General features: G+C 46.1%; 4 protein-coding genes across 9 annotated transcripts; 2 read left to right on the forward strand and 2 right to left on the reverse strand.

The window, feature by feature from the left end:
- Positions 1-20710: 20710 nt before the first annotated feature.
- LOC128153971 (ras-like protein family member 11A-like) lies at positions 20711-32062 on the reverse strand. The gene is made up of 4 exons (XM_052813970.1): positions 31294-32062; positions 29812-29868; positions 27319-27401; positions 20711-23379 (listed from the first exon to the last, which is right to left on the reverse strand). The coding sequence occupies exons 1-4, from the start codon at positions 31436-31438 to the stop codon at positions 22912-22914; spliced, it is 753 nt and encodes a 250-aa protein (XP_052669930.1). The 5' UTR covers positions 31439-32062; the 3' UTR covers positions 20711-22911.
- A 5540-nt stretch (positions 32063-37602) lies between these two features.
- LOC128153699 (ubiquitin carboxyl-terminal hydrolase 12-like) lies at positions 37603-70329 on the forward strand. Of its 6 annotated transcripts, none has more exons than XM_052813279.1 (9): positions 37603-37753; positions 51850-51930; positions 56144-56357; positions 57334-57560; positions 58809-58885; positions 59808-59891; positions 60551-60748; positions 62738-62816; positions 67948-70329. In XM_052813279.1, the coding sequence occupies exons 1-9, from the start codon at positions 37706-37708 to the stop codon at positions 68047-68049; spliced, it is 1110 nt and encodes a 369-aa protein (XP_052669239.1). In that variant the 5' UTR covers positions 37603-37705; the 3' UTR covers positions 68050-70329. The 6 variants fall into 6 exon arrangements, with proteins under 6 accessions (XP_052669239.1, XP_052669242.1, XP_052669240.1 ...); XM_052813282.1 differs by having other exon boundaries at positions 37614-37753; positions 56284-56357; XM_052813278.1 differs by lacking the exon at positions 37603-37753 and adding an exon at positions 47162-47277.
- Positions 70330-87625: 17296 nt separating this feature from the next.
- LOC128153784 (G-protein coupled receptor 12-like) lies at positions 87626-91278 on the forward strand. Its single transcript, XM_052813529.1, is given in 4 exon segments — positions 87626-88021; positions 88225-88446; positions 89651-89796; positions 89798-91278. Coding segments are annotated over 2 exon segments (1113 nt in total). The 5' UTR covers positions 87626-88021; positions 88225-88446; positions 89651-89652; the 3' UTR covers positions 90767-91278.
- A 6128-nt stretch (positions 91279-97406) lies between these two features.
- LOC128153868 (actin-binding protein WASF3-like) lies at positions 97407-112192 on the reverse strand. Its single transcript, XM_052813726.1, is given in 10 exon segments — positions 97407-107348; positions 107966-108203; positions 108205-108349; positions 108797-109063; positions 109484-109659; positions 109807-109924; positions 110266-110419; positions 110560-110694; positions 112044-112113; positions 112115-112192. Coding segments are annotated over 10 exon segments (1524 nt in total). The 5' UTR covers positions 112178-112192; the 3' UTR covers positions 97407-107190.
- Positions 112193-122704: the final 10512 nt, after the last annotated feature.

A 122704-nucleotide genomic window follows, 5' to 3' on the forward strand; every position in this document is an offset into this window, starting at 1 on the left:
GAGAAACTGGACAACTCTCAAGAATTGCAAGAAAATCCTGACAGCTAGCAAAGGAGGTCTGGCATGAAATCCTATACAGTAACCTTGTGCCAGGCCAGGAAGTTCCCAAATGTATATAGTCATATATTCTCAAAGGGGCTGTATCTTTTGTTTGATCTACAGGGGCCAGCACCAGATAGGCCTTCCCGTTTGACAACAGCCAGGCCAGGCCAGCTGTGCCACCGACCCCTCCCACTTCCCTCTGCAGAGCCTGCATTCAGCTCAAGGCTGCTGGCCCAGCTCTCTGTTTACATGTTTCCAAATTCAAGGAGGAAAAGTGAATATCAAACAGACCTGCGCTCTTTTGAAGTGGCTAAAGGATGCTATCAGGTCTGGGGCGGGAGGGGGGGTGGTGTTGTGCCTTTGAGGCTTGTTTGTCTTTCCCTGGTCCTTCTGTGCAGGCCTTTAACCAGCCATTCAAATCTTCAAAGCCACTCTAACCCCAACGGTGCAGCTTCTTTGGAGCTGGCACCATTACCAGGGCTAGGGTGTTTTGTGTTGAACCACTTTTCTGTGTGGTTTTCAGACATGGAAGTTTCTTTAATCTTTTGAAATAAATAATTGGACTGAAATTAGTTACTGTCCGACAGGAAGAAAATAAGGGATTTGTTTTGTTTTGTTTTGCAAGTAGGAGGTTTCGTCCCTCAGTGGTGAGCTTCCTTCTTTTATGTCAGCTGCAATGATTGCCGTTTGGAGAGCTTTTATCATACTTACACATCAGTAAGCGATGGACTTAAAATGCATCCTACTCCTTTTCTCAGCTTAAGCACTTTAATTAACCAAAAGCTTGCTGTGGCTTTAGGGCTGTGCCCTCAAACTATTGTCAGCGTCTGCCCTCTACTGGTAAATTGTTGAAATTGCTACTTGAACACATTAAATCAAGTTGAATGGAGAAACTCAAAGCACCTGGGATTTTTTGTTTTATTTTAGGACCATCTCACTTTGCCAAATCTCTTTTAATCTAAAAAATCTTACCTTTTATAAATGAAAGAAGTGCTTTTTCTAATTACAAAGTAGCGAGGAAAATAAAATTTTGAAACTCCAAATTCTTGGAAGTAGTTACAGTTTTGAATATCAGTATTAGAAAAAACAACAATAAAACTATTTTAAATTCATTACTAAGAGCTTTTTTTCTCCAGCATCTCATTCATAGAGTCTGTTAGTAGGTTTTCCAAGAGCTGGACTAAAAGCAGCTCAGACATAGAATCATAGAATAGTTTAGATTGGAAAAGACCCTTAAGATCATCGAGTCCAACCATAAAACCTAACACTACCAAGTCCACCACTAAACTGTGCCTCTAAGCACCACATCTACACGTCTTTTAAATACCTCCAAGAATGGTGACTCCACTACTTCTCTGGGCAGCCTGTTCCAGTGCATATAACACAAAGTTGTGCACTGGCTATATGCAACCAGCAAAGGGTTGAAATACCTTTACTTTGATTCCATGTACTGCTGTGTTGTGCTATCTGCAAAATAAATTAAAAAATAGTTAAAATTAATTTTAAAAAATAGTCTGAAAACCAAAATAATCAACGTCTCTGAAGCAAAAAAAAAGACGACAAAAAAAAATTCCAGACATTTTTCTGTTTCATTTTTCCTGTTTGTTTTTCACTTTAAAAATACCAGAAATATCAATTCTGTTTATATGAATCATCTTAAGTATTTTTGTTTTCTAGACAGCTGCAGAACTGCTAATTTTGTTTGTAGATCAATTAGTTATGCCCTAAATGGAAAGTACCAGAAATTTTGCATTCTTTAACATTCTAGTCAGTGAGTCCAGGTAACCATGAAAGGTGGCAGGGCTGAAGTTTTTTGAGATAGATTGTTTAGTATCTGGGCTTTAATCTTATTGTGAGCAATCTGTTGGTTCTCATATCTGATAGGCCTGGTGAAGGCAAAGCTGGCTTTCAGCTCTCTTTGTGCTCTGACTTCTGGAGGTTGCCTGATTTGTGGAGTAGCAGAAACCAGCGTTAGATCTGGCAACTCAAAATGACCCCCTGAAAACCATTCTCAGCCCAAATGATCTATTTCTCTAACTTACTACAGCACGACAAAAATTTTTATGCCTGGCCAAATCCTTCTGCTTTGGAAGTTGCATGTGAACATGGTTCCTTCATAGAAGGGGAATCACCCTCCTTGAGAAAATGCACCTTTAATGAATCCTCCTGCATTTGGTTCTTTAGAGCTAGCAGGGCAGTATATATGGCTTAGAATACAGCCTGGAACAACAGGTGTCTGCATTCTAGAAGGTCTTTCTTCTTTGCTTGCCAGATGCCTTGGACACGTCTGCAAAGTTTGTAGTACAGCAATAGGGAGGAAAGCATCTTTCTCTCCTCTACTAAAATCAGTTTCCACATCCCTTTCCTTATGCAGTAAGAGTTTCCCCTGTTGTTAAAAATCTGTGTTGGGTACCATTCAGATGATTTTCATGTAGGAACAATTTTATACAGGTTTAGAGACCTAGTGATTGCACAGGGTGTCTATGACAGACATAGTCTGCAAGATTCGGATATTAAAATAGTCAGAAATCTTAATGAGATCTTTATGTTCTGGTATGCTTTGTTCTTAGATTTTGGTGTATGATGCTTAGGACGAATGGTTGGAAGCAGCCTGAGATGGCCTGGCCAATCTTCCCTGGACTGCATGGGCTGCTCTATATTGAATCCTGCAAAAAAAAAAAATCTGCAGATTGCTAGATTTTGTACTTGCCTACTTATAAAGAACGGGTAGAGATTAGAGAGTAATCTTTAATTGGATGCCTTTTAAGGGTGCAAAAATGTTGCGTGAATTTTTTTTCCTTGTAAGTATTGTCTTATGCCAAAATATTCTCCTTCCCTATCTCCTGTAATTTGTCATAAAATCGTTATCCTAGTCTTAGGGACATGGTGATAATTTCCATGACAACACAGAAAGATTCCAGAAACAAAGATTTCTGACTAAATATATGAAGGTTGTCGAAAAGCACAACTGCAAGAATTCTGCCTACCCACTGTAAATAACAGACAGAAAAGTTAAAGTTACATGATCTCATCTTTTGAAACTGAAATTTTCTTAACACCATGTTGATTTACTTAATGTTGGATTTTTTTTAATTGGGTGAACAAACATACAACCATAGCAATATGCCCTTAATATGCAGATCCACAAAGCCTAGCTATGGGTCATAACCTTAAATTGGTCCTGATTCCGCATAAAAATACACAGAACAAATACCCACAGAACTGAGGCTTTATGAAAAGATGGCTAGAAATAATTGAAACACTTCTAATCCAACAGTTTGATCCAAACATAAAACTGTGCTTAGATCTTAGCCTGCAGTTTAAATCTCTCCATAATAAGCTAAGTCCTAATGCATCACATTTGGAAATGTTCAAAAGTAAAGAGACTTTGACCCTGAGCTGTCATTTCTCATATTGGCTGATCTACTTTTGGTGGAATACTGAGTTGTCCTGATGTCAAATGGGTTTTCCCCCATATTTATAGTCGTTTTCTGGGATTTTAACCATCATTCGCTATTATATGAACACCAACACTGTGCTTGGTGCATTCTAAGACAGGGATCAAGACAAACCCTGGCTTCAGCAGGTAGCAGCTTAAAAAGAGAATAAGTCACTGTGCCTTGCCCAGGGGTGGTATCAGGGTCAATTAAATGCAAAGCAGTTATTCTTTGCACTGTAGTTCCAGTGTTGGGTAAGGAGCTAACTTCTTAATAAATTTGTTTATGGATTTAGAAAAGCTCTCACTGAAAGTTATCTTGATTATTCTCTCTGTTGTGCACCCACACATTGCAGTGACTAACAGTTTCTAATTCATACTAATAGCTTCTCAGAGTAAAATAGAAATGGTTGGCCCTTCATACTGCGTTGCTCTTTTATTGTGGTTCCTCTTTATATATCAACGAGCAATGCAATTTAACCTGCCGTGAGTTGCTCCTTGAAGAGAATTGGCTGTCCCTACCTTTCTGCTTGCTCGATAAATGCTCCATTTGCATAGAAAATAATGCAAATCAGTTGCTGAATTTTGCCTTAATTGCAAAGCTGGTTACTGTTCTGTGTAAACAAGCTGATGGTGTTTTGTTTGCTAACAGAAAAAAAATGAATTGGGACAGTTTATATTTGGCAATGCTTATTTTTTGTGGGTGGCTTATGGCCTAATCCTGATGGAGACATTTGGTTTCTATTGTATTCTCGAAAATAACAAGATTTTAGAAAAAAATTCTGCATCTTCTTGGTGTGAAGTGTTTGATTCAGCTCTGATCCCCTGATTCCTTTTCTGTTATATTAATAAAACCTGAAGTAGCAAATGAAAACAGATTAATTGCATCCAGCAGCTTTCATTCTCTGTTTTCCAAAACTTTCTGTTGCTACTTTTATCGCTAAAAGGCTGAAAATGCCACAATGCTATATTGGTGAAATTTCATTTGTTTTGCCTTTCTTTATAGAGGTATACATGATTACAAAAGGTGGAGGAAAGAGGATTTTTGCATGTTAGTTTTTTTCTGTGTCAAGTTTTGCACCTAGAGAAAGTCCAGAAACTGCATATCTTTGTATATGGCAGAACCCAGAGACACCATCCTTCTGTCTACAACAAAGCAAAAGAATAATGCTCAGGTTTGGAGCTTGAGGGGAAAAAATACCTGAAAAGGGTTGGAGGCACATACTGTACTATGTGAAGTACTGGCTTTTGCCAAGTAATGTCCGGTTCTCCTGAATAAGTTCCCAGCCTTTCCTTGTTTGTTTCCATAGCGTGCCTCTGGATGCTTTGCTGTATTGCCTCTAATAAGACTTTTCACAGAGTTTCTTTGGAGGTGCCTGCCACACTCCGGGGCATTATGCAATAAGAAACATAGTAATTTTCCCTGCAGCCTTTGTGTATGTGTGAGAATGCTGGTACCATGTGTAAATTAATGAGATTAGCATCTCCTGGTTATCCCAGTTATGTGCAGGGATGGTAACTCGACATCCCTCTTCTTACTTCCTTCAGGAACTGATGCAAAGAGAAACACCTCTGCAGTAGTTTTATGAAGAACTGAATTCTTCCTTCACCCAGGTGCTTTCACTCTTTGACAGCATTTGTCCTGATGAGTTTTGTCTGAAGGATATGTCTCCTGAACCCTGAGAACACTAAATTCACATCTAGTAGATCTCTGGAAAAAACTTTTCAAGATCTTCAACTCTTATTGAAGTGACATTAGGACTAAACCCACTATCTTTTCAGCTCCCTGACACAGCTAGCTCCCTGTCATACTCTGTTTTCATTCACATTTATCCAGTGATCCCTGATATGACAGTAGTGGCTTGTGCAGGTACCTGAGCTGGCTGTAATACTAACCCACACCCTGTCCCCACATTAAGCTGTAGTCCAAAGCAATTGGTCCTTTAAGCTTGCACCAGCTAGACTACTGGAGAGGGGAATTCAAGCTCAAGTGCTACACACAGTGGGGATGCAGCAGCTCAAGTTGTAATAGCTCATCAACTGCTAATTCAGTCAGGCTGCTAATCCAGTCTTTCTGTACAGCTAATCAAATCACGCTGTGTATCTCGAGTGTTTTTTGATGGTGACTGCTGGTTTTCAAGCTAACTGTTGCTGTGAAAAGAAGAATTTGAATTCTGGCAATTCATGCAGGTGAGGTAACAGGTAGTGTTATTCTTTCACCCTTCAAGATGCTACCGTCTTATGTGGCTAGACAATTTTTAATGATAATGTAATTTTGGGGAAAAAAGAAATCCGTCTTTTCTTAGGACAGACTCTTAAATTGGATCAGCTTCTCAGATTTTCAGTGATCTAGAGGACGTTGGCTTAGTCTTGTGACTCCTTGTCATTCCATAATAGCTTGTGGTATTTTAGTGATAGGGAACTGTGGGGAGCTACATAAGTCTTGTCATTCTGGGCCAAAAATATTTTCACAAGAAGTGACTCCTGCCAAAGAATTGGTTCTCTTAAGTCGCAGACTTTGGCCTCAAAGTGTTGTGGAATGCCATGAGCTCTAAATGCAGGAGGAAAAACATATTTGCAGGCAGAGTTCTCATTTGATTATATCAGTGGGGACGCCAAGTTGTATAAATAAATGAATTTCAAGAACAGACTGTATTTAGCTCTAATTAAAGGAAGATTTCAAAATTTGCCAAATTAAGTAAATACTATATTAGCTCTCTGTTTGTTATAACCATGGACAAACTAGTCCATTTGGAAGCTAAATTGTTTCCTGGAGGCACATAAAAAGATAGTGTGTTCTATGTGTTATTTTACCATAGAAAGTTTTGGATGAGCAAAATGCTACTTATGCCCAAATTAAGAGCTCAAATGATGCTCTGCAGTCTGTGATGGCTTTCTATGCTGGGTGGGAATTGCCCCTCAGTGATTCTAGTTATATAGCTCCCAGAAGCAGTATGCTTAATGCAAGGGAAAACTTGTAGGAACTGCTGCAGGAAGTTACACCTGCAGCTGACTTTGCCCCTGATGTCTCAAACAAGAGAGACCCTTAACCATAGGGTGATTTGATAGAAAAATAAGACAAATATGATGTAAACAAAATGGGCTCCAGTAGTTGTACCCCTCGTCAGGCACTAGCACTGCCACTGTGACAGCTCATTGGTACACCCTTGGCGGAGCGGTTTTGTGCCACTGTAAGAAACACTGGGGACTTTGGGTGCCCAGTCTTGGACCAGCCGTTGTTATGGGTGTTATTTGTCCCATTTGTGTTAATCAGAGAGGTAAAAGGTAAGCCTTAAAATATGTGGGCTAATGTGATCATAACATATCACAATGCAATACCTACTTCAGTTGAAAATTTAATTAAAGAATTGTAATCTGTTCATAAAAGGAATTAACAAGGCCTCTCATTATGCCTTTGCAGTAGAAGTTCATGCTATGTACAGCAAAGGCTGTTGCAAGAAGGTCTCTCTCTTAACATGAGGGGAGGGAGTTAATCTCTCCACACTAGATATTTGCCAGGTATTTGCCACACCAGATAGTTGTCCAGACTCTCCTTATAGGATCTTTTATACAAGGTTTTTATATCTATTGTATAAGGTTGATATATATGGTGTCTCCATATAAGGGGAAAAATAGGTTCTTCCCTGAGGCACAATTCATCTCACCCTGGCAGAGATATTTCCAGATGTCTAGGATGAGACAAAGTATGCCCTTCAAGTATTCGTTTCTCTTAGTTATAGAGAGAAGCTGGAAAACTAGCTCTCAGATATTTATGTCTACTCTGTAGATATCCGAAGTTAATGAGATTAATCTAGGCTGTGTACTCTTCAGAGATGCCAACAGATAATCCTTCTGTCCAACCTTTCACTTATTTACAAATACAGAACAGTCTCACTGTGGATTTTCTTTAACGCCAATGAATAATTTCAATCAACTGTTACAGTCTTAGAAATAATTTAGGGAACTTTCATTATTTATGCATGGCTGTAGTGACACCCAGAAATATGTTAGAAGAAGACAAAGGAGACAATTTAAAATTTGGGACAAATCCGAGGAATTCACTAAGAAAATCTCATGTGGGATTCCTGAGACTAATTACTTTGCTTGTATTTTTCCTGTAATTTATGGCACCCTGAACAAGCGTTAATCATTCTGCAGTGTTCCAGCGGACTGACAGAATACATAGTAAAACCCATCCAGCTTGCAGAATATATGCAGTTTCTCCCTCCCCACTACTCCCTTTCTTTCCATGTTATTTCTTCGAAATTAGAAAGCCTAATGCTAACTCTGAGCTGAGGATTGAGACTTTTCACAGTTTGGTCATGTCTCCTGCCTTCCTTTGGTTTGTGAAGTGCTTAGCATGCCATCAGTTCTCCACGGATTTGGTGGATATATTTTGTCAAAGTCTTCATTTTAAAGTGGGGAAACCAAGGGTTTTGAAGGAAATGTACTATCACTGGCTCTGAAACTTTCCACTGTCAAATTCTAAGACAAGAGTTTTATCAAATACCGTTGATTTCCCTTGCTTGTCTGCAGTGGGACTATTTTATTTCAAGTCATGCTTACTTAATTTCAGCAGTTCATGAGTGATCTTCTAGGTGTTATCGCTGACAACTGCAGATAAAAAGGGTCACCTTCCAACGCCTTCACAGAGCAGTTGATTAGGTGCCGGGTGCTGAGGACTGCAGTTTAAGGGCAACTCCTGGCCTGTAGGATAACAGAACTGTTAGTGTGGAAGTATAGGAGTGGTCCATGAAAGGTCCATGCCATACAGACCTGACTGACATGGCCCGAGGTGAGAGGAGTAATGAGGTCCCAATGCCCACACACATTAGGTGCACACACTGACGTATTCCCTCACGGGTTATTCAGCTCAGAACAGAAGACAGAAATGGTAAATCAGTGGTTTGCAAATAAGCCAGGCTAAACAGAGCCCAGCTTCCTGCACTAGCATGTACAAACCCACTGTGGTGAACCTTGATGATGGAAAGCTGGGATATAAAAATAAATCTCTTTTAAGTTTGGAAGCAAGCAGGCTCACAATGTTTGTGAGCAGGAACATCTTTGATTGGTTACCAGTAGGTGTCATTGCAGGTTTGTGGACAGTGGGAATTCACTGGGGCCCCAGCACTTGTGACATGCACCCAGACCATGGCCATGCTTCTCAGATAGGCATGCACTAAAGGAAACCTCTGCATCATCCCAACTTCATGCTGCAGCTTCAGGGTGGTGCAGAAGAAAATCCTGTTTTATTCCTCATCTATCATTTTGAATCGAATTTTTCTCTGTTTAGGATCAGTCATCCTTATTACAACCATTTCTTTTTAGCCATAGTGGCCAGCTCCTCTTTTCTCTGTATTTAAAACCCTTGCAGTCAATCTGCCTAGGATGGAAAACTTTGATATTAAAGTGAAGGATGCTATGGGGTTGAATGTGGTGCAACAGTTCAGCACAAAAGACTAGGATATGCCCTTCTCCCACTTACTTTAGGACTTGTTCCTTCCAAGAAGAAAGTCTCTCAAGCCTTGTTGTTCTGTCTTGCACGTTGTGTGGTTGATCTGTCTTGAGATATTTGAGTTAAAATAAAACAATAGTGGTGAAATTTGCACTGTGTTGCAAAGGTACAGAGTGAAAAGAAATGGCCAAGATTTTTTATTTGTGTAGAGAAATGTGGTGTGCTTTGCCACACATTTTACTGTATTCTGTGACAAAGATTGTTGGAGGAGAGTACTTAACTTTTGGCTCAGGATGTGCCAGGTCACTGGAAGGGACCTCCTTGGTCACTTCCAACTGTTGCAAAGCTGTCTTGTACAGTCCCTAAGGGGCAAACCTCCTCTTAAAACCAGTTAAAGTGTTTGTTTCCCACTGGAAGGCTCTTCCAGAACTTCACCTGCTCCCACGGATAGAAACCAGCTTCTAATTCCCAGACTACTAGGAATTCATGGCCACTTTCTGCTCAGTGATGTTTCTTAGCTAACAATTTTTTCTTCACTGCTCTAATGTGTGTGTAGTGAGTAACTTCGCCTCTTCTCAGTACACTTTCCGCAAGTGCACATAGGGCACCTTTGTGAAGGCCTGCCTCTACAATGAAAACACAGTTTCACCAAGATTCCCAAGTCACCATTGACTGAGCAAATCTCAGATTTCAAAGAAGTCCAGACGTATTTGACTGTCTAGAAACTTGATCTTGAAAAATGACCTTTTTATTGTTGCTGCAACTGCTCTTTGGGTGGATCAATTTTCTGACTCCATTCCCAGGTGACTGCAGAAATGTTTGTGTCAGCATGATGGAGAGAAGCAGCCTGGGGGGCAAGAACAAGAAGATGGAGGCTCCAGCGCGGGCACAGGAACTCTATATATAATCCTACCACCAAACATCCAGTCACATCTGAGTTAATATTTCTGTGTGCAATGTGCTATGCCACGTGGACATGAAAACACATTTGTAGCCTGCTCCAGGATCTTTGGAGGCCAGAGATATAAAAATATAACCACAGCTTCAGCCTCCTCTGGTATGACAGGTTTCCCACCCTCAGTAATTCCTCTGGCTGCACCTGTCCTATAATGAATATGGGTGACCAGGGCTGTGTGCAGTACTCAGGGGAAGGTCTCAGGCAGCCGTGTACATTACCACTGATATGCCCAGCCTTTGCTGTATTTATTTTGCCGGACACATCCTCAGATCACATTTCCTGTTTCAGAGCTGCAACACATTAATATCCATACACGCTACTGTAATATACTTCAGTCTTTCTCTTCCTGTGTTGCTTCTGACTGATTAGAGGAGAAATTCTTGTTTTCAATCCTTAGGCATTTGCTCTTGCATCCTATTACTATGATTCAATTCCCCAGAGGAATGCCATTCTTCCTGTAGGGCACTCTGATCCTCCTGTATATTGATGGTGCCTCCCAGCTTTACATCAACAGCAAGTTTTACTCGCATGTTCTGCCAGTTTGTGCCAGGGTCATTCATAAAAATATTTAAGAAGATTGGTTCCATGTCTGATTCTTCAGAAATTCTAGTATTTGGCCCATACCAGTCCAATCCTTTTAGGTCCATTCTGTTATCATTTCTCTTTTAAATAGTTCTCTATCTACAGTGAAATCCTTAAACCAAGCCTTGTTTTCTGTGGTTTAACTACTAATTTCCCAGCTGATATTTTGCCAAATTCTACACTGATGTCCATATATCCTAGATGAATTATATGTCCATGGACATCCGATGAATAGCCATCCTCTTTCATTAAAGATGCTTATTTGGATGCCTGAGTGGGGGCCACTAAAGCACATAGTTTGGGACTTTGGTAGTGGAAAATGTTGGCCCTAAAGTCTGGTATAAAGCATACCCCTCCACACAGCCCTTCTGTCACTCAGAAGTGGTACAATTTAAAACTGAGTTTTCGATGACACATAACTGCCTCCACAGAGTATGTAGAGATGATGTTAAAGAAATGAGGTACAAATGAAGAACTGAGAATAATCATTTATTATATAATCTATTAACTGGCTTAGTAGAATGCAAAAATAACTTGCTGTTATCCTTCCTTTAAAACCTAATCTAGCCTAGACTACCAATTCCCAGTGGAATTGTGGAGCTATAGAGTGCTGTTAGCCATAAAGAAATGACTGCAGATTGCCATGCACCTGTCCAGCATTTTCAGTTGAAAATTTGAAAAAGACAGCGTGGTTCTGCAGGACAACTGCATGTCTTTTATCACAGCCTTGTAAACCATCAGTGATCCGGGAACCACAGCTATAGCGCTAGACAATGTTCAAGTTCCTTTTCCCTGCTTCTTAAAATTGCGATTAAAGTATCTTCTTTAAAAGAGGCCAGAATTTTGAGGCAAAAAAGTTATTCAACAGGCTGATCCACTGAAATCAAATGAAAAATCTCATGCATACAGAAGTACTAGTAATAGAAAAACAGGTTTACAGTGCAAGGCTCTTTTTTTGCTCTATATTTGCTTGAAAAATGCTGGTACTAAATTTATGTTTTGTTTTTAAAATTTTTGGACTTCATAAAACTCACATAATGGGCCTAGGCTGAGTGGCTCCTTATAGTTCATTTTATTTCCTGCTCCTTACTTTACAGGTAGTGATGGTATCTTTATTGGGGCATATGGACTTACTGGAACATTGAAAGGTAAATTGGGCATTGATAGTCAGAAGAGCACTCAAAGATCTTGATGCTTATGTAGCTGCCATCATCATTAGAAACAACAGTAAAGCATAGGGAGGGAAACACACTAAAGAAGGAACATAACCATAAAACTGGATTTAAATGGTATGACCTAAATTTTCCATGACTGGTTTCCTCAGTATCTCTTTAATAGCTTTTATGCCCTGCTAAATAACTGGACAAGAGAGTCCTGTTTATTTTTATGTGATAGCTCTTTCTTAGACTTGGATTTCTGGGCATGCACTGCAGTGGCATAGCTACTGCCACCACTCATGTTATAATAAATGAACATGCTTTGGTGAGCTTAGATGTTTACAGAACACTGTGTCTGTCACATCTCCAATTCACAGCACAGTAAGTGTGCAGCAATTGTAAAGGCTGCTCATACCATAGAGCATTTATTAAACACTGCTTGAACTTTAAAAGCAGAGAGATGATACTGCTGATGAATTTAGGCTTTGTTTTGCTCACTGAATTCTTGTGGTAAGATTATTTACTTTTTTGTGCTATTCAAAAGCAGTGGGGAGGTAATTCTTTTTCTGTGTATTTCTCCAATGATGTTGAGCAGTGCTGTATGATTATATGGGCTGTGCTTTGTTAATTATGACCACTTAGAAAAAAAAATCACATTGCATTGTTTCTGTGCTGAGTGGGTGAGCGTACAAGCATTTCCAGAACAAATACCCAGCTGTATAACTCTAAGGGCATGTCCACATCACACAATAGAGTGTGGGGCAGTGAGTCCTCAGTTAACGCCGACTAAACCAGCTCCAAAACTGGAAGCAGCAGGGCTGTGTTAGCATAGTGCTACATTTTCGCAGTTAAGCAGGGATTATTAGCTAGAATGCTGCTTTGTGCTAACAGAGCTATGCTGCTTTCAGGTCTGGGTCTGGCATGGCTGCAGAGGCAATTGCTGTGCTATCTGGATGTACCAGCATGGCCAGTGGTAGCTCACGACCTTCTGTACCGTGCTAGAAGTTACTGGTCCAACTATAAATAATCTATTTGGTTGTTGCTGTAATATCATACTTGTTTTATGATAGTCCAGTAGCCCACAGGTGGATCAGGACTCCCACATGCATTGTAGTAGTCTGATGCTGCACAACAGGGTAACTGATATCCTGAGGACATCAAACGTAGTGACTGGGAACTGTTGTGCCAGGATGAATCTCAGTGGGCTATTCCTGGAAAGTGAATGCAAAATATGCATGAGGAGTTTAAAGCAACTCAGAGGGCCACTAAACATGCAGAGCTTTTGTTTACACAACTCTCAAAACTTTTTCCATGTGACTTAATGGAGACAACCAGCAGACACAAAGGCTATGTTTGCAAAGCTTTCTCTGCAATTGCAGAGATAACCTGGGCTTTGAAAAGATGGCCGCCCTACTTTGCCTGCATATGTGAAACTACCTTCCTAGCCTCAGAAATGGTTTTTGCTGTGGGTGATTTTTAGGCTGGGTTGAATCCTCAGCTAATAAAACCTGACAGCTGGATTTCTTTTGATCCACAAGACTCTCATGGTGCTATGGCAATTTACACCACTTGAAAATGTGGCTTAGGCACATATAAAAAAAAAATCCCAGCTGCTTGATGTGGAGCCTGCACAGAGCATTTGCAACAGGAAACCCTGTGTCGAAACAGTTATGTTCCAGATCCGTCCCTTGGAGAATATTCACAAGGTGAAGAGGAGGCAGGCTTCCAAGCCTGACCTTGTTTTAATTCAGCTCCCTGTGAGACATCAATCTGGGTTTCTACTTCTGGGATTCACTTTCCTTAGAAACAGTTGTTCATTCCTAGGTTTACCCAGAAGCTACAGAGCTCTTGTAGCTTTTGTTTGTAATTAGAGAGCAAAGTTTAATCCCCACTTCCTGCTCTATTAATAACAAACCATCAGCTCTTCTCCACACAAGGGAGCAGCAATAGAATATTGAAAACAGTATGACACTTGGCTTACCCACAGGAGTTCTAATCAATAGATCTCAAAACACTTTACAAAGGAAGGAAGTATCATTTTAATTTTATTGGAACTGAAGCATAGGGGTGGGGCAACCTGAGCAACACCCTGCAGTGGTCTTGGTCCCTTAGATTACATTATGTCTTGCACTAGCAGGAAAACATGCCCAAGAGACAGGGTGTGTGAAGATATGGGACTGGGGGAACTGGTACTGTCCCACAAAGGATGTTCCAAAATACACATAGTAGCATTAAAAAAGGGACTTAAGTTGGGATCTCTCAGTTCAGTTTGAAGGCTGAAACCGTATGCTGAAAACTGGTAGGTCTAACCTAGGGAATTTTCATGTGGCCCGTTCCAGAAATAAAATGTTTGGAGCTGTGGGCAGGAGTTTGACCTTTTCCTAAATCATAAGAAATTCTTTTCATGTAGAACTCCTAAAAAAGAGTTCTAGAGTCCTCCTCCTTGGAGGAGCCTGCATCTTTATCCTGAAAGCATTAGAAACCACGTTTGCCCGATAGCCTTAAAATAGGATTTGTACCTATCAGCCCACTGAAATTCTCGCTGACCAGCTTTTCTGGCTGTATCATTCACCAGTCAAAATCTACTGTTAGCAGCTCTGTTATTTAAATCTTTCTGAATCCTGGTGACAAACTGGCCTGAGGATTTCCTGCCATGAAAGGAGTTTGTTTTTTTCAGGCAGCTTAGGGGCGAGTGGTGTTGAGCAAGAGGATTTGTCAGCTGATTCCCTTCAGACATTTGTTATCATTTGGTGGGAAGATGCAGAATTTACTATTCTCAGCAGTAGGCTGATCTACCAAATCTTTGTGTTACTGCCATAATTTGGGGAGGGGGGTGTCCTTATCTTTGCTACTTGGGAGAAGTGTATTGGTCATAAATTGTAGGGTTTACTGCACTGATGTGTAAGCACCCAGTTAGTGCATGCCAGGGGCTACAGAGGTGACCCATGGGGGAGATGACCATGAAGTGCCATGTGCCTGCCACCGCCAGCTCTGACACCCACGCAAAACCCCATTGCATGCCAAAACATCGGCCCGCCAAAGGAGCACGTGGTGCCTTTGCTCAGATGTGTTTAAGAAAGAGAAGCAAGGAACTGGGGGGGACTGGCTGTAACCCAGGGTGAAAACAGGGAGGTCAAGACTGTTGTGTTTGGCTTAAGCAGGAGGGGTAACGAAATGTGTTTACTTAAGTGTTGGTGTAATTGTTTATGTTTTCTTTTTTTTTTCAATTCCTGTATCAGTGATTAGAAGTTTATGTTAATTGGCAAGGAATTAAATAAGTAAAAATTGCCCAAATGGAAACTTTTGCCCATGGAAGATGAGGTGAAAACTACAAGGAAAACAGACAAACATGATGCACTGATCTGTAGAAATATATTTTGACATTGTGATAGTCATGAATGAGTGATTACTTTGTCCTTGTAGGAAGGCCTGCAAATGAAATCAAACCAGGCCCGTCTCTCTTTGTGCAAGAAGTGATCTGAGATCAGGTTGGTCCGAAAAATCAAATTAATTTGAAATCTGATGAGTTTTTAAACTGAAGTTTGCCGCATTGGGTAAAGCCCTTTGGTGTACGAAACAGATCTGGTAGCACAGGAAAAGACCCACACAAGCAGGAAAAATAAATATAGCAAGCAGTACCCCCAAAGGAGTCCCACCTCCTGAATTTGCAGGGTGCAGGAAGGACTGAAGCTGCAGTTTGCATCTGGGCAGAGATACTGTGAGAAACTCAAGGCGCATTTTGCAATGTAGCGTGGGAACTGTGCCCAGAGCAGAAGCACGCACACATGGGAGAAGCAGAGGCAGCCCAGAGCAGGAAGTCCTTAAAGTCATACACACTTTGCCTATGGCTCCACCACAGCCCTTCCAGCTGGGTTGAAACTGCTTGAGAAACCATCCTTTTTATTTCTCTGGGTGTCTGTTTCTCTGAGTTTACTAGCTCACCACTCCATGCTCCCCCTCTTCTCTCCCCATCTCTCCCACACTTTGACCTCACACCATGAAACTGTCAGAGTGAGGAAACAGTTTGAGCTGAAACATTCATTCCACATTACGTGATTCTAGATTAAAGGCAGGAAACATTTAACCCTTTGACAGCCTTCTCCCTTTATCCTGTGAAGCCTCGGTTTTAAAGCTCCTTGCAAACCATGTGTAAATAGGTGGTGAGCACTGATGCTTTTTAGATGTATATTCTTGTCTTACCAGTGGCTCTTACCAGTAGCCACAGCATAGGGATTGAGGGATGTCTGGGCTTTGCAAACCGAATGTATTCTCTCAGCCCTATTCATGGTTCTTGGTTCTTCCAGTGTTGAGATGCATTTGCAGTGTGGGGAAGATGTGCATTGCCAAACACAAAGAGATGAACCTTTGGCTCCATTTGTTTCGCTCCGTTCCCCAGTGCAAGGTTCATAAGTGCAAATGGCTAAAATTAAAGATACAAAAATAGATAAAATAAGGAATGTCAATGATTAGCACTCAGGATTTAGAAACAAAACTTCTTGCTTTCTTTAAAGCTGCCTAATAAATAATGCTAGTGAAATAGCACTTACATATAAAATGTATCATTTCACAGTCCTGACACAAATATGTATTCTGGGTTTTAAAAGCTGCTCTTTTGGCAGATTATGGCTCTCCTGAGAGCCAGTTAGTACTCTCCAGCACAGACTGATGAACACTAGTCAGATATATTTGGTATTTGGTACTAGCTCTTGGACTCTGGACTTCATAGGTGGTCTTGGCAGTTAAAAGGGTGGATAAGACTGGCAACTGAAACCCTCCGTTCATTGCTGGAGCTATACCAGTATCTACACTGAGACCAGCAATACTACTGTAGTCCTTTAGGAGAAGTGACTTTGACATAAGCATAATGTAATCACGTGGGCTGGAATGTGATGAAGGCAGGGGGTTTTCACCACTGCTCTGAAAGGATGTGGATGGGAAATGCTAAAGGCTGTCCAAGGCCTGGATTCTGATTTTCCATTTCAGCAGAACACCTCGAGATCTGTAGTTCACAGAAACATCATTTTGGTTCTGCCTCAGAGAACCCATGGTTTCCCAGTAACCCCTTGTTGTACACTTGGGGGGTTCTTCTCACAAATGCTGACTTCCCCCACCATACCCAAATGAAGGGATTGGAGCACAGACTGTTGAGCCAGAATTGCCGTCACCACTTTCTCTATATTCAGCACTGCCACCAGCCTATTAGCTTTCCCAGTTCTTGAGGGAGAGTCAGTCTCTCGTACTGAAAATCAAATGCACACAGGAGCATAATTTAAAGATTTTATGCCTCTCTTTCCTTCCCCTATCCCACTGCTCTTTACTGACAGTCACAGAACTGCTGAGGTGTACGACAGTATATCTTGTTCTGCTAGTTAAATAATGAAGAGTCCTGTTCATTTGAAATAATAAACACTTTTGCTTTTAGAGCGTGAGTATGAGTTCTAGACCCCAACAAATGTAAAACCAGCTCAGACACCCATGATCTTCATCAAAAATAGGGAGGCAAGAGAATAGGCTGTGGCACTTCAGTGTGATATACCAAAGTTGTTTTGCTTTTTCATCATGGCATGGGAAAATATAGAGAGTTTTGAAGTCAAATACAATGCAGAACACTGTGAAGAGTGGTGGCTCCTGCAAGCATCTGGAAACCTGGATCACAGTCAAAAAGTGACATAATTCAAATCTCTCTGTGAGAGTTCAAAGGCTACATCAGAAAAAGCCCAACCCCTGCTTATCTAGTGAGCTTTCTGACCAGCAGAGAAGGTACGGTGTGTCTCCAGATTCAGCAAACAAAACTAATATATTTTCAAAATGACCAGTTACTGATTGCTAACGTTCTGCATTATTGCCCAGAAAGAAGAAAAACATTATCCTTAGGAACAGTCTCCACAATCATCCATAATAACAGCACAAGGCATGCATACTTTCACCCATCATATTTAGAAAATGTGCAGCTTCCCCTTGACCTGCTACAGAGGAGACAGTAAGTGTCTATGTGACGAGATCCAGAGGCTGTATCTTGAAACCCATTTGGATAAAAAGGAAAATGTAAAAAATGTATCTTCTAAAGAAAAGAAGATTGGTATGACAGCTCCTGAATGAATTGGATCCGAGGGCTTACAGAGCCTATCAACTCATCTCTCTGCTTCATATTTGGTGTTTTTTCCATCTGTAGGAACCCATGCTGAAACACTATCATTTAGGATAAACTTTGTCCAATTCATGATGGATAAAATTATTGTCACCAAAGGAGGTTGACAGATGAAGGGAGACTAGAACTGGGTTTGCTGCATTGCTCTCCGTGCTCCTGTTTATTCCAAAATCTTCAATAATGGGCAAAAATCTGACAGAGCAGAAAATCACCAGCTGTTCTGAGCTCATCTACCACTTGCACAGCTGCTTAGAGAACTTGCTTGGTTAAACCAAAGAGATTTCAGAGAAAAGCAGCAAAACTTTACAAGAACTAAACAGGTTTAAGTAAGCAATGACTATGCAATACAAATGAGCTCAACATTGTAAGCACAAAACAAGGGAAGGAAATACTGAGCTAAGCCAGTGAGAGCACTTGGGGAGAAATGGCATGAATTCAAAGGTTTGTCTAAATACGGAGTTGTACTGACTTCATTTAGATGTGCTTTAAAATGCTTTAGGTAAATAAGGTCAAAAAGCTAAGTAGACACTCTTCTGCTATAAACCATGTTGGGAGTTAAAATATTTGGAAATAAATTTTTAAACTAAACAGCAAAAAATATATTTCTAAACCTAAGGAAGAACAATTGCAGAAGTTTTTGCTTGCTAAATTAAATGAGAACAAAGGCATGAATGGAGGGCGACAAGGAAGGGCAGAGCCAGTGAGAGCAAGAGTCAAAAATTATCAAAGGAAGAGTCTTGCTTTGTTTCCAGAGGTGACAGGTTGGATTGTCTTTTCTAGCACCATTGCCCCTGCTTTTGAGGTTTTTAGAGTGAAACTGGAGATCTTTTTTAACTTTTGATTGCATGGCTTTCCTGTGCTAGCCTCAGAGGAGACAGGAACAACTCATAAGAACTCTGAAAACACATGAACAACTAAATACTAGCAAGTATGTCATTATGTTCCGCTGCTTCAGGGTCATGTGCTGGCTCTGCAAACATAGCTGCAGCTCTAGCAGAGTCAGGGTGATTTTGGCCCAAAGTCTTCTAGCTTGCCAGCGGGCAGAGGGAAATCCAGCAGTAACAATAAATTGGCAGCCTTCCAGTTTGCCTTGTAAAACAATTAGACAACCATTTTCTGGTACAGACTAAGTTTCTTTTGATGGCTCAGAAAGTTACTCTTTCATTTGTACACCTGACATAAATCCTGTGAGTAGCTAGGTACTGTGGATACAAATACTTGTCTGAGCTGTTCCTTGAAATCAAGGTCTGAATTTTCCATTTTGTTCCTATGTTTCAAGGGTAAATGTGGGATCCAAACAACTCTGAGTGTAAGGAATCCGGAATCAAGATGTGAATTCAGATGTTAAGATTTAAGCCATCCCTACTGCAAATACGGGCAATTCCTTTATTTCTCATGTTGATTCTCTCCTGTGGATGCTAAAGCGCATGGCAAATATGTCTCAATAGTCTTCCTCTTACTTACGGACACAGTAACTTCGATTAAGAGATCTGCCCAAGATCATCAAGCAAGTCACAGAATAAGTTAAAAATGGAGCCTGATTTTCCTGTCTCCCAAGTCACACTGTATTTCCATGGGGAACCACTGGAAACGTGTGAGAACTGCAACTGACAGAAATACTGCAGAAAATAACCATTTACAAATATCTTCAATAACTCATAAGCCAATCTTGGTATTACTATAATTTTGCACAGTGCTAGCATATCAGTAATGCTTTGCTCAGTCAGTTCCTAACATAGCTTGTAATTTAAGTAACTTTTTCCAACTTTTAATTACATTCTTGTGTAATACAACTCACTGTGCTTTGTGCATACCTTGAGGGAGGTGGTATGGTCTGGTAGTTGTTGTAAAGAGTTGGGAATTAATTACAAAGGACACAGTTTTTGAGTTCCTCTCAAGTACTTGCTCAGCTGTGTAACCTTGGGGCAAATCACTCAACTGCTTTGTGCCCAAGTAAACCCAGCTGTAAACCATCTTGAAAACCAGATGGTGCACAAGATTTAAACTGCTCAGGAGAATGAAGAGGGATCAAAAAAAAAAGAAAGAAAGAAGGAAGGAAGGAAAGAAAGAAAGAAAGAAGTGAATTCTACAGCTTGTTGCTGTTGATATTGCTTCCAGTGGAGTTAATCTGGACTTAACCAATATAACTGAGAAGAGAATTTGCCTTGCTACCCAAAAAGAAACCCCCACTCTCAAATCCTTTTTTCCGTTCCTCTCTTGACTTTATGTCAAGTACCTTCTCTCTAGAGGCTTAATTTTAAACCTTCAGTAGAATACATGTTTTTCCCTGGCAGCCTGAAGATTCTAATTCAGGATCAGGTTCTACATGACTAATCTTTGATATTTTACATGATTATTTTTAGGCACTTAATTCTACAGCGTTCTCTTCTCCCTGCTTTTCATACTACCATTCTTCTTCCTCAGCCTTGCTTAGCTTCAGTGGCACAGTGGTGTGTTCCGGTGCTTAAGTACTGCACTGCTAATAAAAACGCTGAGCTCCATTGTCTTCTGTAGATGGTATGTCCTGGCTTAAAACCAGTATCAAAGCTATTACAGGATTTGTATTGCTGGTCAATGAACAAAGGAAATACTATACTCAAGTTTCTGTAGCAGAATAAATGTTTGCCACATGTTAGTATTTAGGAGAAGACTTAAATGTTTCAATATATTTTGGCTTTAGCTAAAATGTAGACTTTTTTTCCCCACTGGTGCTGCAGGAATGTGGGAATACTTACTTATGTAGGTGTACAAATGTAGGAATACTTGTGTATACTTCCAAAGCAGGGTGTATTATAAAAGGGAAAAAAAATATTTTTAGTCTAGTACAAATAAGGAACATTTAAAGATGTGAGACGTAAAGGAGTCATTTTATACACTACTCAGGAAAGACCTTGCATGTTTTTATTAATCACTATTGAAAATAAAACATTGACAGGTTTGAAATTTGTTGAACTTTCTTCCCAAATAAGAAAGGATTAGAGCTGAAAGAGTAAGTTACAAACAAATTTAATAAGCTAGAGCACCTAATTCTCTTAGGCTCTTATGAAAACAAATGTTGTCAGCAAATTGCCTTCAGCAAATTTAGCCCTTGTTATACAGTGCTGGGATGGTAAAATATTTAATTACTATTCAAAATTGATGATCATTTTTCCAGTGTAAACAATTTTCAGTTTGTGTGTCTCTCGCAGACTGTTTGCTCTATTTCATGTTACTGAATCTTTAGATTTGATATTTGAGCTATGCTATTAGTAATTTAAAATATTGAAATTCTGTGCTAATAAACACCATACCAAAGTGCCCACCATGAATAATGACACTGCTCCAACATCAAATTGTTAATTAACCATAAGCTAAAGTAGAAATCCTCTGATATTGTTTGAGTCCCTGTTTGGATGATCTAACTTTCCTTTTCCCCTGCTACTATCACTTGAATCTGATTTTTAAAAAAGGTGCACTTCTTTTGTGTGAATAAAAGAATTTTAAATTAAGCAGAACCCAAGACATTCTTAGATGACCAGCTGTGGAAAACAATAAATAAAACAGAAAGTGAACTGTAGATAGAGTGAATCCAGGTAATAAGGAAAATCATGACTAGGGTTGTCTAATATAGGGACAAGAAAAATATAAAATACGTTTTCAAGCCCTGAGCTATATAAATATTCATCAGACTCAATTTACATTTTTGCTGCTCATAATGAGTAAAAGGTTGATTAACTCAGTATTGCCAGCTGAAACTGCAGCTGGGAGTAGTTTTCTACATCCATCAAACTAGGGTTTTCCCTTCTGTGTTCCTGAGTGTAAATCATTGAGCTTTACTTCATTTCATGGTCCTGTGAATTGCTCATATGGTCTGTTTAAAGAAAAGATTGTTGCATCATGACTTTTACATGGTCCAACCCAGTTTCTTTCCACTCTCATTGAGAATAGAATGATGGATGCTTCATGTTGTTGTTACTTCTACCATAAAACAGGCCAGCTCACAGGGTACAGCTTCAAATCCCTTTGTACATGCTGAGACAGAATGCAGTGAGATGCTGCCAGTGAAATATGTATTGATAGACTGGTGATTTGGATGCATTGTGAGGTATTGACTAAAGTCTGGTCTTAAGGCAAATAACAAAACGATGAATTCCCAAAGCCAGAAATTTCAGGCATCGTAAAACCTTTTCTTCTTCAAAAAAAAAGATCTAATGAATTAAATACACTTTATGTGAAGGCCTTGTTTCTCTAAAACAATATCTTGAACTTGAAATCTAACTAGTTTGGAAAAAAGAAGTTAAATAGTTTTAGGTCACCTCCTTGCTCTTGATCAATACAGTCCATTTTTTTTGCAGATTTTAAACCATGCTGCTCTATTTGTTCTTCTCTCATTGCCATGTAGAAAACCTACAGAAAAATTAGAAGTACGCCATTGAGAAACTGACTACAAAATGCTGCTACAAGTATGTATTTTGCCCATATAATCACTTTCAGAAACAGTCAATATGCATTTAAAGAAAAATAATCTGAAAAAATAGTGATTTTTAAAAAAAAATCTCCCTTTAAAGAGACACTGTAAGGCTAAAGCTTACATATGAATAAATCTCTTCCCAAGTTGCTAAGAACACTTTCTAAACTGCAATTTAAAAGCTTTCAATTACTACTTTTCACTACTTATGCTCTTCCTTTACTTTTTGCCTTTATTTTCCAGTCTTGTGACTAAGCAAATCTGGTAAATTTTGCTTGCTCATTATAGCTCACGTCACTCTTCTTATGTCTTGTTGTAGCTTATTGCCTATGTTTGGGAATACAACCATCCCCAAGAGAAGTCACTTCTCTTAAAAGTAGGATTTAATTATTTTTATTAATAAAATCCACAATTTCAGCCTAAACTATTTGACTGTGTTCCTTTCAAAAAGGAAATCATTTGGGACAATCTATTTTTTAAATCACAGTTTCTAAATTCTTGCCCCAAAGAGCAAATTCTGTAAGTTCCTTTGCTGAATGAGCATGGGATTTTTAAGGAAGATGTAAAGACCAAACAAAAGAGCCTCTCACACAACCCGATTGCTGAATTTCAGCAATGCCCCTTATTACCAGCTTATTTTCTTGCCTTTTTTTCAGGGCTGTGTAAAACGATTTCAGTCGGCTACATCAAAGTGTAGTGGCAGATTTCCCTTTGGAAGTCAGAGCCTGTTTCAAACGTCTCTTTAAGTCTTGCATATTTGGTGACTTGGGTCGGACAAGATGGAGGCCTCTTCGTTTCTCTCCATTGCAGCTCCCAATCATCCTGCTGACCTCCTGGCAAAGCTGCTGGAAGGCTTCATGCACTCCCTCACAGTTCTCCCGGGCTGAGACTTCATAGTAAGTACCTCCCAGTTCACTAGCCAGCTGGAGTCCTTCTTTGGAGGACACCTGCCTGGCTCGCAGGAGGTCTCCTTTGTTTGCCATCAGAAGCAGGGGAATGTTAGCATTCGGGTGAATCTTGCGGATGTGCTGGTGTAGGGGACGTATGACTCGATAGCTCTCATAGTCTGTGATGGAGTAAACAAAAACGAAGCCATCTGCCCAGTAGATTGAACGGTTTATCTGCTCTTGGCAGCATATGCTGTCAGTGTCATCCTGCCATCAAAACCAAGAGGTGTGAGATTAGCAAACTGAGAACAGGGAGCAGACAGAGCAAACAGTTATACAGCACTGTTAGCTCCTCGGAGCTTTGTTTTAATGTGTGACTGTTCCATGTACAGGCAGAAACCTCTCTGACTGCTGGGGAATGTACCAGGGACAGGAGAAATTTCCACTGTGTCAGTAACATATTACAGGTAAGCAATAATGTGGACTGGAGAGGGGTCAAGGCAAATTGGTTGAAAATAAGAGAACAGCCAAAATACTGATATTGAAAAGTTTGTTCTGTATTCTATTGTACTAAAACAGTGTGACAGAAACCCATGCTTTTATTGTGGATAAAATTGTGATGGGCACGGTAAGAGCATTATAAAATTCAGCAGGCTAGTCACGCTACTGCAAGTGAACGGTTGTCCCCCAAGGTGTTTTTTTAGGGGCTTTTTCCAATTCTGTATTCAATGTCTCCATGGACAGGGGTTCTCACTAACTCTGCTTGGTGAAGCCTGACAGGTTTTTCTCCATGTAGGTCTCCAGACAGTCAAAAGCAAAGTTACTTCAAAAAAGCAATTTGTTACAAATAACCAATTACTAGAACTGAAAATGAAGTGAAATCTCATTGCTCATTTGTAGAGCAGCAATGGGCTTATATTATTGTTTTGATGTTCACATGTTTGTTCAGTTCATCACCACTCCTACTCAGCCAGCCATAACAATCACCAGCATTGGGAATATAAAACTGAATACAATACTGTGGGGCTTGAAAAGAGATCAGCTCACTTTTCAAGATGAAGCTATTTTCAGCTAATCCTCTACTCTTTGTTATCTGTGCTGGTATGTAACCCAGCCAGATAGGGAGATCACTGCTGCAGTTATTGCCAGTGTGCTTGGTTTGTAAGAACTGACATTCCTGTCAATATTACAGGCTTTCTGGAACTTTGTAATTTCTTTCATATCCAACAAGGCACTAAGCACATTCAGTATTCAGCTCTTGATGAAGTTGGTAGGAATTAGAGGCTTTTGTGTATTTTAGGGGGAGTTCAACATCATGAATACAGAGCCCAAACTTTTATTATTATTGCTAAATTCTATTAAAGAAATCTTCATCAACTTCAGTAAGACTGTTAGAACATATGTTCCATTATCTATAGAATATATATTTGCCATTCACACTGACTTTAACAGAATTTGTGTGTGCTCAGCAATCTCCCAAAACAGATTACTTTTATTTAGACACCTAAATATGAATTATAAAGCCTAACTTCAGGAAGCAGAGGTGGAAAAGAATGAGTAAAACTGATCAGTTGTTTTATGGTAGATCAGACAGTAAAAAAAGGAGTACCAACAAGGCTCTTCTGTGAGAAGAAGGAAGCAGAATTTCTGAAGGCTCAGAGTATAAATTAGGCTTACAACTTTCAACAGGAGTTCTGCTAACTAACTGCCCTTTGTAAATATTTCAATATTGCCAATAGAGACACTGGCTCATCATACCTAGTAGTTCTTTGCCTTTGCCAGCTCCCAGTAATGCTAAATCCTGTTAGCAGTGAAATTGTTTAACAGATGCTCTTATCACGCCTGCCTCTCCCCAAAACCCTCAAACCCCCAAACCCAACAGAGTTGCACATGGAACGAAGAGGGATCCTCACTAACAGCCTTGTTTAAAAGGTTAATGAGTGTGAACTCAAGCCAGAACAGGGCAGACTGTGGGAAGAAGGGCAATTTGCACTGTTGGTGTCTGGGTTGTAGCCAATCTGTAGATAATTAGCCACCCTCCATGTCCTGCTAGCCTCTTTTCACCAGCAAACTCCTTTCATAGGGAAAAAGAACTAATTGCTCTGGCAAGCGTTTGAAAATGTTTTTGGAGAAAGTGTACATTCAGAGAGCCCTAATGAGCAGAAATTCTCAGTTACTCCAGCTAGGCCCACCCAGTAGTGAGATGGATGGATAATCCCCAACGGAATGCTTTATTCAGGAAAATCAAAGGCTAATGGGCTACTTTTTAAATGGAAATCTCTGCTCCAGGATGAATTTTGAAACACACAGTCATTTGCCATGTATAGACCAAGCAGCAATGAATCACCTAACAAAACCAGTTATCTGTTTGCTTCTGTTTCTCTCTTAAACATTAAAATTTCCGGTGTGGCTAGAATCCTGAGTGATTCCACATGACTTCCTCCCGAAACACTGTACTCGGCCTGCAGAGTGCAAGAAACTCTCTTCCTTAAGGATTTTAACAGGAAATCCAACCTATTCTCTCAGTCTTAACAAGTCCTGTTCAGAAACAGTCCCTTCAAATTATTTCATATACATCATTTGAGGCAAACAGATACAGGCTAAGATAAGTGTGTCTGTGGGAACTGTTGAAACAGTGCAGACCTTTGACTGGGACAAAGAAAATGAAACTCCTTCCTAACTGAATTAAAATCGTTTCTGACTAAGAAACCTCAGCTGCTGGCATTACTAAATTTTGTGGGGCTCTGACTACAGTCACAGAACTATAGGTCACAGTCTTAATTAAAACAGAGAAACCGGAAAATAAACATATATCTGGTGTGAAAGAGGGAATTAAATTCTTTCACTCCCTCCTTTCTCCATGGGATAGAACAGAGAGGGGATTCCCTTTGTTAAGTGTTTATCAGGCAGTCCCAATTGTGCCTAATCACCACCCACAGCTTCTCTTTGCAGGTCCTCTCTAAGCAAGCTGGCATAGGGCCTTTGTACTGTTAAGTCCCACTTGAATATTTGGAGGACTTCCATAGCAGCTTTTGTTTGCTTTTTAGTGTCCAGAGTAAACGAGGGGTCCTCTCCTCTGCTCTGAGCACCCCCAGCAGCAGCAGAGAGTGTGGAACCCTGTCAAAGCTTTCTGCTTACATCTACTTCCAGTCAACAGAGAAAATGGAAACAGAAACTGAGGCTGTGGGAGCTTTGCTTATCCTGTACTGTAAACTCAGGATAGAACAGTTTTACAGCACAGAAATGAACCCATGCACACATGGGTCTGTGCAGACAAAACAAGCTATATAAAGCTGTCCAGGGCTAGCCTGAAAGAGGATGAGACAAGGTGGTGTTCCCATCCAGACATATATTTGGCCAAGTCTGAGCTTAGACTGAGGTTAAGGCCAAACCTAGAATTTTAGGTTTGATGGTGACAACTGGATACCTAATTTTATCATGAAATCTCAGCTATTCTATAGGAATTATTACTCTAATGAGATTTCTACCATTCATGTAAAAACAAATTTCATTACATTTCCTGCTGCTTTGACACTATTTTCATCCTCTTGTTCTGCATGTGAAGCAGATCTTCAAAAACAGACATCTTAGATCCTGCTTGAAAAAATATTTCTAGAAACACGTTCCTAGTCAAATATTAAATCTAGAATATCTAAAACACTGATAGAAAGAGGGGTGTAGATAAATGCTAACACCTTAAAAATAAGGAATGAATAAAAAAAAAAAGTCAGGAAACCACTGAAAAGCACCCCAGTTGGAAATAACAACTGCTGTGAGGCCTGTTCCCACCTTTCTAGAGAAGAGAGATTCTGGGTGTGTAGAAAGGTCTAAGCTGAGCCAGCTGGGCCTTTAGGCAGGTGAGTTTTCTGCCATGCAGGGACAGAAATCATTTGACAGGAAATAAAACAATCAAGGAGTTGGCAGGAGCAAGCCAGATTACAATTTTACTGCTATTTAGGCTTGGGGTACAGTAATGTGTTTGAAATAGATTTGTTTTAATTTTGACTTACTCTTAAAGGAGCCTGATTAAACCTCTTCAAGGGCTCATTTTGGTGGGGCTTTAAGGTACCCCCATTAGTCTTCATTTGGGTTTGAGCCCAGGTATTTTTCTGCTGATAAGTGGAGTTACTTACAGATGGAAGTGCTGGCAACAAACAAGACAATAACTGTGTTGTAAAGTACCAATGCACTGAGCAGATGTTTTACCTCCAATGAAACAAAGGGAGTATCCTGCACCTGTAGAGAGATCTGTTCCCCATCTATGGTGAACTTTCTTGAATACAAAGCACCTGGTGGAAAAGTAAGATCATTAGAGTCAGTGACTGTAACGAAGAAGAAAGAGTACATAAAGGCAAAATGGAACTGTTGAAATCCAGATTTTTGAGGCTCATGATATGTAGCTGCTTACAGAAAAGTGAATGGCACCAGAGTGGTTGTGTGGCTGTTTACTTAAGTAAAGTGGGTTTGTATTTTTTGTATTTGCTATGTGGTCAGATGTTTTGAATGTATACCGAGGATGGTATCTGGGAAAGGTGGTGCTTTGTACTGAATCAAATAGTCAAAGTCAGCACATAAATCCTATTCAGGTTTTCAATCCATATTGTTAACTTTTTAAAACGTGGACTGCATATATTTTTAATCTCAAACCAAGATATCCACGTGTTGTCTGTAAAAGGACTGAGCTGTTTCCTATTGCATTTTTCTGAAAGTTTTTTAAAAAGGAAAGTATTCTAGTTTTGGACACACAATAAGTGACTGTATACAAATCATTCAGGTGCTCTTTGGGATTTGTGTGACCTTAGCAGTCAGAGTTTTGTTGAAATCCCCAAAGACTGGACACTTTGAATCTGACTTCTGGTTAATCTGAATGACACGTATTCAGGGCCAAGTGCTAGTTCAAACCATCTAGGACTGATCCAGCTCTAATAAAACCATCACTGTTCTGGGCTTGAACTTTATTTTGTTACTGGAGTGCAGGTTAAGTGACGATGAAAACTTAAGTTTTGATCTTATGAACTATCCATGGTTGTGATAAGGACAGCTTCAGAGATTGATGCCATCATAATTTTTCTGTAGAACTTAATACAAGTCACATGGATATGTGAAGAAATGCTATATCCACAGCTGTTGCGTACAGCCTTTCCGTCTTGTCCAAATACAATTGTCACTGATGCATCTAAAACAGCGTACTTCATCTCAAACACAGAGAAATCCCATCTATTGGAGAGTAAGGAATTCAGATTAACAGGGAGGTCAGTTAGTGACAATAATGCCATCACTTCTGAAAGTCATCTTTGGTTCAAGGAAACAAGTGTGTTTATTCCAGTGGAAGAGTCCGAGCTCACAGAAACATTTCCAATATAAGGAAATTTAGTATGGCAGAGTTTGCTGCATCCAAATCCAACATTATCATATTATGTTTTAATACTGACTCTGTGAGGTGATCTAGCCCCCCTTTTTTTTTTTTAAAACAGATCATATTTAAAGCTGAAAAGATGGTCCTGTTTTATGGGAAGATACCGCACCCCAGAACCAAGACCAGACAACATATTATTCCTATTCTGTAATGCATTGCAGAAAAAAGAGCAGGTACTTCCAGACACTGACTGTGCTCTGCCTTATACCCAACTGAAGGAGAAGCATGGTTGAATGATCACAAATACACTGCCACCTGTTTCTTATTTCTGGCATATTTATTTCCTCTACAGCATGGCTGTTGGGCTGCTAGCTTAACGAGAAAAGCATGTGGTTCTCAGCAATGTCTCTGGCAGCAATCCATTGCAAAGCTTAGAAGTCTAACTTGATGTACAGTCTCCTATAGAAAAGATGAAGGAAAAGAAAGAGAAATAGTGCAGCCAACCATCAAGGTTACTTAGGGTCAGTGAGAGGGAGCTGTAAGGAGGAGCTTTCAGATTGTATTTCATCAGACAGGCAGAGATCAAAGGTGTCTTGTACTGCCATCTCCTTTCCTAACTCAACATTCTAAACTCAGCATGCATCTCCAAAGTGAAGAAATCACTGCTTTGAATCCCGTCCTCCTTCACCCCAAAACTGTGAGATGGCCTACGTGTGGGATGTGCTAGTAGGTATGAGCATGGTGTACGTAGATCCTTTCTACAGCACTGGCCAATACAGTTGGCAGTTTCTTGGAACAGAGGCTGTGAATTAAACAGTTCACATGAGCACATCCTCTGAGGTGTCAGGATTAAACAAGAAATGCAGCAGAAGCAGTTTGCATGGTCACTTTGCTGATCTTATGGAAAGAAGACTTCAATTTGGAAGTCTTCCTTGTCATAAAAGCTACTGAAAAAAGAGAGTACACAGAAAAATTTCTGAACTGCCTTTTACGCACTTTGGAATTCCTCTGGCTTCCCTGGGGTTGCAGAGAGAACAGCATTGGGTTTCCGTGGTTTAGTCGATATGCAAGTTGTTCCTTGAGTCTGCATTTTAGTATAGGTATGTCCCCAAGCAAACCTTTTACTCTGATCCTTTTCCACCAAGTTGGAAAAAAAATAGCTAAAAGGATCATAAATAACAAGCCTTTGATTTATTGCTTTCATAGCTTGAGGCTATTAACTGAAAATATGCACCTTATGGACATCTAACACTGCTTGGCTTTCCTGTAATATGCACCAGTCACAAAATAGAGCAGATTTCTTTTCAAGCTATCTGCAGTACTGCAGTAGAAAGCAGACTCACCAGTGTTGGCTTCATAGTCTCCAATAAATCTCTTTGTGAGAAAGCGCACAACCAGGGCTGTAAAGCAATGAAAAAAATATAGGTCTTTAATGTGAACCAAAATCAATCTTTGCAGAACACATGTAATATCTTACTGGAAGAGTTAGTATAATATGAAACCAAGCTAATCTTTGAATTGCTCACATATTGTTCTGCAAATGCTTCTCTCAACGCTCATAGAAAAAGATCTGGGGCCAGGCTGTGATACCTAATGCAGAGTTTTTTGTAACTTGTCTTGGAAATTATTCCTTAGATTCAGCGTGGCTATTCAGTGTAGGATATGGAGGCTTGTTTGTTGTGATTGCAGCTATAACAATCTGACCTTTGGTTTGAAATAATTTAGAAAAAGAGTAACAAGCCAGTAACTGAAACTAATCCCAATACCACATTTAAGACCTCAGTGTCATAGAAGAAGTGAGGCTGATGGATTTAATGACTCTTCCCAGCCTTAAAAATCCTCAGTCATCCTCATGAAACCCATTAGTGATACCTAATCACATCCAGCAAACAAACTGCATGTGCTCTGCACACGAGTTGTGCTGCAGCACCCTGGGCCTTCTTATTCACCTTAACCTGGGGTGCTTTCTTACACTGTTGGATTAGAACATCTTCCTTTTTCTTGATCACTTTATAACACTTAAAATCCCATTGTGGCAACAGTAACTTATATTCCTGTAGTGTGTTCATCTCAGCAGATTCCTAATAATTTGTAAAACCACTTAGTTAATAGCTAAATAAAGGGGTTTATTCTGCAAAGAAGTCTATCATAGATTTCATTTAAAATAATAATTTTTCTCACAGTGGGTACTGGGTCACCTCTTTAGTACCTTAAATGAAATTGTGCAGCTATCTTCAACAAACTACTTAAAAGTAATACGAAAATGTGGCTGCTTCAAATCCAAAACAATCAAACATTTTACTGAGTCCTGTGGAACCTCAGATGTAGTAAAACAGATCTGGCCTTAGTAATTTCTGAAATCATGAACGATATATTCAAAAGCAATAATGCTCACTTTACCCTCTTTTCTTCTCCTCTCCTTTGGAGAATAATACAGGAAGACACATCTTGTACGCTGTTATTTTTCTGCAGAGCATAAAATATTTACAACAGGAGAATAAAAACCACTAGTCCCATTTTTGGGGTGTGGAAATTTAGACACAGTTAAATAATTTGCACAAGACCAGGTAGAATAATTTGTGAGTACAGAGCTCCCAACACAGTGCCCTCTCCTCTTAACTGCCACCTCACGTTGGCTGCTCACACAGACCTACAGCAAATCTGCCTCACAAATCATTCAGTGCATTTTCAAAAAAAAAAAGGTAACTTAAAACATTCAAGCTGCAACAGTTAAGAGTTTTCACAGCCCTGGGTCTATCTGAGCTGCAAATGAGCTCGTAAGTACAGCAGCAAGAAAAAGCATGGAACTACACCTGTGGACTTACCTGTCTTGCCAACGCTACTGCCACCCAGTACCACGAGCTTGATGATTTTGTTGGGCACGCAGTCTAACACAGGATACTCTGGTATGGGGAGCAAGAGAAAGTTAGTAGAATACTGTGACATAGTATCCTGAGAGATGAGACGCATGCCAGAAATGAGAGCTGTTCAACTCCAGTAGGAGTTGGGGGAGAAAAGAAGGAAAACAGCTTCTCGGCGTCTGTTCTTGGCTGTATATCCTTGGATAGAGAAGCCTTCTCATTTCATTTAAGTAGCTTTCCTGAGGAATGTTAGAGCGACTGGCCTCCTCTTCCCGATGCCTTTGCTCAGACAGCAACTTTGGAAAGCAAAAGGGAACTTTTTGATCAGCCCCCGTGAAAACTGACTCCTCCATTCCCCAGCCAATCACAAGTGAAACCATGACATTCCTCCAGCCGGGCACTGAGCGTGTGCCTCCATCAACCACGCTCCCTCGCTCGTTCGCTCGCCGTTTTATCTTTCCCCGCTGCCTGTTTTATGTGCTGTCCCTTGGCTCTTTGCTAAAACGAGATTCTTCTGTTTTACAGTCATCACGGTAGCGTTTTCAGCGAGATACAGTCACCCTCATGCTCTGCTCTAATTCCACTTTGAATAATCCCGTTCTGCCTGTCTAACTTCTTTGCATTTTCAATTGGCTCCAACGCCATGCTCTGTTGTTCTCCCTGTCCTATTGTGTCCTGCAGTTGGGCCCCTTCAGAGTGCAGAAGCTGATGGGACACTCCTCTTCAGTAAAACAAACACATTTTTCTCCCCCCCCCCCCAGATTTCAGGCAGCTGTGGGTTATTCCAAAATACTAGCTCACATCTGTGTCCTCCAGGATACATTTGATTAGCTGGTTTATACGTGTTGTTAGTCCTAATGGCCTGCTGGAATGTGGGTTAGCATTGGGTTGGGACACTGCAGTTTCTCCAAACATGGAAAAGTGAATTTAGGGCTGGTGACAGACTTGGGAAGGCTGAGGAAGGACTTGGTATCCTTCAGTGGGGCAAGCCAGACAGAGGGAATGAAGAAAGAATGACTTCTACAGGAAAACTCAGTGTAGTTTTAAGACAGCTGGTGGCTGCAAGGTCTGTTGGGATGACAGCATGTAACCGTACACTAGCTACAATCAACTCTCAGTTATCAAGGATAATGGGGAAGGAAGAAAAAGGGAAGAGTGGTGGGAAGGGAATGACCCAGATAAAGCAAAACTGCAAATAATATAAAACAGATGTAAATTAAGCTACAGAAAATATAGTCAGAGCATTCATCTTTGAAAAACTTCTCAAAAGAGGTCTGCAAGGGGCAGAAGCAGCTTTAGGCAGCAGTGGCAAGAGGCAAGCCTGGCGCAGGCAGCATACTTCTGAGACGTGTACTCTGTCACGCAGTGTGGGAGACATGGATATTAACAGAAAGTGGCACCACAAGCTAATCCACCCACAGATCACGGAGACCTGAGGATGCAGATTTTTCCTGTCTTCTGTACGCCCCTAGCAGGCAGAAGGTAGGCACGGCTCATTACGTAGAGGCTGCAGCCACCAAAAGACTTTTTCTGCCCAGCTGCTTTTACCCCACTGCTTTCAATCACAGCATACACGAGTTCTCCCCAGCAGGTTTCAGAGGGCAGGGGTACGGTTGCAAGCTAGCACCAGAGGATGGGAAATCAGGTCAGGTCTCTAGATTACTGCCCCTTCCCAAAGCACTGGGGGCCAGGTTGTCAAATGATCTCAATTTCCATGCCAGCATCACAGAGGATGCGCTGAGTGTGAACTGGCTTTAGAAAAATCCAGCTTTGGTGCACAGCAGTCCAGTGAAATAAGTGCAAGATTCAGAAGATTTATGGATGTGTCACTTTTTTAAGGCTCTGTTTCCCCTCTAAAAACTACTTCTGAAGCAGTATTTGTGCAGAGTTGCTGTGTCAGCACCAAGTGTTATTGCTTTGACCATTATGACAGTCAGCTGATGAAGAGGTGGAACAAAATGTCTGGAGGGCTACCCAGCTCATGGTACTGGGAGAGAGCTGCCAGATCATGTGTCTTTTGGGACATGGCTCCTATGTGAATGGTTTTCAAATCTTCCTGTGTAAATTTGCTTCCAGATTTTTGCAAACACCCAAACACTGAAAAATCTTTTCCAGGAAATTTCATTACCAGGGTGCTTTAATCTCACCCAAGTTTTGTAAGAACAGGCAAAATGAGAGGAGGAGTAGGAAAATGCTCAAAATCTTGTGGTCAATTAACAGGGCACTTTGAAATGTGTTACTGAGCTGGACACGTTATAAATTTGGGGATTAGCTAGCATAAGTATGTAACTGTCTGCCTCTCTAAGTGTAGGATGTTGGAACCTTTGTTACCATTTGCTATTAAAAGCATATGTTAGTGAGTAATATAAAAGTATCCATCACAATAGCCCTCCTGTAAAAACAAACAGTAATAGGTCTATCAGCTTCTAGGTGGCCAGAAGAGTTTCAGCCCAGGAAAAAAAGCCAGATAAGTTAAGCAAGATCATGGAGAATATTCTATATGAGCAAAGATATTCCTAGAAGAATACAGATCTGCTGGCTTGCTCCAAAAGAGAGGCAACACAATCAACAGAAACAAAAGTTGAAGTCCTTTGGGGTAACCAAATGTTGTGCCAGTGCTGAGGAACTCCAGAAGGATTTCACAAAAGTGAGCGGGTGCACATAAAGTCAACAGGTGAGCTTTAGTCTAGATAAATGTAAGGTAATACGTCTAGAGAAAAAGAATATAAACTGTGCTTAAATGATGCTGAACTTGGACATGGCACTCATAAATTAGGAAAGAGATCTTAGAGTCATCACTGGCAGTTCACGCTCATCAGCTCACTGTGCAACAGCAGAAAAAAAAGCCAGCAAAATGTTGGGTATCCTTGGGAGGGGAATGGAGAAGGAAACAAAGGGTAGCATTTTGCTGCTTACATAAACCCTCAGAGCATCCCCATCACCAGTGCGGCACGCAGTTCTCTGCATCTCAAAAACACAGTGGGGTCTGCGAAGGCACAGGGCGGTGCACCAAAAACGATCATGGGCATGGAGCAGCTGCTGTATGAGGAAAGACTGGAAAAGCTGTTTACCATGTGCTTGTACGGATGCTGGTGCTGACACAATAGAGGAGATGCGTGGGGGCAGGAATGAAAGACCAATGGTAGAGGAAATGTTGAACTGCTTCTTTTGGCAGCTGTGATGGCTTCTGGTTGCTTAAAAGAAACGTGAAAGCAGTTTTAGACTGCATCTTGGAAACAGACCAATCGATTTCTAGTTCCTTTGCTAATATGGTTCAATCTAAATTTCTTATGCGCTAGCCCAGGCTTCTTGTGCTTCTAACCAAAGCTTATTTCCACTGTGTGCAGAAATGTCTGTCCAGAGAGAATGGGGTTTACTAATAATAGAAAAAGCAGCATATTCTCTGAAAGTTTTAAATCTATTCTTAAGCTCCCCCCCCCAATCATAACTTTTAGGCTCTAATCCTGAAAGAATTTGAGTAAGATATAGAATCAAAGCCAGAGGTTTTCAAATCTGATCCTTATCTGATTTTCTAGATTGTCAGAATAGTCTTTTCACTGAGTGAAACCATGCAGAAGGATTCACACTATTTGAGATTGTATAACCCTTGGCATGTAGAATAAGAATTGTTTTTAAAAGAGATTTTCATTGTTTGTGCACAATGACTTATATTTAGCTAAGAAAACCATGTCTTAAATTTAAATTCTCTTGGAAAAACAATAGCTTAAATTAGATGGAGAATGTTTGCAAAACTCAGAGCAACTTTGGAAACATTTGGATGATTCTGGAGATTTCACTAACCACTCCTTGGGTTGCTCCATGCAAAGATATGTGCCTTTGCATGCTGCACAGAGATTATGTTATTTCCACACCAAATTTTTTACAGATTTATTTATTGGTCTATGTTGCTTTTGGCTACAGTTTTAATAAGATTTTCTATTTTTATTGTTGTTGGCACTCCTACACATCTTTAGAGATGAAGCATTCTAAAAATAAAAATATTTGCTATTACCATAGTGCTTTGCATATGAGGATGTCGAATTGCTTTTAAAACTGGATATAATTATTCCTCATGCATTTTACAAAAGGAGTAACAGATGAGCAGAGCCAGAGCAATCTTGCTAAGACCCCAGCATGTTGGTGAAATGGCAATTGTCGCTCTTTCCCCTTCTGCCTAGCACTGGCAAAAATGATCTTTCTTCTAAAAGTCTACTTGTAACGGTTACATTTGCCTTCAGTCTCTCTCAGATGTTTTTGTACGGTATATTGACGTTACGGCGACACGGCTGGAGAAGTACAACTCATTTCTGAGCAGAAATGCTAAATGTGGTGCTGGGGAAATGCCAGTTGCTTTGGCAGATGCTGTGATAAAACTCATAGCTGGCGGCTCGTGTACACGTCCCCTGCTCCTGAATGTATTCCAAACAACAACAGATTGATCTTTGCAGCTTTGTCTGACTGTCTTTGTTCTTTGTTGCAAACTTGGGGCCCAAAGGCCAGTTCTCACACTGCACTAAACAAAAGTAGTGTTTTAACCACCTTTTTGCTCCCAGTAACTAAATACCCTCATAGTTGGGAAAGGCAAATAAAAAGCATCTTTGCAGGAGATAAGAAAGGAACAGAATTGAATGGGATGTGCATGAGGAGCCAGCCTTTCTCTGTGTGCTTGGGCTTTCACCTTGCACGGACCCTGATCATGGGTAAAATGCGTTAAAAATGCGGCCGTGTGCTTTAGCAGTCACCTCAGAAGACGGTGAGGATCTTGGGGACAAGACTGCCATTTTAGCACCGTAATTGTACCCAGCACAAAGTTGTTCTGATCCTGAGGCCAAAGGGGAAGGAACTGTCCTCAGATGCTGTTGCGACAGCCGTGATAAATCATACTTGATTCTATTTTGGGATGTAAGGGAGGCGATCATTTAAATATATAGTTCAATTCGGTTAAAGACTGTACAGATTCCACTATTTCTGTATTTCCTGTCCCTAATTTTGTTGCATAGCCGTTCATGGAAACCCTGTAAGGAGCACGTGTCCTTTTTCACTTCTGGCATATTTTGTAAGGATATTTTTTTTTTTTAGGTTGCCAAATACTCTCCCTTGGGACCCTGTAGTAGATGACGTGGGAAGTACAATGTGTATAAGAGAACATCGCTGCAGGCGAGCTACTCAAATAGAATGGAAACATCCTGGCCTCATAAAAAAGTTTGTGCTTTGGAAACTGAACCGTCCTCCCTTCCCTGCAGATATTCCCACAAGGTCAGGGCTGAAGTAAGGGGCAGCGTGTGGAAACAGTCCTATTACCGCTGACGGTGTGCTTCACGCACAGCATGAACAGAGGGCTTCCAGCCACCTTATTCAGCACTTTTCAACAGCACTCGATTTATAGTTAATATGAAATATCAGCCAGGCTCCTTCCAGGTTTGACACAATTCTGTAGATCTTAATCAGCCAGATGACGAACACTTCTACCCATCCCTGGCTTCCCGAGGGATGTTTTCCTCTGGTATGTATTTGCTTTTGGTACGCACTGTGTGAAGTGCTACATGGCGACTCGGCAACATTTTTCACTCCTTTTCCTCCCGGGTTTACAATAGACGCTGTTGTCATTCGTAGCGCTGTACTCTGAAAGAGCCCTTTTTGTGATTTTGCTGGAACGGGAACGCGCGGTGCAGAACAGCAAAGGATTACGTGGTGCAAAACCACTGTCCGACTCTGTCATCGCACCAGGCATCGTCGTAAAAACCCGTTTGGTTTGCGGGCGCTCACAAGGACTGAAAAGAGTCTCGGGAGAGGCAGAGTTTCAGCACGCACCTTCGAGGCGTTTCGGTGCTCCGGGGTGGCTGTGGTTTCCCTTGCTGGGGGGGTTTGGCGACGTCCCCCAGCTCCCCAGCTCCATCCCCGTGGGGATGGCGCCTTCCACCAGTTTCACCGGTGACACGTGCAGCGTCCGTCCCACCCGGGCCTCCATCGACCTCCCTGGGCCGAGGGAACTGAAGCACGTCTGGCTCCCCTCACCGTTCCGGCAGCGGGGGAAGCCGCAGCCCAGCCCTGCGGTCACCCCGAGGGAGGCAACACGCCGCTCTCCCGGCCCCTGGAGCGAGAGGGCCTCGCAGGCTCCGACCACCCGGGGTCGAAGAGAGATGAGCGGGGAAGGAGGCGGGCTGCGGAGAGGGGGACCGAAAGACGAGGGAACCCCTCGGGGCGCGGCGCGGCGCGCAAGCCGGCGCCGTTTGGGCGCAGCACCGCCGGCGCCCGGCCCCGTTTGGCCGTTGCGCCACCTGCGGCTCCGGCTGCCGCTGTCAGTTGGGCGGCTGCGTCCCAACATGGCGCCGGCGGCAGCGGGGGCGGCCGCGGGGCGCGGGGCCGCGTCGGGCGGATGGAAATACTGATGACGGTCCGGAGACTCGCCTCCATCTGTACCATGGTGAGAGCCGCGACCGGCCGAACGCCGCTTTACCGGGGCCCGGAGGGCGGCGGGGGGCTCACCGGCGAGGTGTCCCGTTGCCGGCCCCGGCGGCGGGAGCGGCCACCCCGGCCCCGCGCCGAGGGGCTGAGGAGGGCCCCGCCGCGGCCGGGCGCAATGAGGATTTGTCAAAGTAATTAAAAAAAAAAACAAACCAAAAAACAGGGTTTATGGGAGGTACCGCCGCCTGGCCGGGTAGGGGGGGTGTTTGTGGGAGGTGGCGGGGGACCCCGCTGCCCCCCGTCCCCCCCCCAAACCCGGCCGGGCCGCAGCCGGGAGCGGGGCGGCCTCGCCGGGGACGGCGGCGGCGCTGGGAGCCGGGTGAGGGGCCGGGAGGGGGGTGGTGGTGGTGGTGGGCCGCTGCGGGAGGGGTTGTGGCAGGGAAGGGGCGAGAGACGTGGTAATAGCTGGAGCCAGGCTGAGCGGGGAGAGCCAGCCTGGCTGCTCAGCGCCGCTGTTTTGAGGGTTTTGGGGTAATTAGGCCCTAATTCCGGGTGGGGAAAGGTGGCCGGGGGAGCACGGAGCCCTTCGCCGAAATGAGAACTCGCTCACTTCTAGTGGGTGTGTCAGCTGCCGGCCTGTTGGCAGAAATATGTGTGGGGCAGGTGGATGCCTTGCTTCAGAGAGAGAGGAATTGTTGAACATTAGTTCTTTTTCTGGCTCGGATCACAGTCATTTGTTGTGATAACTAGGCTCAATTTAAAGGTTGTTGTACTAGTTTATAAAAGCTCTGTAATCATTTCACATGAATGCACATAACAGGGTATCATCCATATTGCCAGTGAAAATCTAGCAAGAGGGAGACTGATAATTGCATGATTATGCAGAATTTTTAATGAAGTTACATTGCTGCGTAAATAGAGGCCAGCAAGTGGTTTGTCTAGCACTAAAACACAGCTGACTCATAATAAAATATTGCATCTTGTTAATGATATGCTATCTAAACATTTCACAGATTCTTACTGTAAGGAGTTTAATCAGTATAAACTATGGCAGGGGTTTGAATTGCCAAAATCCACGTTGGAATCAGGCTGAGGGTATTCCATTTTAGTATTTTGTTTTTCATAGTCCCGCATCGTAATTGCTTCAAGTAGTCAAACTTCAGTTTTAGATCTCATTTGAAACAGTAGCAAACTAGAGAGTAGGCTGCAGTGTCAAAAGGGGCTCTTGCATACTGACTTGCTGAGACTGATTTCACATGTGTGTAAAGCCTGCAGGGTTTTTCTGTTTCTTTTCCATGTAGGTACTGACTACCGGTTTTGATTAACTTGAGATCCAATTGAACTGAATCACAGTGGTGCTGTACAAAGCTGAGTGTCTGGAGTTTCATAGTAATATTCTTAACAAGAGACGTTAATTTTATTTTATTTTTAATTTGTGGCAAGGGATACCTGATCTTAAAGTTTGAAGTTCTGGGAAGTCTTCTGCAATACTTAATACTTCATTAATCTCACTAGATTTTTTTTTTTCAGCGTAATTTTTATTTTTAATTGCCTATCACAAACACAGGTGAAATTAAGGTCATGAGAGATGGCTGAATCATGACTTCGTTGTGGAGTTCTGCACCCCAGAGGCAAGTGATTGACTCAATCCCATATAGTATTTTGGATGCATTCCTGAGATCAGCTGACTGAGCCTCAGATTAAGAGGGCAAATGTAAGGCAATGCATTTTCTTAGGAGTATGTAGCCAAACCTGAGTACAGCAATTCCAGTGTTTGTGATTTGTTTTTAGAGACTTTGGCTATATGTGCTCAAGATTGGATTCATTTTTGCTCCTGCACTTGCTTTGATTTTGGTTGGGGTGGTAGAAGAAAGCTAAGCAGATACTTGTAGCCTACTAATGTCCCTTCTGAAGTACTAGGGTTTTTTTCAAGAGGAGCCTTTTTACAATATTGCAGCTTTGGGGAAGCAGGTTCTCCTTACTGTTTTTGTTTCAAGTGGAGAACTTACTTTTTCATTTCTCTGCAGTAAATGTTGAGCAGTGCTGCTAGCACTAAATAATTGTATGAAACTTGCTTCCAAATTTCCTATATAGCTGTTTAAGGAAATGCTGTAGATTTTTTCAGCATCACTGTTTTAGGTGCATATATAGCTTGGCTAAACTTACTGTCAATCTCACTATTTTTTTCTTCAGCTAGCCCAGGAAAATTAAGATCTGGGTGCTATATTTTAAAATTGAATCAGGTTATTTGCATCTACTTCAATTAATGTCTAGTAAGTAAAAATACTGTTTGCTTTGTCGTAATGCAAATATGAAAAACCTAAGCCGCCTTTATAAAAACTTTTAATTACATTAACAAAGTCCCTTTGAGAAACTACCTTCTTCAGGATTATGCTAATATGTAGTGATTGTACAGTACTTTGCATCTTTTTAGTAAAATATGCAGTTTTTACCAGCACTTCTAGTCATTATCTGTGCCTCAGGCTGGAAAGCTGAAACATGGGTTTATGACATTCTCAGACCCCTCAGTCAGTCAGTCAGCATCACAGGGACTGCTGTTTCTGACTTTCCATCCCAGACACTCCACTCTTGCAATATCTCTTAAGAAATTAAATTCAATGCCTGATCTCATTAGTAGACAGTAATGTAGCTATAACTTTAACCATATCCCCCTCCCTAAAATAACTTGAGGTTTTTGTAGTGTGGATCAGCTCTCCTGTGCCTCATGATCATTGCATTTCCTTTATGTGAGCACAGTCCCTTTTTCAGCGATTGCATAACATTCATGTGGCAACTACAGCATTGCGAAGGTTGGAAACTCGTAGGAAAATACTTGTTCATTTGAATATGATTCATTGCTTGTTAAGGCTGCTGACACCATATGGCAAGACACGTCCATAGCCAAGAGCTACTAACTAGAGCTCTGGTTCTCTGCTGTGTCCCTTTGACTAAATTTTGTTTCCTAGCCCTTATCTTTACCAGGGACTCTAGGAGTTTTTGTTTTCTTTGTGCAAGCAACTGCAAAATTAACTGGGAGAGTGAAATAGAAAGTACTACTGAGGCATTTTGTTACCCTTCATGAAAAATGCCTAGCTCCTGTTTAAAAAATATTTAAAAGTGATATCTTTGTAGCTCTGTGGCATACGCATGCTCATGGACAGATGCGAATCCTCTTTTGGCTGAGGAGAACGAGCAAGGAGGGCTGAATTTCCATGGTCTGACTGCATCATCTAATCCAGAATATACCTGATGCACTCCAGGGGCCTGAGACAGTCAGTTGTAGAACTGAGTTTTTAAGTCAGGAGTTTGTTGCGTTGACAATAACTTCTTTTTTTTGGTTGGAGAAGCAAAACAGAACACTAGAGTGGAGCAAGGTGTGAAGCATAGATCTGACCTGTTCCTTTCTGAAAGCTAATTTTGTGAAGTCTGTAGTAAACTTAGCAGAAATATTGGTGTTGCTTGGTAGGCTAGTTAGGGACAGTTCCCCTAGATTCATGTCTAATTGTTTGCTAAACCAGTAAGACGTGCCTGAAGAACTCAAATCCAGTATACAAATTGGTGGTAGTCTTATTCTACTCATCTGAATCGGTACAGTGTGGGTATAATTATTAACTTCAGTGCTAGAGAAGAGATGACTGAATCATTTGTAAGTAATACATTTCCATTTGCCACCTGAATAATTTACACCATTCAGTTCAAGCAGGGCTTTCGTGTCACTGATGTATAATGTTTGCCTTACTGCTGTTTCACCTATATTTGTAGAATTTTGTTTTAGCTTTGTTGGAGAAATAGCATTTATAGCTGGGAAGGTATCACTGAGGAAGTGGAAAGAAGGGAGGATAAAAGTAGAGCTAGCTAAGCAGACTTCTGTTTCCAGCAGTGCTCTGCTTCTTGATTGACTTCTTAAGCTGAAGGAAACAAATATTCATCTTTGCACTTAAAACCCAGCCTGAGAATAACCTGCTTTGTTTTAGGGGAAAAAATGTGTGTAACCCTTTGCAAACCAGTTAGTAGGTCACTTTGTGCAAGGTTTCTCCACATGCTGTTTGTACTCCAATACTGTGTGTGTGATGGGTGGTTATTGATGCATTCTCCAGATTTTGGACATGTAGCAGTTTGGAGATGTAAGCAGTTTGGAGATGTAAGCCTATGCAAAGCAGCCAGCCGGCCTGCAGTTAACAACCAGCTCAGGTGGATAGTACACAGGTTTCCTTTGAATTATTTTTAAGATTTTACAGGGGTCCTGAACTACCACGTGGATGAGTTTTTCTGATGTTCTCGTGTCTGTTTTGATCCCAGACTGTCTATAAACTTTAAGATTTCATGACTTCACTGTCCCTGGGAAAATGAGAGATCCTAGCTGTGTTGTGCCATGGAGTACTGAGGAAACTATGGGCAGTATATGGTGCATTAGTTGAAATTAGATATTAATTATACTAGAGGACCTCTACTACAGACTGTTACAATTTACAAATGAGGCATGAATACCTGGGAAAAGATGTTAAAATAACAAGGTGTAGGTAGTTCAAGAGGTGCTCTGTATTATTGAATCTTTCTTGTTTTGTTCTTTAATCAGGATTTAGAGCAAATGCTTTTAATACCTTGAATTAATCTGTGTTTATATGCACATCACTTAGTATCTTGTTCCTATTAAAAAATAAATGGCTTTCAGTATTTGCTCTTACAGATGTCAATTTGGGAGATTCCTAGACTTGTTGCCAAAATAAAGGGCTGCACTGTAGATCATGACGTTTTGTTTCTTATGTCGTATTTTATATTTTCAGCTCCTTTCCTAGTAAATACTTAAAGGGGGCTGATAAGAAAGATGGGGACAAACTTTTTAGTAGGGCCTGTTGTGAAAGGACAAAGGGTAATGGTTTTAAACTAAAAGAGGATAGATTCAGACTGGATAGAAGGAAGACATTTTTTATGATGGGGGTGGTGAAACACTGGCACAGTTGGACGGGGCTCTGAGCAACCTAGTCTAGTTGAAGCTCATGGCAGGGGGGTTGGACTAGATGACCTTAAAGGTCTCTTCCCACCCAAACCATTCTATGATTCATCCACTTGACCTCTTGTGCACCAACTTGTGAATATATACACATTCGGATCCCTTGATGGGCCCTGTGTCTGATTTTTACTGCCATACTTCTGTGCCTGTTTAACCTGTACATGTGTAATGTCTGAAGTTAGAACCTATTCATAAATCTGTAGCGTTATGTTTTGCCTTCCACCAGCATCTACTTCCTCACTCTTTACACTATTGTTCCTCCACTGTTTGGTGTGTGAAGATCGTGATAAAATCTTATTACCAACTGACAAAAGAACAACACTGGTAAACACTGGGCCTTGAGTACACCTGTAGATCTGTTTGTGTTTGTTCTTCTAGAGGGCCAAAAAGCTGTGAAATATCTGAAAGCTGTGCTAGCAAGACATCTACTCTTACTGTGTTACTAGGTCATTTGAGAGAAACCCAAGGTCAGGAGAAATCTTGCGGAGCTCTTCTCAGGTGGATGAACTAGCTGTGAACACTTCCGTAATCTCAGAGACAGTGGCTAAGAAGGGGGAAATAGGTTGCTTACAGTACCACAATACAAAGGTCGAGACTCTTAAGCAGTATTTTCTGTACTTCCTACCCTTAATGCAGCATTCTTTCCATATGTTCTTTTTACTGGAGCCTAGCTTTACTGTGTAATTTTAAAGAGCATAAAATTACAGAATTTCACAAGTGTATATGACTTGCTTTACTTCTGTGAGGCATAGATCTTGTGGACCTTGCAAGACCAGCTCCTAATTGAATAAACATTTATGTGAAACAGTTTACAAAGCATTCTGTATTAATTTATTTAAAAACACTCTAAGACTTCAGGTTTTAAACACTTCATAGTAGTAAACTTAGTTTGAAATACAGCACTTTCTAATTTCACTGTGGTCTCCATGATATTGGTAGTAGCCAGAGTGCTCGGTAAGCTTTATTCCCTGTTGAAGAGTGGGCAAGGCCAGCCTTTCCTATGCACACCAAACGATTAAGAAGATTCTGTAGTATTTGGAAGCGTGAGTCTTGGAAGGTCTGTGACACTGTTACACCTGCTCCTTTCAAGATTTTCAGTTTGTTTTGCCTGCATAAGCATGCAAAGTGGTGGAATCCAAAGTTCAATTTACCATAATTTGTTATGCCTAGAGTGGCAGCCTTCCTAGATGCATGAAAAGGGATAATTTCAAACGCTAAATCGTAGTGAGTGATAGCTGAGCTGATAATTCTTTTTATCTGACTTCAGTGCTACACAGCCAAGGAGTTTTAAAGGATGGGGAAGCAACATCTAATTCTGTGTTTAGAAAATCATGACAGTATGTTCTGTAAACTTTCAGAAATACAACCCCAGTTCTGCTCCTTTCTACAGTCCCCCACATGGTAGTTTTAATAGTCCTGAAGCTGGAGCTATTATCGTGGCTAATACAGCAAAGTAAGTGCAGGCAAACTTTATGAAATGCATCATCTCATTCAGATTTCTCTCCTGAAAGGTTTTAGGTAGCTCTGGCTTGGCCTACTTGTTCTCCTCCCCCCCCTTTTTGTTTTGTTTGGTTTGTTCACTCTTTAAAAATCATTCTTCAGTCATGCAGTATATTTAACCAGCTTTTCTAATCTTAAAGGCTGCCCTTGGAGCCTTTCTACACAACTTGAAAGCTGCTTCCCAGCTTTTTTCAAATGCTAAATCTTACCCTACTCTAATTAGTTGAAAAGAAAGAGTCAGATGAATAATTAGAGACTTAAGCAAGACTTGTGTACCGGATATGTTCTGGACACGGAAATATCTCCTAGATATCTTTCCCCTTTTTGTCTTTCTTTAAGGGAAATGTCTTTTGCAGGCAGGTGCATGCCATGCACTCAGTGGGAATAAGCTGGTTCCAATCCAAAAGCTGAGTTAGTATGGTGTTGAGCCCAAGCTAGTATATCATAAGGGATTTTTATTTCAACAAGGCTGTTATACCAACCATGCTATGCAGCTTCTGGGTGTGCATGCAGCTGTAATAAAAGTTTAGGGATATCCTAAGTTGCAGTGCTTTAATTACTTCATTTGACCTGAATGATATTAATTGCAATGGGAGAAGGATAAAAGGCTTGTGTAAAATGCATATATTGTGGAAATTAATACTTTGCACTGAGCTTAAAAAAATAGTAATTTATCCTTGAAGAAAGGCTGTGTCTTCAAATTTCCATGGACCATATGGAGAGTGTTTTAAATTAACTGATTCTCTCTAGCTCGTTAGAAGTAATCTGGTGATGAGATTAGTCTTGTGTGTATTTTAGATAGGGCTAAAGCAGCTGAACTATATAGGCAAGCATAGGAAACTACAGTTTAAACATTATACGATGTACAGATAGGAATTTTTCTGGAACTTCAGAAGCAGTAATACATACACATCCAGATTTTAAGAGTTCTCTTCTGAAAATCTCCTGCTGTGTACAAATGAACTGTAAGTGGAGCCTCTAGAATGGTGGAGTGCCCCAAAATAAGCACAGCAATGACTTGCTCAGACTTCTTGTAGATTTTGTCAGGATCATTAGTATCAAAAAAAGAAACAAACTGCAAGTTTATGGTTGTCTTTTTTGAAAAGATGCGAAGGGCTTCATGGTTCTACTTACTTCCTTTTCCTGTACTTGAAGCAACTGCTTCATCCTTGTTCGCATTTAAAAAACTCTAGTAGCATTTGTTTGACAGGTGTTCTGTCTGTTTAGGTATCTACATTTCCATGTCCTTCTAAGAAACCAGGCAGATATTTAGTATTTTGTCCCATTATGTTGAACTGGTAATGAGTGGTTATAGAATGGTTCTAAATCCATTGACAATTTGCTGTTGCATGGATTTTCCTGCGTAATTTCAAAACACTGTATAATTAGAGCACATCATAAATGCTGCTTGCACTGTAGCCACCTTCAATGACTATTTTAATGGTTATATTTTTTGTATCTTCATTTACTATCCCTCTTCTTTCATGATAGTTTCTTCTTGTTTTCTTACTGTACTTCTTTCACTCTTCCAGCCTATCCCATAAATGTCACACATCCACCTCTACAGTTCAGAAAATACACCCAATTGCTAATAGCTAGTGGATTGTGCTAATGTGAGACGCTCCCGCCGCGTTCAGTCAAAGCAGATATGAAACCAGCACCCTCCAAAATGTGCAGGACAGCTGCCTGAGCCCTCCTCGTGTGCTGTCTTAAAACTGCAGTTTAGCAATGGTAAATGCCATAAACTACTCTGCTTCTCCTCACCAAATCTCAAGGCTGTTGCAAAGAGGACAGTGGGATCTTCCCACTCGTAACCCTTTCCCATCGTCTGCTTTGTGGTTTTTTTCCCCCCCTCATTTCATAGCTTCAGTGCCTCTCTGCTCACTGTTTGCTCAAGCAGCAGTACAGCATTGACCTGATTATTTTTGACAAGAGCTCTGAATAACAGCAAGGATACTGACCCAGTGTTGTGCTAATTTTGATCCTTTTCTTACTGAAGCTACAGCAGCAGCTGCTTCATGCTCATAAGGTCTGCTTGTGTGCTTATCAAGATAGTAGGATGTTGCTTTTATAACCATTCCCACGTCTGCAAAGTTACCTTCATAGCAGCAAAAAGTAGATACTTAAAAATGGAAGTGTGAATTCCTTCGAAGTGTGAAAGTGTTAGTTCAGGATAAAAAATTTTGACTGGTAACGTTGGTTCATCTGTAATAATAGTCCGCTTATTCTCAGCCAAGTTTTGTGGAGGATTAGGACTTCACTGAAACTTAGTAAAATTTATAGTACTAAAAAGGGAAAAAGTTATAACTTGAAGCAAGAACTGTGTGGATGCCAGACGTGGATTTCTCTCATCAGTTGACCGTAGTTCATGTTCTGAGCTATGCAGTCATTATTAATCACTCTCAGATGTTCCTTCTGTTCATCAATAGCTTCAGAAGAACTCTTAAGTTCTGGGCCTTATTATAATTTCTACCATAAAGCTACTTATGTATAGTGAATAGAAAAGTGATAACTTCATCTTCCAACAATAATTTCTTCTTATGATTCTTGTCAGATAAGTGAATGCAATCTATAAGCCATTTGTCTGTAAGAATAATTACAAATTCAAATAAGTTTAAGGGCATAGAAGTATTTATCAAACTGTTGATACATTTCCAGTTTCTGAAATCAATTAAATCTAGACCAGGGAAAATACTAATTTTCTTTGCAGGAGTGGTTGTAAACTGTAGAGTTTGTAAGAGACCGTAATGCCTAAGCATACTTCTTTCTTAGCTTGTTTTGGTGATGCAATGACTTAGCAGTGTAACCTGGCTAAGAAATAGAAGTCTGCTACTATTTTTTTCCACTTGCATGGTGTATTGAACTGGAAATAAATCTTTAAGACTTTGCTACTGAGCAAAAAGGACTCACAGCTTACAAGTTGGAAGACTTGATAGATCTCTATTCTGGTTTCGATGGGTTATTCAGTTAAAATTTCAGCTATACTGTGGGATCATTTAATCTGTGATGACGTGGTTAGACAGCTACCTCAGGTAAGAGTTTTTGAAACTGGTCTTTCACATCCCTTTTTATTTTATCATACCTTTTTGCTTTACCAAACTCAACAAAACCTGCCTTAGAGACCTTTTGGTGTTCTTTGGGTAAATATTAGTTTTACTCAATTAATCCTATCTTCCCTGTATCTCATACATATCTAATGTTGGTGTGATGTCCCTCACTGAGTTGGTATGAAAAATGGAGGAAAACTTGAATATTAACAATTCCCTGTGCTTTTGTTTGATACTTTAAAATTTAGTGTATGAGATTTTTTTTTTTTAATGGTGTTCTTTGTCTTTTCTGATTGAAATCAGTGAGCACAAATGTTCTTGGGTAGGTCCCTTTTTTAATTAGCTAATATGCATAAAGTAAAATTACTGCAGCTACGACAAAATATTTTAGTATTGATCTCTTGGGGTCATCTTGGCTGTTGTTAGCTGTATCTATTATTCTGAACTGCTAAGATGGTGATAGTTCAGATGGGCCAGGCAGCTTTCCATTTTTCTATTTGACTAATCTGCAGAAACTCACTGAGCTAAGCTTGCTTGCTCTCTAGATTGAAAGTCAGTTCTGCTAGTGGGGGTCTGAACAGAATAGGGGAGCTCTTGAAAAGTGCAACCAACCTCTGAGACAACATTTTAAGTCACAGTAATTTCTAGAAAAGTATAAATCCTGATTACAAGTTGCTGAAACTTTAGTTGTCACCTCCCCCACCAATATGGAAGTGTTAAATTCGCATGTCTCCGAGAGTCCAATTATATAAGTAAAACAGTATTACCACTTTAGTTAAACTAGGGGGATGTTTTCCTTGTCGGGTAATTATGTGTTGACTGTATAAATTTGTGTTTTGTTCCTGCTCACAGAACTGTGTACAGAAAGTTGTATCATCTCTTCCTGAACTGGAGTAGCAGAGCAGTTGCTTGAGAACATTTTCTTGGGCCTCCTAGAAGTCTCAAGGATGTACTTCTGGGGTTTTTATAAGATGTATTTATTTGTCTTGCACTAGCAATGAGAAGTCAATAATAATCTCATGCATTAAGCTTTATATTTAGCTGTACTTTAGTGTACGTTATTTGCTTAGCTTTTGTATGCCAAGCAAACTCAATTGGTATGTATTAGTAATTTTTTTTTTCTTGTCATTTTTTATTGCTCCCAATGTATGTCATAGTTTAGCAAAACAGTATTGATTTTCTTATGTTTTTAGATGTGTAAAGTACTGTAAGATACAGAATAGTTTGTCTGTGGCACCCCAGAAGAGATGCATCTCTCTTGATTCCCCAAATAATCAAATATAAATTTTCGTTCTTAGGACACTTGCCACTTGGGTTAGATTTTTTTTTTTCTAGATGAGAAATGTGACTTGTATGTTTACAAAATTACAAAGTGTGTATTGTTTCTTATGAGCAAATACTTACGTGATCTGAGGCAGAAGTATTTATCCAGATGGAAAAATTCTTTTGGTGGTGGGAAAATGTGTATAACACTTACCAGCCTGAAAACAAAGCTGCTTATTAGGCTTCATTACAGCACGACACAGTTCGTGCTACACTAGATTTGGTCTCCAGTTGGTTAATTTGCTATTTGCAAATTTAGTTGCAAAGATCACGGATTGTGAGTAGCTGAACTTTGACTCTAATTATGCAGCCTTACTCACAAACATGTCATGTATTTCCATCCTGAAACTTGACCAAGGCGAACTTGTGCTGTCACCATAAAGTGCTGCTTTTTTCCCTATGTACTCGTTGCCTTGTGTAGTATAGTTCTCCTGGACATTGACTCCCGTGATAAATCACTCTATACTCTGCAATGTAGTTATTTTATCATGGTATGCTAGGCATGTGCATTTTCTAGAGCTTCTTCAGTATGTTACGTATTATTTAGTTTGCAAGTTTGCATCTTCAGAACTATTTATGACTAGTTTGTGATTTTGATCCCTCCCACAATTACGTTGAGTCCTGGGGGTTTTTTTAATGATTTTGGTATGCTAATTTAAAATGTTCTCTGACAAGAAACTTCAGAAACATTGCAACTAAATGTTAGGTTAATTTAGCTTCTGTGGCTGATTGACTTTAACTTTAGTATTTATTAAGGAAACCTTAATTTTTTTATCTCCCCCTGCAGTTAACTTACCCAAATTTACAAATTTTTGGCAGTAGACACATGGAACCATTGAAAAAAAGGCACATGTAACCTGTTAGATTAAATGGGTAGATACATGTGGAATACAGGTTGGTGGTTTAGTTGAATTGCAACACTGGTTTATGGTAGGTTATTAAATTCTTTATAGCATAGTCTTATTAAAAATTACAATCCTTATGCTTTTATTTCTTTGTTCAGATATTTATTCCATATGTTGCTTTACAGACTGGAGTATTCAGGTTGTCTAGTTTCACTAGTTCTGTAAGTTGTGGTACGTGCTTTAGTTGTCTGTTTTGCCAGCGTTTCGCTAATACTATATTGGAGGTCATGGAGGAGGTGAGAAGACTGTTGAGAGAAATTTAAACTGAACTTCACAAGCTTGCAGATTTTACATATATCCCTTCCTTAATTTTGAAACATGCAGAATGTAAGAGTAAAGGAACCTCATTTAGCAGTCAGTTCTGATTTCAAGACTGAAAATTTTTCAAAACCAGCATCATCTCTTCTTGTGCATTTACATAGCACGTAGGTTATAATCTCCTGTTATGCTATTACCCAAAGTCAGTGTTGATCAGAACAATGTAAGTGAAGAGCTGAAGCAGCATTTGGAGAGAGCTGTATCAGCAGTTCTTCTTTGCAGGTAGCTATTCTTATGTCTAGGTTTGGTTTGGGTTTTTTGAGGGGAGATAGTGGAGGGAAAGAGAGGTACTTGGAGGCAGGGAATGGACGTAGGGAAACAAATGAGAGGAGCTGCTTGAACTGGCACTGATGCCTCAAAAAATGTCTGTGTAATTGCTGCTTGCGGAGAGTCTTGCTTGTAAATCTGTCGGCACCTAGTGAATGTTTTTGTGGTTTTTTTATAGTACCCAATTTTGAGCCTTCCTCATTTTCTGTCTTTTTTGATATATGTAATTCACTGTAAATCTGATGTGGGAGATCCAACTACAGAGTTTCCATTCCTCCTGTTAAACTAAATTATTTCTTGGTTTCTTTCCTGTTTCTTAGAAAATTTTTAGTTATTTCTTTGCTGAAGACAATCTAGATGGAACTGTCTATACAGTCTCCACTTGTCTGTGGTTTATATTAAAGCAGAATGGTAAGGGAAATGATTGAAATACATGCTCAGCAATTAAAAAACATTACTAGCTTCAGGGAAATAGATGAATTTTGCTGGACTGTAGTTTTTGTTTGTTCAGTGCTTTTCTGAGGTGTTTTAAGGTGGCTCACCTTTGCAGAGGGATTGCTGTTTACTGTTCGCAGAAGGTTATAGGTGGAGTGAGTTGGAGAAGTCAAGAATCCAAAGTGCTTGGATTCTGCGTTGAATGATGGTAACTCCTTGGATAACAGCACAGATGCAGCTAAGGACTGTTGGAAGATCAGCAAGAAACACTAGAGGACAAGATGGAGTGGTATGAGGGAAGGTACCAAATCCCAAGTGGGAGCTCAGCTATAAGGTACTGGTGGATTAAAAAAGTGGGGGAAAATGGAAAGAGATGCATAAACCACTTTGAATTTGAAGGGGACAACGTTAAAATTGAAACTAGAATTTTGGTGTGCTTTAGTTCTTATTTTGTGTGACAAGTAAGACCATATAGATGTGTAGTGGTATTTTTCAGTTGTATATAAAATAGGATGTTCTATGCTCATTATATTGCTGGAGACTCAAGGATGTATCAAAATACACTGTAAGTTTAATACATGGCCCTTAAATTGAGGGTAGCAAAGCCAAAGCACTTTGAGGTGATCTGAGTTTGAGGAATGTCTGATAAAATTTTTCTTTCCATTCTTGGTTTCTGTAATCATGTTTCACTTGTCCATAGTACTTTCCAGAAAGTAAGTTAGAAAATTGTAGTATTTCTAATGTAAAGTGTCAGGGAAAGCAAGATTTTTTCAAGAATTCTTTATATGAGATGCAAATAATAAACAGCCACATCAAACCTTTTGTGCAGTCCACATCCCCAAAAGATGTTTTTTCTGTCGTGGGATTTATAGCCCATATGGTTTCTGTCCTCTAGGTTTAAAAGTTCTCTGTGTGTTACAAGTTTCTTTATTTTTACAATGCATTCTTGGCTAAATTTAAATTGGTGTTTCTAGGTCACTGTGACTAACCTGAAGTCTTAAGTGAGGACAAATTTCTTGTTAACTTTCAAAGAAATTCAAATGCAAAAAACCCTTCTGTTCAATCAGATAGCTCTAACTTGGGCTGAAGAAGTTGAGTTTTTAAGTGAAACCATAGTACCTTTTATAATAATAGAGCATCATATTGATTTCATTTTTAAGAACATAGGAAACACGAGATGCTAATTCTCAATGGAAATAACTTATTTTCTTAGCTGCTTTGTTTTTATAGGAGTATTATGAATTCTGTTGGATTTTTTTAGGAAGTGGTTTTTTTTTTTCCCTAACATAAACATACTGTTTCTTCATAGGGCGCCAATGCCTCTGCTTTGGAGAAAGAGATTGGTCCTGAACAGTTCCCTGTGAATGAGCATTATTTTGGCTTGGTCAATGTAAGTGAAATTTCTATGGTTGAAATGCTGGGTTTTAATTCCTATCCTAATTTTGAATTTAACAGGATTCTCTGTTAGATCTTTATCTATGAACACTTCTAACTTAAGGTGGGATCTTAAGACATCCTGCAATATGGTGCTATGCCTTGTTATTAACCAAGATATAAATTTCATCTTCAATACAGAAAAATAAGTATATTTATTATAAAGCCTTTGAGAGAAACCTTCCTACTCAGGTATGTTTTTAATTATACAATTTTAGTGTTTAGCTGGAAAGGACGTTAACTAATAAAGTGTGTACATTGCTCATATGCTCTTCTAGAGAAGAGAGATTTGATTTTATACTGATGCTGCAGGGTGTAGGAGCCTTGAGGTTTTAAAATGAAAGTGTGTTACTTTTCTAAAAACATTACTCGTGGGATTAGTGGAAGCTCTTGTATGTGAGGACATGGCCAGGGGATGAATGACATTGATGTGGTTGATAATTTTCTTACATGTGGTAATACCCCTTTTTTTATTTTTTGACAGCCTGGTGTAACAGTGAATCCTTCTAAAAAGATGTATCTTTTTGTATCTGTCAGTTGTATAGGTCTGACTTAACTGGGATCTGTTGGGCAATAAGGATTGTCTACGTAGATTAACTATGGAGAGAATGGAGTATTGATGTTGATCTTGCCAGTGCTCCTGGAGGAGAAAGGCAGCTGTTGCACCTGTGACATCTTTTACCAATAGATATAGGAAGTTAGTTAATAGAAACAGTGGTTCTGTGGCATCATATTTATGATGTGAAAATATAATTTTGGCAAAACTCACTAGAAACATAAGTATACTTCTGTTTGCTGGTCATCTAGGTACATTTTGTTGAAAATTGAAAGATGATCTATCTTTTGACGCATCAAATAAAGTTAACATAGCTACTAAAGTGTTATTTGTTGCAGCTCGTTACAAACTCATTTAATAGACTTCTGTGTGGGTTTCTAGCAGTTTGTGTTCTCAGGCACCAAACTATCTAAACACACTGAGTTATATTCCTTAAGTATGGTGTTAATGGCCATTCCAAAGCTGCTGAGGTTTGCACCATAATGAGAAAAATGGAAGGCATCTCCAATTGTAACATAAATAGCAGCACGATGAATAGTGTGAAGAGGAAAAATAGCATTCTAAAAATAACCAGAATTATTATAACCACATCCATTCTCTGTTTTGAAGGACAAAATATGACTAATACTGTTGTGCTTTATTCCTTGCAACCAGTTTCTTTAGGATAATCGTTTTCATGCTGTTGTTCTGCAGAGCTTTTTCCTAAGTTATTTCTAGTTCTTTCATGATTTGAAGTTAATTGGAGCACTTTAAAGAGGACAGTTTCATGGCTTCAGCATCAATACTAGTAAATGTGTGGTTGCACTGCACATAGAATCAGGTGTGGAAGCCATGGACAGTGGAGGCTTTACTTTTTTTTTTTTTTTTTAATAGTTATTTTCTCTTTGGATCAGTGAGCTGAACCAGCTTGCCTGTGATCAAACTGCTCTGCAGCGGCTTTAGCAACGTATGGGAGAAGGGTCTGACTGCTCCTTCTGACAGCCTGTTAAAATAGATCACGCGTAATGTTGAACTGAAGTGCAAGAGGGATGAAACAATGTTTTCATTCCAGAATTTAATTTCAGTTTTCATTTTAAGAAGCTTTTATCTTAAAATAAGCCATCAAACTTTATTTTTACATTTAAAGTGTAAAATTTTACAAGTTCTTATGAAGTTAGGTAATGTTGACTCTAAACACAGTCACTTTTAAGCAAAAACTCCTATGTTTTGGCATCTATTTAAAATATTTATTTATACCAGAGAAACCATGACAAAAAAATTTAAACACCTATGTGTTTGTACCTGTTTTTCATTTGTGTTTTAGGTCACATTAGACTTTATACACTATTTGTGTATTTGATCTGTGCATGTAGCTCCAGGTTTGGAAATATTCATCAGCCCATTGAGAACTGCCTTGCCAACCTGGTTTTTGGGGTTCTGTCAAAGACAAATGGTTAGAGCCCTCTGTTGTTTTTTTTTCAGGCAGAATTTCTAGCAAAGTTAAGGTTATGGTTGGAAAGATCTGACTACTTCGTACTTCTAAATGCAAACCAATTGCAGTTTAAAAGTGTGACACTGCTATGTAATACTGTTTATTTCTGGAGAACTCTCTAATACAGAGAAGCGTAGATCAATAATTGAGATATTCAGAAGTTTCCCAAGGCCCTGAATTGCTCAAAGTTGGAAGGATTTTGTTCTATCAGGAAGAAGAGTCAGAATTGCTGAAATAAAATGCGTCACATGGTCTTTTTGTAAAGTACTTGGCATGCAGTAAAATATCTAAAATGTTAACATGCAAGATAATGATTTCGGGAATAAAAGTTCTTCCACATTATGTAAAGGTGGTAGCAAACAATGAGAGTTTAGAAGGACATTTTTAAAACCTAAAGCATGCCATAAAATGAATTTTTCACTGTATCACTTTGACTACTGCAAAGCATCTTGCATCTTACTGTCAGGAATTTTTAAAGCTATTTGGATGGTATTTTAATTCTTTAACTCCTTTAACTCTTCCATTTAGTTTGGTTCTAATAATTTCTCTCTGTGTGAGAAGCATTAAAGCAGGACATGTATAACCAGTTGATTTCATGCTTTTTAACATGATTTCTCCATGAATACGGTCCTGAAATCTCATTAACTACTTGCTTTGTAAACTTTTTTGACTTAAGATGCACCATGCCTTCCATTTTTTTTTTTTTTTTTAAGATGGCTAATTTCTAGTTTCTTCTGTCTCTTAATTTTCTGGCAGTATTACAAACAAATATGTTAGATACCTCATCTGAAAACAATATTTAATCAGACTTTTGGTAGTTGTCTTGTATGCAAATTTAGTTAGCATGATGCTTATTTGTTTTCCTAGGTCACTAACAAGCATATGAATTAGGTTCCATCCTAATTCATATGTTTGTTCAGCTTGCATATTTGTTTTCCTCATGTCAATAAGTTTTAACTGTTGTTCCGTGTTGTTTGCATATGGTATAAATTAATGTTAATGTAACCATACTGCTGTAACCTTTTTAGCTGTATGAATTAAACTGTCGAATTTCTGTTTCAGTCAGCAAACTGATTATTAACTTGAAATCATTCTGTTACAGTGATCACACCAAATTTGGGTGAACAGTAGCAGCCGTATTCTCTGAGTATCACTTAACAAAATAGTCTGTGTTCTGTAGTCAGATTTATATGCTCGTTTTGTTTATTTAAAGTATTTTGCTCTCAATGCTCTTGAGATGCAGAATCTCGCTACCAGAATATCTGGGGACTGGCAAACCCAGAACTTGTTTCACTTTTTTGAAGCAACAGCATTGTACGATACAGTTGCACAATAAATTGCAAAGAAACAACTCAAAAAAACCCTATGGTGTATTTCTTGTGGATGATATGCTAATATCTCAGCAGTCTGAGTTTTTCTTCTTGTTAAGCAATGTGGAACACTGCCTCTGGAAGTTGTTATCGCTGTCCTCCTTTCTCTAAAATGACGCTGCCTTCAGATATGGCAGATGTAAAACAGCTGCTCTTTGAATTTGCCTGCATCATGTACTTCTCATAATATTTCATTATAAACAGGAAATATTTAACATGTACCTTGCTAACTTTCTCTAAAAAGTACTTTGTGTATCTGACACAGGCAAATCTAACATACAAGTTCATGCACTGAGCTCTTGTTACTATAATACAGTTGAGACACAGTGATGCTGATGGATGCTGTCTCTTCCCTTTTCTGTTTTTTTGTCCCTCTGTTCTGCTGTATCATTGGCACCCCTCCACATCAGTAACAGCAGGAGGTCCCCTGTCAGGATTAGTAGCATGCTGTGTCTCCAGCAGTTTTGATTTTGTGATGAGCCCTCAATTGGATTTTTTTTGTCAGTGGTTTCCTGCCTTTTTTTTTTTTTTTGTGCCCAGTATCATTGTGACTGTTGTCTTCTCTTCCTTTTCTTGCTGTTACCAGGTGTGGTGATACAGGGATGAGTCTTTTACACCGTGCCTACTAGTATTTCCCCAGTAAATGAACTCTGACAGACAATTTTTCCATTTTTAGTATGTGACATTCTTAATGAGCAACCTCTTTCTGATATTACTTTTTAACAGACCTAATATGAAAACATTTGTTTTCCTTTTGTTCTGTTTTAACCAGTTCGGCAATACCTGCTACTGCAACTCAGTCTTACAGGCACTTTATTTTTGTCGTCCATTTCGGGAAAAAGTTTTGGCATACAAAGTGCAGCCTCGAAAGAAGGAAAGCCTCCTGACATGCCTCTCTGATCTCTTCAACAGTATTGCTACACAAAAGAAGAAGGTGGGAGTCATCCCACCCAAGAAGTTTATTTCCCGATTGAGGAAAGAAAATGGTAAATGAATGAATGAAATTTTTATGCAGATTTAAGCATTGGAGCACATAAAACGTAAACATAACTTCCTTTTTGAGCGAGTCCAAATTATCAAGTTTTAACAGATTTCTGGAAGATTTTTGAACTCCTGCTTGTGGTGTGAATTTCACCACCTCTGTAGCATAGGAACAGAGATTATATCAGAACTGTGCTGTGTCATAAGAGGATTATCTAGGTATCTTTGTTTCTGTACTTGCTTAGACCAGGTACAGAGCATGTACACAAGTCTCAGTACTCCAGTTATTCCACATTGGCATCATGTTCTGTAGAGGTCTGCTGCAAGTCAGCACACTTCAGGTCATTGCTAGAAATTGTCATGGGCTAAACAGACCTCATGGAGTTGGTCAAAGTTGAACTCTCTAAGGAGACTTAACCACTCTTAGCCTGCTTTCTTACATTTGCGGTAAGATAAATTGCTTGTGATGAGAGCTGGTGGTTATTTCCCAGGGCTACTTTGTGAGGAAAAGTTCTGTATGTTGATTTATCATCTCTGCTTGAACTTGAAAAGATAACAAACTTATAGTAGGGGATTTTTGCCCCTTGATGCTGGACTTAATGAACTAATGGCCCAAGGCAACACATCTGAACTTCTTTATTTCCCTCCCTCCCCAAAGAAAAAAAACAACACAACAACAACAAAAAAAACCCCCAAACCAATCGTGGTTTTCTTCAGTTCCAAGAAATGCCCAAACTAAGTTTCCTTTATGTTATTTTTCAACTGCCTGTTTCTTGCAACCCGAGGAATAGGTGAGGGTAACCTTACATCCACTGTGAGAACAACAAAGTACAATTCTTCAAAGACTCTTAACAGTGTAACCCACAATTGTATAATAGGGTAGAGAAGGGGGAAGGGCAGGCACTGATTGCTAAAAGCATAGTAACTTGATATTATGAAGTATCTGTATTCTTTCATTCTCCTTGATCTCTTCCTTTCCAGAATTATTTGATAACTATATGCAGCAGGATGCACATGAATTCCTAAACTACCTACTTAACACTATTGCTGACTTACTACAAGAAGAGAAGAAGCAGGAGAAGCAGAATGGCAAACTCCAGAATGGCAGCATTGAGAGCGAAGAAGGAGACAAGACTGATCTGACGTGGGTCCATGAAATCTTCCAAGGAACACTAACCAATGAAACCAGATGTCTTAACTGTGAGGCTGTACGTTTAAAACAAAACAAAACCTCTTAGATTTTTCACAGGTTCTGGATCACTTTCCCTAATACTAAGCACACTTTTTCATTTATTAGGATAGATGAAATTGCACTCTCTCTATTAAAATATGGAGCATAGCCTATTTTATGACTGTATCACCTCTATGTTCAAACCAATACTCATTAAGGTATGTTTCTCAGAAAAAGCGTAGTGTTTTTCTGTTCCTCCTCCCTGTTTCCATCAAGGCAGTCTGCACCTGGCTGATATAAGCTGCCTTTTTGTCTTCATGTTATTTCCTGTGTCAGTGATTGATAGTTTATGTTGTGTTTCTACATGAGAGTTGCTCACTATTTAAGTCTGGGATTAACTAACTGAATTTCTTGAACTGGAAGTCTATGCTTCTTGGTGCTGGTCCATAGCCACTCTATTTGAGAGCAAAAGAAGTTCCACAAAGTCTAGAATTAGAAGAACCACACCACCTTCAGACCAGGAATTTGTAGTTAGACATGTGCTGTGTCTGATCTAATATTTCTAAAAAAATGAAAACCCAGATGGGAAGAGAAAAAAAAGAGAAGTGATTACAACTGAAATGACTGTTCTTGGCATTTTAAATCTAAAATTATGGCTATGTGGTGAATAGAAGCTCTAAAAATGACATTAATAAGATTCTGTCTCAAGAAATTGAAATTAAATGTGACTGTTCCACAAATGGGAAGATGGTTTTCCTAACTGCTAACCCATTTAATTGAAAACCCATCTGCCTGTTTCTGCATTTCCCGTAAGTATTTACTGTTAAACTCTGAAATGCAGCAGAAAGCTGTATCAGTCTACAAAGCAGAGTGGAATACGGTTAAAGCTTCTTCAGCTCAGAGAGCTCTGAGTGGTTAAAAACTTGTTTTTTCCAGTGAAGTAAGCAGATGTGTCTTGAAGTCTCAAGGGGGAGAGATGTTTTGCAAGAAAGGTTTTTGGGTTTGTTTTTTTCTGGGTTTTGGTTTTGGGTTTTTTGGGGGGGGGGGGAGGTGGGGGTGGTTTTGTTTTGTTTTGTTTTTTAATATTCCTGTCTGGATTGTAACAACACATCAGATTATTTCTTCAGTTATAGTTTACCTCAAGAAAGGGCCCCTGTTTGTGTGTATTTTTATTTTTTATCACAAAGCTCTCTACTTGCAACGAGGACATTGCACCATTCCAGAAATGGTTAAAAGAAATCTGCCAGTTCTAAACTGTTATGAAATATTTCATTTTTTTTTCAAGGTTAGTAGCAAAGATGAGGACTTTCTGGATCTATCGGTTGATGTGGAACAAAATACATCAATTACACACTGTCTAAGGTAAATGAAGAAAATATTTGGGAATGGAAAAAATACCTGCCCTTGGTCAGGAGGAAAGAGCCTAGCTTACTTAGTTGCTCTATTGTGCAATAGTTTTAGGCTTTGACTTACTGAAAAATATGTTCTGTTCAGAGTGCTGTTTGCTTTTTCTTTCTCGTGGGTTTTTGAAGCTGTTAGTTTCTTAGTGGTTTTTAGTAGTTAATGAGTACGATGATTTCATAGTGGTACGTAAGATTGATTTTCACTTTCTTTTATGGGGATTTTAATTTGTTACAACATAGGCTTTATCAAAACTGAACGTGGTATGTTTGGTTTCATAATAAATTCTTGTTTATTTTAATATTGTTGTTGCATTTCAGTTGTCTGGTCCTGATGTTTGTGGTCCGATGTGGTTTTTTTGCTGATGAAAATTTGCTCTATGTATTTGACTGCTAGATCCAAGGCTTATCAGCTGCTAGGATACTGCAAGTTGCATAGAGCATCTGGCTTTTTAGTAGCTGATAATGGATGTATAATTGCTAGGAGCTGAAAGATAATCCAGACTTTGGCAAGTCAATGGCTAATGGCTATAGGTCTTAACATTTAATGTCTGCCACCAAAGAAAACATGGAGTGGCTACCTCTGGAAACAAAACACAATCACCTTATTGCTGTTTACTACCTATCATGTTTGACTCCTGCCCAGAAAGTATGCAGTTAATACTTAATTTCTAGATTTTTCCAGCAGAACATTAATACTACATCCCAAGACTGGGACAAATACACCTAAAATGTGTTTGGGAGGTATGAGTGATGTGAATAAGAGGAATTTCATCTTCCTTGTGTACTCTGCGTTTTTTCAGCATTATTAGCAGTAACTTTTAACAGGATGGTCTGACTGAATATCCCTGCTTATCTGACTTTTCCTTCATTTCTACCCACAGAGGATTTAGTAATACTGAAACTCTATGCAGTGAATATAAATACTATTGTGAGCAGTGCCGCAGTAAACAGGAAGCACAGAAGAGGTAAGGTTCAAATATTCAGGCTAATGTAAATGTTCTCTTAAAATAGGCAGCTGTTGGAAAAATATGCCTTGTGAATTCAGTAAAAAGAAAATGTAAGACTGTTTAGGTCTGTGTTTGGTGGGGAAGGGAGTAAGGAAAAGTGGAGAGACCAAGTAACTTTGTGGCAACCTTATCAGAGAGAAATTAAGAGATTAATTTTGTATTCCTCCCAGAAGAGCTTATATCTGGTGCTTCCAGACATTCGCATTTTCCCCAGTTAGCATTAATCGGCTTAAAGCCACTGAACACCATCCCATCTGCTTTCACTATGAATACTATATACAAAAATCTTATTTCTCGCCTCATACTTGGTCACAGCCAGAGCAGCAAGACAGATTTATTCCATCTTTTTCTTCCCATCGATGTGACGAAAAATTGATGTTTTCAACATAGACAGTTGTCCTGCATTCAGATGTCAGTTGTGTAGTTAATCTTTCAGAATAAATATTGCCTGTTCTCACTGGAATATACATGAGAAAAGCAGCCTTTTGAAAGTCTTCATCAACATTTTAGATGCCTTTTAAGAAGCTTCTTCATATTGAAACTGTTCTTGAACAAAGCTTTGTGTCAGGTGATCTGCTAATACCTTGTTCTTTGTTTAACATATTTTTGTGGTTCAGAATGAGAGTGAAAAAGTTGCCCATGATTCTAGCTCTGCACTTAAAAAGGTTCAAATACATGGACCAGCTGCATCGATACACCAAACTCTCCTACCGTGTAGTCTTTCCCTTGGAGCTCCGGCTCTTTAACACTTCAGGAGATGCTACAAATCCTGACAGAATGTATGACCTTGTGGCTGTAGTTGTTCACTGTGGCAGGTATGTTGGTTTTGTTCTTTGGACCTTAAATGCCTTTCCTTGAAATTTAAAAGGAGTTTGTCATCCATATGCCATATTATAACAGTACAGTGGCTGACAATAAGGGAGCAAGCTAAGCAGCATCAGAGCTAGTTGTCTCAAAATATTTTTTTTAAAAGTGTTTCAGTCTTTTTTTACTACTTTTTTACTGTTTTAAATTTTGATTTCTGAGTACACAGTGTAAGGTTTACTCTTTATCACCTTTCAAATATGGTGGCAATTCAAACAAGTTTTTTCTTTGAGCTGTAGCAAAGTAAGACCAGTCTTTAAAAAAGACAAAAACAACAACCGCCACCCCCAACCCTACTTTCCAGGAAAGTTAAATGAAATAAAAACAAATCTTGGAAAAACACTTACTAAAACAGAATTAACTTACAGTTCTCATGTTACTACTTGCTAAACCATTGAAATTTTTTTAGAAGCTGGTGCCACCATGTGGAATAAGCTGTGTACTGCTGATTTTTAAAAATATCCTTATTCTCTTAATTAAAATTTTTTTGTTGTAGTGGCTTTGATTCTGTTTCTAAAAGCAAAGATGAAAATTTTTGGAAGGCAAAAAAAAAAAAAAATATATATATATATATAACTGCCTTCTGGAAGTGTGAGTTTTAAAGTAGTAAGTTATTACAGCACATAAATGTTTTGAAACATCTTTGTGAGGAGCAAGACAATATAATCAACACACTAATATTACATAGATTTAGTATAAATAAACTACATATAATTCTAGGTGATTTCTGCTGTGGTACAGTTGTGCTATTTTTTAATTTATTTTTATCATTTTAAGATCTCATCCTATGCATTTTCTTATGTAGATTCTTGATTTGCCATACCTGTAACTATACTTATCTGTTTTAACAATGGTGATTAATAATTCAGATGTATTAAATGGCTTTGTTTTTTCTTCTCAAACCCATTGTCTTATGTGGGGCTTAGGAGTCCTGTGACTCTTCTGGTTTCAGTTCTTACTAGGAACTTACCAAAGGCTTGAGATAAACTATTATTTTCTAAATATTTGATTTCTCGGAACTTGTTTTAAATATTTTGCCCTTATAGTTTTACTTTTCATTTAGTTGCCCTAAACAAAGAAGTTTCATTCTGTGGCAGGTAATGTGTTTAAGTATATGAATAATTCTGGAAGGACTAGAGAAGTACTTTCTTTTGCCTAAAACTGAGGTGAATATAGGTCATTTTAAAGCCTTGTATAGATTCTAAGTAAAAAGTAAAGCTGTGGGGAGGGTGGAATTCCACCCTCCCCACCCCCCTGACTGTGTCCCTGGACTGTTCTTTCAGAATTTGAGGTTAGTAGATTGATAGCTCTTAGTTTTCCATCCATATAGCTTATTATCTCAAACCACTGCCTTTTCAGGGCAGTCTGCCTGCCTTTACTCTGCAGATCCATCTTTGATTTAGGTCATTTTGTTGTCCCTTCCCTTCAAGGTAAGCATTCAGGATGTAGGAGATAGAATCAGACTGGGAAACTGCCACCAGAAAAGTGGGAACAGCAATTGCAGAAAGCCTGTCTGCAGTCAGCCGTGGGCTAAACCACACTAAGAATTAAAAAATATCTCCTGTGCAAATAAAATATTTCAGACAGTTATTAAAATTTTTGAACAGTGGTCAAAATACTCAGCAGTGGTGAATGCAACAAAACAGTGATTGAAATAACTGGCTTTTAATTTTGTTTTTTGAAATATATGAATGACTATATGAAATGTTTACAAAATTGTGTATTTTGAATATATTGTATTTGGCAAGCAGCAAAGAGAAATTTTAATTTGAGCAATTTGGCAAAGTCCAAGAACCTAAACAATGTTATGAGTAGTATTAGACAACATTAAGAGCCAGGAAATCTAACTCTGCCAGTAATAGCTAGAATCACCCGGGAGACCAGTGGTCCTGCCTTTGTAGCACAAGAGTAATAAGTCTTCAATCCTTTTTTTCTGGCAGTGGTCCAAATCGTGGACATTATATCACCATTGTGAAGAGCCATGGCTTTTGGTTGCTGTTTGATGATGACATTGTAGAGGTAGGTATGCTATCACATTGTGAAAAGAAGTGTAGACAGCTTCACTCCCCAGCTCTGTTTTTGTGTCTGGGATTAGCTTTTGCACCTGTGAAAGTATTTCAGCAAAACCTGTGCACAGAATAGTTCTGGACGTTTCAAAAGTAAACTTCAGCATTTTTGTGCATCTTTGTTATAGAAGTAGTATGGAGAAGGGCAAACGAACACGAGGACTGTATGGACACCTCAGACATGGGGTGTCGCGCACCTGTTCAGGCTGAAATACCACAATTGTCTTATTCAAGATCTGAAATGCTCTTGTTTCAGCCCACCTTTTGGGCTCCTTTTTGTTGTTAACTTGCTTTGTGCTAGTTGCATTTCAGCACTGCATTTAAGAATTTCTAACCTTTTTTTGTAGGCAGTTTTCCCCAACAAATTGAAGTGTAGAAAAACTGTAAAAAAAGATTTGGGAGACTAATAAGGTCCTGAGAGTATACAAAGATGCTTGGGCTATTTGCAATAATGTTTAAACAGTCTGCTCAAGCAAATTTTTCCTTGCTTTCCTTCCTTTACTAACATATCTGTGAAGACTAATATCCAAAATATTTATATATCCATGTATTTCACATAATTATTAAGCAAATATCAAACCATAGAACAAATACCACAGTAGAACTGCTTTTCGTAAAGATGAAAATGTACTGTTTGCTTCTGAGATCCCATGGTTAAGGCCTGATGCTAAGTGTCTAAATAGGTACAGCAAAATCCTTGATTTTGTTGAAATAAAGATGATGTAGTACATTCTCTTTTTTTCTTTTTTGTTTTTCTTTTTTTTTGTTTAAATCTTTGCTTAGCTTTGAGCATCAGGGGTGATTTCCTGGTGATTTGGATAGCTTGTATGACTATGAACAGTTGCCTTTCTCCCATTACTATATTTTGAGGGTTATTTTCCTCTGCTTCTGTCATGGATGAAGTACATAATTGTGTCAGCTAATTTTGGAAATAGTGTTCACTTCAGTATTTTTAAATGCAAGTATTCACTGTCTTTTCCATCCAGGAGGTAAACTTTAAATTTTAAAAGTAGATATAAAGTAACCATCTTGTTGTTCTATATTTGTTTTCTATCAGTCACTTCTATGTTGTATCTTAGCTTTTAGGTCAAAACAGAATTTCTTTTCATCTGCAAACACCGTTGGCACTTTTGTAGATGTGCCAAAACATAACTTTTAAGTATGTGCTGTCTGTTACTGGGCAATAAATTCAAGGAGCTGTCACAAGTAAGCTAGAATGTAGTTCCTTTCTCCTGGAGGGTTGGTGGTTTTTTTTCTTTTTTCCTTTAAGTTGCTTTTCTAACTTTAATCGTGGCTTTCTTTTTTTAAGTTCATCTCTTTTACAGAGTTTATCTAAAATGCTGTAAAAATAAAGCTCTTTGATCTGAAATGTCTACTTTTTTTCTTTCCATAGCTCTTTGAGATTTCACTGTCTTGATTAGCAACGTAGCCCTGTCCTGTAGCACTACCTCTGCGCCAGCTGCGGATCTGGAAGTTTAAGATTCCATTTCCTGCTAGAAGATTCTCTCTGGCTGGCGTTTGCATGTGTCGTTTGTTTTCTGTGAAATGTAGGCTTTGTTTTTCCTACCAGTGGAGGGCATGAAAAATTGCACATGAGTTTTGCATGAGTCGTTTGAGATCATTGGCCTTTTCTGATGAACAGTTGCTCCTTGACCTTCTTTGGAGAGTGTAGCATAAGGATTCCTTCTGGGTTTGTCCCAGAGGATCTCTTTACTGACTATCCGTTGTAGCTGCTCCTGCCTTCTAAGTGTGTGAAGCTTACCTCTCACCTTCATCTGTCTAGGAAGTACCATCCTTTCTCTTTCCTCAACCTTCTAGAACTCACCTGAATTTCTGGCGATGCAGTGATCGAGGAGAACAGGATAGTGGAGGCAGCTCTCTCTTTCCTGATGCTACAGGCTGCTGGAAGAAATAGCTGCAGTTTTACTCATCTGTTCTCTCTCCCTGCTTAGTCATCAGCTCTTGAGAATTAGTTCCTTACTAGTGCTGTAGGCTATTCACTGAAAAAGTGAAGTAAAGCCGCAACTACTTTTGTCAGTTCCATCTGCTGCCTAAAGAGGTTTAAATACCTACTCTGAACTTGACCAAGTACTGTTTTCAAACTGCTTGTGATTAGCCATAAGGTGACACTACAGGAAATCTGTTGCTGTGTATGACATTACAGAGGTTGTCCTCAAAAATGGAGTGGCAAAAAAACCCCAAAGCCTCAAATCCCCTAAAGCATGAATTCAACATAAGTTTCTGGTTTGAGGGTTAACCACAGGAGCCTTCTACTCTTCAGAGAGAACCTGAAAGCAGATTTTTTTTTTCTTTTTTGTTTAAGCATTCGAAACTTAACATTCTAGGTGTGAACTGGCTACATAACAAAACAGGTATTAGTCAACAGACTTCAGAAGATGAGTCCAAAGCCTGTGTACCTGTATACAGATAGTGCAACCGAAAGAGAACACAGGAGAAAGCTTTTTCCCCTTAAATACAGTTAAAAAGCTTTGTTGCATTTTTGGCAAGTGATATGAATTAATAGCTCCAAACTGTCAATCGGAAGTAGTTTATCCTTATTACCCACTAAATGTCAGAAGTGGTGAAATCATATTTATTTATCTATTTGGATGTGGTTGGAAGGCCAACTTTCAATTAAATTGAAGATAGATGATAATCAAACATACTACAGCATATGTGAAAAGCAACTGCATCAAATCCAGGAGGCAGATCAGTCCAAATGGGTTACTGCGCCAAGCAAAATTAATTGAGAAACCTGAGTAAGTGATCTCTGGCTATTAGATCATGATTAGAGTGATACATCACAGTGACAATGTTTATGTGAAATAGAGATGGAAAAGTGTCCATCCAGGGTGTTCTCTAAATTGAGAAAAGGGGGAGAATGATTGTATGTCTTCACTTAAATATTTGTTCGGAGATTTGCAGCATTCAGCTGAATGCTATGAATGGTATGCAAGAAAAGGATTTTGTTTGGGGAACCAGAATAGTTGTCTGGAAGTGAGCAAAGGATATTTAAGCTCAGTTAACAGGAAAAATTTTCTTAATGCCAGGTGTGGCTGCAGAATCCTAAAAGTAGTTGTGAAACCATCAACTGGTTGTTACTCTGAAGCTGCAACTGGGTAAAACTTTGCTGTCCACAATATATGTGGTCAACTAAGGATGGGAAGAATAGAGGCTATATAATCCTCTTTCAGTTCCACTGTGTTTTCTGTGGATAGTGAAATTAAAGAAGGAAGTCAGTTTTGCCATGATAAAACTATAAATATCTGTAGGATGAATTAATCTATATCAAATGTTTGAGTTGCATTCAAACTGAGTAGTGGAAATAGACTTGATTGCATGGCAAGTTAGTCGGCACTTAAAATAAAACATGTTTGAGTTGTCTGCTAAATATATTACAAGGACTGAAGAATGTTCTTTTGCTATTTTTCTGTTAAAATGAGTATCTAACAGTTTGTAGTAGACATTATGTTAATAAATTGTGTGAAAATGCAAAACCCCTCTGTACGGTATTTCAGCTTCTCTGAAGTCCTTGAATGGAGAAGAGAGAAAGACAAAACATCTGTTTGGTTCCCCCCCATTTTATTTATTTTTTTTATTTATTTATTTTTATATTTTAACAAAGCTATTCAGGTATTCAAGGGAGAATTTCTGCAGCTCTGTCCTGCGGTTGATGTATCTTCTGGAAACTTACTATGTCTGTTTTTCTTGTGCTTCAAAAAGACTGGGAAAAGGATGGCCTAAACTTTCAGGTTGTTTGGCAGTGCCACTTAGAGAAACCAATGCTTTTGTGTTTGCTGGTGATGCTGAAGTCTGTTCACTGAGCCATGATTTAGCACACTGCCAAATAGATTCTGTAGCTCAAGAGGCTCCTTGATGGAGTCATAGCGTGGTCCCTTTCTTTTAAGATGTAAGCAAAAGCTGGTCTCTGCTACTCCCTCTTGTGATCAAAGCAGCTGTTCAACCCAGAGCCTCTTGTATTCTGAACATTTCTTTGCTTCCTAAACTTTATTCCTTGGGGAATAAAGGGAAACTTTAGGCTAGTCTCCCTTTGGTCCTCCACAACAAATTCTGGCTACTTCAGCCTCTCATCTCTGTGGATCCAGAGTCCTAGAGGTATTTTAAAATACTAAAACACAGTGGAGTGCTGAGCAGCACAGGTCGTTTTTCAGGGAGTATTTTATTTCAGTGTTTTGGTCTCTACGCTTGCTCTCCACTGACTGCAGAATCAAATTCAGTAATGTGAAGCCAATTGTTCTCAGGAGCGGGATCAAGACTGTAGAACTTGCATCTTTAAAAACCCTTTAATATGCCCTTCAGGCCTTGCTGGTTGGAGTATAAAATGAAAATTTGCTTTTCTGCACATATTTCACAACTTGAAATATAAGCAGACCATTTAATTCTATTAATATGGCAAATAATTTATTTCTCTTAAAATACAAACCTTGTGTTAATATTGCAGTAGGCATTGTACCAGCAAATCCAAAGGAAGGAAAGCTCTCATAAGACCGGAAGATCATAATCAGATGAGATCAACAGATTTCATGGTATAATGACCAGTAGCACTTGCAGGACTTCTCTACGTAAGAGGGTCACAAGAACTTTAAAATCTGGAGTTATTTTAGCTGAATGTTAAATCTGCTGAAGGTGGTCCTTCTGTACTCCCAACTGTACAAAAATCTTTACTGATCAGTGACTGCTTTTTGTCATTTACATTACAAACCTATAGTCAGGAAAGGTAACACCAGTCTGAATGAGAAAGCAAATATAAAAATGTCATGTACTCTTTTAAGGATACATTTTCACGGATCCCTTTTTTTATAGTCCAGCTTAAGAGTGCACCACTTCTGAGAGGTTTATTATTTCATCTTGATTTCTTTTTTTTCCATAGTGAATAAGGTATTAAGTGGAAAAAATGTTTTGTTGTATTTGGTTGGATTCAATGATACTGAAATATTGCTGTATTAATACTACATGGCTTTCCAGCATCACCTCCAAGAACTGAAAATAATGCTTTGTCTGGGAAAGGGTTTCTTAGGGTGGTGTTTTGAATGAGGCTAATTATGATTTTCATTAATTTTCAGAAAATTGATGCCCAGGCCATCGAAGAATTCTATGGGTTAACATCAGACATTTCAAAAAACTCAGAATCTGGATATATCCTCTTCTACCAGTCAAGAGACTAAGACAAAAGATACATGTATACAAATAAAAGAAAAAAGGGATCAAGATATGTCCAAATGGAACATATTTGTGACAGCAGAAGCAGTTCCTCATTGTTGCTGTAGGACCAGGACAGATCCAGCAGGGTGAATAAAGGTTTCTCCCTGCCATTTCGTGGAGGATTAGTGCTGACTGCCGTAACAAGAAGAGCTTTTGTTCCAGTTTTCTTTCTGGGCTTTTTTTACGTGCTATCTTCCAAAATCTGTGTTACCTCTACTTGAAACCTGGCTGCTTATTTGTTCATGAACTGAAGAAGAGATTTAAAAGTAGCATTGTAGAATTTTTACCATTTAATGTTGGCCTGAGGCTATACCTTGGTTTCTACCATCATCGTTTTTCTGTATTTTAGCAGAATGATTTCAATATTCAGTGTCAGCTGAAGGCATATTTTAGGATATGAACAGCAGCTGGTTGCTGGATATTTTTGGTGACTCAGACTTGAGAAGCAGTACAAAGCTAAGACATATTGGAAATGTCAAGTCTGTAATTTTTATAAAAAAAAACAAAAAAAACCCAACAAAAAACCCAGACAAAAAACTCTCTCTGCAGCATTGTAAATTTCCCCATTATGCATTATCTTGGTTTTAGATAACACTAACAGCACTGCTTATTTTTATTTTTATTGTTCTGTTTCTTCTTCAGAAGGTATAGAACTTTATCCATATTCAGCCTAGTCTATTGTGCGTTTTTCTTTTGAAGCAGAAGTTTTGACTCAAAGCCACGTTGCTGCAGATTTAAGGGGAGCAGAAAAGCAGTTACCTTTTGAGGAATATGTCTGGCAACCAGTTGCTGTAGAAAGTTTGTAGTTACAGCATTTCTTGGAGCTATTGCATAAACCAAAAGTGCCCTCATTCTGAAACAGGATCTGTTCAACATTTCATTGAATACATAGTAAACTGATGCAACTAGCATTTTGAATCTATGCTAATACACAGAAACAGCACTAATTGTGAAGGTTAACCAAGGGAAGCATTATTTATGTAACTAATCCAGTTGTTCTTAGTCTTCAAAATAATGAACGTGTAAGAAGGAAAACAAACCAACCAACCCAGACGTTACCTTGCTAAGTGTTCCTCATCATCTGTTGGTAATGTTTGTATCGATCTGGGAATCATAACACCCCCTAAAAATGCTTCTGATCTGTTTTACCTCTATAGGCCTTGCTTAACAGGGGAAATTGTTAGTCTTTTGAAGACTGAAATTAAGTAATTATCCGTTACTTGTGTATATATTATAATCTCAAGGATAACTAGAAAGAAAAGACTAAAGAAGTTTGTAAGAAGTCTCAGAAAATCTTCTGTAATTTTCTTTTTGAAAAGTCCTGTTGCTGTGCCAAAGCTTGCTGCAGCTGGCTCTAAACTACCGGTGGAAATGAATATTTTCCTTTCTTCATCTTGTTAGGTAACACGAGAGCTGTCCTCTGTGTGATTGTTCCCAGCACAGCCGTTCATGGTATATACTGGTGATTGTTGTTCTTGAGGACATTTAACTTATGCAATTCTGTGGCTTGTACAGGATATAAAATATTTTACCAAAATATTGTCCTCAGGAAAACAGCATTTCACAAACAGTTTCTTGTGGTGGCTGTACGTATCTGTTTCTTCTTATCATGACCAGAATCGTAATGTTAGCAATTAACTCCTGTCTTCAAAATGCAAATTAATCATTACCATTGTATTCCAACTGGGTATAGGTTCCATTCTCCTGGCACATCTCCTCTTCCAGAAGATAAAATATGGACATTGGGTTTTTTAATTATTTTTTATTATACAGAGTACTGTCATTTTAAGAGACATATTCAATAACAGCAAACGTTCTTGTCATCTTGTTCCTATTGTGTGAAAATTGTTCCTGGCTACGAGTCTTCTCCCCTTGTTCACACACAAGCTGTGAGTCCTCTCCTGGTGGCGCTACCAGAAGACTGTCATCACTAAGTCTTGCAAAAAATGAAAAAGAGAGCACTGAGTTAAAAATAATCTAAACAGTAAATACAAAAAATTAATGTAGTACACTAGACATGTATTTTGTATATCTGGTGATACATTTTTACAAATAAAATACCTGACTGAGAGATAATATTGAAAGATATATACTATAGATTAAAAACTGTTAAAAGTGCACTTTTGCTACAGATTTATAAGGAGACTAAAAGGAATTAAATTGGAAGAGAATGGTGTGATGTTACTTCTGTATAATAAATGACCCCACCTGTCTCCAATAAAGGTCATGTATGATCAAATGCACATGGCCCAAATGCTTTTCCTTGAATTTCATTCTGAGGCAGAAAGAAAAGTAATTGTTTAGTTGCTCGCTCTCCTTAGCTCCTCCCTCCCAGCTGGCTGAGGGATTCCAACCCCGCTGTATTTGCATGCATATAACCTGTGCATAAGCGGTTTAAACCAAGAGAAATGAATAATTCAGTGTCATAGATTATAATTGATGTGCTGGTAAACCGAGGAGAGGTTACCCAGGGCCTTTTCCCCTGACACCCATCCCACTGCTGGTATTCCTTAATCTCTTCATCATCCCCTGTAGCTCTGCCCTTGCCTTTCCCTGTGATTGCCTTTTTCCTTCTCCCTCTTTCACCCCTTGCTGTTGGACTCCGTAAGACACTGTTGCAAATATTATCTGACTGATCTGGAACAGAGATATTTAAAAGCAAAAATAGTACCATATGCTTGGAGCTTTCCAGGTTCATTGCAGGACAGGTCTTCATTTCTGTGTGGTTCGCTGGAGTTCACTTTTATATGGGGAAAATTTGATCAAAGGCTGCTCCTGTGAGTAGGAATTTGTGGGACTAGGTCAGAACGCAATAGAAGGAAATGAGATTTGAAAATGACAGCTGCTCTGTAAAAATGCTTTTTAAATGCAAAATACTGTCTGGTTCTTGTCCTGCTGGGTCACACATCAGCAATAAATAAATGGAGCTAATTTTAACTCTAGTGAATGTGAGTTTGACTTTCAGTCACTTTAGAAAGAGTATTGCCCAGAATTAATTTTGTTGAGGGCAAACAACCAAAATCAGAACGTCCAAAAGCAATGTGGTTTTAGCTTTGAGTACCAGTAAGGCAGGACTGATATCAGGATTTGGGGGCTGGTCTTGTCACTTCAGGTCTTCTCCAGAACCTAGCACTGGAGTGAGGGTGAAGACCATCCCATGATTGTTATGGGTCTCCGCTAACCAGCAGCTGAAGCAAAATGCACCCCGTGTTGCTATTTTTCTTCTAATTCAGCAGATCCTACAGTTTGTTTGTGGAGAGGCTCTGCCCTAAAGACTTCAGAAACAGAGGTTGTTTATGAAGTGGTGTTTGTGCTTGGCATGTTCTAGTTACCAGCAGGAGCTTTTAAAGTCACCATGCCAGCTCAATTTAGGATATGTTTAAAACAAATCGTATTTGATTGGTACAAGAAAGAAAATAGACTAACAAAGGCCCCTGAGACAAGTAAAACCTTCCCATTGTAGTCCTCGGCATTCATCAAAAGGAAACAATCCCCCGAAACATAATTAATTCTCAACATGTAAAGTCCTGCTAGCATTTGCTGTTGTTGCACTAATTAACCTTCAGGCTACTTCTGTCTGCTTCCCTCCTGCTCCTGCAAAATCAGTCCTATCTACAGAATTTGTTTCCACCTACCAAGCCAGCCTGCTTTGTCTGGTTCCTGAAAGCAGCAGCCGAATGGGATTAGATGTCTCTACGCGATAGTTCAGAGTCCATAAGGTTAAAAATGAAGCGGCATGGGTGGGATAGTGTGAGGGTCGTCTTGTCCTTTTATTCTGAAGACAATTCTTTGCAAAAGAAAATGGTTTGATCCTTTCTACCATCTGGCTGTTCATTTTAACTAACTCGCCTTTGTGTCAGCGCGTGTTTGGAGGGGACGCGTGCTGGCTCTGTCGCATCTGGGGAGCTCCTTTTGTGTTAAAGCAGAACAACCAAGCAGCTCTAAGCCGGGGCAAGGATCTCGCTGCTAGAGAGAGTATGTATGTATGTACTCTGTATGTACAACAGAGCCTGCAGCAGCATTGGACCCTGAGCTCCTGCCTCCCCATCAGGCTGTTGGTACTTGTATGAGCCTGTTGCAGTGTGTGCCATGTGTCTGCGCTGCAGCGGGAGGGAGAGAGAAAGCCCTGAAAGGGAAGGATGAGTTACACAGTGGCAGCGTGTAATTTGAGTTGCTAATAATGAGCACCTTCAGCGGTTGTCAGTTGTTTTAAAAGCTCCTTAATACAAATAACAAACACAAAAACCACTGCAGTGGTTATCGGCACTTACATACTTAACTGTTTTTTGCCTTCATTTTTATCAGGAACAGTACAATCTTCTGGATTTTTGTCCAGAAACTACTAAAAGGTGCATAAGATGAAAATCTGACTTTAGGACCTCATTGTAGGATAATTGGTTACCTCCTGCAAAGTTTTTTCTTGAAAAGAAAGTGTAATGAGATCAGCTGGGCCTGGAGAGGTGGAACATGGCATTTGAGGAGGTGAGAGATGGGCAGCCCCTTCTCCTGCCGCGGTCCCCGAAAGGAAAGGGGTGACGCAGGGAGCAGCAGAATTGCAGAGTGCCGTTCGGAGGCCGGTGTGTTGGCTGCCTCCCAAAGGAGATGAAGAGCGAGCTGCCGGGGAGCTCGGGCCAGGGAGAGCGTGAGGCTGCTGCGCTGCCTTGATGTGGAACATGCCGGTTCTGGAGGAAAGCGAAGAGTCTCCAGCAGCCGTGGTTGGTAACTCGTCCCTTCGTCAGGGCACCTCGTGCCATGCCAGGGTGTGTTTGTCTGGGGAGGTGGATCTGGAACATGGGAGATGATGGGTGTGGGAACAGATGCTCTCCGAGACCCACGTGGCGTGATGGGGACTGGACCCACGAGCCAGTGTCAGTTTGGATGGGGAGTGAAGCCCAGGGGCCTTGAAACAGAGGGCAGCTTAGAAACCCCAAGAGGAAGAGCTGGACCTGAAGGGCAAAGCTAAGAAAGGATTTATGAAGGCCTTAAAATATCAGGGCCCCCGAAGTCTTACTCTAGATACGTTGGCCCAGATTTATTGAGGGCAAAATGCTCTTGGTGCCACGCTGCTGAGGAGCGTCCTCTGCACCTGGATCCAGCCCCAGGGAGCTGCACCAAAGCTGGGGCATGCGGTGGAGGCAGAGGTTACGCTGCGATTCGTGTAAAAAAAATTCAGATAGTCCCAGCTGGGTTTTCCCTGGTGATTTCCCAAGTCACAGGCAGTGTAGAATTAGAGAAAGCCTGCAAAAGAAGGGGAGAAGGGCAAGGATGGGGGCTGAGAGCTGCATCTGGAGTTGGGAATGTCCCCAGATCTACCCGGAGCTCATTTCCTTTTCAAGATGGTTTTCATCTGGAGCGTAGCTGCTTTAGCAAAATATATTGGCGGAGGAATATAGAGGTGGAAAGAGACACTTACTTGGCTTTAAGGCCTGGACTTAGAAGGGACAAGCTAACAGGAGCTCCAGCTGACCAGCTAGAGTGAACCTCCACCTGCTACTGACCACCGGACCACGGCCATGGATGAAGATAAGGTCACACGCAGCTGAAGCTATTTCTTCTGTCTACCCCTAGGTGTAGACACAAAAGAAAATAGCGGGCGGTTTTCAGCAGGAGCTGAATAACTTTGTAATTAAGTATCCTAATTAGCACTCTATCAGTGCATTCGTTTCCTTCGGTGAGAAGCAGCCTGCATCTACCGCAACAAGTCACTGCAGCGCTGTAAAGCAGAAAGCAGGGACTGTGCCATGAAGAAACGGAGGGAGGGAAGGGATGGCCCAAAGGAAGGGAAAGCACATCTGGAAGCTCTGGTGTGCGGGGCCGTCTGTGCCCAGAGGCAGTGGGGAGCAGAGGGTTGGTATCTCGGAGGTCTTTGTGCGATAGAGCCCCATCAAAGCCGGCAGGAAAGATTTATTTGGCCAGGAACCTCACGTTGATGTCGGCACAGATTTCAGACCTTGCGAGACCTCCTTGTCTTGACTCGTTTGCGTCCCCTACAATTTGGGTCCGTTGTTCCTTTTTCTCTTGGCCATGGGCAATTTGAAATACGCTCGATGTTTGGAAAGCATCAGGTCTGCAGCCCTGTCTTCGCAGGTCATGGGGACCCTGCGTGTTCGGGAGGCTGTGGCGGGTGGAAAGTCTCATCTCAGCAGCACGTCTCTGCGTCGTGGACGGTCCCTGGGCATCAAAACACGTGTGGGTGGATGTTTGGTTGCAGTTGGGGCACCATCAAGTTGCCATGTGTTTTTTCCAAGTCCGAGCCACACCTGGAGGCCCCCCTTCCCGGACAAGCCAAGGTAAAATAACTCCACGCCAAGATTGCTCTGTTATGAAACTCCTCCAGGTCCCTTTGCTTCCACCCTCGTGCCAGCAAACCCTCAGCTCTTCCCTGGCAAGGACGCAACAAAGTACATGACAGAGCACGTGGTGGTGATGGGGAAAAAGTGTTATTCTTGGCAATCCTTTCCAAGTCCTCATTTTTAAATTTTTTTTTTAAAGTTAAACTGTTCATTTTCAGATTTGGAGTCACAATATTTCTCCAAGCAAAAGGCTACGAGTTTGGAAAAAATCCAGTTTATTCCTTTAAAATTCTTTGCCATCACTTCAGCATAGAAGAGCCAAACCACGCTGGTACCTGATCCCGATGTGGATGGAGGAATGGCCCTGACACCTCCCTGCCCTTATGCCAAGGGCACTCGCTGGCACCTTTCAAAGTCTCCTGCCAGGTGCTCGGGGTGTCCCCTGAAACGTGGGGACAAGTGCAGGGTGGTGAGGATCTGAGAGTGAGTCTTCAGGCCAGGAAGGGGCATTAAAGGATGTGGGAAGTCACCAGATAGAGCAAAATGGAAATATTTTCATTAACTTATCCCTAAGGTACAGACAGTTAAGTGAAGAGTTGAATGGAGATTTTACCCTTATTTGCCTGGTTTCTCATGGGTGATATAAAGCTGAATATAAACCTAGGTTTAAATTTTTGGGGCCTCTCAGCTTCTTGAGCGTCAGACCCAGCAGACGGGCCAAACTTTGGTTTTGCCAAAGTTTCCCATTCATCCCCCAACAGGAGGAGGTTACTGGATTTGGAAAAACCAGTTTCTCCATGCTGTTTCTCCACAGTTTGAGCCAAGTGCTTCAACAGCCGTGACTCGGGGACAGAAGGATTCCCGTGAGAGCTGGCAACCGCATTATCCTCTTCTAAAAATATCTTCCAACAAAACATAAAACCTCTCCGAAATAACCCATCTGAAAGAGCGGGATCCAATTTGGGGCTCTCCGGAGGCCGCAGCTGGGCTCTCGGTCGCAGCGCGGGCTGCGGGTCGCAGCTAAAGGGCAGTAATTGGAGCGGTGCTGCCTTCGGTCCCCAGGAGACGCATCCTTCCTCGAAGCAACCGTGGCGAGGAGATGAGCTTTGAGAAACCCGCTGTGTTAAAAGGGCTCTGCTGGGAGGGAGCGCAGACGAGAGCATCCTCTGCAGCACTGTGTGTAGGTGCGAGCGATGGGGAAAAGGGGAAGGGAAAACCAGGAGGTTGGCAGGAAGGCTGCTTGACTTTTTGCTGTGGTCACATCCCTGCAGAGCAGCTGTGGTTACGAGCATCTCGGTGACTCCCACCGCCCCGGCTGTGGCTCCGAGCATCCTTGTGCTGGGAGGAGCTGCGGGCTGCCCGGTGTGACTGATGGGTGGCTCACGCATCCCTCCTCGAGCCCTGTCAAGGTTTATTCCACTCTCTGGGACTGCAAAGTGGCTTCTGAAGTTGTTGGGCTTTTTTTTCCTTCCCAGGGAGGAAGAAAAATAATTCATTTCCCCCTCCTTCTTCCCCGAGTGTGTTTAATCATTTGCCAGTTAGTCATATTCCTAAGAAAAGCAAATGTTGCGTGATGGTGAGTGACAGCTCCTGAAGAACTGGCACTAATTATATCTCAGCACTGAAAAAAATAACATGCCGGGCTGGCGAATCTTGCTGGGAGGGAGCCGGCTCTCCTCCGAGCATTCATGCAAGTGGCTGGGATGCCCCCAAATCACCGAGCAGCCGCTCTCCTGGCCTGCAGGCCCCTTCTCCATCTCTCCGCTGTAGGTTTAGGGATGATTAACGCCGTCTTGCTTTGCGTTTCATCCCATCCATTTCCACCCTGATTTTCCTCCAAGCCTGGTGGGAAGCGTTTAGGGAGGTCTCCCTTTGACTTGTGCGTCTTTGATGGCTTCAAACCACCGCTTGCCCCCCCGGCAGCCAACGCTCCCCGGGTCGGCACCGTCAGCTGCTGCTTTCCCTAGCACCGCTCGAGCAGCATCGCCTCTTCCTCGGGTGCCGGGAGAAGCCGGGCATTTTCTTTTTCTCCTGTTGCTCTCGCTGCAGTGTTACTCAGGGTTCTCTCTCAAAAGCTGTCAGCGGCCGCCGCGGAGCTGCCGGTGAGTGGGGAGCAGTAGATGGAGGGATGAGCCGGATGGTCTGGCTGAGGGATGTCCAGCCGGCTCTGGTTGGGTATTAACTCTCTTTTATTTATCCTGCTGAGTGGGTTGCCTTGCCCAGACACAGCCCTGCTCCCCCGTCAGGGTTTTGTCCCTTGCCGGGGCATCTGGAGTAGCCAAACCACCCTGTTTTGGGGTTGTTTCTCGTAAGATGCTTCCTCCTGTGCCCCATGGCTGGCAGGGGCCAGGGACCAGCACCCATCCCACTGCAGGATGTGGGGAAAGCGAGGACTTGGCACCGGGACTGCGGCACACTCCGTGTGCTGCTGTGGGAGCCAGGGTCATGCTCGCCTTGAAAGGTTTCAAGGATGAAAGTACTATAATTCAGAGTGAAAAAACAGACCCCTGGTTTTGCCTGGTCATGTAAGTACAGGGGCAAGGAGGAAGGTGCTCACGGCTGCCAGCCCGGCACGGAGATGGACCCAAGGTGCCGGGTGGGCATCCAGCCCACGAGGGATGGCTCCAAATCCAAAACAACCCCAAAGGGCTGAGCCAGGCTGCCGTGGTGGGGCTCCTGCCTTGCCTTGGGCTCGCAGGGCAGCCTTGGCCCCACTTTTCGTGGGTGCTCCACAAACGAACCCTCGCTGCCGTCTGCTTCCCCTCCCCTTCCACACTCACTCAAGATTTTAGCCGAGGCACGCGTTAATGCCGCAGCATCCATCTAGCACCTGGTCTGTGCGCCAAGTAGCAGCTCTGACCCTGGTGAGAGCATTCACCTCCCTATTTCCAGTTAAACAGAGACAGGCAATCCAAACAGCCTGTGCCTAGGGGTGAAATCCCCTATATTTCTCTAAATTTGTAGAGAGCCAGGGCTGGAGGTCCGGTTCCCAACCCCAGCGCAGTGCCTGTGAGCACAGGAGGGTGCGGGGATGCTCCCAAGGGCTGGGATTGGAGCTCAGTTTATTTTTCCCAATGTATCAGCGGTGTTTTTCCTGGATGGGGTTTTGTTTTCTTAAAAAGCCAAGCAGCTAAAAATAGCCTTCTGCTCGCTCGCCCGCGGTATCCCAGCGTGAAGCTGGCGCAGGCTGTGTGCGGAGCCGACCTTCAGAGCTGCAGTTCCAGCTGCGGGAGCGCGGTTGCCTCCTGCTTCCACCTCCTGTGCTCGGCTATTTAAAGAAGCTATTTTGCCTCTTTTGTGTCTCAAGAAACACCTGATGGGGAAAGCAGAGGGATTTTTTTCCTCGCTGAAATAGCCGCCTGGCCCCAGGTTATCCCAAGCTTGGGGATTTTGGATCAGATTTAATTACACACCAGGCTATAATGATCATTTAGTTGCATGCCCATATAGCATTTCCCGCTCCCTGATGGATGGGGGGGGATGTGGGCATGGCTGTTCCCGCTGGGGTCATTGGCCTTGGGGTGCAGGGACCCAGCGAGACAGGATTTGAGGGTCAGGGACTCGCTGAGGCAGGATCTGGGGGTTTGAACTCAAGAAGGTGGGATTTGGGGGGGCAGAGACTCAGTGAGGCAGGATTTGGAATGCAGGGACCCAACAGAGCAGGGTTTGGGGGACTCAGGCACCCAACAAGGCAGATCTGGGGACAGACACCCCATGAAGCAGATGGGGAACTGCCGATCCCTTCCCAAAGGACAGAGTTTTGGGCTCTCCGGGGTGGTTTCGGCCGCAGCAGCCCTCCCGGCCCTGGGGACAGCGGGGTCTGCAGACGAGGAGCACAGACGCAGGAGCAGCACCGCACCGCGCTGAGTTAAGGGGATTCACCCGCATCCTCCTCCCCGAAGCACCTGGAAACATTGCAGGGGGGTTGCGTGTAGCACTAAGGCACGTAATAAAACATAAAAATGACCTTGACGCTGGTTTCTGCAGTTGAGACAGCAGGTAGCTGCTCTGGGACGTGGCCACCCTGCAACGCCCAGTGTGAGTTTCACGAGGACAAACCCCACCGGCGCTGGGTGCTGGGTGCTGCGGGGTTCCCGGGGCTGCTGCTTGCGGCTCTGCAGCTTGCCCCCAGCCCTCGCTCTCTGCTGTCATCTCTGCAGCAGTTTTCACCCCTGTAAACTGTGCCTGGAAATAAATAAATCGTGGGCTCCGGGCTGCTGCACAGCCATGACACCAGCTGAGCCTCCTCCTGCCCCCTTAATACCTCCTGGTTGTCTCTGCTGGGTCAGAGGCAGCAAGTGTGGGAGGAAAGGGGTGTCTCCTGAGCAAAGGGGGTGTCCCAGGTTTGCCCCTCGTACCCCCCATCACTTGCTGCAGGTGGGACGGGTGTCCCCCCCACGCGGAGCGGTCATGCCCGGGCTGGGCATCGTGGGCAGGGACAGCCGGACCCAGCTCCCCGCTGAGCCCCCGAGGAAGCGGAGCAGCATCCATTCCCAGGCGCCGGCAGCCCCATCACACCAGCAGCATCACGGGGTCCCCGAGCCGCCAAGCCACGCGTGAGTCGTGCTGCAGCTCAGCACGTGCTGCCGTCCCCACCAGCCTGTTCGCAAACAGAGAGGCTGAGAGCCACTGCTTGGGAAGCAGCACAGTGGGACCCGGTGAGGGTGGGGGCCCCAGCAAGCCCCCGCAGCGTTTTGGGGTCTCTGCCCAAAGCCAGAGCCAGCACCGTCGTGGATTGACACGCTGAGGATGGCAGCGAAATGTGGGTGCCTGTGCTGGTCCCTGGGTTGCACCCAGGGGTGAGACGGGTCGGGGAGGCAGGGCTGGAGGGCTCCAAGTGCAGAGCCACATCGCTATGCCCGTGGGGCCATCGCTTTACCAAAAATGCATTTTTTTCCCCATTGCCTCTCCTCCGGCAACAGCCGCTCCCCCTGATGTGCCCAGAGCTGCTCTGGGACCAGCTGTGTTAGAGGTTTTCTTGCGTGGAGGAAAGCCATGGGACACACAAGGCTTGTGCCAAGCAGCCGATGGAGCGGAGGGGGCGATGGCCCGGTAATTCCCCCTCCAAGGGCATGGTGTTGCCAACATGAATAATTCCCAAAACACTTGGGGAGCTTGCAGGGTTGGGCTTGATGGGGCCACAGCTGCTTGGAGAGCACAGAGATGGTGGGAGACAGCCTTCTCCAGCGCTGTCGATGCAACCGTGGCGTCAGAGCACCCAAAAAGCGTGCTTTTCTGCAGTGCCTTGAGCACTGCCTGCCAAAGGGGCAACAGACCAGCCAGTACCCAGGAGGTTTGGGTCTCCCCTGGTGACATCCTCCTTTTATTTTTCCCACTTTTATTTTTCATGGTGGGATTTGTGAAGGGGAAAGGACACTCCTTTCTGAAACCCAGCGCTGCTGAGAGCCCATTAAGGAGCTCTTCAAACCCCGCTCATGCGGGAGGGAACAAGTATGAACCTTTTTGGAGACCACAGCTGAAGGTTAGAGGTTTCTCCCTTCTCCCCTCCCCACCATCAAGAGGCACCAAATTCTCCTGATCTGGAGGAAAAAGTGCGAGCCAGCAAGCTGCATCCCCGGCAGGAGCAGTGGAGCTAAATATAGCCCATTTACACAAAAAGAGAGCGTTGCGGTGAAACGGCATCGATGAACGTTATGGTCGTAATTAGCAGTTCCCTAATGAAGAGCTGGGAAAGCAGGGGGTGTCCCGGGGGAAAGCAGTGCCTCTGCCGAGCATCATGTAGATGGTGGGGGGTTACCGACAGCAGTGGGGGTCTGCAGGGATGGAACTGGCAGAATTCCCCCCCTGGGTCCCCTGTAGAAGTGGCCGGGAGCTTCCTCCGGGACCGAATTGGTGAATAAATCCCCCAGTCTGGCACAGAAGAGAAGAAGGTGAAGGGATGCCCCACGGGGATGAAACCCAGTGGGGAGAAAGGCTGGCAAACACCGAGCCGGGAGGAGATGGGTCCCGGCGACCTCGGCGGCTGGGCTTGGTGACCCGGTGGCCTCATTTCCAAAGGTGACAAACAGCCACAACTCCCCCAGCACTGCCAGCATCTCACCTTTGCAAATCAGGGCACCGGCTGCATTACAAAGGGATCAGCCCCGACATTCCCAGGAGCCACATTTTTTTCCTAGGACATAGAGAAACAGCTTAAGGAGGGATGGGTATTTAACGAGCTGGTGGTGGGGAGCTCGTCGGTGTCTCCTTCCATCACCCCAAAGCCACTGCACCCCCTGCAGCTCCTGGTTTCCCCATGGTACCCAAGCCTGACATCGAGCATCGCACTCATCATATCCCTCCCTGGTCCCCGCCACCTCCCAGCCCTGTGATGTCCCCAAACTCCAGCTTGTCCCAGGCTTAGGGACCTGCCTGGGCATCCCTGCAGCTCCACAGCTGGGGCAAGAGCCCAGCATATCAAACTGTGTCAAAAAGTTTGAGTGAAGGGGAGTTTGGCCTGGAATTGTTTGGGGTTGTGTTTTCTCCGTCACAAGCGGTGATTGGGGTAATGAAGGGATCCTCTCCCCTCTGCTGCCATCCCTATAGCAACCAGCAGCCTCTTCCCGTTAAACAAGTGACTCATCAAACACGATTACACTGATATCAGGGAACATGATTGTGACTTCTAGCTCTGACAAGAGCGCTGACCTTTTGGGAGAAAAAACATTAAAAAAAAAAAAAAAGAGAGAAATAGCTTAAAACTGGATGGGAAGGTGCAGTCGCGTGTCTCATCCTCCCCATCTGTCCCACCGCCCTCGCCCTGCTTGGGGACTCCCAGGTGGTAAATAAAGGCAGATCAGACGCAAACAGTCTCTGCTCTGCCAAGTGTAAATCCCCCATGGGCTCTCTGCCGGCAGTGGGAGGCAGGATCCGCGGTGGGAGGCAGGATCCGCGGTGGGAGGCAGGATCCACGGTGGGAGGCAGGATCCACGGTGGGCAGCTGGCCGGTGCCGATGCCAGCACTGCCTGCGGCGTGTGGGACCTCAGTCCTGGCTGAGCGTGGGGTGACACGTCCCTGGGGCCAGGCATGGCCTGTGCCATGCACCCCGCTTCTGTCCGTGCCACGCATCGTGTTTCTGCCCAGGTCGTGCATCGTTCTTCTGCACACTCCAGGGAAACTGCTGCTCTGCTCCCAGAAACTCCAACCAAGACCTCGCCAGTCCCTTCAAATTTGGCGGGTTTAAAGTATTTGGAGGGTCTTTCCCCACTGCTAGTTTTCTCACCCCCTCTGCCAAGTGCCTTTCTGCCATAAATTCCGCTGTGGGAGTCTCGGGGATGATGTTTCTCAGCCAAGCGACCTCCAGCATCGCTGAGGAGAGAGGCATGGCACAGCTCTGGGGTAAAGTGTCCAGGGCAGAGGGAAATCCTCTGAGAACGGAGGACTTTCCTGGTTTAAACCCCAGTCTGGAGGATGGAGAAGGCAGATTCCCAGTATATTTAGCAGCTCTCTACTCCGGCTGGGTGTTTGCGCTCCTGGAAATGTCTCTTTTACCCTGGGCAAATTCCCCCCTACTGAGACACAGCTCTGGGCAGTGGTGCCAAAGGAGAAAACGCAATACCCAGAGGGGAAAAATACCTCCATACACCCAAAATCCAGATGCGTATGGTTCAGGTTGAAGGTTGGGATGAGACCCAGGTTGCCGGCAAGCCCGGTGCCGGCAGCGATGCTGCCTGCAAACGCTGCCCCGTGCCCGGGGAAAGTCAGGGAGCCTTCACTGCTCCTACTGAATTATTCATAGGCAGAAATAACATCACCTGCATAATTGATGAAGTGAGGACGTCACGCCTGTGCCCTGAGCTGGGGGAGCAACCGAGCCCGTCGGGTGCAGGGGGCTGAAACCTGCCTTCTCCGTGTTGTTTCTGTTACTGAGAATTTTAGGGGCAGCTGGGCATTTCTAGTTCTGTTTGGGCCCCATCCTGCTGGGCTGGGCAGGGCTCTGGCTGGGGCACACAGGCAGCGGGAGGGCAGGGACGGGCAGCATCTCACACAATCCCATGGGAGCTGCTCCTGTCGGCTCCTGGCACTTGGCTTTACACGGTTATAACTCTCCCTAACTCAAGCTGATTATTTTCCGAGCCAAACACTTGCTTTATATGAATTATTTCATTTACCAGCAAGCAGCTGTGACCTTTTTCTGACGAAGTCCTAGCCCACCCCATATTTCAGACCAGGTCTCTGGATCCAGGTAATGTGGTCCTGAGCCTAACTCCAGGGAATGTGCCTGTGCTCGGGAGATGCTCGGAGGGGAGCCCGGCGCCGTGACTCCACGTAGGATCCTGTTTAAATGTCAAAAGCCAGAGTTAAAATCAATAAATAGAGAAGACCGGCTGTGCTTGGGCGAGGGGGTGTCGAAGCTGCCTTTTACTTGACTTCAAAGCTGAGAACTTGTTCCCCGGGTTTTATGAAACCCGACGTCCTTCCTGCCCAGCGGGAAAGGAACTAGGGAGGCTGGAGGTCCTTTGAGTGTTGCCGCGGGGGGCTTTTCCCCGCTGGGTGGGCTGCCTAACACCCCCCCGCTCCATGCTGGCACGTCGGGAGGGATCAGCATTGGGGTTTAGCGCTTGCAATGGAGCAACAAATCCATCCCCGCCGGCACGCGGTGGCTGCCGATTTCTTTCAGCGCTGATGTATCGCCGGCTCCAGGGCAGCCGATGGCTTTTCCGCATGGACCTGGGACCTTCCTGGTCCTCACACCTACATCTCCGCTGGGGCTCAAGTATTATGGTGGTCCCACTGCGGGTGCAGCAACCGAGCTCGTCCGGAGAGGCTCGCTCCAAGCCTGGTTTTGGAAAGCTCACGTTGGTGGCAGCAGGTGGCCGGGAGACCAGCAGGCAGGGAAGGCTGCCCTGCGCTCAGCTGCAAAAAGACTCCAGATTTTATTTTTTTTCAGAGAATCTTTCTTATTTTGCCCCTTCCAAAACCACAGAAAACCTTCCCTACCTCTGTGCCACGTCAGGTCAATTAGGTTATTGTTAATTATTAATTATCACTATCATTTGCCTTAATATTTTGCCTCGCATCCTGCACGCTCCCAGTGTTCCCTGTGGCTTGATGAATGGCAGCACGGGGGAAGCACAGTCACTCCTGATGAGGTAGCCAGCCAGAGCACCACATACAGCCTGGGAGAAGGAGGAAAACATGGTGCAAAAGCCCTTTATTTCAGAAAAAACACCTTGCCCCAGAAACCCCGCTCGCCAGAGCCGAGCTGCCATATGGTGACACGGTGCGTGCCAGCAAAGGTGCTTCAAAACGTGTTCCTCTGGCTCAGGCAAGCGGTGGAGCTTAAGGACTTGGAGCAAAATCATTCGAGTGGGAATGATACCACTGAAGGAAGGAGGAAAAATCCTCCCCCTGGTTTGGCCTGACTGTTTGGTAGGAATCAGGAGAAGTCAGAGCGAGCCTTCAAATCACGCTGGGCTGCTCCTTCCCTCCTGGCACGGCTTGGCATCGTCCCCACTCATCCACCCTGGGGGTCCTGTCCCCCATGCACGTGCCATTTGGGTCCTGTCCCCTTGCATGCACCAGTGGGGTCCTGTCCCCGCGCTGGTGCCAGCGGGATGCAGGGCTGCAGGCTGTCCTCGGGCAGGGGTAGCTCTCTGAGAGGTAAAAAGTAGGGTTGGAACTGTTGCAGGCAGGATGGCAGAAGTCACTTCTGCAAGCCAGGCCCTTGAACAGGCCCCTTCCAGCTACCTGTGAGAGAGATTTTTCAGCCAAATCAACTGGTTTTCAACAAAGCCAGGTGATTTTACAAGCCGGACTCCTGCCTGCCTCCACCTCCTCCGCCGCCTGGCTTTGACAGCGGCACCTCAAGCCCCAAACCCATCACTGAGCCCCGGCCCTTCCTCCTGCCGGGCTGGGAGGCTGGAGCCCGGCAGCCGAAGCAGCGCCGGGAGAAGTCTCCAGCAGCAGCGGTGGCGAGAAAATGGCCTCATTTCCACCCCGTATTCGCAAAGATTATGCAAAGCCTTTGAATGTAGGACTTCACGCGCTCTCCAGCAGCGCGCAGCCCCCAACGGCCCCGTTTTGGGGAGGCTGGCGGGCGCAGCGAGCTTGTTTGCCACCCTGATTAGTCAGCACTGCTAATTATAGCCACGCTTTTCCTTCTTATAGCTCTTCAAGCACCGTTGGAGTAATAGGGAAAAACAGAGGCGCTGAAATAAGGCTGCGTCCGCTCGCTGCGGATAAGATGCCGGTATAAATACGGGGATGAATTTCCAGCGGTGCGGCTTTGCATGCCTGTCTTAGGGGGTCTCAAGGCAATGAGCTCATGGGTTTGCCGGCTCGGCCGTGGGATGCTTTGGCAGGAGCGGGAGCTAGGGTGGGAAAAGCTCATGTGATACAGAGAGGTAGTGACATTTCCCCAAAGAAAAGAAATAAAGCCAATTTTAATGCTTTTAGAGAAAAAAATGATGGAGAATTGCATCACATCTATTTTATCAAACATGTCCCAGCTGTGCTTTATTACAGCCCGCGATGGATAGCGGAGGATGCCCAGACAGGCTCCCCGCACGGCCACGGAGCCGGGGCAGCGCCGGCAAAGCCTCCCGGCACTACCAGCCATCGGCGATGGCGCAGGGCTCGCCGTGTAGCCCAGGGGAACCAAACCCAGCTGCCCACCGGCTCGGTCACCTGTGGTTTTCAGGGCATTTTTGGTTGCTGTTTGCAAAACCAACACGCAGTGGCGAAAATGCTGCAGGTCTGTCCGCTTTTGCAGATTATTGGCATCGTAGTTGTTCCTTTTGGTGAGCTCTGTACCACCCGTTATGTCTGTTAAACAGCAGCCCTTGTGCAGTCTTTGATTACCGGTGGGCTCTGCCTTGGACGACCAGGTCATTAGTGATTGCCACCCGTAACCCACCCAGGCATTGATTAGCTCCCCAAAGACCTGCCTATAGAAACAGCTGCAGTGAAGCAAATCAGAGACAGGGATAGAAATTCAGCGGCTCCCAAGTCCATCTCCTGCGTGCCAGGCAGCCACTTGTTTTTTAACCAAAAAAGCACAGTTTCTAAGGCAGGATACGTGCTGGGGGAGGACCGTGTGCGGTATTTAGCACTGAGCTTCCTCCCAAGGGCCAAAAGCCGAGGAGGAAGATGAGAAATGAAGATGGGAAATGGCAAGGGAAAGCCTTCTCCTTGCTGAGCAGCATTCCCAGGTGAGGCTGGTGGCCTCTCGCTGTGTAATTACAGCTTTTGCTGGTGACTTTGACTAGCTTTGATTTTTACTCCTCACTACTGAGTCTGTAATTTGACTATAGATAAAGCATGCTTAATATAATGTCAAAATGTTCTTGCAGATACCCAGGGAGCTCAGAACATTATATGCAACTATAAAAGACAGATGCTCAAATACTACAAATATGATGTGCAGTAGCGCATCCTCACAGATGCAACGCCACTTGCATTTGGGGCAGCTCTGGAGGCGGCGTGCCTTGGTTTAAAAATGGCCAGATAATGTCCTTTTTGTCACCAGTGCCTTAAGGAAACTATGGCACCGCTGGAGTGCCCCAGCGGCCCTGGTTGCCCCGGCACAGACAATTTCCCCTTTCGGACAGACAGACAGACATGCCGGCCCCTGTACAGCTGCCGAATCACCACCGAGAGGCTCTAGGGGCATCCTGAAATGACCCCCAGCTAATGGAAATAATCCGGCACCCGGTTGCGTGGACGGCACGTCGGATGGTTTACGTCCTCCTCGGTATGGGACCAAAGGGAGAGGAGCCAGAGATGTGTTGGCGCAGCCCTGAGACCTCTTCAGCCCATGTTGTCACCCGGAGGGGAGACCCTCCCTGGGGACACGGCGTCCACCGGCCAGCCCCGGGCTCTCGCAGGAGGGCGAGCAGCCCCGATTGCTGGGCGAGAAGACCATTGCGATGAGCGCGTGGAAAGAGGGGACTTCTTGAGAGGAGGGGGATAATACCTGCCGGGGACCGGTACTTGCTGTGGGACGTAGGAAAAGCATCCTGGGATTGTGCCAGACTTGGGGTGGGATGTTGAGGGGAGGAACTGAAGGTGGGGAAGGGAGGCGGCAGGGTGGTTTGGGATTACCGGAGTCACTGTGGGGACTGGGGATCAACCGAGAGACCCGGGTGTTTGAGAGTGTCCCAGCGAGCGAGACTGCAGGAGGGGGTCGGGTGCTGGAGGGAGCGGGAGGTCCCAAGCCGCGGGGTTTGGGGTCAGCTGGGACCTGTCGGAGTGTGCGTGTCTGTGCAAGAGGCAGCTACAGATGAGAGGATCCACGGGCCACGCTGGGGCAACTCGGTGTCTGAGGGCACTTACTGGAGGGATGCACAGGCTGGACCTGGGGGCCTGGAGCTGCAGCAGCCTCCTTTCCGCCGCGTAGGGGATTCGGCAGCCCCCGGCAGATCCGGTTGGTGACAGCAGGACCGTCCCTGCTCAGACCTGCGGCTGCTCGTGGCCCGTCAGCCTGGCTGGGCTGAGGCCGCCCGCACTCATCTCAGGGGCCCTGGGTGGGCTGTGTCCCCGCAGAACACCTCGCACGGGCCGTCCCATCCCCTTCTGCCGCAACGGCTCGATCCAGCTCGTCTTCTGCGCCCACCTCCTGGCCGAGGCCTATGGGAGTCAATCAAAGCTCCTCACCCGCCTCCCCTTTCCCCGGCGGTGCGTAATTACTGGGAGCGGGAGCGAATTCATTCAGCTCTTCGCTCAGATTTCCTCCGCCCCTTTCCATGCTGCTCATGTCACTCGGCACACAACGGCGCGCAGTCACGCGGCCGGCAGCCCCAGGTAGATGACACTTCCAGTCCCCTGGGATGGGGCTCGGCCTGATTAAGAACTCAGATGCTCCTAACTGGGGCGATTGGGTTCAGTCAAAACCACCGGTATTCACCTAAGTATCTTTGCACATCGGGAGCTGGAAATCCTTCCCGGCATCGAGCTTGCTGCACTGCCTAGCTACAGCCTGGAAGAGAGAAGGGAATGAAAGAGTAAAGCTGGAGCGTTATGAAACCAGTAGGAAAGGGGGGAGAAGGTGTAGCTGAAATATTGCGGATCCGGGAGCTGAGCATCCCTGCTTTGAAGATCCTGCTCCTGAGCTGAATCACGGAGCCATTTGTGGCCGGAAAAATAATCGTGTCTTTGGGATTTGTTCCTTTCCAGGCTGATCCTTTCCCAAATAAGTCAGGAAGGAAGCCTTGGGGGTGGGTGCGTGGGGTGCCGCGGTGCGGTGCAGGGGACAGACCCCCGCACCCACCGTCCTTGGGCAGGTCTCCCCACATGGAAGGGTGGGTGCCGGGCCGGGCAGCCCACGCGAAGCTCCCAGGTGTTGATCCTCCTCATCCCAGCTTTTACTCTGGCCGGAGGGAAGCCCGTGCGGGGCGAAGGCTCTGGGGTGTGATGTCTCCCGTGCGCGGGGATGCATCTGCCCCAGCCTGGTTGCACAGCCCCCCTCCCCGAGCACCCCCGGCTGCCGGTTCCTGGGGGTGCAAAGGGACCGGTGCTGCTGTCCCTGAGCGTTGTCCTTGAAGAGCGGGGCAGCCGAGCCACGCCACGCAGGATCACACCGCCTCCCTTCAGATCCACCGCGTCCCTCGGCACAAGCGGTAAAAATAAACCTTGCCCGGCCGCCTTTGCGAGCCGCCGGGGCCTGGCTGGCACCCAAGCTGCATCCGCAAAACGACGCAGGTACGGAGGGCCCCGACCTTGGGGAGGTGCGTCGGGGTGGCGGGAGAGCTCATGAATGAACGGCGGGGCGGGTGCGTGCGCGGGTGCGCGCATGGGTGCGCGCATGGGTGCGCGCACCCCCTCGTGCCTGCGGGTGTGGATGTGGATGTGGAGCAGGGAGCCAGCCTTGTTGTTATTCTGATCACAGCGGCTCTGATTCACAGACTTGGATCATGAATATAAGTGAAGACTTTGACGTCAGAGTTGAGATTTATCAGCAGATCCAATGGGGCAGGAATATTAAGTGCAAGTCGATGCCAGCTATCTGCCAACGTTATTAGCAATGCTCACCGAGGAATGAGGCTTAACACCAAGGACTGGAAGGACTGGGAAGGAAAAAAATAAAAACGGGGGGAAGCAAGCTGATCCTCAAGCATTAAAGCCAGGTAAAACAACAACCCCCCGGCGGTGGAGGCTGCCCACCGGGGTTGGGCTGCATGCGGGAAGGGGCGATGCTGGGGGCCAGCGGCAGGCAGCGGGCTGCAGGCAGACCCCCCCTGACCTTCACACCTCGGCTGCCTGGCCCGGGGTGGGGGGGGGGGGGGGGGGGGGGGGACGGATTTACTCTGCAAAGGGGGGAGCGTGCCGAGCAGGGCAGGATCTTGCAGCTGTTTGCGGAGCATCCTGCACCAGTCTTTTCCAAAGGAAGGGAAGGGAGGGAGAAAGGAGAAAGTTAATGCAGGCTGTCCCTTGCCGCTGCCTTCTCGTTTCATCAGCGGCTCCGCATACATGCAAGGGCTGGCCTATTAATAGTATTTATTTTTACTCGCTGCACGCAAAAAAGAAAGGGCTGCGGGGGGGGGGGGGGGGGGGGAGGAGGGCGTTTTGCGCTATAAATAGGCTGCAAAAGGTAGCCGTGCCCCGGGGAAGGGAGGAGGACGGGGCAGCCGGCAGCGGGGGGGTGCGGAGGGGGGGGTGCGCAGCGGCTGCGGATCCTGCGCGGGGCCGGGCCGGGTGCGGGGCAGAGCGCATGGAGGCTGCGGCCGGCAGCGGAGCGCTGAGTTGTGTTCGGCCTCAGCCCGTCGGGAGGAGCGGGAGCTAGCGGGGAGGCTTCCCCCCCGGGCGAGGGGTGCGTGTGGGGCTGGGGGGGGGACCCGGGGCCGGGGGGCGGAGGGTTGTGTGTGTGTGTGTGTGTGTGTGTTTGTGTTACTCCCTGGGGAAGCCGCAGTCGGGCTGGGGGGAGGAGGACGGGGGTGCGCCCTGCGGCGGGCGGGGGCGGCCCGGTGCGGGGGTCCCGGGGCTCGGTGCGGGGGTCCCCGGGCTCGGTGCGGGGCTCGGCGCGGGGGTCCCGGGCTCGGTGCGGGGGTCCCGGGGCTCGGTGCGGGGGTCCCCGGGCTCGGTGCGGGGCTCGGCGCGGGGGTCCCGGGCTCGGCGCGGGGGTCCCGGGCTCGGTGCGGGGGTCCCGGGGCTCGGTGCGGGGCTCGGCGCGGGGGGTCCCGGGCTCGGTGCGGGGGTCCCGGGGCTCGGCGCGGGGCTCGGCGCGGGGGTCCCCGGGCCCGGTCGCGGGGCTCGCCGCCTCTGCCCGCCGCCCGGTGCCGGTGCCCGGCCGGCGGCTCCCCTCACCGCATCCCTCTCCCCCTCTCTCCCCAGCGATGCTGCACGGCCCCGCCGCCATGGGGGAACCGTGGCAGCCGCAGCCGCAGCAGCAGCGGCTCCCGGGGCTCGGCAACGCCTCGGAGCCCAGCGCCTGGCCGTCGGCGGCGGCGGGCGGGCCGGGGACGGCGGCGCCGGGCGGCGGAGGGCGGCGGCGGCGGCGGCGGCGGCGGAGCCGGCGGCGGGGGTCGGGGCCGGGGCCGGGGCCGGGGCCGGGGCCGGGGGGGGGCCGTGAGCCCCTGGGACATCGCGCTGTGCGCCACGGGGACGGCGGTGGCGGGGGAGAACGCGCTGGTGCTGGCCGTGCTCTTCTACACGCCGAGCCTGCGGGCCCCCATGTTCCTGCTGATCGGCAGCCTGGCCCTGGCCGATCTGCTGGCCGGGCTGGGGCTGGTGGCCAACTTCGCCGTCCGGTACCTGCTGCGGCCGCCCAGCGAGGCGGCGGAGCTGGGGGCGGCGGGGCTGCTGCTGGCCGCCTTCTCCGCCTCCGTCTGCAGCCTGCTGGCCATCACGGTGGACCGCTACCTGTCGCTGTACAACGCCCTCACCTACCACAGCGAGCGCACGCTGGGCTTCACCTGCGCCATGGTGCTGCTGATGTGGGTGCTGTGCCTCGGCGTGGGGCTCCTGCCCCTCCTGGGCTGGAACTGCCTGCGGGACCAGAGCGCCTGCAGCATCCTGCGGCCCGTCACCAAGGACAACGCGGCGGTGCTGGCCGTCACCTTCCTGCTCCTCTTCGCCCTCATGATGCAGCTCTACCTGCAGATCTGCAAGATCGCCTTCCGGCACGCTCAGCAGATCGCCGTGCAGCACCAGTTCATCGCCACGGCGCAGGCCACCTCCACCCGCAAAGGGCTCTCCACCCTCTCGCTCATCCTCGGCACCTTCGCCCTGTGCTGGATCCCCTTCGCCATCTACTCCCTGGTGGCCGATTCCAGCTACCCCGTGGTCTACACCTACTCCCTGGCGCTGCCCGCCACCTGCAACTCCCTCATCAACCCCATCATTTACGCCTTCAGAAACCCAGACATCCAGAAGTCGCTCTGGCTGGCCTGCTGCGGGTGCGTCCCTTCCACCTTCTCCTCCAGACCAAGGACATCCAGCGACGTGTGAGGACTGAGCGCGGAGCCGGACGCGCTCCCTTGCTCTCCTCCTTTTCCCCTCTGTCGTTATCGTTTCCTACCGGGGGGAACCCCGCTGCCCCCCTGCCCCCCCCGGCCAGCACATCTCCTTCCATGAAAAGGTGGCCAAAAAAGAGAAAAAAGGGAAAGGGAAAAAGAAGGGGGAAAGAAAGAGAGAGAGAGAGAGTAGGATGAGAATGGTTTCCTTTAGAAATGTTATTTTCTTACACATTTTATTTTTTATTTAAAAACACAAAACACCAAAAAAAAAAAAGAAAAAAAAAAAAAAAAAGATCTCCGTACGATGGCGTTTGTCTCCTCTCGGGGTAAGGAGCCAGGGAAGCAGCGGGCTTGCCAGCCCTGGCCGGGTGGCTTCCACCCCCCCCCCCCCGGGGGCAAGTCCCACATGGTGGGGGGGTCGGGGGGGTCGGGTCCCCTCACGGCGGGGCTGGTCCCCACGCGTGGGGTTGTTGTGCGGGGCGCCCATCCCCCTAAAATCAGGTCTTGCAACGCTATGCAATAATCCGGGGGGGGCCGGGGTGGGGGGGGAAGGTGGGGGGGGGCGGCGTTCAGCACCGCGGGGGCGGACAGCTCCGGCTCGGGGCGGGGGGGGCGGCCCGGGGGAGCGCAGGGAGCTTGGGGGGGGGCGGGGGGTGGAGGGGACTTTTTTGGGGGGGGGGGACACGATGCCTCTCTGTTTGCGAAGCACTTTGAGAAGCTGAGGGGCGAAAGGCACTTTAGGGTATGGCTGTTGGTTTGGGCTGTCGCAGGGATGGGGGTAGCCGGGGAATATATATCCCCCCCCCTCCAAAAAAAAAGAGAAAAAAGGAAAAAAAAAAGGTGACGGCGGGCAGGGTGGGGGCTCGCGGTGTGCAGGTGGCGGGGGCAGCCGGGGTGCCCCCGCACCCCGAGGCTCGGGGGGAGGCCGGGGGAAGGGCTCTCCTGCCCGGTTCGGGGCCCTGGGGTGATGCGCTCCCCCGGCTGCGCTCGCTTCCACACCGAGCCTTTACGTGGGGTGGGAATTTCAGCCAAAAACGGGTCCGGGCTTGCTGGGGTCCCCTAGAGGGGAGCCTCTGCCATCACACGTCTTATTCCGGATGCTACCAGTTTAACTTGCTTCATTAGAGAAGCTACGTACCCTCACCCCCCTCTGCTGTATCATGTGCTTTGTGGTGTTAATGAGGCCATGATGAAGTGTCCTTTAGCTTGTGCTTTCTTTTGGCCGCGAAGCGGAATAGGGCATTCACTTAAAAAGCAAGCGAGAAACCAGGCAACCTTCAGAGAGGTGGCAGGGCTTGGGGTGAAACATCTAGGGCGGCTCAGGGCAGAGGTGGTGGGCGCTGCTTTGGGGCCTGGCAGGCGAAGAGCTCAGTGGCTGCAGCAGGAATCCCCCCCCCGGCCAGCTGAGCCCGGCGTCCCAAACATGTTGCTCTCCTTTAGAGAAAGATGCTGTCATCTCCAGCGCCCAAAATGCCCCTCTTCAAAGCAGGAGCTAGGTTCTGCTGCACCACGAGCCAAACAGACGACGGTTCCTATCGACACAACCCGACGGGCACCACCGCCACCAAACCACAGCACGGGTACACCGTAGTTTCGTGGCAGACAGAAATGTTCTTGCTTTGTGAGGCTGTAGTGGGTACGAAGCCACTTTATGGCTGGATACAGACACAACTGTATTTTCTCTCTGGATCTGTGCAATGAATTTCTCGCCCCTCAGAGCTAAGTGCACATGAGAAAGCTATGAATCTCCAAAGTGTGCCTGGGGCCTGGACTTATTGTCTGCCTTTGAAAGGTGGCCAGTCTCTCTCTTGGTTTTTGGGGTTTTTTTTTTTCATTTCCTTTCTCTTTTGAATATCTTTGGCAATGGGCAGTAGGCACAATGTTGAATCAGCAAATGTTTAACAGTAAATATATTTTATATATATATATATATGAAAGAAAGAGTCATATATATAAAAACACTTTTCTCTGCTCATTTCATTTCTTCTGGTTTCTGTAAGTACAGCCAGGTCCCTGCAGTTCCTCAGTATGAAAACTCAAGACGGAGTTAGTTTAAACCATTTTTGGAACATCGTGAACATTTTGAAATGTTTTTATACAACCCTATCTAGAAGACAGTATTTGTTTCTCTGGACAGCTCATTTTGCATCTTTAAATTAAATATAATATTAACTAATCAGCTCTAGAGAAACCTTGACATGAAAAAAGTGGCATTTTTCTGTGCTTTCCAGTCAATTCCCTATTGCTGAAGATTTTGGTTTTAACAATGTTCTTTTCAGAGCTTAATTGTATACTTGAACCTCGTCACAGTTCGAAGGATCCATTGATAAGCTTTGACAAAGGCATACAAGGGTCAGTGGAAAATAATTTTCCCCCTGTGGCCCTCCACAGCAGTAGGAGAAAGATTTGGGATATGAGGAGCTACAGCTGAGGATACGTTCCCTACCAGACAGCTAAGTTCCAGAGGCGGTGGAGATGTCCTCACTGAAATGCTTGGTACTCGCCCAGACACATTTACAGCAACTTTGTCGAAGGCAGACTCTGCTGCCTAAATTCTGGTCCTTGCACTAAGGAGAATTCCATTCTGCTGCACTAATCCAGCTCACAGTCTGTATCAAGATGTGGCTGCGAGTATGTTGCATGCTCACGTTGTAGTATAAAATGCCGATCCAATTTTTTTTCACGCGATGGTCTGGGACCTCTCTCTTGGAGACTGTTAAAGGCAGCCATGGGAGTTGTTAAAAACACTTGATAGGCTTCAGGAAAAGTCTCAAGAAATCTCCTCTAAAGAACATTTTGATAAATTGGCATTTTTGCAGTCTTTCCACTAAAAAAAATACGTATTTTTTATAGGTGTTCTTTGCTTTGCTGTTTTCCCTCTCCTTTTTCATGAGTGGAAAGAGGGGAAAACAAGGGAGAAGTGAGGAAGAAGATAACCAGGTATGAGTTCACCTGCCATGCATTGCGTTGTGGAAATCTCTGACCATTTTACCGCACCTATGCTGTGGAGAGTTGTTTTTTTCCTAAAGAAAATCTTTTACTGGAAAAAGTTTTGAGTGACAATGTTGGACATCAGTGAGGACGTTGGATGTTGGAGCCTCCTTATGTTGGACATCAGGAGAGCTAACTTAAAACCTTAAATACTTACCAAGTTAGTAGCTGTGTGCAGGATGGGAATGCCCTGGTGTCCTTCAGTGCTGGTTTGGGATGTGTTTAGTACAGAATATAGGGCCTGACTTTGGATGAGGTTGTGGTGCCATAAAGAAGGAGCAGCTCCCATGAATGTAATGGTGTCACACGTGGATGGGGCACCAACTATAAGCGGAGCACTGGAAAACAGAAAGCGTTTTCCAGCACAGTGAATCCTCCATGGATTTTGCTGAGAATCAAAACCATCTGCAAACATGGTGAAAAGAGCCAAGCAGCCCCTGTCTAGGTCCTGGGCATCATGAGAAGGACACGGAGCAACCAGACTACGGCCCATTGTTCTCCATTTTCTGGGACTGAATGTCTTGGTAAAACCTCCTCCGACTGAGAGTCCTATGTCACAAGTCATTAGAAAAAGTTGAGGTCTATAAAAGCCATTGATTTAATTATTGTGCTTTTCAGATGAGGTACAAGGGGACAGTGGTAGTTCTGCAAAGCACAAGGTCTTTAGCCAGTGGAAATTTGCAGGTGTCCTTCGATTTCCACAGAGCCTCTGTGGCCACTCCAGGTGGAAACCGGACCTGCTTGGAGAGGGCTGGTTGGCATTTAGTTGCGAAGACCTCCGTGTCCTTGCCCTGGCGAACGGCCCAGATCTTGCTATTGTACCTTCAAAAACTGAGCTTTGCAAATAGCTTTTGATAAAAGATGGAAGGCCAGAGCCCGGCCCTGCTTACACTTATGTCACTTCTGGATCCTACAGGAGCTGGTCTAGATCTACAGCAACAGAAAACTGGTCCTGAGCAATTATGCAAGGTATCTAACCAACCCCGAGCCTATGGCAGAGATCAGCATAGCCAGGGAAATGAATCTGCTGCTTATTTGGTTGATTTATTTACAGGTTTCTGCTTGCCTTTGGCTTGTCTACCATGAGCTGGTGGCAAGCAGAATATAGGTACGAAATGCTTTCTGTGTCGGTGGTTGGCTGTTTTTAGTCGAGGGGATGAGGAAAGGGCGAGGAGGAGAAAGGAAGAGAAAACATTCCTCAAATATACTGTGAAAAGGCCAGGGACACTGTTGCACGGGACGTAACCGCAGCTGCACAAATGCCCCGAGTTTCATGGAGATGTGCTAGGGGTGGGTGTGAGCTTGTGCATTTACAACAAGCCCTTGTCCCTGTCCCAGCGTGTTTCAACTGAGAAATTAAAAAACAAGCTAATAAAATGTAGAGACTCTACCAACAAAGCTGCTTAGGTTTTTTTTTTCCTTTCCATTTTGTTCAGTTTGGGACTTTGAGCCGTGAAAACATCTCTTTTTAGCCAACTTCTTTTCAGTAACCAGCAGTAAATGTCTCAAGGATCTCAGTCCTGATGTGGCAGCCACAATTTGTTCGTCTCAAACAATGAGTTTTAACTGAACTTTGAATAAAAACCCAAGAAACCATTACTGTTCTCAGTAGGTGATGAAGTACCTCTTTCTTGTAGAAGCATCAAATTTGGGGTGGGGAGGTCTTTAAAAAGCCATTGATCTTGGTAATCACTTGTATTGATGTGTACTGACCAGCATCGACAGCTCACGTAATTGTTAACAGTTAATTAACAGTTCACTTTTAATTGTCAGGAATAATTGTTGAATGCACATGGTATTTCCTTGTAACTCCTTTCATTCGCGCGCAACCTTTTCTCTCGGTGAGGCGGTCATGCTGCCATACAGCTGGCGGCTTCGTTTGTACCATTTGTACCTTTTCTGTCAAGGATGCAGTTGCTGACTGCAAAATCCCCCGAGAGCCGCCCTTCCCGCTATCCCTGCAACCTCGGGAACAGAGCTTCCCCATTCCCGTTGGAAAACTCTGCAATACAGAGCATTATAGAGATAAAAATGGATTTTCAGTAGAGAAGACCCAAACCAGAACGGGTGGTCCAAAGCTCTTTTGTCCCTGACTTACTTTGAGGGATGTGAATAAATTGTCTCCAGCTTCAAGGGTAACTGTTGCCTTCACAAATTCTGCTCGACGTCAAACGTAATCGTGTCTAAACCAAGGTCATTCCTTCACAATTTGAGCACGCTGCAGCTGGCAGGAGGCTGGATGTCTGACAGCACATCGTATCAATAGACACTGAAATCACAAGCACTGGTTTATGACCTTATTGCAGGATCTGGGAGTTGGAAAACATCTGGTTTGTCCCAGGAAAAGCTCTTTTCCAACTGGGCAGTATCTGGCTAAGGATGAGACATAGTGCTGGTGGCTGCTGGCAAAGCAGGCATCCTTTCGAGTCCGCTGCAGCCTGGCCTCTTGGCTCTGCCTTGCCTTTCCTTTACACCACGTAGAGAATGACGAGGACCGGGCTCGTTTCTGATGTCCCGTGTGGGTAGGTCAGAGTCAGGCCCCAGGCAGGATAAACAGCATCCTCCCTAGAGAGCGAATCCTCTAGCTTGGAGGGAGGGATGAGTTTCTGGTGGCAAAGCTCAGCGAGAGACTCAGCCAGACTGGGGTGGCCCAGGGCCAGATCCTGCTCTGCGGTCACCAGCGTGGCCCTGCAGTTGCCCTCCTGAGGCTCTGAAACCCAGATCAGCCTGGCCAGGCTTCGGGCAGCGTCCCTCAGAGCCGCCTTCGGCAGCGCAGACGGGCAGAGCAGGAGTCCGTCGTCCCCGTTCCCAATCCTGCCTCCCGTCCTATCTGCTTCCCAGGAAGAGGCCATTGCAGACCAATTAAAACAGCAACTTATTTTGATGTAAGTGTTTTCATTAGCCTTTTAACTTGACCGGGAAAGTTGATCTCAAAGAAAAATGTACAGTTATCATTCAATTATGGTTAAATCAAGCCCCTTCAATGCACTTTATGAATGAGTGAAAACAAATCAATGCTGTTATTGCACTGTATCTCTATTGTGTATAATATTATACATTCATCTGTAAGAGTAATTTATTTTTATTACTGTAAATAAAACTGTTAAAGTGATTTGTCAAGCGGATATCCAAAAATAGGGGGAGGGGGGGTTAAAATTAAAACATTTGAAGATCTGGGCTCCTGTCCCAGGTATGTGCCATCCTGTGCGTGTCTGTGTTTTTATTTCAGCTGAAGCGAGTCTAGTACAGGTTTGTGCTTTCCCTCACCCGGGGGTCTGTGTTTCCACTTGGATCGCGAGGGGCTGGTCGAGGACAAGAACTGCTGGAGACATTGATTGTAGGGTTTGGGAAGGAACGGCTCCTGCCGCTCGGAGCCTCCAAGCACGAGGAGGGAGACTTTTCCATCAGCAAGCCATCCTCTGCCCTCTGATTAGCCAGGCGGTCAGGGATTAAATACCCATGGGAATGAATTGATCTTTGAGAACTGGTTTCTCCAAAAGAAGGGTTATAGAGAGATCACAGCTTTCTGCTGCTTCTTCTGTGCCCTGGCCTCTAATAGAAAAGGGAGTATCACAGAGCTGATATAACTCACAGCAAAGGCAGCCAGCGAGGGCAAGCTGACAAAAAGCCAAACCCAAATCTACTTTAACCTCTTAAAATCTTTATTATTTTTTGTTTTTTTAATTAGCACATGCATAAAGTGTCAACAGTTTGGGATTAAGATGACATTTTTTGAACAAATGTAGTTACAAGCGGTGCTTCAGATCGTTCCAGGTTTCCTCTCTACACTGTACAGAAGAAAGCTCATGTTGCAACCGAAGTAGTCCCTACCTTTCCATCATCGTGTCACGACAGGCAGAACCCACAACACTGGGGAGAAATAAACTTGTTCACACGTAGCAACTGGGTACGGTAGATAGATACAAGCAGCAACATCTACTCACCTATTGACTAAGTGCACATGGCTAAAAGACCCCATTAGACAGTGAACATCTCCTTCTTTTTTAATGTCAACTATATAATAATGGAAATCAAGTTATGGCCTGTAATGGGTGACCCTCCCATGGGAGAGACACCCGTCTCCTGTCAGCTGCTTCTATCAAACGGCAAGTCGAAGGAAATACAGGTAATACTTCTGCCGGTATTAAAAGAATGAGCCTTGAGCACTCCGGGAAGCCAACCGCAAGGTGCCACCAGGCTGGCACCATTCTGTCCCCGCCGTGCCACCCCTGCAGAGCCGGAGCCAACCTCCATAAGGACCGGCCCCAGCCCTGGCTCCAGGCTGTACATATGATCGGCCGGTGCCAAAAGGGGGAAAAAAATTGCTTTTAAAATGCTCGGCTCAAGCTGGCCGCTCACAGGTGCTCTATTTTAGGAGGATCGGTTGCCCCAGTGCTCTGGGAGGTCTCCCTAGCTTGTAGCTGCTGAGTTTGGGTAGTGCAGAAGGGTTTTTGGCCTGTCTGAGGTGCTCCCAGCCCAGCCTGGGCTAGCCTTGATCCCCGGGCTGCCGGGTGCGGGGCACAGGAGATGATCCTCGCCTGCCTTCAATGCCCCCCAAAATAATGCTCCTGCAGCGCCTGGCCTCACCCGGAGGTGCTTGTGCTCCTACTCACTCCGAAGGCGATGGAAACCTGGCAGCGAGATGGCTCCTGTCCTGCCGCAGCAGCTGGCATTGCTCCGATGGCCCTGGGCTGGGGCAGGAGGAGGAGGAGGAGGAGGAAGGGTCTCCAGCCCGAATGCTTGTCCCACAGTGGCAGCAATGCACGTACCCTGGAGCAAAGCCACCAGCGTGTGCATGTCCCACAGCGAAGTGGTGACAGGATTTGTCCCCTCCCTGCATGCCCACCGTGTCGTCTCCTTGCCAAAGGTGCAACGTTTGCACGTGCACCCGGAGACGTGCGGTTGCCGGAGCACGTTTTCCTTGGGTTGGCCGAGATCGGAGTAAAAGCTGCTCCCAAAACTCCCCCTGCGCAGATGCGGGGGTAACAGCCCGTGCGCAAAGAAGGAGGAATCCCAGCGGATACCTCGGGGTCTGGGCAGGTCCAGGTTTCCACCCAGGTGAGGACAGGCTGAGCATCAGAAATCCTTGGAAATGTTCTGCCCTTCCCCAGCTCGACGAGCCCACCCTCCCCGTGAAGCCCCGTGCTCCTCGGCGATACAACAGGGACCTCCAGAAAAGGCACTTGTGTCAGTAAGGAGCTGCCCCGCTGCTGCAGCCTCGCTGCTCTCCCGACGGGAACGCCGAAGCCGAGCCCCGCGCGTGACACAGCACAGCCGAAAGCGGAGGGGAGGAAAGCACCAGCAACGCTTTAGCATCAATCCAAACTCACGCCGGGGGTATCCTGTGTCAGATTGCCCCGGGCAAGTCAAGCAGCCCCCAAAATGAAGGAAGTCTATTAAGGTGAGGAGCCATCAGCCCCGAAATGCTCCTAAAATGCATTTCGGAGAAAAAGGTTTCTTTCTGGTGGGTATTTTCTCTCTTTTTCCTAATCTGCTCTGATCTGAGATGAAAGGCACCACAAAGAGAGGCCCCATTTGTGGAAAACTGGCCAGAACTAAGGGTAGACCTGCAACATCCCAGTATAAAAATAATTTTGGTAAGGGTGATGGTTGATGCTCATAACAGTACGATTTTTGGAGACCTGGCAGGACTGTGCCAAAGATGCACCTGCTGCCAGCGGGATATCAACAACTCCTCAACGTGCATCGAGCTCAGAGCCTACTTCGTTTCTAATGCAAGATTTTTATGGTTGCTTGTTTTTTTCATAGCAAGAAGTGACTTTCTAGGGAGTAAGTGTTCCCAGCTGAAGCATCAGGCATCCATAAGCGCCAGTAACAGGTGAAAATCAATGGGATTTGAAACACTTGAGCTGGGGTGGGGCCATAAGGGACAAAAGCACCTCCTACGGTGGTACCTCCTTGTTGTACTTTGGGCTGGTGTGCTGTTTGCTCTGTTCTTAAATGCTGGTTTTTTAAATTGGTTATGGTGATAATAGCTCCATTTTTTGGTGGCTAGCTGGGAAACAATGCTGGGTCTGACTTTCCCTCAAGGTCCAGGGGAAGGAGACAGAACACATTTTCCTTCTGGAAATCACATGTAAGTTGTTTGGGTTTTATTTGGGGTGGGGGGTATTGTTTGGTTTTAGATTCCTCAACTGAGTTACCCCAAGTCAAAGGGTAACTTTTAAATTGTTCACCTTAATGTACCAGCATGATTTATAGGCTGCAGTCTGTGGTCTATGAATGGTCTGGAGGAGCAGGTTGCTGGAGCTGCTGCCTTCTAACTATTGAAATACAGCAGTAACAGCAGTGCAGCCTGGTCTTCTGCAGTTAGTTCACATCCTTCCCTCTCAGGTCTTTATTCTGCAGTATGTTTTATCTTTATTGTATTTGAGGGTCAACGCCAAAATCAGAAAAGGGCCAACAAAGATAAGGGAGAACACAAGCAGGCTGCCCTGGCTGATGGGCAATGCTTCAGGGCTGTAACCTGCCAGGATGGATCCACAAGTAGTGGTGCTGCAAGCCTGAAGGAGGGGATGAGGCAGAACTACAAACATGCCAGGTTTGAAGAGATGCCCAGTGGGCACCTCCACCATCCCCTGGCCCAACACAGGGTCACAGACGGTGCTCCTCTGATGTTTGCCTCCCTGCTTCTCAAAGCCTTCCCATGGTAGAGCCTCTGTGACCTGTTTCAGGGTTTCTCCATCCTTACTTTGAGAAAGCTTTCCCTGAGATCTGATTCAACTCCTTTCTGCCACAACTCAATCCCGTGCCTTGCGCTTTAGTCCAACACATGCATGGAGAACAGGTTTATTCTCCTCGCTGCCCTTTGTGGCTTTGCACAGGGTTTTACCTACCTGAGGTTTTTCCTGTTCGGAGCGGTGGGAGCATAACCAACCGAAAATGCCAGGCTATTTTCTTTCTATTTTGTTTCCTCCTCTCTGCGTTATTAATACTTTCTACACAGCTAAGTGCTAGAACTACTATTGGGCTGAGAGTCCTCCAGGGCCAACCCAGTCCCCTGGCATTGCTGCTGTGGGAGAGGTGTGCAGGGAAAGGCTCGCTTCACACACACTTGGGTTCCCAAGCCCCCAGACGCAATAGCCAACGGCAGATTTAAGCCTCCTAAAAGCAAAAGACTACAGAGGGACCTCTGGCTGCTGCTCTGGAAGGTGGCACCTGGGGGAAGATCTCTATTAGGAGAGATGCCCATGGGAGGGCGAAGCATTGGTGATCGACCGTCATGTAGTGCCATGGAGATGTCTGTGGCCTCAGGGCCCCGTACCAATGTAAGACAGACGTTAGTATTGATAATGTCACATCAACATTGCCTTCAGGGGACACCGAGGACAAGTGTGCCCCATCCAGGTCTTGCCTGGGGATTTCCTGCAGCAAGAGCCCTAGTGACAACACCAGGATGGCGTTCTCCTTTGGGAACGTCGTAGTGTCCTCCTCCCACCCTGCCTGTGGGCATGGTATTGAAGGCTTTGGGGCAAACCCCTCACTGAAGTTCTTGACTGTGGTTTTTTCCTTCCCTCCCCTAGAAAAATGCAGGCACAATTCTCACCTGGAGAAAGTGGAGTTTGAGAGGGTGATCCTCGACAACCTGGGGTTTGTTAAATGAAGATCAGATTCACAAAAAACCACCCCCAACCTTTGACTCTCAAAGATTGAAATACTTCAAGTCTAGGCTTGGGTATAAGTGCCTGAGGGAGGACAATTTCTATGAGCTTAGAGGCCATCGCATGAATTGCACGGGCAGCTCTAAGTGTCGGCAGGTAGCCGCAACAGTGGACCTGGGCATGTTTCTTATCACGTGTGTGGTCATCCCAGAGGAGCACAGCCATCTGGAGACTGGGAAAGGCCCACCCTAAGGGCATGGAGACCTATTCGGGGACAAAACCAGCATGTCCTGGCACTCCCGTACTTTGCTCAGGCACTTCTGCGTGGGGATAGCAGAGGGGCAGGAGAGCCCCACCGCTGGCATCAGCGGGGGGGATGCGGTCGTGGTGCTGGTCGTGGGGTCACCGAAGGAAAGGACAACAGTCCTCAAGGTGCTGCTGCCCAGTTGAGGGTAAATTCATGGGTGAGTGAGCATTTGAGTCTTCTAAAGTGCAGTGCAGGTTATATGGTCTTTGCTGTAAACTGTAAACTCCTCAGGACAGAGTCCTTGCCCTTACTTTTATTTTTTAATCTGTAAAGTGACATGCCACCCGAAAAATCCTTACCCCTAAATAACAACAACTACTACTACTACTACAGGAAAATAGGAATTGTGGTGAAAGGAACAGCCTGTGCTCCCCTTGCCAGCATCCCATGATGGGGAGCACTTCTCGTGGCCCTCCATGGTCCATCCATAAGGAAATGGCATGGTGCTCCTGCCAGCCACGCACCTCTGGAAAGCACCCTCCAAAATACTACCTCCAGCGCTACGACCTGCCTCCCTCCAAGTGAAACTTCCATTTATCGTTCAAGCTGAGGTGTTAATTCAGGCTCTGTTCCCAGGGGAGTCTGCAAAGCTTCTGTTCAGGCTCTTGGGTGTCTTGAAAGGGAGATAGAGATGGAAAAATTGGTGGGAGGAAATTTGAGGCCTCTTACACGAAGGGAGCTCTCTGGAGAAGCTGCGTTCAGCCTTATGTTTGTCACCAGAATAAAACCTTCCTGGGATAAAATAGCTGCAAAAGCAGGAGGTCTTGTAGGATGTGATGCTTGCTCCTCCCTAGGTCTCTGCCCAGGGTGGAAAGTTAGAAACTACCCAATCCCTTCTTCCTTCAGGACACTGATCCTCTAAGAGCCACCAGTGTCAACAGCCAGCTCCAAAGTTCACTCAAAATCAAGGAGACACTTGAGGGTGCAACACTGGAACATGAACGCTGCCAGGCTTCCACCAACTTTCATGAAACTTAAGTGAGACCAGACTTCACGCCTGACATAGCCCTCACAGGCAATGACTGGTGTACCATGGGCACGGTGGTCCCCATAATGTCCCTTTTCAGATAAATCAGAGGGGTCCTAAGAGGTTCCTGAGGACCTCAAGAACTATAGCCTTCCATTAATATCTCTAAGCAGAACCAAGCTGGCTTATTTACTCTTCCACTGACTCTGGCCCAATTCATTTGTACACACGCAGGATATACTTCCCCCTGTTGGCAGTCTTATTTATTATTTTTAATCTATGCCTGTAAACTGGCAAGTAGGAGAAAGCAGATAAAATAGAAAGAGGATCTCTCAGGAGATTGGTTGGGCTTGTTAAATGTTTGGCACTCTGTGATTATCTGTTGGCAATGAAATGCCACTGCTATATTTTAACATGGAACATGATACCTTAACGTACAGGAGAATCTCCTCAGCCCACTTCTGGTACGCTTGAGAGAGGAGAAATTCAATCATCTGTGACCTCGATTGTATTTTTAATGGTTGCCAAGCTAGATAAAATATTTAAATATTCACTTTTATATCGGCCCACATGAGGATTTGAGCATTTCAGGTTGTGTAACTGGCCTACTTTTGGAAGAGTATATGGAAATTGGCACATATGCACAAAATATTGAGTACGCAGCATATGGGTCAGACAGCCAGTGTTAATTAGTATGGCACAACCAATTCCAGCAGAGCTAACCCAGCCCAACCAAGGAGTTAGTGTCACTTGTGTTGGATTTCATAGGTCACCTGGGTAAAAAATAGATGAATGCACCTAAAATAAAGACGGTCGTCCTCAAACGTGGCTGAGTCCCTCAAGCAAAGGCACTGAGGATGTTGGCCTGCCAGCAGAGCTGGCCTTGCAGGAATGGCTGTATCATGAGATTGGGGCTCTCGGTGCCACCATGGGCTTGCCTGCCTCGTGGCACTGCCAGGAGAGAGCTAGGAAGAGCAAGGTGTGCCATGATCAGACCAGAAATGGGTGTCTATAGCCCGCACTGACTATACAGGTTACTCCACCAGCTACACGAGAAACCTGAGCGATGAGCTCCGACGTAGACATCTCACTGGGGAGAGGCTAGCTGTGGATCAGCCCCATCCCTGGTATCGAGACAGCTTCAGTGGAGCTGAGGCAGTTGAGATCCCTGGAAGAGCTGGACTGTGATGTCTTCGAGCAATGGGCAATGCTGGGAGGTTATGGTCCTGCCGACTTGCGTTGGAGTTGAGTGCGTGAAATGGGCTTGTGTTATCAGGGGCTGGGAATTTCCTTAAGCAGAATATAAAGAGTGAGGACGTGCTAGGATGGCCGAAGGGGAGGGAGCGGTGTAAGAACGTAAAGGTGCGAGGAAATGGGGGTGAGCCTTGCTACCTGCACCCCTGAGGCTCCCAGCTGTGCATCTGCTCTGCAGATGTGGCTCGTCCACAGGGCAGGCAAGGCTTGAGTTATGTGATTGTCGAGCGCTTTGCCATGCAAAGGCATCGATCCTGATAGTAGCACGGGTTGACTGACTGCCGCCAATCCCAAGCGTAGCAAAGTTGCTGTGAGGTGACAGGGAATTGGGAGGCTACAGGGACAGTCCTGACCTGCCACACACCAATGGTGTCCTACCGGAATTATCACAGTTTCATGTGATACGCACTAAGCGACTAGTGCACGAAAAGAAGGGACCCAGTCTTCTAGCGGCACTCTGCTCCTCTCCAGTTCCCAGCAGGATCAGCTCAGCTTTGCAGAATTGGGACAGTCACAGACCCGAGGGACGAGCCAGCCCCACGTGTCCCAGAGCCCCACACGTGCTGGTGGGACTCCTTGGCTCTGCCCGAGCCCCAGCTGGGTCCCCGCAGCCGACTCTGCAGCCCTTCAACCACCGTAACAGGTAACAGCAGCTCCGACAGCCCTCTCTCTCTCACAAAGGCTTATTACTCTTTCTAAATTATCCAAATAAACCCCATTTCTCTTCACATACAAACAGTATCGTGATCGCATCTATATTAATAACACTCCACAATAAATTCTACCAGGTGACTGCTTAAATGTTGCTCTGATTTTTTTACAAGACTTTCTTCTGAACTTGATCCAGACCAAACGCCAGCTGCCTTGCCAAGGAATGCCCGTCGCGGGTGTCGCAAGGGCTCTCTGCCTGGGCGGAGATGCCAGGCTTCGGCCAAAAGCTTTTGCAGCCGGTTCTCTGCATCTCAGAGGGTCCGCATCGGAACGGAGAGCTCTCGGTGAGCACCAAGCATCAGGAATTTCCTGGTCACCTGCAGTACACCATGTCTCCCTGCCTCCTTTGGTCAACCCTGTTTCCTCAGGGGTTGCAGATGAGCTATTCCATGTGTCCTATTGCTCTGCTGCTTCTTGCTTGCCCTGCCTGCTCTGCCCTGCCCTGCCTGCCTGCCTGCAGCAAGAGTTCGGTGAAACGGGAGGCACGGAGCCTCCCTGCCAGCTTCCCAGCAGGCTCACGTGGGAACTGGGATTGATCCATACGGCTAATCCCATACTGCTGGGTCTTCCTCGCATTGGGAGACGCTGTCCCTTGACAGGCAGAGCGGGACGAGTGCCTGAGCGCGTTAAACGGCATCAGCACTGCCGAGATGGGGAATTCTGAGGTTAAATCTGAGGATTTTATTGGCAATTCCTGCTCTGACAGTCAGCCCTAATGAAGTCAAGGGGAGCTTTCCCTAAGGAAAGGGGAGCCAAACGCAGGGATGTGGCCCGTGGCAGGGGACCCCCCTCAAACCCTTCCCCACCCACCCTTGCCCTCTCCCACATCCATGCTGCTCCTCTGTTCAAGCCCCCCACTCAACACCACAGCTCGCAGCCCAGGTGTGGAGATGCAGGAGGTGTCATGTCCAAGGGACAAGAGACCATTTCGTGTCAGTCGAGACAGGAGGGCTCCGGGGGATATTTCTCAGCAGCTGGGCAGGGGGTTCATCGCATCTCACCACAAAGGGTTTCTCACCAGGGGGAAAAGGAGCAGAGGCTTGGGGCATCGTTCAACACTAGCATTTCTCAGGGTGAATTTAAGGATCAGCCTTTGAGCCTTTTGGTCCCAGCCATATCCTCCCACCTCCTTTACAGGTCTGGTCGCTTCTAGATAGTCAAAATACTACTTTTGTAGCCATCACCTACACGGCTACCAGGAGAGCTGGGGAGGTGGGCTCAGAGCCCAGCTTCTCCCCAGAAGAGATGCAATGTGGGGACTCAGTTTTCCCCCATCCAGGGACTCGCGGTACATGGGAACACAATGCAACACCATGTCGGGCAAGTCCATGGCTGGTCCTGGCTCATTTTCTGCTGGTGGGGAACCTCTCCCAGGTCTCTGCAGGCTTTTACTCCTGACTGTGATATTTTCAGTATTCCCCACCCCTGTGCTCTGCCCTCCCGTGCCTCCTCCCTTTGTAGCTGCATCAAAAGCCTTTGATGAATCACGCTCTATTTTGATGAGCAAACTGGTATTTTGAGCACTGTGGTGGGGGCCCAGCTCTCCAGGCTCCCTCGCCAGTGCCTGCCTGTGGGGTAAGGTAAGGGACAGGGCAGGATCAGGCCAGGGGGAAATTAGTGCCTGGGTCTGAGTTGATCTCAATTGTACGGGCGCAGTTTGTGGGGCTGCAAAGTGCAAGTTGAGAGTTTACTTAAAAGCAGCAGTTTGTCTAATTAATTTTTTCTTTCAAATAACACCGAAATGGTGTGGTGCTAAGGCCAGGGGGAGTTGGGCTTGGGGAAGCTCCCTGGACACCTCTGCTCCCTTGCCAGCAGCCCCTTTCCCCCCTGAGGACAGCACACATTGCACCTTTCAAAGCCTAGACAAGTGCTGTGTCTCCCTGCCAGCTTCACAAGCCTTGCCTTCACCCTTTTCTCCCAGAAAAACTGGTCCTAAGGACGGAAACGGGCTCAGGTCACCAGCGCCTCGGTCTTCTCCAGGGAGCACCAGCACAACAGTGACCATCCCTACGCGACTGCCGTAAAACGTGGTGCATCGCTCTATGGGGAAGGAGGCTCCTGCCCACACGCAGCCTTTGGAGCTGCCTGATTCTACGAATGCAGGCAGCAGAGCATCCCCAAACCCGGCGCCCGGCCGTCCCTGCGCGCCCACGGTGGCACCAGCTGTGCAAACAGGCTGCTTCTCCAGGAGCTTTTCGTTAACGTGTTTAACATTTAGGTGAAAAAGCACTACAGCCTCTGGGTTTCCCTTCTCCAGCAAAGCACGCTCAGGGCCAGTCTCTGGTCTTGCTCCAGGTGTAAATCTGGAGTAATCCTATTAACCTGCCTCCAGAGCATTTTTGAAGTCATTAAACGTGAAGGTGCTGCTAATTTCTGGTCTCACTGCCTCCGAGGTGTATCCTACCAGTGCTGCTGCTGCCCAAAGGGTTTTTGACATAGTGTAAAAGCAAAGCTCCTGAATGAGCGGGGCCGCCCGCGCTTGTCGGCATCGACGCTGGGGAAGGCGCCTATACACACCTGGTACGGAGCCGGGGAGCTCCGCGCCAGCCCAGCCCCGGGGCCCCTCAGTCCGACCACTCGTTATCGTCCAGCTCGGAGTCGTCGTCGGACTCGCTGTACTCCACCGCGATCCGGCGGGACAGGATCGTCGCCACGTCATTGCCCACGGGCTCTTTTTTGGCCTCTTGTTCCCACTGCTCCTGGACTTTCCGGAGTTGGATTCCTGCGGTAGGAAAGGGGGGAAGGTTTTAGGGGCAACGTGTCCAGCACCCATGGGTGCATCAGATGTGCAGCATCCCCCCAGTTAAATGTATTGGATAAAACAGGGTGGCTGCAGCCCCCTTGCAGGAGGATGCACACAAATATAAAGCCATATGAGATAATAATGAGATGCATGCAACTATAAAGCTATATAATAGAATAAAGCTCCTCCTTTGCTTCCATTCAACCTGAAGAGGTTGAACCTTCTCAAAGGTTAAATCTGCCATTTGATCTGAAGATTTGCAGGAGGGGAACTGCGAGAGACCTCCAGGCGCGTTGTCTGCTACAGCCTGCAAGGAGGCCACGAGCGCAAGAGCTGCCAGTCACCCCCGCGGGGCTCCATCCCACCTCCGGCAATGGGTTTCCCCCATCTCCCTCCCATTGCATTTCTTCCCCCCCCCAGTTCCCGCCTGGCTGCCACCATCTTCACGCATCACCTGGTCTCCCGGGGCTCATCTTGCATCATCAACGAAGCCGATGCCACCCAACTCTACGCCAAGAGGTATTTTGCCACCGTGGTGGCAGTGCTGGGGACCCGTCCCCCCCTCCTTCCCGCTGCCGCCAACCCCCGCCGCTCACCCCTGCGGATGGCTGCCAGCAGGTCGCTCCGGGCATCGCTCATGGGCATCAGCGGGATCTGCGGCTTCCGAGGCTCCGCAGCGGGGGCCGGCGGCGATGCCGAGTGTGCCGGCGAGGCGGCAACGGCGGGGGGTCCCGGCGGTGGCGGTGGGGGTGCCACCGGGGGTCCCATGGGGCCGGCCTGAGGTGGGGAAGCGGAGTAGGGGCCGGGGGGTGCGGGGGGCGGTGAGGGTGCGTACGAGGGGGGGGGCGGCCGAGCCGGGGGCCAGCGCGGGGGGAGCCGAGATGGGGCTGTCGAAGGCGGTCTGCGCGGAGGGGATGACGGGCGGCGGGGGCGGCGGGGCGGGTGGCACGAAGTACTCTGCCATCGGCACCGGCTGTGGGCTGCAATGGGAGGGCAAAGTCACGTCAGCGGCGTGAGAAACGACAGCACCCAGCACCCATCCCGGGCACCCGGCACCCATCCCGGGCACCCGACTGGCTCAGCTGTGGCTTGGTTTGCTCTGGACCCCTGCGTAAGCTCTGTCCCACGGTCACGGAGGTGGGGGGGCTCTGCCGGTGAGATGGGCTATGGGGCATGCGGTGGTGGGAAGGCAGCCAACACCCCAGGGGAAAACGGTCCCCTCCATCCACCTTGTCCCCTTATCTGGGATGAGGTTACCCCAAAAGTGCTCCCGACCGATTTGTCCTCGTGTCTCACCGGCAGTTTCGGACCACGGCGGCTCTCCCCGCTCCATCAGCCCAGAAATGGGGGGGGGTCAGAGCCCCACCAAGCCCCCCTTCCCCTGGGCATCCCTCCAGCAGGAGAGAAGAGGCAGGCTGAAGCCCTACCCGTAATCCTTGACTAAGTGAGGTCTTGGCCCGTTGAGGATGGCCTCGGGCGGCTGCGGCGCGTGGGGCTGCTGGAGGCGGTTGAGGCTGTTCTGCCGGCTGCCCGCTGCCGGCGCCGGGCGGTAGACATGCTCCTGGGGGGGGGCGGCTGCCAGCACCCCCTCCTTGTGCTCCGCCGGGGCCAGGTGGGACGCCGGGGCCAGCAGCTGTGCGGGGTGGTTGGGGCTCGCCGGGTACGAGTGGTCGGCCGCGTCCGACGCGTAAGATCTACGGCACAGGAAAACCCAACGGTCGTACTCCTGGGAGGGGGGATGGCTGGGAAGGGGGGCAGGGGGACACGGGTTTGGGGGTATGTTGGGGTTGAGACAACAAAACAAAAAAATGGCCACAAAAATATAGATGTACAAGAAAGCAGAGAGATAGTGGCGGGGAGGTGGACGCCAACAGAGCTGAGCCAGTCTCTTCCCTTAGCTGCTAAATGGAAAGGGCTCCGACTGTATCCCAACACCAAGGCTGCTGCTGAGGTCCAGGATGCGACCCCGGGGGCACGAGCTGTCCATGAAGCTACCATGGATTTATGGCTTATCACCCCAACCCTACTCTGGGCAGCACATCCCCCCAAAGATGGAGAAGAAGAGAAAAGCAAAGGAGAGCCAGTGAGCTAAACGCATAGTAGGTAAAACCTGCCTATTATCTGGGGACAGTGATCCTTCCGATGATGCCATGTGATAGGGGGATGGTGAGAACCTGTTATCGGGTCGGAACTCTTTATCATACGCCATCATGTTCCACTCCAGGCGCCGGTTGCGGGCTTTCCTCACTTTCTTCACCTCCCGGGTGGAATCCTCCACCAGCCGCTGCTCCTGGGGGCACACACAAGCTGCGGCTCCATCTCCAGCCCGGCTCCTCTGGACCGTGAGCGGTACCCAGGGAGCATCACCCAGCCCCGCAAGATGCACCCACTGCAATGTGGGGGGGGGAGCACCCGGTGTCCCCTGCCTGCCCGTTACCTTCTGCCTGCGCTTCTCCTTTCTCTTATCTTCTGTCGCCTGCAACATTTTCTCTTTCCATAAGTTGAAGAAGTAGGAGGGGTCGGTGTAGAACTTGAGGCCGTCCTTTTTGTCGTCTCTGGGGGGATGGGGAGGGGGGAGAAGGGGTTATCAGCCACAGGACAAGACCCCCCCTTCCCCTGCACAGGGTGGTTCGGTACGATCATGGCCATAAGCTGTTGCCCCACCACGAACGTGTCCAACACAGCGGTCACTACCTGTTGTACCACTGCGTGGGCTCACTCGTCCCAAGCGCCCTACACAAAGAGGATGGTGGCACAGCAACCGGAGAAAACAGCCTCTCAGCCCCCACCAAGCAGCAAATGGGGTGCAATGCTGATGCCTCTCCTGGAAAGGGCCCCCCAGGACCCTCCAGGACCCCCTCGGTCCCCCCAAGGAACGATGCGCCGGCCGCCCTACCTGTAGGGCGTGAGGATGTTGAGCGGCGGGGGCTTGTCGCAGCGCTGGTACATCTCCATCACCGGGTTGGGGATGGAGTTGCGAGACACGACCTGCTGGTTCTGCACCGTGGAGCTCTTGAAGGCTTTCCGCATGTTGATGTCCTGCAGCGAAACTGGGGGCACGGGAAGAAGATGGGATGCAGGGGTGACCTCAGCCCCCCGAACCGGGCGCAGCGGGTGGTCCGGCCCTGAGCACACATCTCCCACCCACTCGCGCCTGGCCGTCACCCCAAAACGGCCCCAAGCCCCTCACCTTCCTCCACAGTGGAGTCCAGCTGCGTCACCTTGATGACCAGCAGGTCGACCCTCTCCTGCAACGAGTTCATCCGCATGTAGAAACTGTTGGCTTCGTTGAACAGCTCGCCGAAGATGTCCTCCGCGTGCCTGCCTGGCAGAGGGCAAGGCGCGCCTGTCACGGCAAGGGTGGCAGCCCTCTCCCAGCCCGTCCCCTGGACCCCACGCCTCCCCGCCAGCTCCGTGGGGCTCTCTCCCCAGCCTTGGTTTTTTGGGAGTTGAGCCTCATCCTCCTCTAGACCTGGCAAAGTGCTGCATGGAGAGATGGGGAGTACAAACGACCCAACTTTCTCCTGCCCCTTCCTCTGCGCACGAGCATCCTTTTCAGCGAGAGCGGTACCCGCAGGAGGCAATGAACCATTGTGGTCTGTGCCCCAAGAAGCTTTTGGATCTACCAGGACGGATGCAGCCAAAAAACTACCATCACACAACATGACCTGTGGAAACCCAGCCCTGAAGGTGGAAAACCGAAAGCAGGGGAGCGGGGAGAGTGCTACAGCAGGGAGAAGCTGCAATTTGTTTCTCTTCAGCAGTTATTTTCCTGCAGCACTCAGTGCATCGCTACGATAGCGCTTTATTAGGGCTATTATTATCACAGGGCTGAGCGGGGCACCTGGCAGGCTACAGCACCCATCGTAGCCCAGCACCCATCCCAGTACAAGCACCCCAGCTCCTTGGGGTTTCCTCCAAACAGCTCCTGAGATCAAGGTGCTTTTGCTATCTGCTCAGCCTGTCACCCGGCTCGGCTGTTTGTATTTGATTCCTTTTCTCCTGGACAAGGTAGCCATGGCCTGAGCACCCATGGGTGCTGCTCATGCTGGCTGCCGTGCTTCCAGCAGCTCCCTAAATACAAGGTTTATTTTTCTGGGACTATTTTAGAGAAGAATCTAGTTCTGGAGGGGGAAAAAGAGGAGGAGCCCTGAAGAGCCTGTGCTTCTCTCTATTTTAAGTTGATATTCAGCAGTGAAATAGGTTGCCCCTATTAATGCTCTCATCCTCCCCTTTTCTGCTGAAAGCAGTCCCAGGGCAGGAAGACGGCTGAGGATTTAGACCTTCTATATAGACCTCTCTTTCACACAAACTCCAAGATTAAAAAGAATAGGTTGGGTTTTTTTAATCTTCGTCTGACCTTCCTATTTCTGGCCAAGTTGAGAAGTAAGGGGCTCGCGAAGGCTTTCCGTCCCCCACTGCACAGACCGGCTATGGGAGGAAAACGGGTCTTAAAGCTGCCACCAAGTCCCCACTTTGGGCTTGGCCATGAGCACCCTCCCTTTTTTATTAGCTGGATAATTCCCATGAAATTAGGGGTGGCTGCAGCCTGCACGGCTCTCATGTAGCCCCCGTTTCTCTGTCATTGGAACCGGAGCAAGCGACCATGGCGTCCCGCCAGCATCCCACCACCCCGTCCCCATCCCACGCTGGGGTCACTGCGCTGTGACTTACTGAGGCTGCCCAGCTGCTTGATGATGGCAGCCAGCGTGCTGTTGGTGACACATTCCAGCTCGCTCGTCACCCCCCTCAGGAAGAGCCCCCCGGCATAGATGCCGGGGCTCGATATTCCTCTTCACCAGCGGCATGCTGCCGGCGAGCCCTCACGCCTCTCCTGGGCAAAGGAGAAAGAAAGAAAAAAAAGAAAATACACAGCTTTTGCCAGTTACCTACTTTTTCTCCCCATTCCCTCTGCTCTCTGCCCAGGGGACTTGTCCCTCCCACACCGGGATACGGAGGATGCAGCCCGCACGGCGGCACCAGGGCTTTTCCACGCAGGGGATGCTCTGAGGGTGCAAACCTCTGGATGCCGGCAAGTATGGGGATGCCAGGGTGAAGGTGAGGACCGTGCCAGGGCCCTGTCCCTATCTTGTGCTCCGCTGACAAGCCACTGTGCCCAGGGACACTTTCCCACTTACCTTCCCGGAGCTGCACTCAAACCAGGAGCAAACCCCCACGTGCTGCAGCCCTTCAGCCGACCCCGAAAAGCCTCATCCAACCCAAACAGCAGCCAGAAGCGAGCAAGCGCTTGTAATGCCATTATTTCCAGCTCAGCGCAAAGCTCTCCGGGGTTTTATTTGTGCATGCACTACACCGAGGCAAGCTGCCGCAGCCAGCTCGCCCCTACTCTCCGCAGCATCCCTGCGTGCCCCCCCCAGCATCCCTGCGTGCCCCCCACTCTGCCGCCGTCTGCGCCTGAACTGGGGATGGTTCATTTTCCACGGGGCTCAAGGAGACGTAGGGAGATGCTCGCACCCAACGGCCTCATCTCCAGCGAGAGCACCCGTGGGAGCTGGCGAGGAAGGACGAAGGACGGGCACGGCGGGGTGGAGGGGGGAGCGCTGCGGGCAGGTTACCCCGCTGACGCGAAGGGTGAGTGGTGTGAAACAGGCTGAGAAAGGAGAAAAAAAAGGAGCATTTATTAACCACGGTGGTGTCTCCTGGGGCGCTGCAGCCTGGGACTGGGACACGGGCAGGCACAAAGCAGGCAGTGACTCCACAGGCTTGCGCAAGGGGGTCTTACGTGACACGAGTGCATCGGGCCTCAGCTCCGCTCCCAATGCAAAGGCAAACTGATGACTTTAGCATTGAAATTGCTGTGAATTGGATCCCGGGCTGATAAGGACTGGAGAGCACGAACAGCCTTCCCAGCCCCCGAATACGGCGAGCTGAATCCCCCCATTTCACATCCTGGGCAAGCCCCATCCACCCCATCTTTCACAAAACCCCAGTCGGCTTTGGCAGCAAAGGAAAATTAGTTTCCGAGCAGAGCCATTAATAGCTGGGAGTGAAGCAGCCGGGCACCGACAACAGAGCCAGCAATTCTGACCATGAACGGAGCCAGAAATCTGCAGAGTTCACATTTTTTGGCCCCAGGAGCATTAGACAGAACAGTTTCCCATTGATAGCACCCGGCCAGTGCTCCCGTCCCCCCGCCAGCTCCTCCACAGTTTTCAAATGCAAATTCAAGCTTCCCCCATGAAAGAGCCCAAAAATTGTTTCTAAATCATTCATATCGAGCTTCCCAAAGGGCTGATTGTGCTCCTAGATCTCTACGTAAGGGGGTGAATGGCTGGGCTCCGCTCTGCCCCGGGGCAGTCGGGGTGCTGTGGGAAGGACCCCAGCCCTCAACCCTCCTTAGGGTTGTGCGATGCTTTGGGCTCAGAGCAAATTGCGTGTCCTCCGGCGCTTCCCAAAGTCACTGAACATGGATGGCAGGGCTGGTACTGTCCCTGGCTCCCAAAAAGCCTTAGAGGTTTCTGCCAGCTGGCTGTTTTTCGGCTGAGAAAACTGTGACGGAGTTTGCAGGGGAGCGTCTGGATGTCTGCTGATGGATGTCTGCTCTGGCCACGTACAACCATCCTTTCCAGGCACCCCCTGAACCCTCCCCGGGCTGCATAAAGAGATGAGCAACGCCGGCAGCTTCACCCCAAGCTCGCTTTGAGCCGGTTTTATGTGTCACCCCAAAATGCGGATTCAGAGGCTGAGCCCCAGCATGCCCCCACGGGGGGTTTCCCCACAAGCAGCGGCTGCAGGGATGGGAGAGCACGGGGCAGAGCGGTTAACAAGCTGCTTCGGCCCAGCAATTAGAAACAGGGAACAAAGAGCCATTCTCAGCATCCGCCTGGGACACGGCCACCGGCACCCAGGGCTTTTTGTCCCCATGCAGGGGGCCCGGGAGGAATCACGGCCACCCGCTCCTCCACCCCCCGTGGGGACCCCAGAGGGGAATGAAGAAAAAAAAAAGGATTTGAGGTCTGAAACTCTTCCTAGCAGGGACAGACTTGAAGAGGGGCAGAAGGTGGGTATGTGGTCTGATAACAGCATTTGAGACCATGCCATGGGAGAGCATCCCTGGAGAAGAAAGATCCCTTTAATCAGCCCCCCAAAAGCCCTAACAAGACTCAGAGCTTGCAGAAGAAACCAAGGAGGAGTTAGGCACAAATTTTTAGGCTAGGGTAGCTGGGACGGGCAACTTTGGCCGAGCCACGGGAGAAGCTGCTTTTTAACCTCCCTGATTAATGGCTGCTAACAGGAACACAGGGATTAGAAAGCCCTGCCATCCCCTCCCGCGACAAGTGCCATCTCAACCTGCTGTAACCGCATCCCTCGTGCACCAGCAGCACAAAACCTCGGACTTCTGGGTTGAAAACCCAACTTCTGACCTAAAACCCGCCATCTCAAGGCCTGTCCCGTCTCAGGAGACCAAACCGCTTTGGGTGGGGATGGGCTACACGCGACACCAACTTAATTTCTGTCCTTGCAGGCACATCTTGCTCACACCTACCAAGAGGCTGCGCACAAATCCTGAGCGCTGGCAGCTTGGCCTGAGCCCCAGCAAAGGGATGCTCAGTGATGCCCAGTGCTGCTCCTGCTCGTGCTGATATTTTGGGTAATTTCCAAGCCTTTGAGGGGGTGATTTTGGTGGCAGGTCATCAGACCTTCAGGAAAGGGCAGGAGCAGGGATCTGCCGGGCACGGAGGTGACTCCCTGGTGCACGAGGGAGAAGTCCTAACATGGACAGAGTTAGGCCAAGAGCAATTCATGATTTCTTCCATACGTATTGCCATACCGGACCCCACCTCAGTACTCAGCACCGCGGGCCATCGCCAACGCGCAGCGTGCACCAGGCTCGGCAGCGACTGTTGTGGCACCCCCAGTACAGCCCAGCTGGGCATTGCCGTGCAACCAGTAAAGCCACATCTGGGCAGCTGCGGGGCCAAATTGCCATCTTCTCATGGGCACTACCAGCCCTTGATGGCCCTAAGCAGCCTCACCTGGGACCTACACCCCACCCACGGGCCCAGGAGGTTATTTAAGCTCAGCTGGGGGTACTAGTCCTGCCTTGAAGGATGCTGCTGGTCCCCAGCCTTGAAGGATGCTGCTGGTCCCCAGCCCCGCTCCTGGCCACGTCCTGCTGGACCTCACCCCTGCGAGCATCTCCTGCCCCAGGTAGGTCCCTTGGGTGGATGCTGGCACCGGGGGCAAGTCCTGGGTTTGGCACAATCTTCAGGGTGGGCTTTGGACCTGCGTCGCAGCCTTGTCTTTGTCCCTGTCCACTTTGGCTTCTGCCTCGTGGTCGCTTGATTCTGGGTGCATCTGGGGCTGCCAGCAGACCCCGCTGCCTGCTCTGCCGGCAGTTCTCTGGCCCTGGGCGGGCGTGATGGCGAGCCCCCACGCTGGGGTCACCCCGGGCTCCCACTCGCCTTCCCCCTGCGGCCGCTGGCCCCGCTGCACCCCGGCGAGGGCAGAGGCGGTGAAGCCGGGGCAATGCCTTGCTCGCAGCGCTCGCTTAACGCACGCTGCGGTGACCTTGTCCTTGTGTTGCAAGAGCACAGCCTGGCTGGGAGCAGCTGGGGGGTTACATCAGTGCTGCTGGGGGGGGGAGTCTTGATCCAGGGCAGGTGGGATGGCCGGCCATGGTGTCCGTGCTCGGGTCGGACATCTGGAAGGGTTTTCCACCTTGCTGGGCTGCTCCAGGTTTGGTGGAAGGTGTTTGAACCCTGCTCAGGCAGCCCTGGGCTGGGCTCTGTTGTGAAATGCCTGGTCTGGCACAGAGGGTGTGAAAAGGAGTTCCTAAAGTCCTCCCTTGGGATACACGTGTCTATCGTCACCGGTGACGGCTGCTTGTAGGTGGGGATGAGCTCTTCCCCTCCTGCCCTGCTCCTGCCCTCCCCTCCGACTGCGGCTCAGGTGATGTGCCAGCTCTTGAGGGTTTGGGTCTTTCTTTCCTCTCTAGCTGAGAGTGCGTTAGGAGACGCAGCCGATGGCTCCGAGGCTGTGGGCAGTCGGCAGCGCTGCCCTGCCCGGCTCAGCACAGCCCCTCCGATCCCACCCTTCAGCTGCTTTGGGATAACGGTACAAGCCCCCATGATGCTTCATCTTCAAAGCTCCACTCAGGTTTAGGTGGTTATATGGGCTTTTCCAGCCACCCTCAGCAAGGTTCGCTTCTTTCTCATGCGATGGCCCCAGTTTCTTTAGGTGCTGGCTGCTCCATTGGTGCGGGACTCAGAGGTACAACCTCAACCAGCCAAACTTCTTGCAATGACCTGAGCCTTCCCATTTCTCTGCACTTCTACAGGGTGTTGTTGTAGGGTGAGCATCTCCTCTGCTGGGTCCGGGAAATTCAGCCAGATCCTGGTATTGCTTACATGGACTAAAATCCATGAGGTTTTGTTGTCTCCTGAGTGGAAGCAAGGAGCGCTCGGTGGGATAATGCTGGCATCAGGCTGCAGGAGGAAGAAAATGGGAGCCACAAACTCAGCAGGAATTTCCTGGAGGTGGAAGGCAGGAGGAGTGGGACTGGCCGGGGACTTCCTGGGAGCTGCTGCCACAGTACAGGCACACGGCGGGGGCTCTCCCATCACTTTTCTACTCTCCCCAACTGCCGAGAGAGTCGATAACTCTAAATCTTGCTGTATTGGGAAGTGTCGCAGGCCAAAGGCAGCGGTGACAGGCCAAGGAGAGACTCACTGCTGCTGATGGTAACTGGAAAGCATCCACTTCTCCACGGCATGTAGCTGCTTTTCCAGGTAGCACTTTGCAGTTTCCATAACGCATCTGTCAAAGCTCCTCGACACCCCACCGGGGCAGCAGCACGGACCCCCCTGAGCTGCCTGTGCTCTGGGAGATGCATCGGGCCGCTCAGCCCAGCTCCCCGCCGTTGCTCTGTCTGGCGGAGGGTGGCTCAGAGCAGCCAGCGCATGGGACTGCGGGCTGCCTCGCAGCCCTCTCCAGCCTGCAACGAGCCTCGGTGTTGGTGTTCCCCACGGCCACAAATCCACCCCGATGCCTGCTGTATCCTACCCAAGCTGGACAGCAGCTTGCAGAGATGCAGCCTCCCACCTGCTTTCCAAACCAAGCAAAGGAGCTCGGAAGGGAACCGTGTCCAGCTCGCTGCTGCCTGAGCAAAGATCGGCTGAGATGCCCAGGCAGGGGAGGTGATGAGACCAGAAACAAGCTTTATCTTCTGCCCTAAGAAGCTGATTTCTCCCAAGGAGCAATCAGCAAATTGACCGCAGCATCCCAAATCCCAGAGCTGCTGGTGCTACTGAAGAGCAGCCCCTGCTTTCCCAGTCCATGCAGGAGAAGAGCGCAGGAGGGCTGGAGAATAAGGGCTGTCCCAGACCACGACTGCCAGCCCCTGGTCCCTGCAGACCAGACTGGCAATGTGGTTTGCAGCTGCTGGCTCACCGGTGATGCCTACAGCTGGCTCCTTCCAGATGTCATCCTTCATCTTGGCAGCCATCACATCTGGCAGCTTAAGTCCTTGGGGTCTGTCGGGGGCAGAAAAGCAGCTCTTGTTTTGTAAGAGGGTCGGAAAAATGGAGTTTTGTGTCCAGCCATTGCTCCTTATATTCTTTGCAACAGCTTTTCATGTACATAACTCTCTCCTCACCTCCTCCACTGCACCCCCAAACCCACTCGCCCTCTCCCACTGGGCAGGGCATCGAGCTGTGACTTGCAAAGCCAAGCTGAATTCCTGCGGCAGGTTCCAAAGTGGCCTGAAGGATCATGCATGCTCTGGATGGCCCTGCAAGGAGGGACAGGCTGGGTGACAACATGTTGCTCAGGTGCTGGCTAATCCCAAGAAAAACGTTTGGTTTGGCAAGTGCCAGATACCTGCAGTCTCGTCCCCAGTGCCTTGCTTCATATTGCACGAGCGAGGAGAGGAAGAAGTCCCTCTGCCACCACTCTCCTTCACCCAGCCAAGGTGGGAGAGAAGGCAATTTTGGGGTTCATTTTCTATGGCTGGGTGCTCCCTGCAGAAGAAACCCGGACTGGGATGGAGCCATGGCAGAGGTGAGCAGAGCCGGGCTGGGAAGGATGTCCATGTTGCACGTGGCCAGCTTGCAAAAACAAATCAGCCATCGCGGTGTCTTCAATACCTTGTGTGACGGTATTGAAGCACGGCACCCAAACGGCTGGATGGCGTGTGAAGCAGCAGTCGAGCCTGTACAAGGTGGCCAAGGAAACCTAATTCACTGGGTGTCAGACGGCCAAGACAAACCCTGAGCTTGGATTTGGGGAGAACGTGGGTAAGCGTGCAGTGAGCACAGCCACGCCAAACACCTAAAGACTGGGAGTTTGGGTCAGCCCCTGCAGCTAAGCTCAGTTCTGGGCCAAGCCTTGGGGACAGTCCATTTGCTCGGTTCTTGCAATCAAAGCTCTTTCCCAAATTGGGTTCCCCAGGGCCCCGCTGAGCCCCGAGGACCAGATGCTGCCAGGAACTGGAGGCTTTTGCAAGGGAGCAAAAGCTTTGGTCGGATGCCAGGAGCCAGAGTACTGCAAAAAACCAAAGTGGTATATTGAAAGTCTATTATCCTTGAGCAAAAGACAAAAAAGTTTACCAATGAATATCGAAAGAATAAGAAGTGCCAGATCCCGCAATGCCTGTTCAGGACAGCAACCTGTGTTTTGGTGCAGGCACCCTGGGAATGGCGAGGTGGGGAAGGGCTGTGGGGGCAGGAGGGAGAAGGAGACACAAGGCAGTCCTCAAATATTGAAAGGAGCGGAAAAAAACCCTGACTCTGGAGTCAGGAAAAGGACAAGAGGCGGAGGTGACACTCAGCTGGGCTTGTACATGCCTGAAGGAGCTTGTCCTGTAGAGTTTGGCAGGACAGATCTGGTACAGGAGAGGGCTGGGAAGGATCCCTGGGGTGTGCAATATTTCTGAGCGGACAGAATTAAGTGGTAGCTGCAAAAGCAGCAGGCTTTTGAGCTGTTGATTTGTGGAGCTGTGCCACAGAGCATGCTGGAAATCGGTGCGGGAGAGTTCAAGGAGCAACAGGACAAATCTGCAGAGGACAGACAGGGACACCAGCAGCTAGCTAAGGGTTGAGGGGCAACCTCTGGCTCAGGTGGCCCTAAACTTCTTCTTAACCTCAGATGTCTGGCTGATGTGGGCCATGAACAGCCTCGGGAGGGAGAGCAGAGTCTATAGCTTGTAGGGGCTGAAGCTTTGGTGTCTCAGAAAAAAATTAGCCAGCAAAAACTGTGCAGGTGGCTCTTTGCAATGCGGAGAAACCTGCTTGCTAGAGCTGGACCAGATCTGCTGATTTACTTCACACAAAATGGAGCGTGATCTGCACTGCAAGGACTCGTTGCTCTAATTTGTGAAATACATCTGCAACCACTTTTTAATTTGTTGCTAGCCCAAATGACTGTGAACACTACCAGCATGACAAATGTCATTGCTTTGTGTGAAGCTGATAATCACTCCAGAGCTATTGTCCAAAGGTTAATTAAATATATTAAAACCGGCTGGATCTCAAGCATTCCCCTTGCTTAAAATAAACCAGAGGGCAGATCTTCAGTGAGAGTAAACTCTCATGATTGCACTGAGGCTGATGGGCATGGGAGAAGCAATGCCACTGCCTGCCCCTTCCTTGAGACCTCTGCATCCAGAAGGAGTCTGGCTTTACAAATGGTCTGGGGCCACAGAAAGCACCCTAGCCCCATCCCGAACGAGAAGGGTTAGCACATCTCATGGCGAAGCATTGGGTGGCAAAATGCCTTGGGGACTGAAAAGCCCCAGGACGTGGGATGCTGTGTCTGGTCCCCCATCTGCAGGCTATCGGCTCGGGGGAGGCTGGAAGCCAGGGCTGTGGACTCGCTATTCCCACAGCACGTGTGAAATGAGTTGAGAGGTCTCGGCCCTGATCCCGGGCGGCACGGAGGAATATTTGCTGTCAGCCAAGAACGGATTGAAGCTGAGCTGCAACTGCAGGGAAAGGGTCAGGCCCTCTGGCCAAAGGGAGGAGGGAGCTGGATGCCTGGCTGGCCCTGGGGCAGAGCTGCATCCCTCCCTGGGTTGGGGCTGAATCGGTGACCTGTGCCCCACCGGGAAGGCACATCGCCCGCTCCGGCTGGGAGTGCTGCCCGCACCTCTCCTCCGGTCCATCTGCAGCTCTCCTCCTCTGCTAACTCAGCCAAAGGCAGCTCTACCACAGCTAGCAACTGCCAGGAGGCTTCAGCGAACGAACACTTCACAGCAAAGTGCAACATAACGCTAAATCACAGCTAAAAATATTCCTAAAGAGTTTTATTAGTAAATGCCACAGTATTTTTTTTTTTCTTCCCCCCCCTTCTACTGCAAAATGTTTCAGCTCTAGGAACGGCACTTGACTAAATTGCCTCTAAATCACAAACACCTCTGAAGGCTGGGCTCTGCAACACCAACCTTCACCAAACAGCCTGCTTAGGAGGATGCCATAAATGCAACCGCCTCGCTACCTTGGGGTTAGTATAAAAGGCTCGTCCTAACAGGCTCCTTAATGGTTTTTATCTAAACGTTTCTTTACAGGTATACAACTAGCAAACACCAAATGGGCAAGCGGGTTTTCAGGCAGTTGTTTTCCTTGGGTTTTAGCTGATGTGGGGTTTGGTCCTGTTGTTTGATTTCTCAGAAATGGGGAGCCCTCAGTGTCCCCCGGCACTGGTCAGGGAGCTGAGGGCCACTTCGTCGGGTCCTTCCCATCTCACAGAAGCTGCTGCCAGCCCCGGGACAGACCCACCACCGTCTTTTGGCTTTATCTCTGCTTCGGATACAAACTAAATCCATGCAAATGCAGCGCCCTGATACTCTAATGCCAAAGGGAGAAAGGGGTGAAACCCAGGTGTGAATGAAATGACGCTGCTCCGTGCGTGGCTCCTGTGCTAGGACTGCCTGGGAGCGGAGATGCCTGCCTTGATCTTCAGAGCAGTCAGGGGATGGGGCGGTGGGAACAGCAGCACAGATCCAGGCTCTGTTTTGGCTGGAAAAGATCCCCGCTGGCCCGGGAATCATGTGTTGTTTTTAATGACTCTTTATCACCAAAGGAAAATCTTCAATGACATTTTTTTCCCTTTTGTGCTCAGCTCATTAACAGAAGGATCTCTCTCGCTCGCTGGCGGTTTGTGTGAGCAGGACGCTGCTGAACAAACCAGCCTTATTCTCCCCCAATATAGAAGGCGCTTTGATAAACCCGGGAAACCCTCGGTGAGCAGCAAGGGTCTTTCTGGAAACCCGGCGCTCGCTGCCTTTTGGGAACAGCCGCAGGACCTGCATCTCCAGCCACGGAGCGCTCCCAGCCAGCTCAAATGCGGTTCCCTGCCGGGGCTGTGCCATGTTCCCCGGGTGGTCCCTTCCCAGGCTGCCAGCGCTTCTTCGCCTGCCGGTGCTGTACGTGCAGCCCTGCAAAAATCCCGGTGGGATCTGGGGGAGCGAGGGCAGCTCCCGCCTGGGAGCTGGTTGCGTGCCCTCCGCTCACCGAGACGTGCAAAACGCTGCGGCTTTCGTCCCTGGGGTGCAGCTCGGAGGGTGGTTTTTGGGATGAGCAGCTCTGCAAAAAACGTTCTTGCTTTTTTTTTTTTTTTTTTATTTTAACACTTTTGGCTTGAGGGCTGTTGTTCGTAACTTGTCAAGATCTTGGCATCCGCAGCTGATTTGTCATCCACCATAAAATGGAGGATGAGCATCTTTGGTTCAGAACTGGGCCAAGGGAGATGACAGCTCAAAGCAAAATATGCTTCATCTCGAGTTTTCTCTGTGGGCTTCAGCTCCTTGGGAAAGGAGCGGACATTTGGGGTCTAAGTTGCATCACAGGCGTTATGTGTAAGAGCCCTTAGCGTGCTCGAGCACAGTGCGCATTAACCTTCTAGCTGCCAGATGAAGTTTTGCTGGACTGATGCTGTCTTCAGCCTCCCCTAATCACCGTTATAGAGGATGCTACTGAGATACAGAAATGCCATCAAAATACCTTTTTTTAAAAAAAATGAAACCAGCAACCTCTCTCTAAAATCCAGGCAATGAGATGCAGCAAACGAGGGGTGTGCCTTGGCACACTGAAGTTTTGAAGATGAATTATTAGTTCTGCCATTGCCAATCTGCCCATCCATCCAGGTCCTGCGCTCCCCTCCTCCGGCTCGTGTCCGGCAGCGTATCCGGCAGCTGGCTGCTGTATGCCAGGCAGCCGCAGACAAAGCAGCCACAAACTACGCTAAAAAGCATCTTAATCCATAGGTATTTTATCACGCTGACACCACCACGAGGCAGCAAGAACTCGAGTTTTAAGCGATAAAATTAAAGCTCCCTGCAAGTAGCTGAATCACCGAGCATGGAGGCCCAGGCTCTG

Source organism: Harpia harpyja, chromosome 18 (assembly GCF_026419915.1).
Source record: "Harpia harpyja isolate bHarHar1 chromosome 18, bHarHar1 primary haplotype, whole genome shotgun sequence".
NCBI classification, from domain to species: Eukaryota; Metazoa; Chordata; class Aves; order Accipitriformes; family Accipitridae; genus Harpia; species Harpia harpyja.

Bases quoted from the DNA above. Each gene is read 5' to 3' on its own strand.
- LOC128153971 (XM_052813970.1), bottom strand. From the start codon at position 31,438: ATGCGTCTCATCTCTCAGGATACTATGTCACAGTATTCTACTAACTTT. The intron at 29,869-31,293 runs GTAAGTCCACAG...ATTGCTTTACAG, and splicing joins CAGTAGCGTTGGCAAGACAG to CCCTGGTTGTGCGCTTTCTC. The intron at 23,380-27,318 runs GTAAAACATCTG...TTTTGATGGCAG, and splicing joins CTCCCTTTGTTTCATTGGAG to GATGACACTGACAGCATATG.
- LOC128153699 (XM_052813278.1), top strand. From the start codon at position 47,200: ATGGGTTATTCAGTTAAAATTTCAGCTATACTGTGGGATCATTTAATC. The intron at 57,561-58,808 runs GTACGTTTAAAA...TTTTTTTTCAAG, and splicing joins GATGTCTTAACTGTGAGGCT to GTTAGTAGCAAAGATGAGGA. The intron at 62,817-67,947 runs GTAGGTATGCTA...ATTAATTTTCAG, and splicing joins TTGATGATGACATTGTAGAG to AAAATTGATGCCCAGGCCAT.